The following is a 144,179-nucleotide window of genomic DNA, read 5'->3' on the forward strand; positions in this document are numbered from 1 at the left end:
TTAATCAGCCGCTGGCAGTCTTCGGGGCTCGGACGCCGAAGATACTGATCCCCGAATATCGCTCTAACGCCCGCGGAAAACTCCAACAGACACTCGACGACTGAAGACTCCCCAATGTGGAGGTACTCGTCGAACATGTCGGCCGGGCCTCCGTACGCCAGTTGCCTGATTGTGGCCGTACACTTCTGTATTGGCGTGTGTCCGGGTTTGCCAGCCGCATCCTCCCTGATTCTGAAAAACTCGTACCTTCTCTCTAATGCACCAACGATATGCATAAACAGAGGACGATGCATCCTAAAACGTCGGCGGAATAAGGCATCCCCAAAACGCGGCTCTGGAGCAAAGTAGTCCTCATACAACCGCTGATGTGCAGCAATGTGGTCCCGGGGTACATGCCGTCGGCGATGGATCGGCCGCCGCCGCTTGCTGCCTTTGCCGGATCCGTCGATCAATCGCCGCTTGCACAGCGAGATCCAATTCATCATCGCTAAAGCCATCACTATCACTAGCGCCTCCGCCACTACCACCCGCACGACTACTCGCCATTATAGATAATTGAAAAAAGAGGTTAGAGAGAGAAACTTGTCAACACAAGTGGTGTGAATGAAATGACGTTGAAGGAGCCCTATTTATAGAGTATTTTTTTTAAAAAAAAAAAAAAAAAAAAAAACCTAAAATGTCGGACGTCCGAGTGGGACGGGCGACCTTCGCCACAGTGGCGCCCGTCCCACTCGCTCGTCGACGGGAGGGGCGAGGCCATCGCAGGGGCACTCGGGACGGGCGTGGGCGCCCTTCCCGCCCACTATGGCGCCCGTCAGGTCGCCCGTCCCCAACGGGCGAACGGAAAGGGCGCCGTTGGTGACACCCTAAATTGCGCGTTTATTTAAAGGTTTGTGTACGTAATTATGAGTAAGGTGTTGGTTAGTTTTTGCTTGGTTGTGCCGTAAGTATTTATTTTTAATGTTTGCCTATCGAATAATAGCTCGCCACAAATGCAGACTTATGTTTCTCTAAAAAAGAAAACTAATTATAAATTTTTCCTCCATCCAATATTTCAACACGACGAGCACAAACTGTGCTCACCAGATTCCTCACGAATCCAGCCTCGCTTTCGTGACTGGAAATGCGAGGATTTCTCGAGCACATATGCATGTTCGTCATACAACAATCGCTAGTGCCCACAAAATATAGTGAGCGATGTGTTTACGAGCATCGCGATATACAGTGGTGGATTCATAAATTTCATATTGGGGTGAGATAAATAATTACACTGATCGACTTGGAGATTTAAAATTCAATTTATCATTTTTTTTGGTTATCTATATAAAAAATAGCAACATCAACAACCACTAGGCTACTTGCAGTTTCACTGGTACAATCGTACCCCTTTGTTCTTTACTAGATCCGCCACTGGCAATATATGGTTGCTAGTTAGGATCGTTAATGATATTTAGCAAACATTTTTCAGTGTGTAACGAGCATTTTTGTGCTCGCTAAACCGTGTCTTTTTTAGTAGCGTACGATATTTTTTTTCCCAAGAAAACCTAAATCAGAATAGGCATTTGATTATCTACATTAATTCCGCTGCAATAATTAACGATATATTCTAATTTCGTACTAATTTAAACCACCTGACCTACAATGATCGATGCATTATGCATAAACGAAATGAGAAATGACATAAAAAAACATCAGTTTTTGCTCAATCAAGAAACCTGAATCCATTATTAATTAATAATTACACAATAAGGTAGCTAAAGTGTCGCATCTTAAATCCAAATACTTCACCTTAAAAATGAGAACTAAAAGGTATGGCTAACCGAAAAGGAGTGGCAATCTATCGAAATGATAGATACAAAAATGCCAACTAACTATACTTACATTTATTTCTTATTAATTAACTAAACCTAATAATTCTTTAATCAAAATTAAATGGAGGTTGGTATTAACTGAATTTCAACAAGAAAAGTTTGTCCATCCATTTAAACACATACATTCTATATGGGTTTCTTCTTTGAAAATTTCTTACTTTTTTATTATTTAGTTTATGCGGTGGATGACACGCCATCTTTATGTTCAAGTGATTCATTTGTTTGAAAAAAAAAAGGCTGCTAATTAAGTGTTAATCATCAGCTAATCAATTTTTTAAAAAAATGTTGCTTTGACAAGTGGTAGAACATAGGTCACTAATTTTGCATGTAGTTATCTCTACATAGAGGCGTCCTATTTTGGATATAAATGAACAAATTTATTATCTCAACTTGAAAGAATTTTAGATACAATTTTTTTTTATCTTATACGAAATATACAAATCATATGTACCAATATATTAACTTACCCAAAAAATTGTAGTTGCACTAAATTAAATTAAATTAAATGTATAAGTGAGGTATAATTAAAAGTAGAGATGAATATGGTAGAGGGTTGGGTCAAAGTTTGATTGTTGAGGTTTAAGTTAATAGCGTTCGTTGATGTGTTGCTAAAATGGATTTCTTGGAAAGATGAGATAAATAATTGAGGTAAATTATTGTTTTCATTATAGAGACACTTTGGATCAAATGTTATCAAATTTTACCTTTGCAAGTTAACTGATTTTTGTTTTATCAATTCACTGAAAGCTATTCCAAATCTGTATATTTATTATTCTTCTCTTTTATCATTTTCTCAACCTTACTTGATTAGGTTACGTTTATCGTTTTTCTAATCGTCCAATTTCTAAGAAATTAAACTCTTTTGTTTTTTTACTAACTGAGATCCCATTTTTTCATGCTTGTGGAATATGTTGTAGGGAGGAAATTACAGTCTCGTTAAGTTGCTGTATTAATTTATTATTTTGCCTAACCATTTTCTAGTAGCTATGACAACCGAGGGAATTAAGTATATAACTATTTGGTACCCTAACAAATTTTAGGAACACCCCAAATAAAATAAATATATCAACAAAAAAGTCCAACTTAAAAGAATTTAGGCACCCAAACAAATTTTCAAGTTTACACATCATATATGCACATAGGGGTGCGTTAGGGTGACACCACTCTTAAAGTGACAACGTGACAACAAGTAACATGCATTCTGCAATACATGTGCAAGCAATATGTGATACATAGGCAAGCAATTCAGCATATGGTCTCAAGCAATATGAGATACGAAATCAAAGCACTATGGTGACACCATAGTTAAATTGACAATCTAGGCAAACAATTTGCGATACATATGCAAACAACTTGGTATATGGTTTCAAGCAATCTATGATACGAAATCAAAGATAATCAAGCAACTACGATACATAGGCAAGCAAGTCTGCCATATGGGCAGGCTAAGGTTGAATCTGCTTTTAAATGTAATGGTTGTTATTGGTGCTACAGTGTCATCTTAAATGATGTTGTCATTTTAACACAAACCTATGCACATGTATATTACTCATATATGATAATAACTATTTAATATGATCAAATTAGATACGCACATGTAACAATTTGAAAATAATACTCCTATACGATATAACTATTTAATATGATCAAATTATATACATTCATCTAAAAACTCCTATATACATAAAATAATGCTAACATGAACTAAACGAGAACAATGCACACTACTGGTGTCACATGAGGTATGTAACATACTATTATATTGATATAATTGCATTCTTGAACACTTATCGAACTATCTCCAAGATGATCGAACTAGACATCTTATACTAATGAAAGTGAAAATTGCTTGAAATTTTTTGCCTTACCCACATTCATTAAAAAACATTCCTGCCTAGATTATGAATGTTCTAATCCAATACGACAAAATGGAATAAAGACGAGAGTGGTGATTAATAAATAAGTTGATGACTAGTACACTTGTTCTTGATTAGACAGAGTATATTTACATATATATGATGGGAAATTAAGACATATTACCGCAGTTTGATTAAGGATTAGACACTGATTTTGCACCCACTATTTTTGAGATGGCTTGTGCTCTTTGGTAAACTACGTTTGATGTGAATGGATAAACTATTTTTCAGACTGCCTTTGGAAAACCAAAGTGATAAATTTCGTGGGGTATGGAATAATCAGTCAGTTAAGAAATCAATTTTTTAAGTTTAATTGCTTTGTTTCTTTCTAAGTTTGCTTTTGACTTATCATCTGCATGGAAAGTACATTATATTTCAACTCTCAACCCTCTATTTTCTAATCTTTCTACTTATTTATATACATATACATTTGAATTAATCATTATAAAATTGAAAATAGATAGAATTAAATTCCTTAAAAAACTATGTATATATTTGATTAAACATGTTTTTCTTGGTCTGTTTATAATATATATAGTAACATAAGTAATTGCATGAGAAAGGTCATTGAAATTTGGAAGGCAGCAGAGAGTGCCAATTTCTCCGAATTAATTTTATTTTTTCCCCTAATTTATTAAATTTTTCTGACCTAACTAATATATATGGAAAACGTGGAAATCCTAATTAGTTTGGGAACGAATTTGTCCAACCTTATACCTTTGAACAAGAAAATAAACTTCTGAAACTAATTTATGGTTTGTTACTAAAATAAAATTATTTATTGCTAAATCCAATTAAGTGCATTTTGTGTAAGCATGTACAAAGCCTAAATAATTGTCTTGTTACAGACATATAGTTCAAATTCTATAATATTAAATTGTGAAGTGTATCCATAGATAAAAAAAATAGAGAGGCTACCAACCATTACAATATTTCAGCTACAAGCTTTTCAATCCTGGCCTGTTTGAAACTTTATATAGCCTAAATTTTATTTTTTGATAGTCTTGTTTCTAGAAAAAAATCTTCAGTCTTCCTCGTTGGATGTTCTTTTCTTCTGATCAATCATTCTTTCTATGAGATCTTCATTAACTGTAGTCTGTATCTGATCAGTAATATTTGGACTGCTCTGATCATTTTGGTCTTTTCTTCTTCACCATATAAGGTAATATATCTTCTACTGTATGAATTATGTTTCATGCTTTATTAATTGAAGTTAGTTTATCAGATTGTTTTTGGCTACTGCTGACTCACTCCGTCCCCAAAGAGTATGAACATTTGGTTCGGCATGTGTTTTAATGCATAATTAGAAAAGTAAAAGAGAGGTAGAAAGAATTTTTTTTAAGAGTTTCCAAAATTTGAAAGTTCATACTTTTCAGGGACAGACTAAAAAGTAAATGGTTCATACTTTTCTGGGACGGAGGGAGTATGATTCTTTAAATTCCATGCAATATTCCCTTGCTAATATTTTAAAATGAGTATGACTAATTAATTAGCCATTTGCATTAGAAATTTTTAGTCATTATATCACATTCTAAAAAACATTTAGTCCTAATATTTTGCTATATAATACCCAGTTTTCTCCTTAAATATAATTAATAGCACGATGTAATAGTAGTAGTAGTTACAGTGTAAAACTAATAAAAGTAATAATGATATTATTATTATTATTATTGTATACTTTTATTATCTTACAAAAACACACGCCAAATATATACCATCATGATGATTATATTAGATGCACTAACGAAATAGTATAAAATTCGATTACGAAGCAAGAAAGATATTTCAAGTGATTTGTGTCATGTATGTATATATTTTGATTCTGACAAGTACACCTAAGTAATAACAACAGTTTTAATATTCAAGGGCCATAATTAATCAGAAATAAAAATTGGTGGCTTTCTTTCTTTTCACTTTCCTACATGTTAAAGTCCATTTTGTGGTGCAAAGCCAATTATTTCATCAGTTGATATATATCATCTTCTTTCCTACTTTCTCTAGATTTCCTTTTCTGATATTCTTTTGATAAACTAGATATATAGAGCTGAAATTTCCATGGATGAAACTAGATGTCGTGGCTCAATCGATGATCCAAGAACTTGCCCTCGAGGCCACTGGAGGCCTGCAGAAGACGAAAAACTCCGACAGCTCGTCGAAAAATATGGCCCTCAAAATTGGAATTCCATTGCTGAAAAACTCCAAGGAAGATCAGGTAATTAATTAACCCTATATATATTAGTATATCTTTATATGGAAATAATTTCTTGTAAATTAAAATCAAGTTCATATATGTTTTAAGTGCATATATAGGGAGATAATAATTTCAAGATAAATTCATAATTATTTTATTATAATTTGTTACTTGTTTCTGGTCCAAAACCCTAAAAATAACATTATATAAAATTTCCTTAAAAAAGGAAAATATTTTTTAATCTTTGATAAATATGATATGTAGGGAAGAGTTGCAGATTGAGATGGTTTAACCAACTTGATCCAAGAATAAATCGGCGGCCGTTCTCGGAGGAAGAGGAAGAAAGGCTCCTTGCAGCTCATAGAATACATGGAAACAAATGGGCTTTAATTTCAAGGCTTTTTCCTGGTAGAACTGATAATGCTGTTAAAAACCATTGGCATGTGATTATGGCTAGAAAGCAAAGAGAAAAATCAAAGCTTTCTGGCAAGATTATTAGAGCCCATAATCAAGATCATGATGCTAATCCTCCCACTAATTACATTTTCCGGCAAAGGAATTCAAGGCTTCAAGAGGAGTATGGATCCAAAATCAGCTTTCAAAATGGTGGGATTAATTTCGAAGATTCTCAAAGCCAAAGCAAGGACAAAATCTTCGCTTTGTCTGCCTTCTCTGGCTGGCCTAATAGTTTGCCACCTTATAACTCTTCTGATCCATGTGGAAGAAGGAAAAGAGGTTATAATCATCAAAGCAATTTCTCCATATTTAGCCCCTATCATGACTCGATTGAGGCCAGAATTGGTAAGACCGCGGTTTCAAACATCTTCAATTATTCGTCACGTGGTGGGGAGGGGTCGTACCAATTTGGCAAGACGCGGACGAGTGTAGATGGTTTGCTTGAGGAGAAATCCATCGAGAGGAAAGATGTCCCGTTCATAGATTTTCTTGGTGTGGGAATCTCTTCTTGATCGATATTTATGTTATGAGCTTGATTAGGGTTTGTTGGATCGAGGAATTTTATGGCGGCAAAATCGACATTAATTAGGGTTACAAAAAGTTGTGTGGTTTGCATGGATATGCATTTTGGTGTGGTGTAGATTGGAAGATCTAAGGTATAGGTGATGTATGAGTATAACTGACTATGATGAGTGGGTTAGGGTTGCACACAAAATCTTGTTATGTTTAGCAATGAATTAATTAGTGTAGTGATAATGGTAGGGTTTGAGTTATGTTAGTAGTTACGACATATTTTGGATGATTTTAGATTGTATGATTATATCAAGCCTATGGATCTATGGGGTTTTGTGTATTGTTTTCACTTGGTTTGAGTTTTAATTATATTTTGAAGGACTGAGGAACTTAGTTATACTCTCTATTATTGCTCTTATAATATTTGGTGATCTCTTGTGTTTCTCTCGTTTGAGTTCATCTCTTCGTGGCATCGATCAATATTTATGATGGATATTAAATCAAATTAACTTTCATATGTAATATATATTGTTGAATGTTGAGCCTAGCTAGTATCTAAAAATGTGTAATGATATGGCCTTAAATATAATGTATTGGTGTAACCATAATATTAAAGAATACTAGTAGTAAGTAAATTAATGTAATAACTTGCATTATGGAGTAGACGACAGGGATTAATTAATTATAGATTGTATAAATTCACTAAGTAAAATACGCATAATAATCAATAAATTTAAGATTTATGCTTGAATTTAATAATACACGTGAATCTTTGTGAAGCTTGGAAAAACATGATTTGTATTATCTAAAAGTTCATAGGGCTTGACGATTTAATCTGAACTGTGAATCCAAGTAGCAAAGTTATGAGAATTATATTGAAGCTTAATCGCAAATCATAATAATAAAGCCCATTTTTAAGTGGCGTATTTTAATTAAGTTGGCCCGCCACTGGTAAGGGGCCCAAAAGCTTTACGCCTAATCATAAAACTAATCAAATTAAGGCTTATAATCCAACGTAATTGATTCTACCTATAAAGCCTATTTTATGCAAGTTCAAGGTCTTAGTATAAGTTGCTTTTACGTACAACGATGAACCACAACTTAGATGTTAAAACACCTCTCTTCCAACAACAGATAGACAATACGAATTCGCGCTCCTATAGTAGTAAATGATTTCTAAACATAAGAGATCGTGTCAAACCATAAATGGACAAGACATCAAGGATAGAAATATCAACATTCGATTTCTCCTTTTCCAAAGTTGGGGCTGCTAGCTACAAAGAAAATTAAATTATTGGACTTACTAATCGACATCAGAATTGCCTCATCACTTTTGATTATATTCTAATTAGATGTTAACCATCTTATAAAATTAATTATAAGTAGTGACTCAGGCATAATGGATTAGTTACGCTAAAGTTAATATATTCAATAACTTTCTAGACCAATTAACGGCAAAGGCCATAGTTTATTTTTAGTCGAGGGAGAATGATACACGTCGTTAGCTACCTTGCACGTAAAGGCTAGAGTTTTTAAATTAGCAGTAAAATATATCGCATGAGAGAATTTCATACAATTTATTAAATGACAATCCTAACAATATAAGTGCGAATTAGCAAAATAGATTTGTAGATATATGATTTGCAAAACTATAATCGAACCACAAATCCTACATAATTTACATTTTGTTTGCACATAAATTAATGAGATTTATCGACAAACTTATTACTACAATTGTGTAATAAATAACTCACGAATTGACTTATATATTCTGTCCAATAAAATTAAATGAAAAGTCAGCTTGGAGCAGGTAGGAAACAAGACTATTGAATAGAGATTTCTTGCATAACACTTACTGCGAATTAAAGACTCGCAACCATTTCTCTTCTATAAAAATCTACCACGTTTCTTCACAAGATTAATTATTTGATAAGAGCTAACAACTCTCAAAAATTCATCAAGACATAATCAAGAGAAAATATTCTCATATTCCACGTAAGTATTCAAAAATTAGGCATCATAAATCATGTCTATATCCAAATCTCTCATCACCTTCAGATTTCTCCAACCTCAATATTCTCAGCCCTCTGAAACTCGAAAATCGATATCATTATCTTCTTCCTCTTCTTCATCTTCATGTTTTTGGGAACATAAAATTCGATCGAAACAATATCACGCAAGTCCAAGGTACGTGTTACATTGGTTGATCAATATTTCATATAAGTTTCATCATTATTAATTAATATTGTAGTATAATTCATTAATTAATTCTCCATCTTTAGGAGATTTATCGTACGCAGCGTTGTTCAACCGGGAAGTCCACCGCCCTCCAAGCCTCCTTTCAGTTTCATGTACGTCAAATTAAATTTTTTTAATCATCAAAATATAATTAATATATTATGTTTGTGGTTAAATAATTCTATTATTGAATTAAATCGGTGCAGAAAATGGATTGTGGGAGTAGCTATAACAGTAGTTCTACCCTTCTTCAGTAGTAAATGGACATCGCTTCTCAAAATTAAAAGTAAATCTATTTTTTCAAAATAAATTAATATAGTGAATAATTATAATAATGTGGGGATGAATTTTCAGATGGAGTGGAGACGGCGGTGGAGATAGCCGAGGAAATAGTTGAGGCGGTGGAGAAGGCGTCTGAGGGGGTGGAGAAGGTGGCGGAGAAATTGGCAGAGGATCTTCCCGAGGGCGGAGGGCTAAAAAAAGCAGTGGATTTTGTTGAGCATGTGGCTGAAATAGCTAATAAGGATGCTCATAAACTTGGAGACTTGATAGATAAGGTAAACTAATTAATTAACTACTTTTCGTTAATCAAAATTGGTATAAACTTGGAATAGAACTCAATTGGCGTCACGAAAATGTAAGAATGAATATTGAAAATAGCTATTTTCTTCATTTGGAAATAGTGTGTTTGATAGAAATGGGACACATAGCATATATAGTGTGTTTGAACTTTTGAAGGAGATTGAACACTACATACATAGAGCATTTAAACAAATAACTAGTGTCATTATATTTTAAATTTGCTTACTAGTACCATATCAGTTTACTGATTTATTAATCTCAGTAAACATATCAGTTTGCATCTAAAAATATATCAATTCTCTTTAATATTAATATTAGTTTGTATATTTCAAAATTCATTTTTACCCATGAATCAAATTAAGGCATTCAATATTGAAGTCAGGAAATTCGAAACCATCCATTTTACGATCTAATGGACCATAATAGTTTTTAGTTCTCATATAAATGGTAGTCTTATTGGGCTAGATCCCTACTAACTATATATGTTAATCTATTTTGTTAATTTACTTAATTAATTTTATATGCAGGTTCAAGAAGTAGAGGAAAAAGTAGAGGATTATGTGGAATGTGTCGTTGAGAGTGCCATCAACCATGAGCATCACAAAGAAGATAATAAAGAAAATGGAGCACAAAATGAGGAAGAAAATATAGCCAAAGAAAAAGAAGAAGAAGAAGGAGATGGTAATGACACAGGGAAACATTAATGTGATTATACATTTAATTAGTTAATATTAAAGTGTAGAGTAAAATTTATCTCAAGAAAAAAAGTGTACTAATACAATGACATATTGTACTAGATTTCTTAATTTTTTTTCGATGTATATCAAACTTAAACTTCCTTATTGAATTGATAATTTATTGTAACTCAATAACTTATAAGATCTGTGTGTCTTCTTGCCAGCATAAATAGCACCATATATATTGGTCCGAATATTAATTAGTTAGTTACTTGTAAAATCAGAAAAAACTGGAAAATGTAAATTAATTTCGTATTAAACTTTGAGTTTAAGTTAGTGTTAAATACTTAAATCTGATCCTAATCAGGAAATAAAATTAATAAAATTTTCAACGTAACTAGTCGTGGATGAAATTTCATTTGAACGTTAGCTAGCTTTGACCTAACTACCTCTAAATCGAACCACCACAATTAACACACATATATTATATAGGGAGTATGTAATAAAGTTATAATTTGGGCATAAAAAACACATGGGATTGGGATAAGAGAACTTACTGGTAGATAAATAATTCATTTATTACTTTATATTTGGAGCTTTAGCCAATTACCTTAAAATACGAGGATTGCTTCAGTAGAAAATTAACTTAAAAAATTTAGTTCAATATATGATACATGTCCCTAAAAATGAATTGTATATTTGATATGCAATTCGGTCACGAGTCAGGACAATTGGAAATTTATGAATTTTCACACTTATTGTTCCTTGTAAAAGTCTACAACTAATCTTTACTAAACTGGCTTCAAAACAACCACTACTTTTTACATTTGATTTTATTATTTTAATATGTAACTAATTAAGTCATACATATATCATAATTTTTCTTTTACAAATATTGCATTTGCATCATACCGACCTAGAATCTAGCTAGCTAGCTATGTATCCATAACTATATACGGATTTATCAATTCGTACATGACTTATATAATTATATCTACATATGGAGGATCAATTAAATAGTGGAGTAATTAAATTAATTTTATTCACATCTTATCATCATCCTTATATGATCAATTAAGGTGAAATAAAAATCAATTAGGAATGTAAAAAATGAATTTATCATTAAATTAGTTTATACTTGACGTACAAAACAATTTCAACTTATCCAATCATACAATTATTTTATATCTTGTTGTAATCTTTACTGACCACATTAATTCCTACTTGATAATGACCATACCCAGATATTATACAACCTTACGTAACAAAGTATCCCAGATAGAGTGAGAGAAAGAAGAAAGAAATTTTTTTTGTCATTTAATTTTGTCAACATTTAGTTCTCTATATATGCAAAGTATTAGTATAATTAGAAATTTAAAATTTTAGTTGATGTGTAGCAAGAAAAAAGAAGACAAAAATGAAGTTGAAGCGGCACGATTAGTGGAATAAAAAACATAAATATGAATTTAAGAATCAATAATAATACCTTTTCTTGATGATAACTAATTTTTTACTTCATCAAAAAAACCAAAGAGCGAAATAAGAATTTATAATTTACTTTCAACGTGCATAATAAAAGGTGCCTATAAATTAGTGCGGGGAGTAGTTACTGAGCCTGCCAGTGGATACTCTTGATAATTACCCAAAAAAAAAAAAAGGAATAGTATATTCAAAGTTCAACTTTTTTATCAACAGCAAAAATTATTCACATTGAAAAGTCTTGAGCTCTTATTTTCTTATAGCTTTCTCCCTATAAATCTGAGCCATATAGAAGTAGTACACACACTACACACGTACACATCTTCTTCTTCTTTACAAAATCATATAAATCTTTTTTCCTCTAAAATCGAAAGAACACTTGAATAGATTGCAAAAATCTTGGTCTGATATGTTGATCAAGATCCCACACGTTTGCGATTCTTCTTTGGGTGGTTTCAATCATAAAAAAAATCATCGTCAGGAATCCAAATCTCTACTACAACATATCGATAAGAATAACATGGTTTTGATCTTCAATTCTAAAGATAAACAAGCTTTCCAACCTCTAAGGAGCCATACAAGATTTCTGCAAAGCTATAGCAAAAATACAAGGTATGTAAATTCCGAAATGAATAGTTGTATATATATTACTCCATATTATATCGATTTTGTCACATCGTTTGATACATGCTGGTTTCAGAAATTTTGTCGTGCGTAGTATGGAACCGGGAGCTCCGCCTCCCGGACCTCCTTCGAATATTTTGTAAGTCAAATTAATTTCATTTTGTTGTTTGTTTATGCTTATTTCTATCCTTTTCCAATAGTTATTATGTTTCTTTTTGTATAAAAATTTGGACAGAAGCTGGGCTGCGGGTGTGGCTGTAGCAATAGTGATACCTTTTATCAGCTACAAATGGGGTCCATTGCTTAAGAGTAAGGATTCGTTGCATATTCTTAAAAATATCATAAAATTCTCTTTTTAATATTAAATATTAGCCAAATTACAAGAAAAATCTTGGAAGTTTATTGAATTTTTGGATCTATCCTGCAATTTTAAAAACTATCCAAAAAAAACAAGGAATTTTTTATTTGATCGCAATTATCTTATGGCCAAAAAATCGATATCAGTCGTGTAAGTCTTATGCTAATTTTTAAAGTTGTGGGATGAACAAGAATTTGATATCATGATTTTTCGACAATTTCTTATATATCTAAGTACTTACTCCGTTTCATTGAAAATGACTCACTTTTATTTTTGGTTTGGCCAAACCAAGATGACTCATTACTAAAACTGTAAATACCTTTCTGTCTACTTTATTCTTTCTCTCTTACTTTATTCTCCTCATTCTCCACACAAAATAAAGTTGTATAAAATCTTGTGCCACCTAAAAAAAGGTCATCTTTCTTGGGACGGTGGGAGTACTAGTTACTTTGTTAGTGCATAATTAAGCCATAATGTAATTTTTTTTGTATATAGCCGATTATTGCATAATAAAATAGATAATACATGCCATTTTTTTTATATGTGTATGTAGGCAAGGTTATGGCCGCTTTGCAAAAGGCGGAAGACGTGGCGGAGGCGGTGGAGAAGGTGGCGCATAAGGTGGAGAAGGTGGCTGAGGATATCGCCGACGATATTCCAAAGGATACAAAACTAAGGGAGGTTGTTGATTTTGTTGAAAAAATTGCTGAAAGGGCAGGAAATGATGCTGGAGCGATTGATGACTTCATTGATAAGGTTCTTTATTTTTTTTTAAAATTCACTATATGTTTCGTGTTAATTCTGCACACAATTTAGTCAATGATTAATAAGCCACTAGTTAGTCATTATAGATTAATTAAATTAAATAAAAAAAGTTACAGAATGATAATGACCTAACAGTATAATTTTCAAGGAACTGAAAACGATAGTATCCTAATTATATATTAACCATCCATTTCATTAATATTTCATTTGACCACTTTTTGATTTTAATAATTCGTTTTCCACGAACAATTTTAATGTTATAATTTTTTGATGTGGATGATTAATTAGTAGTTTTATATTTAATACAGTAAACATGGAATGTAAATGGGTGGTGTAAATGCAGGTTCAAGAAGAAGAAGAAAAGGCAGAAACCATTGCTAAATCTCTCAAGGAAGATTTCAAGAAGGATCCAGCTGAGGATTCGAAAGATGAAAAATCAAATGCTGAAAATTAAATTAGAAAAGTTATACAATAGTATTCGTACTTGATAATCACATTAGTTTAATTCCGTTTCCTAAACATCCGAATTAGCTTTTGGTAGGCGAATTTATTTTGTAATTATATGTTTTAGAGTTTTCGTAGTTATTATGTTGATCACAATATCGGACTAAAATAATCTTAATGCTAGAAACTTGACTTAGTTCAAATTTCAAACTGATGGATTGGACAATAATAATAACAATATATTCCCTCCATCTATCATTTAAAGCGTTATTTCGATTCGACACGACTTTTATGAAATTGCTTAACTTTGTGAAGAAAAGTTAAGGAGAAAGTAAGTGGAAATATGAGACCTATTTTTATATTAATTTTAATAAATTATGCGTGTAAAAAGGTCCGTAGAATGTGCGGTCATATACCAAAAGTGGAAATAACCTAAAATAACTTAAATATTTTAAATGGTGAACGGATGGAGTGTAATTAGTAAATTATGCAGTACTATGAATTAGGAGTAGTATTGTTTTTAGATTTATGACTTTGGCACAAGCTAACAACTTTTCAGTCCTTAATTAGGGGGTTGAAGTCAAGGTAAACAAATACTAGTAAACAAAAAATATTGAATACAGCTGTAAGATTTTAATTCACCTAACAACTTTGATAATTAACACAAAAACACTATACGGTGTGACGTGCCTAGACAATACACTAGATCAAACATATAATTAGAAATCTCTTCAAAGTAGTGTGCGTACATGTTTTTTTCTACACAATAAAACCTTTCAACAATCTTTGATTTTCTCAGGATTTCATCATATATTCAGTAGGGGAAATGGCTCTAAAAAAACAATCCTCAATATCGCAGCTTATTGAAGCTGAGTGATTTGAAATAAATTTACACTAAAACTACATAGTTTTGATAGTGGACAACGGATGCTAATTGTGTGATAGAGAACCTTGTTTGAATTTAGTTTTGATCGAGGTTATATATTTTAAATTTTTTAATACAAAATTTTAAGAAAATAATAAATATTTTGTTGTGATAATACGAAATTTTTCCTAACAATTCATACAAAATATAAAAAAAATTGACTATTAGATAAATAAATTTTTATTTAATAGGGCTTTGTAACACCCCGACTTTTTCTAGTACTACCTTTTTATTTGTTCTTAAAAAGACATCATTTGTACACCTAAATATTTTAGCCTTTGTTTCTTTTACGGAGAGAAAGATTTTATAAATTTGGACTTGAACAATTATTATTTTCTTAACCCAATTCTTTTTCTTACTTGAAAGAATAACTTGTTGTAAGCCCAAATCTATCTTTTTATTTTTTCTTCATGAGCACTTTAAATCTACAACAAATGTTGTGTTGCTTTTTCTATTTTTTTTCTAAATGGGGTCAGTTTGATTCTTGTTTAGTCGGGGTTTAAGTTGATTAATGTTGAGCTGATTCCATGGCGATGATTTAAAGCAGAAAAATACGACTTTTTTTTTAATGAAAGAAGGAAGGATAATTTAAGCACACGCGTGGTTTTGCATGCATTGTTTTAAATTAGTTTTATATTGCAAATCTAATTTTTGAATCTCTGGCTTTTAAAAAGGTGGTTTTGCATGCATTGTTTTAAATTAGTTTTATATTGCAAAGTCTAATTTTTGAATCTCTGGCTTTTAAAAAGGATGATCTTTTGCACGTCATTTAAGTTGGAACAGAAAGTTGATTGAGGAGCTAACTTTTAAAAAGGATGATCTTTTGCACGTCATTTAAGTTGGAACAGAAAGTTGATTGAGGAGCTAAGCGTTTGAGGTGGACTTTCTTTTTAAATGAGGACTATGTCCTAAATATATTTTGATGTGAGAAGGTGGTGAAAAAGTTTATCTTGCCATGCTCTTGTGTTTTATTGGAACCTATCTGAAGTGGTTTTGCCATATATGTTTAATCGAATTCGGATCTCAATAGGGCCGCAAACCCTGCTCGGACTAGTGTACACCCTGTAGATCGTGCGCCATCTCTTTCAAGCTGGCCGGTCTAGTGACTTGGTTCGTGGCCACGTTCCTTGTCATGTATGTACAGATATGGTATGATAATGTTGAATGTGGATGGAAAATGGTTATGCAACCGAACTTTACGTGAAATACATTTTTAGTGTACTTGGGTTTTGTTTAAAGTTAAAACCTCCAAGGTCACTCAATTATGACTTGAGAAACTGTATTTTGATATGTGTCCACTAAGTGCATCAAGTACTCAGCCCTGCATATTGTTTTTAAAATGTGCAGGTTGAGCGGCGACGGACGTGGTGGATGTTGAGCAGAGTCATTGAAGATTATGTCTTGTTTAGTATTCGGGATGTGTCTGGTCTTCATACTAGACATTATTCCATGTCTTGAACGCTTCCACTAGAATTCTATATTTTTCTTTGGATTGTTTATCTATGGGTCTTTGTTCCTCGAAGTTAGTATTTGTTGAGACGGTTGTTTGTCGTTTCAAGTTTCGCAGTTATTCAATTGTTTTGGTCGTACATATTTTGTTCTTCCCCTTTCTTTTATCCTCCCCTAATCGCGATCAACCGTGTATTCTATCCTTAGAAAATGCGGACGTGACAAAGTGGTATCAGAGTATCTAGGGATACGAATCTAGATCAAGAAGGAAAGAAGACTCTTGAGTCCAGAGTGGAAGGAACATTGCTCTGATACCACTTTGTCACGCTCGCATTTTCTAAGGATAGAAAACACAATTGATCACGACTAGGAGATGATTAAAGAAGCGGGGAAGAACAAGATAGGTATACCTAAACAAATGAACAACTGCAAAACTTGGAAAATGACAAAAGTATTGTCTCAACAAATACTAACTTCGAAGAATAAAGACCCAAAGATAAACAACCCAAAGAAATTATAGAATTCTAGCGGAAGCATTCAAGACATGAAATAATGCTGAGTATGAAGACACGACATATCCGAATACTAAACGAAACATAATCTTCAATGACTCTGCTCAACATCCACTACGTCTGTCGCCGCTAAACATGCACGTTTTAAAAACAATATACAAGACATAGTACTTGATTCACTCAGTGGACACATGCCAAAATATAGTTTGTCAAACCATAATTGAATGACCTTGGGGCTTTTAACTTTAAAACGAAACCCAAGTACACTAAAAATATATTTCAACTAAAGTTCAGTTGCACAACCATTTTCCATCCACATTCAATATCACCATACTATATCTTAACATATAGTACTTACATGACAAGGAACGTAGCCACGAACCAAGTCACTAGACCGGCCAACTCGAAGGAGATAATGCACGATCTACGGGTTGTACACTAGTCCGAGCAGGGTTTGCGGCCCTACTGGGATCCGAATTCTATTAAATATATAAAGCAAAACCACTTCAAATAGGTTCCAATAAAACACAAAAACATGGCAAGACAAACATTTTAGCCTCCTTTTCAAATCAAAATATATTTAGAACATAATCTTTATTTAAAAAGAAAGACCACCTCTAATCTTAACTCCTCAAACAACTTTCTGTTCCAATCTCAAACGACGTGCAAAAGTTCACCTTTTCTAAAATAACATAATATGCAAATATTAGATTTTGCAAAATAAATTAATTTAAAAACAACGCATGCATCCTAATTGTACGTACGCATGCCTAAAACCTTCCTGCATTATCATCTCGGGAATTAACAAACAGTCTTACAAACAATTAGTCGACAAAACTAAGGAAATTAGTCCTCCACAATTATTAGTAGCAGCCGATCCACTCTCAAAACCCATTAGCCCAAAACAACTCACTACTCCCGGCCCAAATCAAAGTCACAACCATACTTCACTATTTGGACTACTAAGTGAGGCCCAACAACAAAGAAAAAAAATGTTGCTCCATCTAATTCCAACTTTCATCTCTCGTAAATTTCGAAAAGAACAAATTAAATTACTCCAGCTAGGGGTGGGTCGATACGATATATCGTATCGAAAACGTTGTATCGTGTATTGTATCGAAAATATCGATATATGAAAGAATTTCATATCGTTATCGTATTGAAAGTTTCGATATATCAAATTTCGATATATCGAACTTTCGATATAAAAAAATTTCATATCGTTATCGTATCGATATTTCGATATATCGTACCGAAATTCGATATATCGTTAAATATCGATATATATCGAAAATTTCGATACATATCGATATATATCGAAAATAAAATATCGATATATATCGAAAATATCGATATATCGAAAATTTTCGATATATATCGTATTTTCGATATAAAACGAAATATCGCGATATAAGGAAATTCATATCGTTATCATATCGAAAACTTACGATACGATATCGTATCGTATCGAAAATTACGATATGTCGAAAATTCGATAATTTTTCGATATTTTTCAATACGATACGAGTGATATATCATTTTTTCGATATTTTTCCCCAACCCTAACTCCAGCCACCTACACGTCTCTCTCACAATTTTTATCTCATCATTCATTCTCACATGCACTCTTACGCATCTCTCTCTCTGCCATCAACGAAAGGCAACTTCTAAAGCATTAAAGATTGAAACTTTGGGAGGGAGTATCATTCAACAAGTTTCAGCAAATTTCCAAAATAATCACTGAAGTGAATGTATGAAAGTATGTCATTGAATCGAGGAAAAGAAAATACCTTTTGGAAGGAAGAAAATTTGCAATAGCAGAAGGTATTGAAAAATCACAACGCTCTCGGTTCTCCTTCACACTGTGATATCATGAAATTATGCTATAAAAATATGGAGATATTTTTTATACATGAAGTTGAGGAGAAAAATACCTTCTGGTGTAGGGAAGGAACTGATGTGAAGGAATCGGAATTTGTGGGATATTTGTAGGCAAAAACTGATAAATATTGTTGGAGAGATTTTAGGGAGTGGAGATATTGATGAAGAAACATGGAATGGATGGAATTAGGAGAAGGATATGTGTTCCAAGAATTGAATGATAAAATAAGTGGGAAATAGGAATAAATTGTTAGGCCCAAATGTTAAATTTTATTCTTTTGCTTAAAAAAATACATAATAATTTTACTTAACAAGACAAAAATTTAACAATAAGGAAAGAAAGAACAACAGAACCAATTTTTTTTTTAAAAGGTAATAATAAAACTAATTTAAACACAGAAGTCCGTGTAAGTATCCGAATACACAGGAATTTATAGTTAAAAGATGAACTACATGTAAACAGGACGACTATTATGTAGAAGCCTCCTTTCAGTATTTCATTTAATTTACAAGTTAATTTTTTTTTTTGCATATCATATCACTACCTACAAAATTTAATACAGAAATATAGTCTTGATAATGAAAGACACGAATATTAGTGCAATATTAATAAAATAGAGAGACGGAGAGAAATAGTTGTTCAAGAAATTCATTTTATTAAAGAGACCAATTAATTTACCAAAAATAGATTGAAATCAATTTTGATAGACATATCAAAAAGAAAAAAATATGACTATTTTTCGTTGACGAAAAATATTAGTATTAGTTTGAAATTCAGACGTCAACTTATTATCCACAATCCACAAACAATCCTAAGTTGTCAAGACCGATCACAAATTAATCAAAAATTTAATAGCTCATTAAACATGAACTAAGTAAGAAATAACACAAAAATCCGCACGCAGAGATTCATGTTGATTCACATTCTTGCTTATATCTCGATCTTCCATGATTTTGTTTGCTTGGTGTCTTTTAAGGCTCGTAAATATGATCAATGATTGTGGAGAGGATTGAATAATGTAGGGGAATTGATAGGGTGATGATAGATGAAATGCTTGTGTACTAAATTATTATTTTTTATAATTTTGCAATCTAAGCAATTGCGCCTCGATTCTTGTGTTCTTACAAAATTGCTACTACTTACTCAGTTTTTTTAATGATAGAAGTACAAAAAAGTGGTGTCTACTACTTAAATGAAGAGAAAATAAAGTAGAGAAAAATAATAAATAAACAAGTAAAGAGAAAATAAAATAGGAGATTAAAATAAATGATTTTTGCTAAAAAAAATAATAACTTATTTAATGGACGTCCCAAAAAGCTATACAATTAACTTGGGATGAAGGAACTAGATTGTAAGATTTGCCTTTATTGTCCAAAACGAGTAAAGAACATTTAGTAGGATATACGAAAATAAGAAGTAAAGTTTATATTCACCTAATAAGGATATTAACTTTACAATAGTTTGTCACTTTGGAGAGTTCTAAGAATTATACTCAATCATATCCCATTCCCACAAAACACCAAGCTAAAAAGAATTGGACTATAATTTGGCGATAAAAAAGACAATCGTGTGCCTTGACAAAAATAAACTGTATTGTCTTCTATTAGGGATTGATGGCGCGTAGATAGAAATTCTAAAATTTATCTTTATACATTAATAGAGAAAAAAAATTATCAATACAAGAATATAAAGAAAAACTAATCACAAAACCCCAAAGCAATTAACTTTGTTTATATACCTCTATAAAAATAATTTTATTAATAAAATCCTAATATTATGCATTTGCTAGGGAGATTTTCTTAATCTCCTTTACATGAGAAAACAATCTTTGGATTTTGAAATTTTAGTAGTAATTATTTTTTCCCGCGGTTTGATTAATATATCTTATTATTGAACGTATAAATTTACTGTCTTCGCCATTAATTTAATTGCACTTAAATAGTTTGAAAATTCCCTTGTATCCGGGATTCGAACTCTCAACCCACATATGATCTTCGCGATCTAATGGTTAAAAATAATTCTCACATTCTCCCAACAAGATGATTCTTGTAGAATCATAATATTATTAGAAAGACTTGTAGTTGGAAATGACAAGATGAAATTAAACATTGCAGATACACTTATTCTAGGATAGTCAAATTGAAATTCTACTATTTTGGAAGGGGGAATAGAGTCGCATGTATGTCCTGCGATATCTTCTTCGCGTCTTGGGCAACGCCAGCCAGCCCAGCGCTCGCAAATCCAGCACAGTAAAGCCCGTTTTCGCCTTTCCAGTGATTTGGTGGCTTCACCTTTGGCATTCCATTTTCAGCAAAGAGGCTATCACCATCTCCCTACACAGAAATCAATATATCAGATATAATGAGGTTTAAAAATAGGGTTTAATTAAATTTTTATTTATTTTTATTAATATATTTTTTGTACCTTTAGCCATTTCTTGACAGTGCTGTTGTAGCCGGTGGCGAACACGATGGCGTCAAAGCTTTCAACGCGGCCGTTGCTGAACTCAACCTTGTTCCCTTCCACCTTCTTCATAGCTGGGAGCACCTGCAAAAATTGAAGAAAATTTAAATAAATATTTAATTAAACATGACTACTACCAAACCCTAGCTAGAAAGTGGAGATTTTTATGAATAATATGGTTTCAGAAACAAAAACAGTAGTTATTAAATTTAAAGAAAAATATGTAAAAAGAAATACAATAGATGCTTAAAAGAAGCAATTTTTACTTTTTATGCCTAAGAGGGTTGTAACTAATAGATCTCTACATCAAAATAAGACTTATAAGAATCTTAAAGGGAATTGAGTGGATTCTCAATAAAAGCATATGTATAGCACATGCTGCCCTGGATTTAAAACTTTTCCATTGATTAATTATTAACCACCTTAACTTAATGCAACATCTACAAAATAAATAATGAGACAAAATTAATCTTAAATGCACCATGCCTTATTTAGTTTCGGAAAGGTTCTATTTCAATGAAATAAATTATATTTTCAAAAAGCTTTTGAGAGTGAGAGCAAAAATGTATCATTTTATGTGAGTGTGTGAAATATGTATATACTTGGATTTCTCCGGCTTTAATTCTGCCGATGGTCCCGACATCGATGATGGGGGATCTTCCGGTCGAGAGTTTCAGAGAAAACGGGCCCTCTTTGGGCTTTACAATGCCATATTTAGTAAGTCTTCCGAGTCTCAAATCGCCTAGAATCATGACCAGATTATCCACCAGATACAACGGTAGATAGGCTAGTAATGTCATCCCCAATCTCACCAAATTCTCAGTTAACACATGCACCTGCAATTGAAATAATAAATCAAATAATCATCTCCAAATCCAAACCCCTAATTCAAGAAAACAACATTTATTACATGTAATTTGGGGTTAGTGTCATTAATGGATTTTACCATTTGTTTTTGTCTAAATTCCTATCAATTGATTGTTCAATAAGGTTGTCACATTTTGGTACTAAAATTGACATAAAATAAGTCAAATGATGAATTGGATTTGACTCATTATGAATTGAGTGGTTTTTGTGTAATTAAATTCTTATCAATTGGTTGATTTAACGAGTTTTTCAAATTTTGAAAGTGAAAAAGGAAGTAAGAATCTCACCGGGCTCCGGATCACAATCGAGGTCCGGGCGCCCCAATTAGCCAGATCCAACGCGATCTCCATCCCGGAATTCCCGCTTCCCACCACCAACACCTCCTTCCCTTCGAACCGGCCCCCATTCTCGAACTTGCTCGAGTGGAGCACATCCCCCTCGAACGAGCCCAGCCCTTCCACGGGAGGGATGAAACCCTCGCTATTCTCGCCTGTGGCAACAACGAGAAACTCGGCCTCGTACCTCTCCGTGGCCCCCGAGACGAGGTTTTGGGCCACCACGACCCACTTCCCGCTCCCGGGCTCCAGAGAGGCGGACACAGCGCTGCGAGAGAACAGCGGGCTGACATCGAATTTTTCAACGTAGTCATCGAGGTAGTTGATGAAGGCGTTTTTGGGGATGAAGGTGGGGGAGCCGGCGGGGAAGGGCAGGTGGGGGAGCTGGCAGAACTCCTTGGCGAGGTGGAGCTTGAGGCGGTCGTAGGCTCGCTTCCGCCACAGAGAGGCGGCGCAGTCCTCGCGTTCTAGCACAATGTTGGCTATGTTTTTGAGGCTTAAACATGCCGAAGTAGCTAGACCGGCGGGGCCTGCGCCGATGATGAGAACTGTGGTTTTTTGCTCCATCACTCTGATCTCAATCTCTCTAGCTCACACTCACACTCTCACTCTCTTGAACCTCTCACTATCTTGATTCTCTTGGTGGTGGTGGTGTTAGGTTGGGAGAAGGGGGTTGGATTTATAGGTGAGAAATCATGGTATTATGTAGAAGTTGACAAAATTGATGTCGTGAATTGGGATAGAAGGATCGGTGCAAATTTAATTTTTTTTACCTACATTTTCTTGTGAAAAATGTATGTGAGTAAGATTTTAGAATATTAGGGAGATTGTTTGTATTAAAGGAGAATTATCATTGATCCTTTCTTTTTTATATGAGGAAAATTGTTTAGTATGGCGAGAAAATGTAAGGTCGTTTCGAAAAAAAATTACTAGATTCGGAAATCTGGAAAAATTTATTGAGGGTGTCTGAGATTCGGAATAATGTTTGTGCAAAAAATGGATGTCGTTGCGGAGAGCATTGAGATACGGAAATAGATTCGTTTTAATTTTCGCATAGTTAGTTAGGAATTATATGTGTATCGACAAGAAAAAGAGATTTATGTGTTCCTCTTTTTCCGAGCATAATCTGTCTTCCAGACTTTTAGTAATGGCTAACGATTGAGTCGATATATAGAATCGAGCAAAAAAAACTTTGGCGCTTTCGTGTTTGGAAGGTTTAGTAGTTAGTACAGTTAAAGAGATAGAGAAAAAAACATTTGAAAGGATAATGTACGGTCGATTCAAAAAATTTGAAATGCGTAACAAGATTCGGAAATAAATTTACTTTCGCTCCAACAAATTTGAAATGTGGATCGAGATTCGATAATTAATTTATATGTACGGCGGCTAAGAAATTGTGATGCGAAAGAAGATACAATTATGTTTTCACAATAACTGTAGTTCCACACGTACGTCAAATCAAGAAAAAACACGCCGCGTCCTCTGTTTCAGCATAATATGCTTTTAGATTTTTAATCGTGACGTAGATCAACGCAATGATTAAGCCGTTATGTTTCTATCGTGACTTAAATCGAATCGGTTTGATTGGTCGGTATCTTTTATAGATACATAAAGCTTTTTTCGATTAATTTAAATCGAAGCAATTCAATGTCCAACTCGAGCCTATACGACCGATCAATAAAATCCCGCCAATAATAGTTTCATTTTGACTTGGCTCAGGTTTTAAGAAATGTAATTGAAAATGGTTAGTGGAAGGTGAATCTCACTTTTATATCTATTACTCTCTCCGTCCCACTTTAAGAGTCTCAGTTACTTTTCTACACCCGTTTTAAAAAATGATAGTAATAAATAGTTAAAGTGTAGAAATGGTAAAATAAGAGAAAGAATATTATTGAGAAGAGTCTTCTCTACATTATTCTATCTCTTACTTTATCATTTCTCCACTTTAACTATTTATTATCATTTTTATAAAACGAGTGCAAAAAAATGATTGGGACTCCTAAAGTGGGACAGAAGGTAGTATTAGTTCATACTCCCTTCGTCCCACTTTAGGAGTCCCGGTTGAGTTCGGCACGGGTTTTAAGAAATGTAAAGGAAAATTGGTGAAAAAAGATAGTGGAATGTGAGTCCTACTTTTTTATATTAATTTTATAATAAAATGTGAGTGGAAAAACGTTAGGCCTAATACTATTTATGGAATATTCCAACTGGGACTCCTAAGTAGGACACTAAAAAATGATAAATCGGGACTCCTAAAGTGGGACGGATGAAGTAATATGCGATTGAGATGAAGTTAGTAGAATGTGAAGTTCATTATCAAAAGTAATAAAATAAATAAATGAGTATTATTTATGGAAAGACGAGAATAGCAAATTGAGACGATTATTAATAATCATTAATCTGACAAATGATTAAATATACAATCAAATTATAAGAATTATGCTATATTAATTAAAAAATGAGAAATACTAAATCGAATCTTCTTAGGGTGGAGAGCTTCTCAAATCTTCTATGTCAGATGTTCCAAGTTAACTAAGAGATGGATTTAGGTCGCTCTATATACATTCAAAGTTTAAGAGAATTATAAAAAATGGGTTATATTTATCAATATAAAAAATTGTTAATTACGGAGTATTTACTAATTACTAAATTTGCTTTCATCTATTACTAACTAATCATTTTCCCCATTTTCCACAGAAATTAATCTATAATTATTTTTTCTCTTTCTTTTATTACTATCATTTTTTGCGGACAACAAACAGTAGGCAAACAGTCCACCGCCAAATCGGGCAAAAATTTCATCACCTGAAAGCATATTTTGGTCTAAATATAGACATCACAAAATATATACATGCATCAGTTACAAGTATTTAGTTTTTGTTTTTTATTGATTCAAAATGCAGAATCTTACTTTTCTAGGTTTAGGCATGCAGGAGTTAATTCGATAATTCGATTATTGAACTTATCGAAAATCACGAGTTAAAAGAGGAGATATCAAAAAGAAAAGCGATGAGAGAAAAAATTGAAACGATATATGTTGAAAAATAACAAATTATAATAGTATAAGTTTTGTAAATTACTAATTACGGAGTATAAGATAATAAAATAAAATAGAATTGAGGAATTTTCATTAATTTATAAGACTAATTAAACGCTCTTTTATTGGAATTTTCATTATTTTATAAGACTAATTAAACGCTCTTTTATTATTTGAAAGCTTTCACCTATCCACCAAAAAATTAATTAATCCAAACATACACAAAAAGTTCGTAAAAATATATTAACAAACTAAAAACAGTTTATGGTATGTTAAACCAAATTGAGGTATATTTATGTTAATCAACTCATTTGTATCTTAATTGAAATTTTAGAAAATTGTCATGAAGAACTGCAGTTGTCCAAGTTATTGATTTCTAAAATTGGAAAAAGGAAATTAAGAAAATTCACCAACGCAAATTTAGAGTAATAGAAGGACTATATTAAAAACCCAAACTCTTTTCTTTTTCCTTCCCCAGATATCACCTAAATTAATTTGATAAGAATTCATATAAACTTTTTATCTATAAAGTTGAAAAATTAGGAGGAGATTTGAGCAAAGTGTATAAATCCAAAATGAGAAGATGATGAGCACGAGATTAAGATGCAGAAAGTTAGACGTTACATTTTATAAGGCTATATTTCGTCAATAGTATTTATTGGTGTTTTCATTTTTATGGCTCCTTTGCGCTCTTTTATTGCTTTGTTGAACTCTTATATCTCTCTGATAATTTAAGTATACTTTTATAGTTTTATATAAAGGATAATAATAATAATAATAATAACATTTATTATTATTATATTATTATTATTAGTATTATTATTATTGTTATTAATAGTGTCGATTTTTTTTAATCGTAAATCAACACAAATTATTTACCAATGTTATTAAAACTATTATAAAATAGTCATTTTTTTATGGTCTGTTCTCAAATATAACCACTTTCTCTCATAAGATGGACCACATTCGCTACTAACAATACTTCAATGATTTTTTCTTTCTATTTCTATTTTACCAATTTCGTACTCTCTATCCGCAAAGAGTATAAACAATGCACTTAATAAATAACAGGAAAAGTAAAAAAGATTGAAAGAAAAAGTAGTAGAAATAATGTTAGTGAAGAGTGGATTTCGCATTATTTTAATTGTATAAGTTCTTAATGGTGATAGTATAAGTTGTAAATAAAATGTTGTGTAAGTATAATAGATTGTTTGAATTATATAAAATTAGAAAGTTCGTATTTTTCAGTGACATACAAAAAATAAAATAGTTCATACTCTTTGAGTACGCAGGAAATATTAAAACTCGTGACATCACCAAAGTCCATAAGTTTATGCGCTGGGGAGTATTCCATCCGTCCCACATATAAGAAATGAGTCACTCATCCCTTAAAAGACCTCATAAGGGGGATGGTTGTCCACACTTATATAGGTGAGCTAGGATCGTGACCAAGTCGATGTGGGACAAGATATAGAGAGTTTTAACACGCCCCCTCACGTGTGGGCCGGAATGACACATCGGACTTCCATCACGTGGGTAGGCAAGAGAAGAGATAAAGAAATAAATCCATCATCGACTTGGGCCCGCTCTGATACCATATTAGAAATGAGTCACTCACCCCTTGAAAGGCCTCATAAGGGGGAGGGTTATCCACACTTATATAGGTGAGCTAGGATCGTTATCAAGTCGATGTGGGACAATATATAGAGAGTTTTAACATCTCAAGAATATGCACTCTTTCCTTTTAGTCCGTCCCACAAGAATATGCACTTTTTAATTTTGAAAATCTTCTCTCTAATGAGTTGGGACTCATTTCTCACTAATAATACTTTAATTACTGTTTCTCTCTACCTCTCTATTACTTTATCAATTTTGTATTAAAATCTGTGGCGAACTCAAACTCCATACTCTTTGGATAGAGTATTAATTACCAGCACTGGTACAAGTATTATTTAATTGCCGGGGCCCACGTTGGAATGGTGAGGAATTTCATCACCTGAGAGAATCTTTGGTCACGATTCTCACGAAATATAACATCAGCATTAAACATTCATCGGTTACGACTCTAATTAATTCTCTAAATTTAGATTTAGTTACGTCAAAATACACAATGTTGCGTTTTCAGGTTTTAGAGGTGCAGAAGCGGTGAAAGTACTTGGATTATTTAATTTATCAATTATACAGAAAATAATAAGTTAGAGACAGAAAATACTAATTAAAGACACACAACGATGAGAGATAAAACTATAAAAATGTAGATTAAAAAATTAAATACAATTGGGTCATTTATGTAAATAAATCGTTTCTTATAAAACAACAAAATAATAAATTAAGTTTGACTAACTTTTAGCATATTAAAGTATAAGTTAAACTAAATATATTTGTAAAACAAGATATTGATAAACTCGGTGTTTTAAAAACCGGACTGGACCGGCCGGTTCGGCCGCGAACCGGTGAGTGGTCCGGTTCTCTCCATAAAACCGCCAGCATGTTGAGCCGCCGTGAACCACCGAAATCGGCCGGTCAAACCGAGAACTGGAAACCGGTTTTCTTCATTGTTTAAATTTTTTGTAATATAAGTGCTTTTGGTGGGAATCGAACTCATGACCTCTTGGTCAAGAGACCAAGTCCATTACCACTCCACCACAAGCATTTCTTGTTAATAATATGAACATTAGTTATTATTATATTAAAACATTTTTTTTATTTACTCAAACTAATAATTCAAGTTTAAATTTATATTACAGTGAGTAGGTATTAATATGATAATATATTTATCATCTAAAATTCACTCTTTTTTACTAAAATTAACTATTATTTGTATAATATAGATACTTAAGTAAATATAAGTAGTTATACCTAAGGTTTATAATAAATTATTTACTATATAGTATATTTTCATCAAAACTAATTAAACATTCATATTTATTTATATATTTTGTCATATAATTTTTTTGAATTATTATGAATTATCTTTTTTTATATCTAAAATATTAAAAATTTTATCCATACTAACTTGTAATTTGTACATTTAATAATTATGGATAAAAAATTTAATAAATTTTATCATTCATTGAAATTGAATATATTTTATATATTATATATAATTTGTAACAGTAAAACGGTTCGACCAGTGATTGAACCGGTTGGACCGGTTGAACCGTGAACCAGTAGCCTCGCCAGTTCACTGGCCGATCCGATTTTTAAAACATTACTGTATGGAGTAGTTCAATTGTATCGTTGTATGGGTTGAAAAAAGAAATTAAGACTATTCACCAGTGCAAATTTAGAGTAAAACCAAGACTTAAAAATCCAAACTCTTGTCATTTTCCTTCCCCAGATATCACCTAAATAAGTTTGATGAAAAAAATCCATAAATACATTTTACTAAAAAAAGAGCAAAATCATAATAATTCAACTTTATTTGTTCCATAAAAGAAAAATCCTCAAAAATCCATAAATACTTTTTACTAATAAATAACAAGCTTAAATCATAACAATTCATACTTTATTCATTCCATTTTACTGGATCTTGCTATGGCTGTGACTATGGATTCACTTCTTTACCATGTTATTAACTGATCGAAACTTTAATACAACCTTTTTTGATCTTGCTGGAGGGGGAGACCCTATATTATACCAGCATCTCTTTCGGTTCTTCGGTTTTAAATGTCACTTACACTTAAAGGGCGAAGTCGCGGAAGCGAGTCTAAAGGCCAAAGAGTCATCTTTGAAGCCACGAATTAGTCCTTACTCATAGTAGAGTGTAAGGCTAAACCCTTTGCGTGGGCTCGACGCGCCCTTGTATGGTCTGGAGAGGCTTACTTATCTTATAGTAAAGAAAAAAACCTTATCAATTATGGTATGTCCTATAAAAATAGATTATTTTTATTTTTAGTAATTTTATTCTCTTTTATATGGTGGGGCCTCATTTTCTATTAATAATAATTTAATAATTTTTTTTATTTCTCTCTTACTTTATCAATCATGCTTTCGTATATGTTTATAGAATGGATGAAGTACCAAAAACACGGAAAATCATTATTAATCAGTTTTAGGTCATTTTACAAAATCTGAATTTAATGTCATTTTTAGTTTATTTTAGGCCATTCATTATTAAAATGATCTAAAATACACTAACAATAATCTAAACATGTCATCTGCATGATTTTATTCTGCGTTTTGGTATTTGGTATTACGGTCACTGTTTTGTATATATCAAAACCCTTAAGTTTAATATTTGAATTAGTTACCTAATTATAATAGACACGCCATCTTTATTTAAAGAGAATGAACAGTGTTTTTTTAACTGGGCCCAACGGGCCGAGTTTTTTTTAACATGGGCTTTACTTTTTTAAGCTCTCCTCTTCAACTAAACTTTAGAATTGATTGCTTATTGTTATGATTTGTTTTCTAAAACAAATTTTCCGAATGTCTCCTTTGTTTATTCAATTTCCACCTAATTTTAAAATCAAATATCATCATCCGCCCTACTAAAATATAGAGACAATAACAACCAAATACAATCCAAAAATCATCATTTACCATAGACATTTAATCATTCATCATTTCTCACCATCTTTAGCCTTTCTTCATCCATCATCAATCTCAAGTGTAGGACACTCTGACTCTATGCATTCCTCTTCTGAGCAATCTCTCCAATGGCTGCTAATACTAAATAGATAAATAAAAATAAATAAGAATCTAAATAGCAAGTATAACGTCGAAACTAAAGAACGTACGTACCTCGTTGAAATTCAGTTTGTTGTTCTTCTTCCGACATGTCTTCTTTGTCTTTCGATTCCATGTTAGTACTAATCTTCAACCAATCTCCCGCGCAAATCAAAGCCTCAACCATATTGCAAGTCAACGAGCTTCTATATGCAGTGAGAACACGGCCTCCCGTGCTAAATACATACTCAGAAGCAACACTGGAAACGGGAATTGCCAAAATATCCCTTGCCATCTTGCTCAAAACGTGATAGTAAGGGTGCTCCGACCACCACATTAAGATGTCAAAGCTGTCGATCTCATCCATCGACACTATGTGCCTTTTTGCTTTGAGATAAAGAGTGAGCTCATTCACATCGCTAGTTTCTTCTTCGTCACTAGACTGCAAAGCCATAAAGCGAAGAGAGACTCGATGATTAGAGTGCACACGAGGTACTACAGTAGATGTATCAACTACTCGAGGTAGTGTAGGAGTCACACTCTGCGCTCTGTAAAACTCAAACAGCTCATTCATTGAGTCCGTCACCTCTTTCACCATATCAGCCCCTCGTTCATCCCCAAACATTGTTTTAAAGCACGTCTCAACGTGTCTCATCTTTTGTCTTGGATCAAGCACGGCAGCAATGTACACAATTCTATTCAAATTCGGATTTAGTTCAGTTTCCTCGCTCCAATATTTTCCAATCCTCGACCTCATCTTTCTAGCCATGGCACTTACTCCAGAATCATCGCCCATCTCCAACGTAGCGATGAGGTCAAACAAATCACACATCTCTGCAAAGAATAAATGTGATGTCGGATATCTGGTAGCAGAAAAGACGTGAGTCAACGCGTAGAACTTCCTGAGGTATTCCATCACGTTCTTCACATTCGCCCAATCTTCTTTTTCAGGCGCTCCAATAAAAAGACCATTGTGTTTTCTCTGCTTCAAATCTTCCACAAAACACGAATGCTGATTTCCAAAAAGCTTGAATGCTTCTTCATATGGCAGAGCCGACTCTAGCATCAAATAAGTAGAGTCCCAACGAGTCGGAACATCCAAGCACAACGACTTTTTGCAATCAATCGTATCAGTGAACAGATTCAGGATGTTATCCCATTGTGTACCTTTATCTTTATGTGGTGAAGATTTAAGCCACTTTATGGCCTCTCTAACTCGTCTGACAGATATGCCTATTTCCTCCAGACTATCTTGTGCAACCAGTCTGATGATTTGTGTTGCACAACGCATATGGAAGTACTTCCCATCCAAAATATCCTTGTTCAACGTCTCCACGTGATACTTGACATGTCTAATTGCCTCCTCATTTCCGGGTGCATTATCCACAGTGCAAGAAAACAGATTTGTCAATCCCCACTCTTTCAGCGACGTGACTATAGAATCACCAATGGCACTTGCGTTATGACTTTCAACCTTGCAAAAACCGATAACCTTCCTGTGCAGTTTCCAGTCTTTCCCAATGCAATGTGCAGAAACACAAACGAAGTTTGTGTCGTCCAGTGCAGTCCAGCAGTGTGAGGTGATCGACACTCTTCCCATGCCTTCTTCCCGGAAAAACTTGCTCAAGCCTTGTTTGTGCTTATGAAACAACCTCACACAATCATTCCTTACATCAAGCCTTTCCGGAATATGGAATTGCGGACAAGCAAGTTGGACAAATCTGCTAAAACGCTTGCATTCTACAAATGTGAATGGGAGCTCTTGCAGGATGACCATCTCACATAACGCTGGTCTAATCGCCATCTGATCAAACTTCCATTTAGCCAAAGATGTGTTGCCTTTTACCGTCTGGCCTCTACCGGCTTGCAATGCAACTTTCCTCTTCAAACACGAAGCCGTATGCCTTTTTAAACCATTGGCGCCGCATCCACTTGAGTCGACTGAAATGAAGGTACAGCAATGTTTGCACATTCCTTCAAGCTTCATAATTGGAGGATCCCCTTCTTCAACCCACACTTTGGTGTAATCATTCCAATATATAGATCCCGGAGATTCATCGGTCTTTCTTCTCTTTCGAACATGCTCACTTTGGTCTTCTACTTTGATGTCCCTAAATATTCCAAAGACCTCCAAATCATGACTATCTAAAGACATATTCATAGCTTGAGATGACTCCATCCTAATCAACACAGATTCAAATCAAAACAACAAAATGAGAATTGTATCAACTAAACAGCAAATGGGAACAGAGGACCGCAATAAGTTTCAAGAATTAAGTAGATTAAATCACAAAATTGTGTTTACTAACCAACCCAGCATAGTAAACACAACCAGCATTTAGTATTTTCAAGAACAAACCATAAAAATTGAATCTTTTTCCATTCAAGCAACACAACCAAAATCCAAACCATATACCCAATTCATCCCAAAATAATGCATCACCCAAGAAAGAAAACATGAATGAGTTCCAAAAAAAAATCTTATTCAAGAGCCTTGACAAATTCTCCCATCAGTCTCAAAAATTTTATAATTAGCATTTTTCTTCACGAAGGTGTAGTTTCTAATAGTGTGTAAAATATAGTAAAAAAATTGCAGTAAAAGTTGTTCAGTTAGTTTGGTGGGAGAGATAAAATTGAAGAAATGGATTACCTGCTTTAGACGGCGATGGGATGAGAGTGAGGGTGGTGGAGGGGAAAGACTGCGGCGGTGTGGTTTCGGTACTGCTTTATAGAGTGGTTACTAAGTAGGTCAAACTGGGGCCCACGGTCAAAGCCGGAAATCGGTTACCCGAAAACTCCATAGACACCATGGATACCCGAAATCTTCAGCCTGTGTAGCAGCTTCTACTCAATATGTGTGACAGAGTGAGTGTTTTGGCTCTCAAATAGTACCATTGAGAATTTAAATCTTATAGGTTAAAAATTAAATGTGTTTCTAAAAATAAATATTGAGTACAAATTCATCCCACACATGAGAATTTGAGGGAAGTTGGAAGATGTATATAATTTTCTCCATCCCCTAATCAATTCCAAGCCTTTTTTAGAGTGACCTAAAAACAAATTTGACCATTACGAAATAATCTTAGTTATAAAACTCACGAAATTTAGCCATATTTTATACTCCCTTCGTCCATGAAATATTGTCCAAGTTTGACTTGGCACAGAAGATTTTAAGTGAGTTTCTAAAATTAAAAAATTCGTCCATGAAATATTGTCCAAAGTTTGACTCGGCACAGATTTTAACTAGGCTTGGTAATTTTTACTCAATACGAATAAACACAAAATTAAAGGATTGAGATCAAGATGTATGACCTTCTCAACTCAATAAGAACTACTCCCTCCGTCCCGCTTAAGATGACACATTTTCCTTTTTAGTTTGTCCCAACCAAGATGGCACATTTCCTTTTTTGAAAACTTTCTCTCTCCAATTAATACACTTAACCACTTTTTCTCATCCCTATTAAAATATTCACCTTTTTTTCTCTCTCTATTTTAATACTTCCACCCACATTTTCTCTCTCTCTAATTAAACACATTAACCAATTACTTCTAAAACCCCGTGCTGGCTAAAGAATGTGTCATCTTAGCCGGGACGGAGGGAGTAATTAATTTCAGGATAAATTAAATTAGATTTAATTAAATTGATCCAATAATGATCTAACATGCACAAGTTGCTGACCCTAAGGATAAAAAGATTAGTACTACCACCGTCCCACAATAAAAATCGCATTTTGTCATTTCAATTCGTTCCACAACAAAAGTCATATTTTGTCATTTCAGTTCGTCCCACAATAAGAGTCGCATTTCACTTTTACCACAAATAATATTTAGGCTTCATATTCCACTAATTTAATCACATCTCATTATAAATTTAATATATGCAATCTCATTATAAATTTAATATATATGCATAGGACTTACAGTCCACTAACTTATTAACACACTTTCTTTTATATTTCTTAAAACTCATATCCCATCGACTATTATTATCAACAATTATTATTGTAGATTATATACCTTAAACCTCATGTCCAATCGACTATTATTGTCAACAATGGTTATTGCAGAACGGAGGTAATAGTATTTAGTTATTTTATGTCTACTCAGGTAAGATCCAAATTATCAACCTCGAACAAGTTCATTTAAATCCAAATCAAATAGTTCAGACATTCACACTTCTATAGTTATTATTCTCATAGGGCAAATATTCCCCTCGATGGTTTTTGGTGCCCTTAATCAGTTAATTGATGTCGTAGAAATACCACACAAAGCAATACTTCATCCCGTAAAATCACAGTATTTTTAAAACCATAAACCAACATAAAACCAATCCAGCCCTTCAAAAGGATCAACAAATGCATAAAAAGTCCGGTTTCAAGATACACCATTTATTTACATACAACATAATCCGGCCCAACCTCGACTCAGTGTGCGAAATGAGGCATCGCATGTGGTGCCCGGTGGGCATGCATGGAGGCGCAGGCGCAGTGGACGGACGTCAAGTTGAGGCAGCCGCTGATTATGAGGGAATGCCGGCCGGGGCACGTGTGCAAATCAGGGAAAGAATCGCACAGTGCCTGTACCGCAGGGGGTGTGAGGGCCGTGCACTGGCTGATGTTGAGGTTCGTAAGCCCTTCCTCCTCGTACCTGCTCTTCACGGATGCCCAAACGTCGTGCTTGTTCTTCACCCGGCTCTGTGCTAGAGAGTACATTGCCCTGTCTGTAATGTTCTGGCAGAAGTACAGCCCGAGCGACCTCAGGTGGAGGCAGTTGTTCGCCAATGCAACGACGCTCTCGTCTATGCCAATGTAAGCCAGTCAGGCCGAAAGAAAAACGAGAAAATAGCAAATCTAACAGTCAGAGATAAACGAACTCCGAAGACAGCAGCTGAAACTCATCAAGCAATTGATGCAATCTAAACAACGAGTTTAACCTCACAACATCAATTCGTGATCTTAACTAACGAATTTCAAGCGGTCAACCTCCCAAATCAACCGTAGCTCGTTAACTACACTAAACAGAATTCATGCTAGAGATAATATTTGTACCTCCCAACATTCGAAAAACAAGGAAACGAACCAGTACCTGTAATAAGAACGCATCCGCACAAATCAAGAGCTCTAAGATTAGGGCAACCATACGCCAAACTCTTGACACCTTCATCACCAACACGGTCGCACCATCCAAGATTCAACGACTGCATTTGATGGCAGTTGTACCCAATTGCCTGCACAAAGCATATAACAACATTTGATAGACCAACTTGAGCATTAAAAAACAGATTTAAACAAGCCAGCGATTTTCTAGAACCTTCAACGCCCTATCCGTCGCGGTCCTAACACAGCCACAAAGATTCAAGGTCTTCAGTTTCCTGCAACACCCAGTCAGATATCCAAGAGCAGAATCACTGAAGCCTGTACAGCCGCTGATATTCAGCTTCACGAGCTCGGGACAACCATGTGCCAACGCGTACAGCGAGCGATCAGTGAGCCTGAAGCTCTTGCTAAGATCCAACTCTTGAAGCTCATGACAGTGGGCTGCAATCGCCTCAACAGCGTCATCATGGAGCTGTGGCGTGTCCTGCCTCAACCCGAGAGCCTGCAGCTTCGTAAACTTAGGGGCCAGAGACAGCACCAGATCATTCATGCTCCTCTTGCACCTGCCCATATGCAAAATCAATCAGAAACTTCACACCATGATAAATCTCAAATCAAGAACTTAACTTTACCCTTTAAACCACATAGTAAATGGATTAAAACCCACAATTTCCATATGAGACACTGGAATCTATGTGTAGTGTGTGTTTACAACAACAACACATCACAAATTCAAACACATCAATAACAAGAAAATTCAATCAAACAATTAGTCTCTGTAAAACATAGAAACATCCCAAGAAATCAGCAAAACCATCAACTACTAATTCTCTCAAAATTCCCAAATCAATCAAAACTCCCAAAAGAATTAGTCTCTGTAAAACATAGAAATATCCCAAGAATTCATCTCTACATAATCTCACATTAAAGATAGAAAAAATCAGCAAAACCATCAATTACTCATTCTCTGAAAATTGCCCAAAAACAGAACACAAAATTGAGAAAGGGGAGAGAAAATATGCAAATACCAGGAGAGGGAAAGGCGAGTGAGGCCCCAAGAAATAGCATCCCTCCATCCATGGCAAACCCCAGAAGCCACAATCACCGTCTGATCATCCACCAGTGACAAAATCCTGAGCAGCAGCTCCACCGGAACATCCTTCCACTCTGTTATGCTCATGCTCTCAGCAGCGCCGAAAACCATCAATTTCTCAAAGCTCGAATTCAAACCCTCGGTCTCTCTCATCACTCAATCTGCAACCGAGATAGTGAATCGGATAAACTCGAAACTTTTCCTAAATTGAAATGAAAAAATGAAAAAAAGGTGTGATTGATTTCCAATGCCACAAGTCACCAAAAAGTACAACAGGTGTCAACGCAAACAGGTTCTCGATTACAGAGCCAAATTCTAGAAAATTCTCTTTTTTTTAAGTGAAAAATTTGATCTTTCGTTTTCTTTTTTTGTTGTCTCGAGAAATTGTTGAAAGGGTCTTTTTCTCTCTACTTTTTCAAGAAGAAAAAAAGGTTGATCATGATCGTAGAAGGAGCGATCAGAGATTACTATTGGTAGCAGAAATCAAAGGGGAATTGCAGAAGAAGATTAGTTTACCTCGGAAATTTCGATGATGTGAAAAGGAAAACTACTGAATTTGCTTTGTTGAAGCTTTGGTTAAGCTGTGGTGTTTCAGCTTTTAGAGAGATGAATGCATCAACTGGAAGACAAAATAAGTCGATGAGTAATGGCCACGTGTCATACTAGCGGTAAGGCGTGTGATAACATAAATTGGCTATAATTAATCCAATATTTACTACTAGTTCAAATAAAAATGTCATATTTCTTCAGCGGTCTAAGATTTTATGCCATCTTATTTTGTGTGTTAGAGAGAAAAAATTAAATAAAAAAGATAAAGTAAAATAAAAATAAAAATATTTTTATTTTTAGTAATGAATTGTCTTAGATGAAACAAATTAAAAAAAATGAGTCATTTTCGATGAGATCCAAGGAATATTATATTTTTATAAAAATGTAAAATATAGTAAATATATAAATATTTACTATTTTTTTTATGAAAATGGGTCTTTTTGTTGTTAGAATTTTTTATTTATCTTCAAAAATAGTACTCCATTCATTTTAAAAAAGATGATCTTTTTTTCGGTGGCATCAGAATTTATCTAACTATTTTGTTTATTAAGTGGAAAGAGTAAAGTAAAAGAGAAAGAATAAAAAATAGAAATAAAAATATTTTTATTTTTAATAGAGAATTATTTTTTATGGGAAAAAAAAGGGAAAGTAGGTCAATTTTTTTGGCCTGGAGTGAATATTGTGGAGCCCATATTAACATTTATCTTCAAATAAACTCTTGTGGAGTACTACCATCTAATTGGAAAAAAAAAATTGTGGAGTCAAACGGAATACTGTTTTCAATTTCGAAGCCATACATAAGTAGGGTCCATTGATTAATTGAGTCGATTTTTTTTAGAAAATTTTAACATTGGGTAATTTTTATATTTATTAAAAAAAAATTCTCTCTTCATTGTTCTTTTATATTTATTTTTCTTTATTTCTCTTACCTTATTTATTATTTATTTATATTTTTAATTTCTATATAAAAAAGAAGTGCATTGAGGAAATATATCTATAAATTGACGTGACAGCGATTTGAACTGAGACCTAGTCTAGGAATATAGAAATTAATAAAATGAATTCAATAAAGAAATTGAAAAGGCGAATGATTGATGGCATCGTTGAAATCAACAATTGCATCAAAACCAAATTGAGTGGCACAAAATCAAATTCCATCAAGTTCCATCTTTATGTGCAAAAAAGAAGCCGTGTGTGTTTTAAAGAAGTGCAATTTCTCTCTCTAAACCTTTTTGTGATAAAATTATTGCATTCATTATTTTCCGTTCCACTCAGAATTTGTATGGAACCAGATATTAGCGAGAGTAGTTAGTACCAATTAGTCAAATATTATAATAAGAAAAAATGAGAAAGTAGTTTATTATTTTAATAAAAAATAGGAGAAATGAATTTATTTCTAAATATAGAAAAGAAACATTTTAAATAATACAAATAAAAAAGAAAGGTGACTATTTTAAATGTGAGGGGGAAAAGTATAAAATTAGTAAAGTAAGAAAGAGATGTAGAGAAAAAATAATTAAATTATTATTAATAAAAATAAGGTTTAACTAATTAGAGAAAAAAAGATTTACTATAAATAGATAAAGAGAATGCACATTTTATGAATGTCCCACGATAGAAATAAAGACTGGCTTTTCATAGACAAATGTATGAGCATATATTTTCTCTAACAATGACCAATAATTTTAATATTTTCTTAATTTCAGACTAAGTGAGATATTTTTATCGGTGCATGAGTGAAGGAAGCTGTGAGTTGTGAGAATAAAGAAAGCATGAGAGAATAAATTAAATAAATGAAAAAATAAACTAAGAATATAAAATAAAATAATTAAATTTTGCTAAAAAAAAGGACTCATTTGCAATTACATTACCGGTAATATTAATTGGATCTATCGAATTTCAAATCGATATTCCTCTCATATTTTAACTAGAGTTTGTTAATGTTTCATTTCCAACATTTATTTTTTTATTTATTCTCACTTTTATAAAAATCAACGTCTTGTTCTTTAGTTCAATTTTGTGATTATCATTTCGGAGTCACCAATACAATAATACTTTATAACTAACTTTAACATTTACTTTATAATTCATGTCAATGATTGATTATGAGTATTGGTCTCCATATTTAGGGTACTTTTAAAAAATAGTGTTTTTTAATAAATATAAACAATATTGTTGATAAAATTTTGAAAATAAAGTACAAATGAAAATGGAATAATTAAGAATAGTAAAATTAATTAATATAACTAATTATATAATGCACCCATCAACTATAAAAGCGTAAAAAAGTAAGTATATATAAATTCTAATAAGGGTTGCATATTCTTAAAGTAACAAGAGCGACTTTCCACTATCGGTTTATATCCTATAGGATTGAGAATAATTTGGACCATAAAGAATAAAATGAAGTTAAGGTATAATCACAATATTAAAGAGAAAGGAATATGAAGTTAAAGAAAAGACGCAATGAATATTAATTGCTATATATGTGTCGGCCAATTGCTAGACTTTTTTTTTTGTTTATTAGATAGCTTGGAATATGATTAATATCTGGGTTTTTATATATTTATATCATTCTGAACTAATTTTACTTGATCATATTTCATTGGCATGATTAGAGAGTCCTAGTAATGGAGATAAAAAAATATCAAATCTTATTATCGATATGAAAAAAAAATTCTTAAACAAGGTAAAGTATATTTAACGTTTTCAATAAGCTAGAATAATGAAAACATATGGATCAAATTTCATAAACTGAAACGCGATTAGTTGTCAAATTCTTAATTCACCTTAAATTGAACAGCTTAATTAAATTGCAAGACTAACGATGGTCTCAAATTGAAATATGGCATGTTTTATTTAATTTTGTAAAAAAAGTCAAAACAACTTTATGAAGGAACGTGTACTTCGTCGAAGTAATGCGTGCATTTGCAAACTATGTAGAGTTAAACAATTAATAAAGTTGAACTATTAAGTTTCTTCGGATTATTAAGAGTTTCTTCCTCACGACTTCAAGCAACTTACAATTTACATTAGTAAACTCTTATCGATAATATTCTCTTGTATCAAATTAATTTAACTAAAATTTTCAATATTCTAGGATAAACTATAATTTGACATTCATTATGATCTTTTTTTTAAAACATGTCTTTATGATATGCATGATTGATAAAGTATAATATTTGATGTCTAAATTAGAGCTATAAACGAGTCAAATACTAGCCAACTCGAGCTCTTTTTTTGTAATAAGAACTAGATTACATTGCAAAATCATAACAATTAATTAGTGCCCAAATTATTTAAACGAGAAGACTCATGTGCCGCCATTCATACAGGGTATTAAATGCCAAAACTCATGTCAATTATAAATTCATTAGCAATTAAAGGCTAGCTAGGTATAGTTTTGATTGCTATTTTTTACTAGATAGATTTAATTAGTATCATTTATTAGTTCTTAAATGAAATTAAAATCTATTAATCTCAGTTATAATTTAGTTAAAGTTAATACATCGCTGCATTCACATTATGTTTGAAAAATAAATCTATTTTGAAATATTCAACAATCAACTGTTAAATTAATAATCAACACCACATACCACAAAACTTGTTTAACTTGTAAGAACTCTCCAAATTATTTTCGTTCAAGTATTTTATACGAACGGTCAAACCAAACAAAACAACAACAAGAAGTGAAGAAGATATCATTCAAACTTATATAACCATTAATTAATGGAATCCCACATGAAGAAGAATATATATAAACTTGTGCAAATCCATTTTAAGCGTATAGATTTTACTAGACAAATAAAATTATTGAATTCAAACTTACATTTATCACATGATACTATAATTTTCATTTTGATAATATTTGAGCTACATATTTAAGTTTTTAATTAACCAATCAAACGATCCATTTCCCATGATATTTTAGCACACGACATTTCCTTATCAACTTTTCCTTTTCAAAGATAGACATCAACATGTTTTTCCTCTATAGGGATTTTGAATAAAATCTACTCCATATAGGGATTTTGTTATTTTTGTTTTGAACTATATTTGCATAGCTCTATGTATTTATTTCATATAAAAACTAGTCACCTAGCATTATATTGCTAGGCCTTTTTTCAATCATAAAATTCAAGTACTTGTCTTGTTCATTCCACTACATATTAGAAAGAGGAACATAGAACATCTGAATGTAGGTGTGCAAACGTCCAGGTGCATTTTTCATCCCAAACAAATGAACAATATTAATTGACTCATTTAGTCCTACAGCTAATCATCGTCTTAATTACATATCCATCAATCAAGATTTGAGGACTAGATTGGTTTCTAGTTAACAAAATAGGGTTGTATAACTAGAAATCAAATCTTAATCATTATGTCAAATTAAAATGGAAAGATGAGATTAATAATACATTGATCATTTTCACTATGAACTAAAATTATCTAAAAACGACATTTCGTATTATGAACTAAATCGATATAAGAAGGACTTGATTGGCATCTAAAAAAAATCCCCGTGTTCGATTATTTGGTTATAAATTAGGATTTGGTTAATTTTTTAACACCACTAAATTTGTGATCCATTCCACAATTTATATCAACAGATGATTTTTATCGAATTTAAGGTTTAAAGCACCAAAAATTCTTGATGGGCCGGAAAATCGGGCAAAGCCCAGATCAACACTCAAAACATATATTTAGGGAAATATTTCGTTTTATTGCAAATTTGCAAGATTGGAAAATAAATATTGACTTGTCCAGAGCCTTTGTCCCAGCGGCAATGAGCTTAGACATCAATGTATGGGGTGCTGAGTTCGAACCCTCTTGATATTAGTTATAATTTTCTCATTTCTTAGGAGTTTATTTGTAATTTCCTGCTTAATATAGGAGTTAATTTAGAAAAATGAAAAGAAATTAAATATTGACTTATAAACAAGGCCCTGAATTGAATTAAAAAATATTAAAAGAAGAAGAAAACTTTGTAATGTCGAAGTGCATATTGATTGGGTTGGTCCATAGATTTAAAGCACTGGGCCATTCTTTATAGAGTTTGTGGTCCATAGATTTAAAGCACTGGCCATTCTTTATATATAGAGTTCGACATATCGTAGCAGTACTACTTATTGTTGTCAATTTACTCTCCTCGTCCCTACTTAATGCGACAAATTTAAAAATGTGACACATCGGCAGTAATAAAATGCAAATACTCCCTCTAAATTTTGACACAATTTACTATTTCGGTCCGTCCCTTAAATTTTGATACACTACTGTTTACAATTTTTGGTAGTGGACCCTATATTCCACTAACTCATCCATACTCACATTTTATTATAAAACTAATACTTTAAAAGTAGGACCCACATGCCACCAACTTTTTCAACTTACTTTCCATTACATTTCTTAAAATTCGTACCGGGTCAAACCGTGTCAAAATTTGGGGGATGGAGGGAGTATAAACTTCCAACTATGATCTCGATAGTTAGAAAATGTCAACAATTGGCAAAATAATAGCAATAAAAAATGTCAACACAATTTCAACACATCATCAACTGTTGACACTGTGTTAACATTTTTTATTGCTGTCATTTTGTCATTTTCTAACGGTTCAAATCATAAGTTGGTGTTTGTACAATATTTAGAATTTGCATTTGATCATCCCTGTAACATATACCCTATCTCATATTGTAAAATTTATTTATTTTATCATTATTTTTTTAATTATTATATCTTTCCTCTTTTAGTTTATCAATTCTATCTCATTCTTTATATTGGAATAAAACAAAAAAAATCATATATGTATGATTTATTCATGAAAAAAAATCAGTTCATCTTTAGATAATAAAGTTGATACTCCTATAAATTAAAAAGATTAGGATAAAACTGATAAGATTTGTAGAGTAGATCAGAATAAATTCTGAATTATTCATAACCATCGTACCTTTTGTGGTAAAGTGAATTACTCAATTACACCTTATTTTTGAATTTCAAGTTTAGTATTTTCTTATTCAAGTTATTCGAATAATTTGTAAAAACATGTCTTTGACTTGTTCTTTCCAGTATCTTGCTAGAGTCAAGTCAGTTGTTATTTTTAAGATTGTTATTAGTGGCTTAGTTAGTGTGTTAATGGGCTGATGAAGAAGTGTTTAGTGGATAGCTAGTATCTTTTTGGTCTATTTAAAATGGAGAGTGATTATCAAAAATCATATATCCAAGTTGTACATTCAATCGTCTCTATGTCTTCATTTTTTCTCATTTTATTTTCCATTATTAAAAGCAAATTAGAGCTATAATCTCTGCTTGGTCAAGTAGATATACTAGAGAAGAGAGTGAAAAATTTGTGAGTTTGAAACAACTATCTTTTTTCAAAGTACTCCGTTTACTTTATAACCTTGTTACATCTCTAATTATCTCTCTGTTTAATTATAAAAATATAATTTTTTTAAATCTTGTGCTCAAAATGACCATTTCACTTAGAGCTGAACGAATGGAGCAGTAACTAACAAGAGTATTTATCAGCTACTATAATTAAGTATATCAATAGCATTTTATTCATGACATGCTACATATGAACTAGCAAGTGCTTAGTTGTGAGTCTCTTCCCTCAGCACCCGCTCCTGGGGCAGTGCTTCCCACCTCTGTGTCCTCCTCCCGTTCTTCCGCGGCCTCCTGCACTGCGTTTGCGTCCGTCGCCATGGCCTCCGTATCCGCCGCGTCCATCGGTTTCCTCCGCTGTTTTAGATTAACAATCAAATTACTACAAAACATAATAAAATAACATTACATTATAGTACTTGATTTTGTTCTTTTTTAATATTATTAATAACACAAATGCATCTATTTTTTAAAAATAATTATGGAAATTTGTTCTCTCTATTTAATTAGGAAAAATATTGAAGAAACGGCTTACATGGATGAACGGAAGCAAGCTCTCTAGCTGAAGCTACTTGTGAAGACATCAGAAGAGCTAAGACAAGGCCGAGAAGAAGAAGAAGCAATTTGGATCTCATTTTTTTTCTAATGAAAATAGGATAAGATTTTTATTTTTGATGAGAATGATGCTTTCACTTATTCCGTATTTATAGACAAATTATGATTCATGAGCATGTGTTTATGTCACATAATGGGGTAAGTTTATTATGAATAGGCCCTTTCTTAGTTAGCTATTCAATCTACACTTTAATGAATCAAAAATATCTACTATAATCTTTTATAAAGTATTCCCTGCCACAAAATTAGTTCCCCACAAAAATTGGATTATTTCTGGGTAGTGGGTTCAAGTGAGCACGTTATGTGGAGTACTACTATATTGGATGTTGGCAAATTTGGAAGAAGAGTTGGATTTACTTTTACATGGACATGCTGTGACCCTGCACAACTTATAGAGCGAACTCAGAAATTTTACACTATATGAGATCCAAATCATGTAACACAAGAATAATGAAAAAAAAGGGCAAGAAAATGTATATTGCAACATCAGGATTCGAACACGGACTTAGTGCAGGTTGTGCATTGTAGAGGTTCTAGTACTGGCCCCCCGTCAAGTGGCGTATCCAAGATTTTTTATCTGGGGGTAAAAAAAAAGTTTTATCAAAAAATTTCATTTTAATTATTATTATATAGTAGTATCACTTAAATTATAAGTATCCATGTATTATTGCTTAGAAATAGGGTCATATTCAAATGCTTATAGCACCTTAATCCAAAAGCAAGACCAAATCTCCACCCTTAGATTTTAAAATGAGGGGATGAGATTAAATCTTACGAATCTCAATAAATAGTAGACAAAATATCAACAAAAGGGTAATATCGTCATTATGTTATCATATGATAATTTTCGTGAATGTTTTTTTTATATCCACATAGTGTATTGCAAATATCAACAATATGACATAAGAATATAAACACTAGTACAAGAAAATATCAACACATATTTATTGAGATTTTTACATGGTTTTATTGAGATTTTTTGATGTATTTGTTGATAAAAATCTGGTTATCAACATTTACGAAAACTAAAATAAAAAATATCACATTTCATCATCCGAACATCGTCGGAACATATGCAATTGAGATCTTGATGGAATCCTTATAAAATTATCTTTAATTTGATATATTTTTTGCGAAAAAACAATTTAAATCGAGAGAGCTACGCAAATTTAAAGTTTTAAGATGATTTTAATAAGAGAGAATTGACATTAATACCCTCTAATTTTATTTATTAATTTTCTTAATTAAAAATATAATTCATGTGATATTATTTCAACCACTAGATCTTCTAATCTAATGGCTAAGATTTAGTCTTAGTTTGGGATTGCTAATTAGTTAGCAATTGATCACTATCCCTTAGAAATATACTTATATAGATATAAATATAATGAGGAGGTTAGTTTTATGAATATTATTTTATGATACTTATTTTAATTTAGTAATTTATATTGAGGTTTTTTTACACTATTACAAAAATACTTTATACTAGTCATATAAATATCAATTAAAAAAATTAATGAAAATAAATATGAAAGACTACACACTTAAATTAAAAAGGGCAAGTTAGTGGTTAAACTGATAAATACATTTGTTAAAAATAAAATAATAAGTGAAACTTAAATATGAATCGTAAACAAAATTACTTTGAATTAGAGATGATATAGATTAATAGATACCATTAGTTAATTTTGAGAAAAGAATGTTAAATTTAACAAAAATAATCAATGAAACTTAAATATGAATTGTAAACAAAATTATTTTGATGAGAGGTGATATAGATTAAAAGATAACATTAGTTAATTTAGAGATAAGAATGTTAAAAAATGGAAATGTGCTCAAGAGATGTCTTCATTCCTTTTCTATTTTTTGCTTTTTTTTTCCAACTTGCTTTGACTCTTGGCAATGTTTTAAAAACCGGACCGGCGAGCGAACCGGCGAGGCTACTGGTTCACGGTTCAACTGGTCCAATCGATCGAACCATCGGTCGAACCGTTTTAATGTAACATATATATATATATATATATATATATATAGGTTTGTGTTAAAATGACAACGTGACAACGCTTATACAGCAATATTATAAACGCTACACAGCAATATCCAACACGTTAGACAGCAATCTATAGATTGCTGTCTAACGTGTTGGATATTGCTGTTCAAGAAAAATTGCTGTTTAAAGGCTACAAAATTGCTGCCCGTCTTTTTTGTTTTATTTTTTTTTTGCCACGTGGCAGCTTATGATTCGTCTACGTGTACAAATGATTGACTAGAAATGGTGGTATGGTGTTATTTTAAGGGGTGGTGGCACCCTAACATACCACCAATATAGTCCGTTAGATCTCGTTTATGGACGCCTAGGATTAAGTTTCGTGAAAAAACACGGGTTTGCAGTGTACTGTATCAGATATTGCAGTCTACTGTATTAGATATTGCAGTCGTGGTAAACTGCAATATTGTTGTGGTAAGACTGCAATATTCAATGAACAATACTGCAATCTGGTAACGTAAAATTAGAAATTTTCTATTTTACCCCTCCGTGTTTTTACACGTGGCAGCATGACAAGCACACGATTTTCAGATCCAATGGCCTAAAATGGTGGTATGGTGTTACAATAAAGAGGGTTGTCATCTTAATACATCCCTATGAGTATATATTTAAATACATATTTATTATAAAACATTTGGTTTCAAAACATGTAAATAAACAAGCATTAATGCAATATATAATTTAATTTTAAATAATATAGAGATATATAAGTATAGATAAAGCATATATATACCAATTCTTAACGAGTAATACTAGTAATGTAAAAATACATATTCATATGTTTATTATACTATGTATTAATTTTCATGTTATGAACACTTCTCCCATTATATATTCTTGTTATTTTATTTTCAATCTAAGCATTAGTAATTAAAACTTTATTTGAAAGTTAATTAAGATTTATTAATTTTAGTTATGATATAAAATATGTATATAGCTTTTAATTATTAATATACAATTAGTATATAGTTGATAGTTGATATAATATGAAGTAATACATATTAACAAAACAAACTATATCCCACATTGAAAAAGTAAAGGCAAAAGATTGTAAAAGATGACTATAAAATAAGCTTTTCATCCCACATTGAAAAATGAAAGAACAATCTTGTGGAATACTTCTATAAAAGAAAGACACAAATGATTTTTTAAGCTAGTTTTTATAAATTCATAGGCCCAATACAAGTATGGGTTAATATGAAATGAAAGTTTAGTGTAAATTTTTTTTAAATTGATTTTTAATTCATTTTTAAAAATAAAAAAATTTAGTAACCGGTTCGACCGGTTCCCGGTTTCCGGTCCAACCGGCCGGATCACCCGGTCCAAAACGGTTCAATGCTCCACTGATTTTATATGGTGAATCGGACCGGAGAGGTCACCGGTTCGCGGCAAAACCGGTCCGACCGGCCGGTCAAAACCGGTTTTTAAAACACTGACTCTTGGATTGCTGTGAATTAATTGCGTTGTGGAGCCATTTTTTTTCCTGCTTTTCGTGTTTTTAGAGCATCTCCAATAGCGGCTAGCTCATCGACTAGCCGATTCGCGTCGCTAGCCGGTCGGCTAGCCGAACCATTGGAATCGGCCAGCGCGTTTTCGGTGAGAGAATAGGCGAGCGCACGCCGATTTGTGAACGCTGGCCGATGCGCTGGCCGCCATTGTAGCGTGCCGATCGGCGAGCTATCGGCCAACGCTATTTTTTATTTTTTGAAATTTTTTGAAAAACTATATATACACGATTTTAGTTTCATTTTCATTTGCACCCCTTATTTTAACGAGTTTTCTCTCTCTCTAATTTTCTGTACAAGAGCAACATCGAGCGATGAGTAACGCGGGTGGTAGCAGTGGTGGTAGTGGTGGGGATATTGAGGAGTACGAACGGCGGATGAACGAGGCTATGCAGGCCTACATGTACCGGAAGATAGAGCGGTACATGCGAAAGGTCGAACAGCAGGCGGTACCTCGCCCTCTTCCCATTGTCCACCGTCGAGCAGTGATTGATCGGGATCACATAGCTGCACATCAGCGGCTATATGACGACTACTTCTCAGAGAACCCGCGGTTTCCCGCAAACATGTCCAGGCGGCGTTTTAGAATGCACAGAGAATTGTTTATGCGTATCGTTGACGCTTTGGAGCGTCGATATCTGTATTTCCGCTTCAGGCACGATGCGGCTGGCAGACTCGGCCACACCCCTATTCAAAAGTGCACGGCGGCAATCAGGCAGTTGGCCTACGGAGGTGCGACAGACATGTGGGATGAGTACCTCCACATCGGTGAGTCGACAGCCCTGGAATGTCTGATGTATTTCTGTCAGGGCGTGATTGAAATATTCCGTGATCAGTACCTTCGAAGCCCTACCCCCCAAGATTGTCAAGATCTGATGCAGATGCACGGGGAGCAGCATGGATTCTCCGGGATGTTAGGCAGCATAGATTGTATGCATTGGGAGTGGAAGAACTGTCCGATTGCCTGGAAGGGGGCCCACACGACCGGCTACAAGGGAATGAATCCCACGATAATCCTCGAGGCCGTAGCTGATTACCGGCTATGGATCTGGCATGCGTATTTTGGGGTAGCCGGTTTGAATAACGACCTCAACGTCCTCAACTCGTCGCCCCTCTTCAACGAGCAGTGTCAGGGCATCGGTCCGCCCGTCTCATTTGTGGCCAACGGCAACCGGCATGATATGGGCTACTACTTGGCGGATGGGATATACCCTAGGTGGCCCGTCTTTGTGAAGACGATCAGGCACGCAAATGATGACATGAAGGTCTACTTTGTGGAACGGCAGGAGTCGGCGCGCAAGGACGTGGAGCGCGCATTTGGTGTGCTCTAGTCTCGATGGGCAGCAATCAAGGGTCCAATCCGTTTGTGGGATGTCGGCTGCATTGCTGATATAATGTACGCCTGCATTATCTTTCACAACATGATCGTCGAAGACGAAGGCGTACAACTGACTAATTGGGCTAATGACGATGAAGCCGGTCCAAGCCACGGAATGGCCACCCTAACGTACAACGTGGGGTACCTCACGATGAAGCCGGCCGCCTCCAGGCACATGCAGACATGCGCCAAGTGAATGCTCATATTCAACTCCAAAATGATATAATTGAAGAGTTGTGGGCACGGAAGATTGCACGGCGATAGTTTTTTTCTTTATTATGTAATTTTTTTTAAATGAATGTACTTTTTTTTAAATGAAATGAATGAATTTTCCCGTATATGTCTCGTAAATTTAATTCCGTAATTTATGTAAATTTAATTTCCATAAATGTAGTTGTTTTTGAATTATTTTTATTGCGGCTAGCCTGTGGCTGGCCTTAGGCTAGCCTATTTGATTAAAATGATGATGTGGCAGGTGAATTTTTAGTGCTGATGACGTGTCAGGGAGAGAGAGTGGCTGACCTATGGCTGGCCTAAAGCCATTGGAGATGCTCTTGATTTACTGCAAGATAAGTTGGAGTATGGTGTGTTTTTGCGTTTCTTAATCTTGTACTCATAGCGTTCAAGTTTTCGACTAAACTTAAATATATTTTGTGATGTGATTGTGAGTTTAATCTCCAATTTTGGGGGAGTTGAGTTCTGAGTCTCGCGGGGAAGACATCTTTTTTTTTTTAGGCTGGACTTGTAGTAACTAGTAAGTACTACTAGTTTCATATTAAGATGAATGAATCTAATTTTTTGGCGTGTTTGTGTGGAATTTGTAGCAACTCTATGTCTTAATTATCTTCTATGACTATAAGCCAGTTGTGATAGCACCTCTTATCGCACGAGAGTCATTTTTAAGACATTCAATCAACACTAGTTTACCTTGCAACTCTCGATGCTGTAGCAAGAGAGTTGTTCAAAAGCTAGCAACTTTAGACTGATGCCTTTGAATATATCCATGTCATCAACTCCAAGAATCACTTTCTTGCTATTGAACTGTTCTTGTAATTCTTTGACTTTATTGTGATTACCCACTGGGAGGATTTTAATGTAGACTGTTCGACCAAAGTAATCCAGACCAATGTGCCCCTCTTGGATTCATAGTCGAGGCCTAGCATTCTGCCACAGCAAGATAGGAAATGACAAGAATAGTCAAATGTGTGGAAACCTATTTCCTTTCAGAATTTCATCTCTAACAGTCACTTCTGTAAATCTCTGATGCATGAAGGAAATGGGTCGCGAAGAAAAAAGCCTAGCTTGACACGGTTATAGCGCTTCCTTAAAAATGTAGGCAGCACCATGAGATGGTAATCATGAATCTGGATTGGCTATTTCCATGACCGTCAAAAATCTTATTTGCAGACACAGTTGTCTGTCAAATCGATCTCCGTGGTCCGGGCACATAGGCAGCATGTAATGGAAAAGAGGCCAGAGCTGTTGCTTACAAAAACCGAAATAGAATTTTTTCTGGACATCAGGAGGAAGAAAAGTGGGTACACAATTGAATTCATCTAGAAGTCTCTGTGCAATTTCTTCCTGATCATTGGCTTCTATTTCAATCTTTAGAGATCACTACAGATCATACTTATTTTTCCTTGGCACATGCTCTTTATTTTGCCTTTGGATATACAGATCTAAATCATACTGTAGAGCAGTAAAATATAGATAACAGTACAGTGAAGTATATAGACATAGTAGAGAAGAATAGTAGGCGTATTTCATTACTCAACATAGGCCACGTATATATAGTACAAGAGACTGAGTTAGACTATGTCAAACGACCGATGTGGAATGCTAATATTCTTAACACATTATACAAACCAATATATTGTTGGACTTGATCTTTGTGCCTTATTTGGGTAATATCTGCTCTGCAGAAATGGCTTGTGATCTTGCACAAGAAGTCGAAAGATTGCTTCAATTCAGGGATCCTAACATCAGGAAGAAAGTAAGCATTCTGATTTCTCTTGAATGCTTATTAAGATATTTTTGTTTTTTTGGTTTTTTTAAAGAAGAAATGAGTCCAGAATTATCACATTTTACTTGCGACAACATGGTTATGAAATGGTGGTAAAATTTCGAAAAAGGACTATTTATCTTATCGGGCTATTTGATTATTCCTTGTCTTGCTCCATGCACCACAATTCACCACAAAGAAACAAATGTGAACTGCATATACGAAAATTGAAATCTCATTTGCTTTTTGTGTTGATTACTTGATTGTCTAGAATGGTTTAATTTCTTTTAGCTTGACAAAACATGATAGAGTAAAGGCATGAGAGAGCAAGAAAGTAACTTAATATACGAAACAAAAAATGAGTGCATAAATAAACTGGTATAAAAATTTCTCACTGAGGCTGACAGCTACTGCCATTCACAACTCTATGACCAAAGCTCAAGGGGCCATTTATAAGAACTACATAAAGACTCCTACTCCTAAAAGAACTCAGAAACAAATCTATTCCACACAATATTCCTTACGCAAAAGAACAACTTAACAAAGACAGATAAACTAAAGATAAATACTAATGACAAATTGACAACTAATAGTCTATCTCCAAGCTAAGATAACCCGCAACGCCCCTTCACTATGTTTTTGGATGCCAAGGCTGTTGATCTGTACCAATTGTGCCTCCAGCGGAAACAACCTTGTCCTCAAGGCAGAAGTAAGGAAAGTCCTCAAGGTCAAGGCAGTAGAAACGTAACTGACACCAAACATCCTGAATCTCCATCCATTTCAGGTGGTTGATGCGTTTAGCCATCTGGAAGACTGCAAAATAATTCGTGATAGTTTTAAAGGCCATTTGGAATAGGTGTCAGAGACCATTGTAAATTTGTTATGCAAAATTGTTAAGAAAAACGTCTATATATTGCTATTGTATGAGAAAAGAGTCATAATTGTTGCTAGTGGTGCTATGAATGATGTCCTTGCTCAGGCAAGTTAGTTGTGTTTCTCTAAGATACAAGGGCAAATATTTGATCATTGTTAAAAATTTAAGCTAATTTCCTCTTTAAAAGCCTTAATTTTGATGTTTGATGCTTGACTTATAATATTCAGTACTTTCAAAGGAAAATCTTGTAGCTTCCCTTATGTTTTAGGTGGCTAGCAAGACTTGAGACAAATAAAAATGCAGGCAATGCCATCCTCCATGAATGTGTGCGGGAACAGGAGCATGTTCGTGGAGCTTGATGATCAGTAAGTGGTAACGTCTTCTTTGGCGATGAATCTAAAATTCCAGTTAAAGGAAAATGCAAGATTCTAATTCGTCTAAAGAATGGAGATCATGATTTCATTTCTAACGTATATTACGTGCCCAATATGAGAAATAATATACTGAGTCCTGGACAACTCTTAGAGAAAGGTTATAACATTCATATGAAAGATTATAGCCTTTCAATAAGAGATGGCAAAAACGATTTAATTTCCAAAGTGCCAATGTCCAAGAATAGGATGTTTTTATTAAATGTTCAAAACGATGTGGTGATGTGCCTTCAAGCATGTTATAAAGATAAGTCTTGGCTATGGCATCTTCGATTTGGGCACCTGAATTTTGGTAGCTTGAAATTTCTATCAAATAAAGAAATGGTACGAGGATTACCGCCCATTGAGTACCCTGATCAACTATGTGAAAGATGCTTAGTTGGGAAGCACTTCAGAAAGCCGTTCCCAAAGGAGTCAAGTTCGAGAGCTCAGAAGCCATTGGAGTTAATCCATGCAGACGTGTGTGGACCAATCAAGCCAACCTCCCTCGGTAAAAATAATTATTTCCTACTTTTCATTGATGATTTTTCAAGAAAAACGTGGATATACTTTTTGAAGCAGAAATCAGAAGCATTTGACGCCTTCAAGAAGTTCAAGGCTGCCGTCGAGAAAGAAAGCGGTCTACAAATCAAAGCAATGAGGACCGACCGAGGTGGAGAATTCACATCCAGGGAGTTTCTGGAATTTTGCAAAGAAAGTGGAATTCGGCGGCTACTAACGGTTCCGAGATCCCCCCAGCAGAATGGAGTGGCTGAACGAAAGAACAGGACCATCGTTGAGATGACTCGGAGTATGCTAAAGACGAAGAATTCACCCAAAGAGCTTTGGACAGAAGCAGTAGCGCACGCCGTGTACCTGTCTAACAGGTCCCCAACAAAAAGTTTGTGGGGAATGACTCCTCAAGAAGCTTGGAGTGGAAGAAAGCCAGAGATTTCCCACTTAAGAGTGTTCGGGAGCAAAGCCTATGCACATGTACCAGATCAGACGAGGAATAAACTTGATGACAAAAATAAGCCATTCATCTTCATCGGGTACAACTCTAACACTAAAGACTATAAGTTATATGATCCAACTTCACAGAAAACCATGATTAGCCAAGATGTGGAGTTCGATGAAGAAGGAGTATGGGATTTCGGCTCAGACAATGACTTCACCTTCATACCTCCGTTTGGAGATCAAAGAACAGGCGAGCAACGAGAGAGGAGCAACAAGAACAAACAACTCCACCTGCATCTCCTATATCAGCTGTTAGAAGCTCACCACCATCTTTCTTGAATGAAAGAGCCACAGAACGCACACGAAGTTTAGGAAGAGTGTATGAAGACACTGAAAGGTTAGAGGATCTCACCTTATTTTGCTTATCTACTGATTGTGAACCAGTTAGCTTTGAAGAAGCTAAACAAGTGAAAATTGGCGAGTCGCGATGGATGAAGAGATCAAAGCCATATAGAAGAATGACACGTAGGAGCTCGGGTGGCCACAAAAGGAGGGAACAACTATTTGTGTTGATAACAATTCCGCAATTGCACTATCCAAGCCGAAGCAAACACATCGACACCCACTCCCACTAAATCAGAGAATGCATTGCAAACAGGAGATTCAAGTCGAGTATGCCAAATCGCACGATCAAGTTGCCGATATTTTCACAAAGCCCCTCAAGTACGGCGACTTTATCAAGTTCAGCACGTTGCTCGGGATGACAAATCAAGTTTAGGGGGGGGGGGTGTTGGAATATTAAAATATAAACTTGATTTTGTAATGGAAAAATCTAGATATTAGGTAGAATTATCTAGAAATAGGCTTGAGAAAATATCTAGATATTTTAGTAGAAATATCTAGATATTGGAGGAAACTATCTAGATTTTTATGGAGAAAAAATCTAGATATAAAATATAAAATATCTAGCAGAGAATTCTAGAATAGGGGATGAATGCCTATAAATGTGGCATAGTTGTATCATTGCCCATAACTTGAGAAGTTGAATAAGTTGAGAACTTGAGAAGTTTGAGAAATAAAAGTGTCTTCCTTTGCCCATATCACCAACATCTCCTAAATCATTTCCGACATATTCCACCCATTCTCCTCTCAAATATTTCCTTCAAACTAAATTACTCCTCCAACATATATCTTATATATTTCCAACAGTATAAGTACTGGATTGATAGTTATTAAAATATATTGCCTATGACCTATTGGGTCTGTGACAGTTATTTCTGTATCAGGCTTAATCTCTGCAACCAATTGCCCGTCGTTGTTCTGAATTCGGCGCCTTACATTGGCATTGGCAATATCAAGATTCTGAATTCGGCCGTTTGTGGCGTCGAGGTCCGTAATCACCTGGGCGAGGCGTTTGAAAGAGATCCGATTTTTCAAATGGATTATCAGTGGAAGAGAATGCCGAAGAGAATTTTGAATATTACATTTACCATTTTATATATATACCGGAATTAAGTAACCGCTGCAATTCTATTCTTGATTTTCATAACTATTTCGCATTTTTTCAGTTTTTTTTATGTTTATAATGTTGATTTATTTTATTGTTACACTGAAAAAAGCAGTATGACATGAATTATATAAATAGGCGGAGATTCAATTAATATCTATTAATGTCTCATTTTGCCATTTCGAATTGTTAGTGATTCAAATAATCGGTTGCTAGGCTGTCGCCTTCCAACATTCTCGAAACCTCCGACATTTTAGGGCGATGCAACGGATTGAACTGAGTGCCACTTGAACCATTTCCTTGAGCTCTGTTTCGTCATAGTCACTCTTTAAGTCTTTGTATGCCATAAGCCTCAGCTTCCCTTTTGGTGGAGCTTCTTTTACCTAAATCACCAATTTAGCAACATCATCAACATTATGTGTGTAAAGAGTTAGAAGGCTGAGAGCGTGGTGGTGGTCGTACCCTGTCTAGTATAACCCCTTTCTGGTTGTTTCCCCTACCAAAATTCTACGAAATTTGGGGTGGGAGAGGTACTACGGCGGTGACCCCAAACACTCCTCCATCGACCTCATCTCTCTCCCCAAAGACTTCAACAAGTTCAGCTCCGTTTACATGTACGACATCGTTGTCAAGAACCCTGATTTCTTTCATGTAGCTTCCATTCTTCCTAGGTTTTCAGATTCTTTAAGAAAAATGTGTTTTTTTTCCTTGGTTTGGGGTGTGATGGGTAGATTTATGTATCTTTGTAAAGAACAATTATTTGATTTTGAAGTGTGCTTTCTAGGATTGATACAAGTTTGTGATGATCATATATAAATTGTATCTTTGTTTCATCAAATCGACACCACTTGTTGGATAGAACGTGCAATGTAGTCCTCGTATAAATTTATTATTATGCGATTCAAATCTAATCGATCACCGACTCTTGATTTGTAAAAAAGTAGTACTTGATTGAATATACTTCTTCACAAAAATATCATGTCCAAATTCATATTTTTGAAGTTGGAGATTAGTTTTTCTTACAATATATAAATAAACAAATAACATCCGTCATTTTATTCACTTGATATAACATAATGAAGGACTATCCCCTCTAAATCCATTATACGAAAATAGTTGAGCAACGAATTTTCTTGTCGACCACACCAATACATGCAATAGCAAATTTTCTAATGAATATAATTGATGTTGTGTATCAGTTCTTAATAAAACAAAATCATCATTATGTTTTATGACATCACAAATGTCTTCCTAATGTCAATTTAATTTTATACTCCCTCCGTCCCGCTTTAGGAGTCCCGGTTGATCAATTTTGGGCGTCCCGCATTAGGAGTCCCGGTTGAGATAAATTCATAAAAAATGCCTACAAAGTGTTAAAAGTGGATCCCAACATCCACTACAACTAATAAAAAAGTGTTAAAAGTGGGTCCTAACATCCACTATAACATTTACTCCCTCCGTCCACGAAAATTTGTCTCATTTTTCCATTTCCGTCCGTCCCCCAAAATTTGTCCCATTTCACTTTTACCATTTTTGGTAGTGGACCCCATATTCCAATATTCCACTAACTCATTCCTACTCACATTTTATTATAAAACTAATATATAAAAGTAGGACCTACAATCCACTAACTTTTTCAACTCACTTTGCATTACATTTCTTAAAACTCGTGCCCGGTCAAACCGAGACGAATTTTCGTGGAGGGAGGGAGTATTTATTGGACACTCAATTAAAAGTGGGTCCCAACATCCACTACAATAATTATTTACTCCCTCCGTCCCAAGATAAGTGACTTGTATTCCTTTTTGGGGTGTCCCACTATAAGTAACCTATTTCCATTTTTAGCAAAAAGTCATCTCTCTTACTTTATTCTCTCTTCTCTCCTCTACTTTTCCCTCTCTCATACTTTACTCTCTCCACTTTAACTTATTTAAATACCATTCCTTAAATCCCGTGCCCAAAAGAAGTAGGTCACTTATCTTGGGACGGAGGGAATATTACACACTTAAACACTTGTTCACTCTTTTCGAGTGAACTGCCTAATTAGGCCCTAAACTTGTAGTGTCTCACCTTTGCGGTATCTAAAAAAAAAAATATCACCAGCGGTACTCAGACTTATAGGTATGCACGTTTGAAGGGTTTTTACACTTTTTAGCATGTTTTTGGACTTTTAAACCCCCAAAGAGGTAAAGGGCAAATTTGTCCATACATTCTCCATTTTGCTGACATCAATCTCTCTCTCACACAATTCTCATTTAATTTTGTATTTTTGCACTCATTCACTCTCTCTGTTAATAAGTCAGTGATTTGGAGCCCCTTTCGGTGTATTTTTTTTTAGTCATCTTGACGGAGCTTGATTGGGAGACAAGCAACGGCTAGAATTCTTGGGAGGGAGAGAGAGGGACTTGGTGGAAGGCGAGCATGAGGAGTTTGAAGGTTGCAAGCCAGACGAGGAAGAAGCCGGTGGTAAATAGGCATACCACTGGAAGGAACGAGGCAAGCCCGGCGCCGGAGCTCCGCAACATCGTGGCGGTGATGTAACAATAGGTTAGAGATAGATAAGTGGAGAGCCATACCTAGATGAAACTTGTGATTTCTCCTTCCATACAATATTTTAGCACCTTCTTCAGCTCTCCTCCAATACCAAGAATGAGCTCGCCAACCAAGAATGAGCTCAATGTATCTCTTCTCTCCTTATTCCTTTCTCTCCATATATTGATACAGCTTTCAACCCAATTTTTATTGTTATGGCTCTGGACAGGAGGAGATCCGTCCCAGGAGAGAGAGTGAATGCAAAATTACAAAATTAAAATGGAAATGTGAAAGAGAGTGTGATGTCAGCAAAATGAAGAATGAATTAACAAATTTGCCCTTCACCCTTTTGGGGGTTTAAAGGTCCAAAAACTGTATCAAAAAATGCAAAAAACCTTCAAACGTGCATAACTACAAGTTTGGGTACCGCTGATGATATTTTTTTTTGTTTAGGTACCGCAAAGGTGAGACGCTACAAGTCTAGGGCCTAATTAGGCAGTTCACTCTTTTCTTAAAACATGTGCCGGACTCAACCGAGACTCCTAAAGCGGGACGGAGGGAGTATTTTATTGAATGACAAATTAAAGTGTCATAAATAATTAATGTTTCCACGTACAATAAATGTCAGTACGTCCTAGTATATGTTACAAGCTACAGACTGGGAAACAACCTTTAACATACATTAAGATACGAAACATAACCCTTTATACGATGCATAAAATATACTCCCTCCGTCCCGGCTAAGATGACATATTTCTTAGCCGGCACAGGGTTTTAGGAGTTACTCCCTCCGTCTCACTTTAGGAGTCCCGGTTGAGTTCGGCACGGGTTTTAAGAAATACAAAGGAATGTAGGTGAAAAAAGATAATGGAATGTGGGTCCTACTTTTTTATATTAGTTTTATAATAAAATGTGAGTGGGAAAAGGTTAGTGGAATGTGGGGCCTAATACCATTTATGGAATATTTCAACCGGGACTCCTAAAGTGGGACATCCAAAAATGGTAAACCGGGACTCCTAAAATGGGACGGAGGGAGTATTAGTTAAAGTGTTTAATTAGAGAGAGAGAAGGTGAGTGTAAGTATAAAGGTAGAGAGATAAAGAAAGATGAATATTTTAATAGGAGTGAGAAAAAGTGGTTGAGTGTATTAATTGGAGAGAGAAAGTTACCAAAAAAGGAAATGTGTCATCTTAGTTGGGACAAACTAAAAAGGAAAACGTGTCATCTTAAGCGGGACGGAGGGAGTAATAGAATACTCCATATTAGAGCTCGACTTAGCTCACTTCAACACATGCATGCGAGCTACTTATGTTCAAGTGAAGTCTTGAATATAACAGCTGTCAATAGTTAGTTCGAGTTAAGTTACTTCCCGTTGCAGCAAGTAGTTAGACGTAGAGCTTTTATATCCTACACCACCAACTTCATAGTAGTATATAAGGTGGTGCTCATGTTTGTACTTATTAAGTTTATTAGAATCTCATCAGAACTTATCGTTTACATCATACTCTCGTGCATACCCGGAGAAAAACATCAACAACTAGCCAATAAGGAGAGTAAGCATACCAAAATAACATGGGCAAGCCCATGGAAGATACATATGATCAACAAAATCGATGCATCCAAAGAGAACACCGTCCTGAGAACCCACCGTAACCCTGTGTGGGCGGCCTCATTAAAACCCCTTGGGAATAAAACCCCATGGGAAAAACTTCCCAAGGAAAAAAAGAGTACCCTGATGAGTGACTCAAGACGTGCCAAAATTCCACTACCACCTGAAAAACAATCACCTGATCCCTTCATCTGGGAGTATGGATGTCAATCGGGTCGGCCTGTCGAGTTTCGGGCCAACCCTAGTCGGGTTGCGGGCTAATCGGGTTGTGATTTCTTTCGGGTTATGAAATTTCAACCCTAACCCTAAAAGCTCGGGTTTCGGGCTAGCCCGACGGGTTAATCGGGTTGCTAGCGATAAAATTAACATGCGATCAATCCAATAAATAATGATGAAATTAGTTATATTCATAAAATGTAAAATATTTAATTATGATAAATTTGAGATATATGCTTAAACTCAATCATAAATATGACCAAATACTAATATTTAAGACATTTCATGAAATTTTAATGCATGTTTTAGAAATCTAAACATTTTTTTTATTGAATTGGGAGTTTTTAATTTATTTATTAATTATTATATTAATAAAAATTCCATATATAATTTGTACATTTAATATAAATTTGAAAGTTACTCACTCCGTCCCAATTTAGGAGTCCCGGTTGGAATATTCGATAAATGGTATTAGGCTCCACATTCACTAACCTTATTCCACTCTCATTTTATTATAAAATTAATACTCCCTCCGTCCCACTTTAGGAGTCCCGGTTGAGTCCGGCACATGTTTTAAGAAAAAAGTGTTTGAGTGTGTAATAAATAATTATTGTAGTGGATGTTGGGACCCACTTTTAATTGAGTGTCCAATAAATAAATGTTATAGTGGATGTTAGGACCCACTTTTAACACTTTTTTATTAGTTGTAGTGGATGTTGGGACCCACTTTTAACACTTTGTAGGCATTTTTATGAATTTATCTCAACCGGGACTCCTAAAGCGGGACGCCCAAAATTGATCAACCGGGACTCCTAAAGCGGGACGGAGGGAGTATAAAAAAGTAGGACCTACATTCCACTATCTTTTATCACCAACTTTCCTTTAAATTTCTTAAAACTCGCGCCTAAAGCGGGACGGAGGGAGTATTATATTAGTTATCTATATTATAAAATTAATCAATGAAGTGTCGAATTAGGAGTAAAAAAATAGAATAAAATAAATTTTATCGGGTTTTCGGGTGCAGGCTAATCCGGTTTTAATTTTATCGGGCTAGAAATTTCCAGCCGTAACCTTATAAATTTGGCGGGCTATTCGGGCCAGCCCACGGATCTCCGTCAAGAAGGGAAGATAGCAGAGAATTATCTGAACCAAGAAAGTATCACAATTAGCATATAATTGATATGTAATTGATTCAATTAGGGATAGATTTATACTTTGCCTTATTTACATATATTCCTCTCTATAAGAGGAGGTAAAGTCTATAAAAAATATACACTAAAATCAAAAAGATGATCTCTTCTTCTCCAAATCCTTCCTCTCGGTAGAAAACCCCTTTTGAAATGGTAACAGAGCAGGCTAAAATCCTTCACGAGGGCTCAGAAACAGAGTCATCATTGCCCTTAACCCTTCTCCGCCTTTAGCCATACCTTTCCCAACCAAGAACCTGCAAATCAATCAACCAAAACCATGTCAGATTCTAAACCAGAAACTCCCAAAAAGACCTCTACCGGGGATATCCAATCGGCTTCCCACCCGAATTCGTTGCACAACTTGCGGAATTCATGAAACAGAACTTCAATATGCCACTAGAAATAAAGCCGGTAACACCACCGATAACAACCCAACCTATTCAACCCGATCACCCTGAGAATTTCTGGGAAATCTCCGTGAAAGCCAAACTGGATGGAGACAACTATCCTCTGTGGATAACACTCATGAAACGAGCAATCGGGGGAAAAGGTTTGGCCTCTCACATAGTTTGAGTTTCAAAACCCCCTGATAAGTCGGGACTGGAAGCACAATACATATCAATTGATTCATAATCCTCATGTCAAGGAAATTTACTAGACTGCAAGATCTAGGAACTCAATAACCAGAAGATCACGGTCGTTGGACCCACCTTCAGCCCGCTGGCAAAGAAAATAATATCTCAACCCACTACACTGTAACTAGCATAGAGAAGTAAGGGTCGAACCCACAGAGACAAATATGACGCAATTGAGAGTTAAGAGGACTTTGGACTGGTTTGGCTGCTGCCACGCAAACTTGGGTTGAGAACTCTACTAGACTCGGGAAATGCAAATGATCTATTCTAACAGCTAGACCTAGAAAAAGGAAAACATAACGAAAACAGGCATGATGAAAACAGATATTTAAACAGAGTAACACTTCAGCGACGAAACTTACTAGATCTAGTGAATAACTTTCCTAAAATGACTAGACAGACGAAGAACAGACTGTGGGGACCATTTCCAAAAACAGCAAAGGTACGAATGAAAAGCTGCAAATAACTAACTATGAATTTAACTAACATCCATCTTCATATCTTCAACCGATTCAAGCATAAACACGAATAGAACAGAGCAACAACCCAGATTGAAACAGAACATGACGATTCAAACGTCGGAAAAACACAGATCATCGGAAAATGCTCAGATCTACAATAGCTAGACGAAGTAAACTAGAAGCAATAACTAAAAACCCATAACCATGCAGAATTCAACGGATCTAACACCGGATGCTTCATCCGCTCCGGATCCAAGCCATCCACAACAAACCATAACAAATTTCATCTCCGATCACTCCGATCTAACCAAATCCAACCGATCAACTACAATTCCAACACAATCCAACTTCAACAAAACAAAAATCAAGTGCGAAAAGCATCCAAAGCAAGACAACAATCAACGCAAATATAAAACGAAAAAGAACATAAATTTCCGATATCCCCCAAGTGTGTGTAGAAGTGTGTGAAAATGAGCTAAGAGCAAAATGTGAGTGAGATCATCCATGTGTGTTGCGTGCTCTTTATTTATAGACGTGGAGGTGATCTTCTAGAATCTTCTTGAATTCCCTTCTTTTCCCTCCATCTAGCAATCTCCTCCGTCTGGCAATTTTTTTCTTTTCTGCTCACTCTCTCCAAACTCTTTCGCTAGGTGATTTTCTTCCTTCTTTCCTGGATCTGGCGATTCTTTCTACACACCTAACTTAAAAGTTGTGTTAGACCCGGAAATTTGTTGAATTTAACCCCATAACCAATGCATGATATTAGCCTTATCACCCCCCCGATCGAAGATCCCGGTTACGCAAAATGGCAACAACGGGATGATACGGTGTTCAATTGGATCATCAGCAACCTCGAAACAAGCCTGGTAAACGAGGTATCCCGGTATGAGACGGCAAGAGACCTATGGGATGGACTTGCCGTCACATACGGGAGCGGTTATGATCCTGTCCAAATATGGGATCTGCATCAACAAGCATACGACATGAGACAAGGAACAATGACATTGGAGGAATTATGGAACAAGTTTCAGGACTTATGGATCATGATTGACACCCGAGACCCAAACCTGATGAGTTACCCATCGGAGATTGAGAAATACAACCAGAGAGAACAAAGGTTTCGAGTATACTAGTTCCTGCTAGTCCTAGATCACAAGTATAATGCAGTCAACAAGAAGATCATCAACAAAGATCCCCTTCCAATAGTGAAGCAAGCATATGGGATTATTTGAAGAGAAGGCATTCCTCAAACCTGAATCGAAGGAGCCGCCACCGACGGGAGGCATCAGCGCTGGATTAGCCGCCATAAATCGGCCACCACCACTCGGCTACTCCTCAAAAGCCACGAATCGCAGCCGAAAAGGGGAAGAAGACAAGAGTAGGATCACTTGCACTCAATGTGGAGGAAAGAAGCACACCAAAGAGGGATGCTTTCTCCTAATCGGATATCCCGAATGGTGGGATGAAATGAAGAAAACAATGGCAGCAAGGGCAACCAACCAGAACCAAAATCGAGGCAGTGGCAGAAGAGTGGCGGTGGCAGTGGCAGGAGGAGGCTGGGCTGCCGATGCTACCATCACCGGACTACCTCCAAACGGTGGTGGAGTCCCAGCGCGCAGCACCACATCGTCGGTCTCGGCCCCATCGGAGATAATGATCGGAAACCACAGAGGGGACGGAGCGCAACAGGCGGAGATCAGAAAAGGATTGACAGTGGCGGCTAGGGCTCCAGGAGGTAAAGAGGGGTTTTATTCTTTAAACCCCTCAAATTTCCTAATCTCTCAAAATATACCCCATACATTCCCTTTATGCGAAAAAGAACCCCAATTTTCTGCCAAATATGATTTTTGACCCCCTATGTCCTTTATGCGTCAATCTGTACCCCAAAAGTCTGTGAATTTGAAAATAAGCCATGGACAAATAAAATCATGTTTAGAGACCCCAAGTGTTGAAAATTTTGATACCGAGCCCAATATCGAGTGTAAAATGCCTTCCAAGCGTTAGCTGACTGGATAATTGATTATGGAGCCACCGATACCATATCTTATGATGCCTCTGATTTTGCCAATATCTCCACCACACAAAAAACTTATATACAGACTGCTAGTGGAGATTTGGCACATGTCCAAGGAGCTGGCCCAATTACTATTTTACCAGAATTGAAGCTGTATAATTGTCTATATGTTCCTTCGTTGTCTCACAAACTGATATCTGTTAGTCAAGTGACGAGAGAACTTAACTGCAACTTACTAATGCAGCCTCAATTCTGCATTTTACAGGATACGAAGACGGGGAGGATAATTGGGCGTGGCACTGAGCACAGAGGACTATACTATGTAGACATGATGGCTCAACCCGGGGCTGTGATGCTGACTCATGGACTGGCTGACAGGCAAACCTGGCTCTGGCATCGTCGGTTAGGGCACCCATCTCTAGGATATTTACGCCTACTTTTTCCAAAAATTTCTGCTTCAGATAGTTTAAATTGTGAAACTTGTTTTTTGGCCAAGAGCCATCGACACTCTTTTAAGTTGAATAATACTCATGTGGGTAATCCCTTTACTTTGATACACTCTGATATTTGGGGCCCAACACCCGTTACTGGTGGGAATGGATTTAGATAATTCTTATTATTTGTGGATGATTGCACTAGAATGTCTGGTGTTTATTTCTTGAAATCCAAGTCTGATGTCTTTGAGAAATTTGTGATTTTTTACAACCTTGTCCAAACACAATATAAGCAACGTATCCAAATTCTTAGATCCGACAATGGGGGCGAGTACATTAACACAAAAATGCAAACCTTTTTCTCTGATAATGTTCATCAAACCACCTGTGCATATACACGCGAACAAAATGAGGTAGCAGAACGAAAAAATAGGACCCTCCTCGAAATGACTATGGCCCTTCTCATTGAATCCCATACACCAAAATCTTTCTGGCCCGAAGCAATAGCCACCTCACTCTACCTACAAAATCGGCTCCCTACATACATCCTAAATTTCAAAACTCCTCTCGATATCTTATCCACCTTCACAGAAATACCATCCTCCTTGTGCCTCGAACCCAAAATCTTTGGATGTACAGTCTTTGTCCACATTCCAAAACACGACCGATCAAAATTCTCACCATGTGCGGTCAAATGCGCATTTGTCGGATATGGCATCAATCAAAAGGGCTACAGGTGCTATGATCCAAAAACTCGCCAGCTCTATACTACCATGAACTGTGACTTTGTTGAAACAGAATACTTTTACCACCAACTTGGGAGTCGGGGGGAGACAGAAACTAGAGACTCTCCAAGTTGCCCTTATCCCACTAATTCTCCACAGCCACATTCACCCTTCCCTGTTCCTCTAACCGATCCAGTGTCAAGTCAGGAGCCCGTTGTCGGTCCCACAGAGGAGGTTAGCGGCACCACCGAGCCATCCACAATGTCTCATAATCAACACTCCAATCTATCTTCACCGTCTTCTGCTCCTGAGGTAAGTCCCAGTAATATTTCTCAAGTTAATGAGACTAACAATGTGAGACAAGAGGATAGTGGAACCAGAAGTGAGGGGGAGACCAGTGGAAGGGATGCTGATGAGGATCAAGGGGTGGATCCAGACACAGGTTTATACAAGTTGCCCTACAGATGTACTAGGGGAGTCCCACCCAAACGGTACTCTCCAGATTGGACAGATGACTGAGATGGCCAGAGCTTTTGAAGTAGCTCTATATGAAGATGAGGAGATACCACGCTCTGTCGAAGAAGCCATGAGACACAAGCACTGGAGAGCAGCAATGGAGAAGGAGATGGAAGCCTTGATCAAAAATAAAACATGGGAGAAATGTATTCTCCCTAAAGGGAAAAAGCCAGTAGGATACCGGTGGGTGTTTACAATCAAGCGCAGAGTAGATGGATCAATAGAGAGATACAAAGCCAGATTGGTAGCGAAGGGATACACTCAGACCTATGGGATAGACTATGATGAGACCTTCTCCCCGGTCGCCAAGATGAGCACTGTGAGGGTGCTGCTTTCCGTAGCTATGTGCAAGGACTGGCAATTATACCAATTTGATGTGACCAATGCTTTCCTACATAGAGAACTGAAAGAAAATGAGGAAGTATACATGGAAGCTCCTCCTGGCTACTCCGGAGATTTTAGAAATGGAGAAGTTTGCAAATTGAAGAAGACTCTTTACGGACTCAAGCAATCCCCTAGAGTATGGTTTGGAAGATTCTGTCAGGTTATGAATTCCGCTGGATTCAAACAAAGCAACTCTGACCACACATTGTTCTTAAAGAAAAGGGGCGAGAAGATCACCTACTTAATCATCTATGTTGATGGTATGATCATTACTGGAGACGATGAGGAAGAAATCGAGAACTTGAAGACACGATTGTTTCAAAAATTTGAGATGAAAGATCTAGGAGCAATGAAATACTTCCTGGGAATCGAGATTCTGAGATCAAAATATGGCATATTTCTTGGATAGAGAAAATACGTCCTAGACCTATTGGCAGAGACTGGTCTACTCGAGTGTAAACCGACAGAAACTCCAATAATACTGAACCATGGATTGGAGATTGAAGAGGAAGGCAAGTTGATTGATCGGGTGAAGTACCAGCGCTTGGTCGGGAAATTGATCTACCTTGCACATACTAGGCCAGACATGGCCTATGCTGTTGGGGTGGTAAGCCAGTTCATGCACCAACCTCAAGAGAGTCACATAGAGACAGCATTGAGGATTGTGCGCTATTTGAAGGGCACAACTGGACATGGGATATTCCTTGAGAAAAAGGAACATTTAGAAGTTGATGGATATACAGATGTTGATTGGGCAAGCAATCCAAATGATAGAAGATCTACAGCAGGGTACTTTACTTTTCTTGGAGGAAACTTAGTGACATGGAGAAGTAAAAAACAGAAGGTGGTAGCTTTATCAAGTGCCGAGGCCGAATTTCGTAGAATAAAAAGTGGCATAACGAAAATCTTATGGCTACGAAGGTTACTGTCAGAAACGAGTTTTCCACGTACACAGAGCAGTCGACTGTACTGCGACAAGAAGACATCGATCAGTATCTCCGGAAATCCAGTTCAACATGATCGAACCAAACATGTAGAAGTCGATCGTCACTTCATCAAGGAGAAACTAGATAAGGGAGTTATTGAGCTTCCGTTCGTCAAGTCCGAACAACAGTTGACATACATCTTGACCAAGGCAGTCAACACCAAACTCTTCAAGGAAGTTCTGGACAAGTTGAACATCGGAGATGCCGTTGCTCAACTTGAGGGGGTGTGTCAAGAAGTGAAGATAGCAAAGAATAATTTAAACCGAAAAAGTATCACAATTAGCATATAATTGATATGTAATTGATTCAATTATGGATAGATTTATACTCTGCCTTATTTACATATATTCCTCTCTATAAGAGGATGTAAAGTCTGTAAAGAATATACACTAAAATAAAAAAGATGATCTCTTCTTCTCCAAATCCTTTCCTCTCGGTAGAAAACCCCTTTTAAGAATTTCGGGCTACACCGACATCCCTATTTGGGAGGTGAAGAACAACCTTATCGTGAAAGAAACATGAGTTCAAAGTACTGTAGGCGGCTTCCTTCGCCTGGAAGGTCCGCCTGCATATATTGTCATTTTGTACCCTAAAATATTCAAAAATACCATAATGTAATGCTTCGGTAAATTTATTTCGATCTCTGGAAGATGAACTACTTTGTCAAAAATACATTTTTTAAAAATCTACAGAGATGACACATGATAGAATTCCAACGGTCCAACTCATCATTTCGGGTGCCATAAACTTTAAAATCAAATCCTTCTAAATATTAGGTGCAAAACCTTTTGCTTACATCAATTATTCCAATTTTTCCTTTGTTGGAATGAGGGAGCCCATCATATGCCTTTTTGATGCCAATACACCCTCACAACATGTGTATGGATTTCCTCTTCTGTTTTTTTCTTCACTTTGGTCTCATTTTTTTGTTTGTTCAATTTGCTCTCTTTCTTATCTTTGTAAAATCACCTGATTTTCAATTGTGATTTACCTTATCGATGATTGCAACCAACTCTCATTTTAAATTCAAATTATGTTAGTATAATTTATTTTTTCAGATATTATTTTAATTATTCTTCAATTTCATATTTTTTTTTTCATATATTGTAAAATGAAATAAAAAATTAAATTTTACATAATTTAAATTTATAAAATAACTTAGATAAATTGAACTTCATTGCTAAAATACATTTGTGTTGTTGTGCAGCCAAATTTATTAGAAGAATTATAGTACTCCAATTGTTTGATTGTTGTATTTATTGAAGAAGAAATAAATATATAAATAAAAGCAACAATTTTTTAAATAAAAAGGAGGAAAAGTTTGCAGTGCGCGCCCTACACAACACAATCGCTATCGGGGCCAGGCAATATCCTACGCCCCGGTCTCGCACCACCATGCCCCCTTCTTCCTCTCCACCAATGTGCTTGGATCGGCCTGCACCGCCAATTCTCATGGTCCGGTCCCATTTTTGAATGTGCTAACAAATGGCCTTGTACTATTTGATTAGCATTTAGATGCTACTGCGTGTGGCGAAAATTAAACCAATACGCACCTTATGTAACGGCTATGAATTATCCATGCCATAAAGTATGAGTAGTTCGAGTATGAATAAAACCTCAAATCTGCGAAAATCTCATGAAACGGTGAAAGGCCATTGTAACTGATCATGCACAAGAATCAAGGAATTTCAAAAGGAGAACTTCGGTGAATCTACAACAAATGTCAACATTCTGTAGTCACTCCAAGACCAACTTAAACAGTTGTGTGTCACTCCAAGAATAAATGTCAACATTCTGTAGTCTAGACTAGGGTTTGTGAATTTCATATCTCAAAATATCAAATTTTTATCCAGATTTTGGCCCTTGATTATTACTCCATTAAATTGCAAGACTGTTGTTATGAACAACAGGGGTATTCCAAGAATGGATCGAGTCATCATCCCAAACACAAGACCACTATGAACTACAGGTTTTCGAGTGTATCAAGTGTTCTTATGTTCATTATGGTTTGCTAATTCTCTCGTTGCTGCTCCAAACATGTAAGACTAATGATTGGATGAATTACCTCGAATTATTATTTTTCATTTATTTTCTTTGTCGTCATGTGCGCCTTTGTAGTTGATGGTTTTAGCCATTCCTATTTGTCTTTTAACTCAGGATTAGACAGATAACGTAGACGACAAATTATTGAACTTGACTTGTTTCTACAATAGTTTGAAAATGGAGTTGTTGGAATTGAATTATTGAATGCATAGTAATTGGTTTTAGTTTCTTGCACATCCATAGGATCTTGAATCAATAAAAAATTTGCTTTAAGATAAGTGTTAATTAGCTACCAAAGAGTCAGTATTTGCTTAACATCGGGCAGAGTTAGGATTTTATTTGAGAAGGGGCATTTAGTGTGGTGGAAGTATATGATCAAAAATTTATATACTCCTATAAATATATTAAGAAATGAGTGGATGAGGAGGGGCAAATGCCCCATATCCCCCTAAGGTGGCTACTGGCTATGGCCCTGCTTAACATGTACCTACTATAGATGTTTCAAGTTGATGTGTTCTCCATGTCCTATTGTACATTAAATCGAACAATAATTTGAAGTTTTCATCCAGTTTATTTAAGGATTGTTAGAATCAACAATCACATATCTCTCATTTAAGAAATCATTCCAATGAAGAGAACTTCTTGAGAAAAAAGAAAGAAAAATAGATGTTTTGGAAATACAATAGAGAAGAGAACACGACGGCGCTGCACTGTTTTGATTTAGTAAACCTAGCGGTTTGGTTTAGTTGTGTTTTATTATTAGCATGACTAATTAATTTATTTAAGATATTTAACATGTGCTTGTTTAGTTTAGTTGTGTTTTATTATTAGTACGATATGACTCAATAATTTTAACTTAATTTTGAGTTTTATTTTATTTGTAGATTAAAAATAGTAATAATATTTTTAAAAGTACAAATAAATTAAATGGTATTCTTAAAAGTTAACAAAAGCATACTTAAAATAATAAAAATGATAAAAAAAAATTGCATAACATATCACTAATTTAAGTTAAAATATTTTAAAATATTAAAATTGTAGTATATAAATCTAAACAATATATTGTGTGACGTGTATTTTTTATTTTCAAAATATGGATAATCACATTAATTAATTACCAAGCCTAAAAAAAGAATATTTATATTTTACGTATTAATTATTTTCGACCCTACGAGTTCAGATTTCTGGGTCCGTCATTGAATCGAACAATAATTTGAAGTTTTCATCCTGGTTATTTCAGGATTGTTAGAATCAACAATCACATATAGGAATGTGATCAAATGAAAACTCTAAATATTGTACAAACTCAAAACTATAATCTGTACTATTGAAAAATGTCAACAGATAAAAAAAAACATCTACAGAAAAATGTTAACAGAATTCCAACGGCAGTCAATGATTGATGTTGTGTTGTGTTGATATTGTGTTGATACTGTGTTGACATTAAAATCTTAAAATTTTACATTGTTGATATTGTATTGAAATTGTGTTAAAACTGTGTTTAGGAGTTTTGAGTTTGTACAATATATAAGTTTGCATTTTATCACTACCCATCACACATATATCTCATTTAGTGTCTAAACTAAACAAATTTTCATCAAACAAAAATCACCTGTCTATGTCAAGTTTGTCGTATGCAAAAGGCAACACTCTCTATGATACACTGAAAATATTTTTGAAAGTTTAATTTATGAATTATGTAGACTTATTTACAGATTGCGGTAATTCCCAAGGTAGACGTTTCATCGAGATTAAAATAAATACTTGCAATAAATTTATGCATACAAATGCCGATAATATAGATATAGATATACATGTAGTAGATAACAGATATCTCTTTAGAAAAATAAAGATTTATTTGTAACCGATAGTTAATAAAAAAAGATTTGGTAATTGGTATTGATCCTTTTTTTAAGGAGTATAACATATGCACAACACAAATAAATTAAAGGTAGAATTAGGAGTAAACTAACAATGGTGAAAAGGCTACGGAGGCGACTAGTTGAAGATGACTACACGGTAAAAGTCTCCCTAATTATCATTATTGATTGTTGTTTATGTAAGTAATATTTAATACATAGTTCAATTGTTACGAACTTCACTATTGTAATTAATTAAATCAATGGAACATAGGTGACATAGTTGAGTTTTCACTTTCAGGGTGATTCAATTAGCATGCTTCCTGATGATTTATTAGTGTTAATATTATCTTTGTTGAGCTTGAAAGAAGCTATAAGGAGTAGCTTACTTTCCTCTCGATGGAGGAACTTGTGGATCCTCTTACCCAAACTAGATCTTGATCTCGATTCGACAACAATACTACTACAACACCACCGGAGACCTTATAACCTCGACAAGTTAAACAAGTTAAGATGCGATTATGTTAGATGGGTTGATCACATATTCACCATACTCCCCAAATCCTCCACTAACCTTGTCAGATTCAGAGTGGCGTTCGATTTACCTATATCTTTTAGTGGATGTATCGATAACTGGGTTAACTCCGCTGTGAGTAGAAAGGTTGAGAGTCTTGATTTGATCTTGTATGCCTACTCCTACCCACTGGAAGAGTTTTACTATTTCCCATACTATGAAGGGAATTTCCCCGACAATCTGAAGCTGCTGAAGAAACTTAGTTTGCATTGTGTGAATGTGAGTAATGAGGCTGTGGCGTTTTTGTTGGGGAACTGTAGTCTCCTCTAGCAATTGTCTTTGTCCCGGTGTGGAAATATGCTTTCGTCTCTCAAGGTTGTTGTTGGGACGTTGCCGGTGTTCAAATGCCTAGAAATCAGCCAGTGCCCTAGCCTCTCTTCAGTTGTTGTTCGTGATTCGAACATTGTATGCATCAAGTACGCCGGTCTAGGTAGACCACATTGTCTTTTCGAGCTAGTCGGCGTTCCTCGTCTTACTCAGCTTTGGATTAAGGCCGCGCACGGGCAGGAGATGCTGTATTATATGATGAACATCAGAGGCATTATAGACATGTTTGATTCTGTGCTTCCACAACTACACACGCTCAAGATATACTCCAGCTACAGAATTAACCACGATGTAATGTACACTTGTGATTGATTTGATTTTCAATAAATTAGCTATAACATGTTAATTAAGATGATATACATATTGTATAAAGGACACTTTGGAGAAGATGATGCCTAAACTCAAGGAATTGGTGGTGGTGGTTGGGAGTGGTTATAATGACAATTGTTCTCTCATGCCAATAATAAGGTGGTTTAAGGTGGCACCTTGCTTGCAAAGATTTGTTCTAGAGGTAACTACCTATTCATTTTCTTTCTTAAGTTAAAATTGCCAAATTAAAATTTAGTTAAATTCTGATCAATTTCATAACTTATACAAATATATATCATAATTTTGACAATTTCATTAATTGTGAAAATTTGGTGGTCGAAATTATGTATGATGTGGCTGGTCTTTTATTTATTTATTTATTTATTTTTATCTCAAACTAATGATGGGAATTGAAAGAATGGAAAAGTTATGATATCACGACATCTACGTCATACTAAATTTCGTCTCAATTCCTGTTGTAAGTAATTAAGAAAAATATCAAAATATATGATATAATTAATCATTTTTTTAAAAGTTAAAGGATTGGCTTTTTTTTTTGTAAAAAACTTTCCCTTTCCAATATCTTTTGTGGTTATATAATACTCCCTCCGTCCCGCTTTAGCAGTCCCATTGACTTTTCTGCCCTCTTTTTGTAAAAATGATAAAAAGTAGTTAAAGTGGAGAAATGGTAAAGTAAGAGAGACAATAATGTAGATAAAACTCTTCTCTATATTATTCTCTCTCTTAATTTACCATTTCTCTTTTTTAACTATTTTTTATCATTTTTACAAAAAGATGGCAGAAAAGTCAATGAGACTGCTAAAGCGGGACGGAGGGAGTAATAGATAAGATGAATTACTTTGTTGATTAATTAATGATTTTGTAGGCGTCGCACCAAGATGAGACCAATGCAAAAAATTATGTGCCGTGGGTTTCAGAAACGGATTACTTGATTAATGGTAGTGATTATGAAGTTTCGGAGATTAACAACAGTGAGAATGTTCAACGGGCTTATTCTCACATCAAGGAAGTAGAGTTTTTTGGCTATCGTGGAGTGCGTAATCATCTTCAAATGATTAGGCGGTTGGTGCGACATGGTGTTGCGCTAGAGAAGATAGTCGTGGATCCACGATCTTTCGAGCTTCGCACGAATATGCCGTGGGATCGCATTTCTCGAACCCAAATGGAGGATGAAATAATTGCAAGAAAGCTTGCAATGAAGCATCTTTGATATGCTACTTCAAGAATAAATGTCAACATTCTTTAGACTAGGATTTGTGAATTTATCTCTCAAAATATCAAATTTTTGTCCAGATTTTGGCACTTGATTATTATGAAATTATAAACGTTGATGATTATCATTTCTCTGTTCCTATGTGCTTATGAATGAACGAAAGAATGAGGAGAGGAAAAGGGTGGTTTTTCTTTCCTTTGTTTGTTAGGTTACAAACCTATCCCACATCGGATGAGAGAGGAAAGTTGAAAGATGTATATAATTCATGTCCAACCCCAATTAGTTTGAGGCCTTTTGGGAGTGACCCAAAAACAGATCCGTGCGGGCTTGACCCAAAGCGGACAATATCAAACTAATGTTGCAGTCGACGATCTTAACAAGTGGTATCAGAGCCCAGGTGGGCTTGGGTCGTGCTTGGATGAGCCTCGGTAAGGGTCGGGTCCTAAAGGACTCGGGTTAGAGTCGGGCCCTAGATGACCTAGGGGCCAGGGCTGGAACGACACATGTTCGTGTCGACTGCGTTCTCGATGTGGTCTCGGTTTGAGGGGAGGTTTGTTAGGTTACAAACCCATCCCACATCGGATGAGAGAGGGAAGTTGGAAGGTGTATATAATTCCTGTCCAACCCCAATTAGTTTGAGGCCTTTTTTGAGTGACCCAAAAACAAATTCGTGCGGGCTTGACCCAAAGCGGACAATATCAAACTAATGTTGCAGTCGACAATCCTAACATTGTTCAGTCACATAATTCTTGATGAAGACAATCTTGGCAATCACGAATCAACTATCTTTGGCATTGCAAAGGAAAGATCAAGATATTGTGAATGCGATGACCTTAGTTGACGTGGCAAAACAACATCTACAAGATATGCGGGGTGAAGGATGAGAGTCTCTGATCAGGGATATTTTCTGAGAAAAATGATATTGAAATCTTGGATACGAAGGATGAAGGAGCTGGCAGCGGAAGCGTGCTTCGAATTTCATAATTTAATAATTAGTAATCGAACAAATAAATCACATAATAATTAGATCTATTTAGCAGATTATTTAGACAAAATCTATTCGCGTAATTCTCACATGTATCATGCTCATAACTTGAATTAATCATGCTTTAAGTATATTAAAAACCTAAAACATGCTTTTCAACGGAGCAGAAATAATACCTTATTAATTCTCCAAAGAATTGATGATGGCAAACTACTTCTCCACGTGACGCTTTGAATACTAGACCACGCATCTTCTCTCTGGTTCCCGAACTGTACTCCAAAGTGTGGGCTGATCTCACCGTAATACTAGGACTTAAATAAAGAAGGCAGAAGAAATCCTTTTCCAATTAGAGGAAAATTTCGAACTCCTCAAGGTAGAGGGGAACGAAAATTTGAGCTTGAATAATTATTTCTGTCTCCTTTATTCTCCTATTTATATTAAGTTCCTTTTGGGCCCAGACAGGGATCTATAGAAGGTTTTGGATATGGGCTCATCCAATTTACTTTTTACTAATTAAATTGAACCCACAATTTAATATAAGCTTTAATTGGAATATTACGAGCAGCCACTACAGAAGTAATATTGAACTCTCTCCATCAAAATCCGAAATTATAAGTAATCCGGGTTTCAGTTTTAACTTTCATTTCCCGCGCTTAAGGTAAAAATGTCCATTAATTAATTAATGTCTGCTATGTACTTAATTAATTAATTTCTTATTAATTCCAAGAGTGGACTTATCATGAAACGCTTATTTATTATTCATAGAGTGATCAAACTCCAACTAGCTAGGTTCCGAATAATAAAACCTTGTTTCGCGCTCCTCTTGAGGACGTTATCAAATGAGACTCACCTCGCGCACGATTCAATATAATAGTAATCCTATCACCGCTAGATATTAATCACCACTACCCAATATATCAAGATTATTAGGTTACGAAAAACCCGCACCATTTGATAAGTCAAAGTAATGCGTAATCAATACCGTATGCTCAATGCTAACCTACATTAATTAAGAAACAAATATTTATCAATACCTCGCCTTTCAGTAGATAGCATAAGGGCAAGTCTTGCTGTTAGATCCGTTCAGTGCTATACCACACCAATGTCATCTTATTTCAGTAAGGCTTATAAATATGCGGACTGACATTGCAACCTTTCACTATGGATAGTCTAATTCCATCTAGGTCGTGAAATTCTTCTTTTTCTTTGTTTAGGACTGACCGTGTTACCTTAAAGTGGACGCCGCTCACAACCGGTCTATTAAAACAAAGACTTAGACTTTGTTAAGTTAACTTATACATTTAAACATGCAATTAACATCCATTAAATGTAAAACATAACAACATTATGACAAAAAATAATCTGTTTTATTCCTTGGAAAATAAAATAAGAGTTTTACAGTATTCAATCACTCGAAACGTGATTTCTAGTATACAAACTCTAACAAAGGATTTGTATAAGACTCCAGGTCGACCTTTAAGGAAAGGTGAAGTTTTGACTTACTTGAATTATTTCAAGTTTGAGCTTTTTAATGGAGTGATCGATTGGCAACTACAAGAACTCAACAATCGCTTCAATCAGGCTAACACAAATTTGCTTCTTTGTGTGTCTTGCTTAAGCCCAAAGAGTTCCTTTGCTGCTTTTAACAAATCCAAATTGATTGAACTTGCTCATTGTTATCATTTGGAGCTCTCTGAAGTTAGTTTTCGGTTGCTTGACAAACAACTCAAGACTTACATCTGCGACATGAGATCAAATGAGGAGTTCTCAAATCTTGAAAGTATGGGTGATCTTTCTCAGAGGTTAGTTGCTACAGGAAAACATATTGTCTCAAATCTTGAAAGTATGGTTTATTTGCTTGTGAAGTTGGCTTTGGTCCTACCAGTTTGCGACTGCATCAGTTGAGAGTAGGGGTGTGTCGATAAGATATATCGTATCGAAAACGTTGTATCGTGTATTGTATCGAAAATATCGATATGAAAGAATTTCATATCGTTATCGTATCGAAAGTTTCGATATGGATAATATCAATATCGTATATGAAAGAACTTTCGATATGGATAATATCAATATCATTATCGTATCGATATTTCGATATATCGTACCGAAATTCGATATATCGTTAAGAACGATATATCAAAGATCGATACTATATATCAAAGATCGATACGATATATCGAAATATCGTTATCGTATCGAACACCTGTATATCGAAATTATATCGAAAAATATAATTTCAAAACTGAAAATAACACAAAAAACTAATAAAACTTCAATACAATAAAATAAATAGTGTTCTTATTAGGGTTTCATATATATATTTTCTAAATATATTAATGAATTAAATGGATTTATATATATTTATAATATTAAACTTCAATATGTATTGAATTTCAATATGTTTCGATATATACGATATATCGTATATTCGACACAAAATGATATATCGAAAATATCGATATATATCGTATATTCGATATAAAACGATATATCGCGATATAAGGAAATCCGTATCGTTATCGTATCGAAAACTTACGATACGATATCGTATCGTATCGAAAATTACGATATACCGAAAATTCGATAATTTTTTGATATTTTTCAATACGATACGAGCGATATATCATTTTTTCATTATTTTTCCCCAGCCCTAGTTGAGAGATATTTTTCGGCTATGAAAATTGTGAAAAGCCGTTTTCGTAATAAGATAGGAGACTCTTGGATGAATGATTGTATGCTGCAAGAATTTTGAATAGTTTTCAAGTTATGAGACCTCGTCGGGAACATTGTAATTGTTTGGTTCATACTTAATACTATTATCTTTATCGTTTTATGTTTATTCATTTATTTGTATATATATCTATATTTTTGCCCTTTCTTATATAATTTTCTTGCTTCGCCCCTATTTAAGTGTTGAGAAAATAGAAGAAATTTAATATTTTTCAAATACTTACCCAATATTTATAAAAATGTATGGTGAAGAACTTTTAATCTAGCTATAATTATGTAGCTTTATTATAGAATGAATTATCTTTTCTAAATGTGCAGTTATTAAACTTAGAAACTTAATCTTTTCTAAATAGTAATAAAGGGGTAAATATATAATGTATAAGGGTAGTGATAAAATACAAACTCAAATATTGTACAAACTACAAATTATGATCTGGACCGTTAGAAAATGTCAACAGATGACAAAATAATAGCAACAAAAAATGTCAACACAGTGTCAACACAATTTCAACACAACATCAACCGTTGACATTGTGTTGAAATTTTTGTTGCTATTATTTTATCATCTGTTGACATTTTCTAACGGTCCAGATTAAAGTTTTGAGTTTGTACAATATTTAGAGTTTGCATTTAATCACATTCCTAATGTATAAACTATTACGAATGTAAAATATCAAAAATGCCCAATTTTATTATATAGTTTTTGTTAATTTATCACTGCCCTATTTTAAGCACTCTGTTTTCTTTTAATCGCCACTTGAGCCACTTTTAACATTTGAAAGTTATACTACATTTTCTCCATCTTGATGCATTTATTATCTTTAGGGCCCGTTTGTAGGCTGGACAGGGATGGAAAAGCACATTTATCCATCCAAAATCCAACGTTTTGTAGAATGGGCACTTTTTCCGCATGACCTGGGATTAACCTCTTTGACCCGTACTTTTTCACTGGTTAGGGTTGAATGTTGTTGATAATTAATCCTGAAAATGTGTGGGTTTGTTTTCCACATTGGGGCGACGCGAGTGGATAAAAATTCATCTCCCCCTTCTACCCTCATTCAGCATCTTATCGAAGTGCCCAGGTGGGAATTTTTTTTTTTAATTTTCGCGATCGTGGTGTATATTATGTATGCTTTTGCGATGCTTGCTTTGTGGGTGTTTTTCATCTATGGTGATTTTGTCGATTCCAAATCTGGCGGTTTTCAACTTTTTCAATAACGATATTTTTAAATTCATAGCATCAATTCAGCATCGTTTGAATCTTAGATTCAGAATATGTTGGCTAATGGATGGGCTGTTTGCGTTTTTCATTAATTTAATTTCGTGTAATTTTTAGCAATTTGTGTTGTTCCAGCATCCAATTTTCTGAAACAAAATATCGTCAGTTATAGGGTTCGTTATATTGGTGGTAAATTGTGACCTAAACAAGATTTATGTATGCAGAGGTGCGGTTTTTTTCCTTGCGTATGGTGAATGGCTCCTCCGATTTCAACCACGGCACTTGTAATTCAATTGACGGAGGAGATTATGCATAACCATCAACTTGATGTTCTTGCCATTGTTCTCCTATATTTTCAACGGAATGTGCGGGGTCAACGGAGCCACCACAGACATATAAGAGCTGTTTATGAACGTCTTTCTAGGATACCAGACCAAGTTAGGCATATCAATCGATTGGTCAACGTGTCCGACGTGGCATGTTTGGATAACTTGCGTATGGATCAGAATGCTTTCGGAAGGCTATGTCTCATATTGAGGTAGATTGGTGATCTAAGTTGAGGAGAAAATTGCATTGTTTCTCTCTATCTTGGCACACCACAAGAAAAATCATACTGTGAAATTTGATTTCATGCGATCTGGGTACACGATGTCTCGCTACGTTCATTGTGTCCTACGAGCTGTGATTAAGTTGCATGCTTCTCTATTAGTTACACTGAAACCAGTGACCGACGAATGCACCGAAAACAGATGGAAGTGGTTCAAGGTACGTGGCTATTTCAGTGTACTCTTACCAATAATTATATTTACTTCATCTGAACTTAGTAATTTCAACTTATGCTTCCGATATAGGGATGCCTTGGGGCTTTAGATGGAACTTATATAAATATTCAAGTGCCTGCGGCAGATAAGCCTCGGTATCGTTCGCGGAAAGGTCAAATCTGCACGAACACATTAGCCGTGTGTGATAGAAATATGAACTTTGTGTATGTGTTGCCGGAGTGGGAGGGCTCTGCAGGTGATGCTCTAGTCCTCCGAGATGCTTGAATCGAACCAACGGACTGAAGGTTCCTCGAGGTATGGTTTAAATGTGTGAATAATGTTATTTGTAAGCACGCACTTACCAAGCACAGGTCGATGAATATTTTTGTATCAATGAGCGTTGTGGTTAATTGAATGACAGATAATTACTATCTATGCGACAACGGTTATGCAAATAGCGATGGTTTCCTAACTCCTTTTAAGGGTGTCCGCTATCACCTCAAAGAATGGGGCTACGGAAATGAGGCTCCTCAATCTACACGCGAAATCTTCAACATGAGACACACACGTGCGTGAAATGTGATCAAACGTGCTTTCGCTGTACTCAAAATGCGCTGGGGAATACTAAGGAGTTCAGCATTTTACCCACTGAAAGTGCAAATCAGACTGATTATGGCCTGCTTTTTACTTCACAACTACGTACGAAGTGCGATGGAGGTCGACCCAATCGAGCTGGCGATGGATGCAGGAGAACTTGAAGATGATATGGATGTTGCGGCTGCTGCTAATGACAATGCTCCCCCTGAGTTTGTGGACACCGTCGAACCTACAACAGAATGGAATAATCATCGAGATGCCTTAGCAGAATCCATGTGGAATGTGGTATGTTTCCGCAGCTATTATTTTACATTTGAATTTGTTTTAACCGATTATAATTTTTTGTTACATTTTGACTTGCGGGGGACCTAATACAAAATCTGATATTGGACAGCATGTTGGCGGCCTCGCGTGATGCATATCATGAAGTGCAAGCATCTCCCTTTTAGTTGTTTTAGCATTGGGACTGTATGGATGAATGTTATTACTATGTATTTTATTAGACGTTGGTTTGGAGAATTTACTCTATGTTTGTTGAATCTAAGTTGATGGAGACATGAATTTTATTGGCTGCATAATTATTTTTGTGTGAAACACAACACAAATTTGTAGCAAAAAAATAGTTGAAGCCACAAATGTCTAAACCACCATGGGTGCACATATAATACATGCATATCTTCAGAAAATTACAACCCACAATGATTTAAGTGGATGTCCTAGAGCATCAACCTACTTAAAATCACATTACATAAAGGGAGACGCTTGATTCCATTCATAATATTGCCTATATGATCTAGAATTAAAGCTTATAGGCCTACTAAGCATAGTATTTCTACATATATTATGCATCTCATAAGCAGTAGTAATCGCAAGCAGACTCCACTCATCTCCCTAAGGAGCAGTACGTCGGCTGTTAGGGGTGGGGCTACACAAGGCACATGAACTCGCGTACGGTGACACATTGAGTCCATGTGGTAGTATTTGTTGTGCGCGACGTGGGGCGAGGGAATTTTTCATTTTCTAATCATGTATGCCACCTGTGCACCGACCGAGGTGACACAAGGCATTCGCATTTGAAGATTCACAGTCGTTGGAACTTTCATCTTTGATAAATAGCTTCTGTCGGACCTTTGAGGCGTCTGCAAACACAGGTGAGTTTACCTCGTCGGGATCTACTGATGGAGTCGCGCAATGCACTGGAATGGGGTTTCCACCTGCACTGGAGTAAGATATAACAATCACCGTCTGCACTTCTTCTTCTTTCACGTCTTCTAGGCCAAATACGTGATACGCTCGGATTTTGCACTGTTTTAAGGCCATTATTTGCATATTTGGTCTATTTTGGTATTTTGACGTGTTTTGTGAGAATTGTGCATAATTGAGCCGAAAAAGGGAGCCAAAACGCCAAGTTTGGAAATCTGGAGTCTGACGGCGCCCGCCGCCGAGGGAATAGACTCTCTGGACTCCAACGCGGCGACCGCCGGCCAAGGTGCGGCGCCCCACCGGAGAAAGGTTGCGAATTCGAGAAGCCCTAGATTTGCGCCCAAATTTACCATATTTTGGAGATCTTTTCCTTTTTCAACAAGGAGTGGCTTTCCCCTAAAAATAAGACCTTAAGCTTCATTAAAAAAGAGGAGAGAACTTCTACTTGCAAAATACTTCATAGAGATCAAGACCTAGAGTACTTCATTGGTGCAAGGAGTTGGAGAAGGATTTCAAGAACATCAAGAACGACAAGTATTCAACCCACGGGTTTTATTTGCTTTAGTTTTATGTTCAAATTGTCTTCCCTTCAATCTATGTTTTTAGCTTATTCAATTATGTGTAACTAAACTCATAGGATTCTAGGGATGTGTTAGTAACGACTTTGGTTATACAAATTCCTTTTTCTATTTAATATTCGTTTTATTTTTACTTTGTTTCTTCCCTAAGTAGTTTTGATGTTGCATGATTGAGTGACACAATCGTGTATGATTTAATATAACTTGCTTCATAACTGTGACAGAGTTCTAGCGAGTTAGATTCACTTAGTATACACTACAATTAGCTTCCCTTAAAACGACACTTTAAATTGAGAGTGAGGACTTTTCAAGGGTCTTAGGAGCTTTTTGGAGTTACGTGTTAGGATTGACAACCCTAATCTTGTAATCAACATTTGTATCGCATGAGCATAAGCTAGGTGACTCGTCCTTTCAAAGTATAAACTGTGCTAGGGTATGGTAGTTGGAATTTTGTATAACCATAACTGTGAACACACATCTCTGGGATTCCCTTATCTCTATCGTCTTTCTCCGTGTTTTATTCGCTTTTAGTTGATCTATGCTTTCTATTGTTTTTAGTTTTTCAAAAGTTTTCAAAACCCAATTGTTTTTCCAGATAGTATTTGAGTCTTAGTAGAGGATAGACACTTTGTGTTCGTCTTCCCCGTGTTCGATATCCGGTACTAACCTTTAGCTATACTATATATACTCTGTATACTTGCAGGTTTATTTAGTGCTAATAAAAAGTGCATCATGTTTTTGGCGCTGTTGCCGGGGAAGACAATTCACTTTGGAGTGATATCTTCAAACGGATAATTTTGCTACTTTGGATTTTAATTTCCATCAGTTTTCAATTTTAGTTTTCAATTCATTTTTGTTTTAGGTTCTTGCAGGTTTTGTATGCGAACGCGCTCTGGAAAGGACAGCCTAGAACCGCTAGATTTGGAACTTGAAAGAACTCGTAGGAAAATAAGAAGTGAAAAAGGATCAGGAACAATGGGTGACCGAACAGACATCGAGAAATTGCAGGAAATGGTGAAGCTACTGATGGATGAGAGAGATGCGGAAAGGGCAGCCTGAGAGGCTTTGGAGAAGAAGAATCGGGAAATACAACCCGTGATGAACATGTTCAATCATGGGAATATGATTACCTTTCCCGAAGGACCTCGTATTGACGCTAACAATTTCGAGTTACGCATGCCCCTTATTCAAAGGGTCGAGCAAACTCCTTTTGCAGGAAGGGCCACGGAGGATGCCAATCGCCATCTCTCCAAATTTGTGAAGATCTCAAATACTCTCAAATTGAACGGTGTCGATGACGATGCCATAAGGGTAAGACTCTTTCCATTTTCATTAACTGATTCTGCTAAAGAGTGGTTTGAATGTATGCCCAGAGAAAAGGTCTCCACATGGAAGGACATTGTAGCTGCCTTCCTCGACAAGTACTATCCGCCGGGCACAATTTTGAAGCTCAAAAGCGAGATCTTCCAATTCATACAATGCCATGACGAACCCCTCTATGAGGCATTTGCTCGTTTCAAAGCCCTTCTCCGAAAGTGCCCTAACCATGGTTTTACCGTGGACCATCAGGTAGGAATTCTCTACAATGGGTTTAACGAGAAAATTTGTGCTATGCTTGATTCAGGTGCAAATGGAGGGTTCTTAAGGAAGTCAGGTGAGGAAGCCATGGCGGTGATAGAGGAATTCGCCACCAACAGCAGGGGGTGGTCGAAAGAAAGGTATAACCTAAAAAGGATAGCTGCAGTTGAAGAAGCCGAGGAAAGCTCTTTTGCAAAGGAATTGGCCAAGCTTCGAGTTAGGGTGGACCAAATGGATTCATCACGGAAGGAGGACCCGATTCCACCAACCTCTATTATAGTAGTCTCTAAACCCGAAACTCCTACCCCGACAGTGGAGGAAATCAACTACATGCAAGGAGGCGGTCCCAATAGAAATTACAACAATAATTATCGCCCTAACTAGGGGGGGCGGTAATTTCAATAATTATAATGGAAACCGACCTCATCCTAATCTCTCTTATTCTAACAATAATTACTTGCAACCCCCCGCAGGATTTAATGTTAGCAAGGGAGGAGTAGTTGAGACACTCAAGAAGGAGGAATAGTATGAACAAGGGATCACAAGGATCTTGGAGGTAATCGCGCAAGACAGGAAGGTTAATGCCACCAATATCGGAGTGGTTGAAGCCAGAATAAACAACCTCGAGCAGGGAATGAACACGATCTCAACTGCCATAACCAACATCAACACGCAAATGGAGCAAATCCAAAAGAAGTTAGATAAGGACAGGGCAAAGGCAGCTGCACTAGTGGACAACGTCAACAAAAAGTGGGTGGCAAAGCAGAAAACTGGGGACTGCCCAGTCGTCAGCGGACCGCCAGACACCACGCGGCGGACCGCCACTAAAGCACAGAATGGAGTCTGCCCAGCCGCCGGCGGACCGCCGCACACTACGCGGCGGGCCGCCACAGAGAAGACAGAAGCACCCGCTCAGCAGGGACTCGTGCGGCATAATGGGATTGTGCTACCTTTCCAGCCAAAGAGGAAGTTTAAGCTCGAAGAACAGTTCAAACATTTTTTGAACATGTTTTGTAAAGTTCATACTAACAGTCCTCTAGTTGAATCGTTGCAGGAAATACCTAAATATGTGAAGCTACTAAGGGAGACAGTGATGAGAAAGAGAAAGCCGACAAAAGCCGTCCTTAAGCTACCACATCATTGCAGTGAGATCATCCAAAAGGAGAAGGCAGTGAAGCAGAGAGATTCGGGCCAATTCATTATCCGATGCCGGATTGGAGAGGGAAAGGTTGACAAGGCCCTATGCGATCTAGGATCTTCCATCAATCTCATGCCGCTGAAGTACTACGAAAAGCTCAACATTGGGCCACTCAAAACTTCAGACGTAACACTCAGGTTGGCCGACCATAAAAACTTTTGGTATGATTGAGGATGTCTTAGTGAAAATAGATGATTTCGTTTTTCCCGCCGATTTTATTGTGCTTGACATGAAAGTAGACAAGAATGTCCCTCTAATCTTAGGGAGAGATTTTCTCGCTACTTGCAAAGCTTTGATTGATGTAGGTCGTGGCGAGATCACAATTAGCGATAACTATAGCCAATCCACCTATAAGATCGAAATCGAGATGCTCAAGTCTGAGGAAGCAAAGCAGGTAAAGATGGAACGGCAGTGTAGGGCATTCATGGTCACGGATTTGACCAAACCTCAAGACCCCTTTGAAGTGGAGGATCCTACTACCTCCACTATCTACATTGTCAACGAGGTAAGACGTTCTCCCAAAAAGGACGATACTAACCCCTCCACCTCTATCCCGCAGAAAAAGAAGCAAAAGAGGAAGAAGGCAACCAAGGAGGACCCCGAGATTTATGTTATCAAAACAAATAAGGGGAAATACAAGTGGTGGAAGAAGCTAGGGACCAAGTTGCTCCCTATGGCCATTTTCAACAATAGGGTCGCTGATCCGCCCAATTAGTGGGCCACTTCAAGTCGAGCTAACGATTAAAAACAAAAGCGCTTGTTGGGAGGCAACCCAATTTTTTTCGTTGATTTAGCCTATTTTCTTTTATTTTTCGTTTTCATTTTTGTTTTAAAAAAAAATAAAAAAAAATTCAACGCGTGGCGGTCGCCACACGTATTTTCACATGTGCAGGATAGGTCGGGCTTAGGGCAGGCTTAGGGCGGGCTGGATGAACCGCTGAATGGGCCGCGGCAGCTCGCCAGAAATCGCTGTTTTAGAATGCCCGTGTGGCTGCCCGCCGCGCGCAGTCCAGAAGACGGGAATGCAGTTTAAAAGGTAAGTTTTCCATTCTTTTTCTCATTCCTTCTCAAATCCCTTCCTTGCACACAACCCCCACCTTTATAAATCATCAATTTCACACACCCACAGCATAATTCTCTCAATTCTCTTCAAGTTTAGAGTTCTTCATCTCCAATTCTCAATCACCACAAGGTATGCATCCTAACTAAATTTCTGAGTTTTGTTCTACTTCTTCCATGGATTTAAGCATGTTTTGGATAAATTGCTCGGTGAAAACTCTTATTTTATGATGGGGGATGATTGTGTATGCTTATTTATGGATTTCCATGGTGATATTGTGTTTTGGTGATAAGTTTTGAAGCTTTGTGAATAGTGATTCCTTCTTGTTTCTACTTGTTTTTATGTTGCAATCATGTTCATAGCATTGTGAGGCTATTATTACTTCCATGAATTGCAATACTTTAGTATCCAATAGAGATTGTTGATATGTATTGTTCTATTGTTGATACGTCTCTGCATGGGGGATGAATTTATGTTGGGGGATGGATGTGTGTTTCCTAGTTTGGATGATCATGTGCTATATGTTTCCACGCTACCATCTAGGAAGTTTTTTTTTTACACCTAAGCTTGCACTTACATGTCTTATATGTTGATCCATTGATATTGATTAAAAGGGTGCAAGTATGGGGGAACCTTTGATTTTCCCATTATTGGTATATATTCTAATTGTTGTACTTCTCGTTTGTAGAAATATGGGATCAAAGGGAAAACCCGAGAACGCGAAGAACTACAGTGTAAGCCTTGCCTCGGACGAGCAAAAGGCTATGTGGAAAAAGTTGTCGGCGCGAGAGACGGCGCCTTCGCGGTACCCCCACGATTTCCCTCTTCAAACTTTGGGGATCACGGAGGATTTTTGGGCATTATGTGATATAGGTGACGGGAACGGCCTCCGGTACATGTTTGAGAGGAAGTGGTCGTCGTTTAGGAAGTATACTCTCGATTTCTTAAGCTCGTTTAAGGTCACGAAGGATCGCCGGCAAAACATCCCGCTGAGCATTGATTTCCGCCTAGGCAACCGATGGCACTCGCTCACCATGGAGGATCTTTGCGGAATCTTCCATTGCTTCGACCCCTACCCCGAGACCGATAATGAGTATGACTTTGATGAGGTTTGGGGTGCGATGACGAATGAGCACGAGCATGTCGCGGGTTACGCCAAGTCTTCCTCAATCCGCAACCCAGTTTTGCGGTACCTCCACCGAGCCATGACCCAACTTATGTTTGCTAGGGTCGACGGGGGAAGTGTCTCCCAAATGGAGTTAAATGTGATTTGGTGCCTCCTCAACAAGAAGGGATTCGACTATGGAACCCTTTTTACTATCTATGTGGATCGGATCACGAAGAAGGATGGCGGTGTCATATGTTGTGGTGGTTTGATCACGACAATCTCCGAGCATTTGGAGGTGTCTTTCACGGGTTTGACGGAAGATGGCGGGGATCGCTTCATCACTTATGAGGTGCTATTTTCAGTGGGGCTCTTAAAGACCGATTATTGGGGGCAAGGATTTTTTCTACAAGTGGCGGGGGATCACTTCCCCGTTCCCATCCCGCAGTTGACTAAGGTCGACGTTTGGGCAAACCAAGTTAATTGGAAGCTCGACACCCCGGCGCACCGAAGGGCCATTGAGGCTAACCCCGTCAATGGGGAATTTAGGAAGAGGAACATCCCGGCTCGCATCCCCATCTTTGAGGCTGATGAGGACTCCGCCTTCGATGCTATCGATCATTACACCGAAGAAGGGGAGCACTCGCACGCCCAAGAGAATCAAGTGTCGCCACCACCGCCGCCCCAACGCCGCCAAGAAGAAGAACAAGAAGAGGAAGTCGAGGGACATTGCCGCCGGACTAGAGCAAACCGCCGCCGTGGAAGGCCGAAGCCCGATGAGGAGTTTCAAGCAAACACCACCACCCAACTAGGAAATATCTACTCCTACATGCAAAACGTGTCCCAACACTTGGGACACCCGATGGGCGGAGCAACAACGGGAGAACGCCCACAACCGCCAAGGATGGACGGCTCAAGACGATTGGCGCACGGCGGAGCAACAATTTTGGGAGCAACAAAGGCTTGAAGACGTGCATCGCCGTCGTGAGATTGAAGAGCTCCACCGGATGGCCACCGAGGCTCGACAAAAGCGCCAAACAATGAGTGGCGACATCGCCTATCTTATTGGTGCATTCGACGACATCAACGCCCGTTTCCCTCCTCCTTCTCATGATTGAAGAAGTCAAGCTCAATGAATTTAAATGAGCATTTGTTTCATGTTTTTAAGACAATTTGTTTTCTTGTTTTTGACAATTTTTGCTTTAAGTTAAGTATTTTTGGTTTTAGTTTAATTTTGTGCATTGAAATTTTTTTTCGCAGGCTCTGACCTCTCCGTGGCGACCGCCGCATGAGCTGCGGCGGTCCGGATCCTGCTCGCTGGAACGATCTGTTATCGCGCGGCGACCGTCGGACATGCTGCGGTGGGCCGCCGCCTGGGCGTATTTTTCCAGCGCGATTTTTCCAAAGTTTCTCAACTTTCACCCGGTCAAGCCTCGACGCAAGAATTTTCAAGGTATGTTTTTTTCAGTAGTTCACTCACGTCCCTACCGACTCTGCAAACTTATTTTACACTTTGTTGTAAATAAGTTTGGGGGGATGAAGTGGTGGACCGTGAGTTTAGGATTTTTTCCTTTTTGTTTTAAGTTTTTATTTTTGTTTTTTAAAAACCCGTAGGTGAATTTTGTGTTCTAAAAATGTTTTTTTTTGAATCCATGTCGTGAACTTAACATGAAGAACTTAGAAACACGCATGCTTAGGGACACACTTTAGATCGAGTTTCCAATGATATTACATTCCATCTATGTTTAAGTGTGGCTTAACGTTTTGATTTGATATTTTGGTGAAGAGGTGCATAATTAGTGAATTGCTTGTTCGCCTTGAATCATGCTTATACCTTGTGAGGATTTGAGCCTAAATTTCATTCTTGTGCGATTTATCTGCATTCATGTATTTGTTTCTAAGTTTACATAGTGTTTAAGTTGATTTAGGAGGATGATTGGCCATCTTTTCTTAGCCTACTTTTATCCAAAAGTTATGACCCTCTCAAAAATTTCAAATAATTTTTCCATTTGGAGCCAATTTTGAGCCTTTAAGCCTTTTCTTTGGAAGCCAACATAATGGGGACAATTCCTTGGGTTAGTTAGTTTGTGCTATCTTATTTTGTAAAGGAATTGGAGAGATAAGGAAAAAAGTATAAAAAGTAGTGTGCTTAATATAAAGAAAGTACAAGTTGTGAAATTGAGAAAAATTCCAAATATGTGCTTGATCTTAAAAAAAAAAGAAAAAAAAAATGTGTGAAAGATTGTGAAACGAAAAGAAAATCAAAGGATTGGAAAGTGAGTTGAAGGAGAAATAAATAAAGTGTTAAAAGTGTCTTGGGTTTAGAAAAGTGGAGTTATCTTTACTCTACTTGGGATATTTTTAGTTTTAAGTCACTTTTTAGCCAAATATTCCTCACCTACCAAAGAGCCTACATTACAACCTAAGATAAAGACCTTTCGGACTTTTAAAGCTTAATCACATTTTGTAGATGAGGGAGTTGACTTTGAGCAAGCCTATGATAAACTTTGCATGATGCATGATTTGAGTGCTTATTTACACATTATCCGTATACACTTTGAGAGTGAGAGAACACTTCCCATCTTTGGAAGTTTGTCACGTGCGAGGGCTTGAATTCAAGGTGTTCCACGAGTTAGTAATGAAAGTGCACTAATAAGCCTTGCTTGATTTGATTGCGTTAATACATGTTTAAACTGTTCTTCCATCTTTTGAGGCAATTATGACATCTAGTCCTTGTGCATTCCGTGCGTCTATTCTTGTGTCTTTATTGTTTTGTTCGAGGACAAACAAAAATGTAAGTTTGGGGGAGTTGATACGCTCGGATTTTTCGCTGTTTTAAGGCCATTATTTGGTCCGTTTTTAATGTCAAAGTCACTCTACACGTCCATTATTTGCATATTTTGTCTATTTTGGTATTTTGACGTGTTTTGTGAGAAATGTGCATAATTGAGCCGAAAAAGGGAGCCAAAACGCCAAGTTTGGAAATCTGGAGTCAGACGGCGACCGGCGACCGCCGCGTATGTGTGCGGCGACCGCCGGCGCCCGGCGGGCAGATCAATGCAGCGGTCCGCCTCGGAAAAATATGCTTGGAAGAGAAGTCTCTTACGGTGACCGCCGAAAGACGTGCGGCGGTCCGCCGCCGAGGGAACAGACTCTCTGGACTCCAACGCGGCGACCGTCGGAGAAAGGTTGCGAATTCGAGAAGCCCTAGATTTGCGCCCAGATTTACCATATTTTGGAGATCTTTTCCTTTTTCAACAAGGAGTGGCTTTCCCCTAAAAATAAGACCTTAAGATTCATTAAAAAAGATGAGAGAACTTCTACTTGCAAAATACTTCATAGAGATCAAGACCTAGAGTACTTCATTGGTGCAAGGAGTTAGAGAAGGATTTCAAGAACATCAAGAACGACAAGTATTCAACCCACGGGTTTTATTTGCTTTAGTTTTATGTTCAAATTGTCTTCCCTTCAATCTATGTTTTTAGCTTATTCAATTATGTGTAACTAAACTCATAGGATTCTAGGGATGTGTTAGTAACGACTTTGGTTATACAAATTCCTTTTTCTATTTAATATTCGTTTTATTTTTACTTTGTTTCTTCCCTAAGTAGTTTTGATGCTGCATGATTGAGTGACACAATCGTGTATGATTTAATATAACTTGCTTCATAACTGTGACAGAGTTCTAGCGAGTTAGATTCACTTAGTAGACACTACAATTAGCTTCCCTTAAAACGGCACTTTAAATTGAGAGTGAGGACTTTTCAAGGGTCTTAGGAGCTTTTTGGAGTTACGTGTTAGGATTGACAACCCTAATCTTGTAATCAACATTTGTATCGCATGAGCATAAGCTAGGTGACTCGTCCTTTCAAAGTATAAACTGTGCTAGGGTATGGTAGTTGGAATTTTGTATAACCATAACTGTGAACACACATCTCTGGGATTCCCTTATCTCTATCGTCTTTCTCCGTGTTTTATTCGCTTTTAGTTGATCTATGCTTTCTATTGTTTTTAGTTTTTCAAAAGTTTTCAAAACCCAATTGTTTTTCCAGATAGTATTTGAGTCTTAGTAGAGGATAGACACTTTGTGTTCGTTTTCCCCGTGTTCGATATCCGGTACTAACCTTTAGCTATACTATATATACTCTGTATACTTGCAGGTTTATTTAGTGCTAATAAAAAGTTCATCAATACGATGCATAGTCGACGATATTCCGGCTCGTCTCTGTGATAGTATGCACCAGCTAATGGGTTTTTCTACGAATAAGATAAATATGCTATGTTATACTGCACACAATAGGTGATATATGCATAACAATGTACGTATGAGACATTACCTTGATGATTTCAGACCACACACTATCATCAGCTGATACAAAGTTATATTCTCCTGCCCAATACACACCTGAAGTGCGCGTCACCTCTTTAAACGTGTAGTATCGGCTATGGAGCACCTGTGGTCGGTTGGACAATTCAGTTGAAGAGAAATCGATCCCGAACTCGTGCTTAAGAGCCCGTCCATAAGCATCGACAACCGACGGGGGTATATCATTTCCTTGCCAACGTGCATCATCGCGAGAACTTATGATAGTGGACAACATCAGTGTGTCGAGAGGTGGCGTCCACTTCCCTTTGTAGAGAAATACATATTGCGGTGGTATGTTCATAATCAAACGAGAGTTAGAGATATTTTTAGAAAGGAAATCTTTATGGAAAGGTTCAAGCACATTGCCTTTTTTTATAATAGACGATGTTCAATTGTGGTGTTAGGTGGTCATATATTATCTTCAACTACCATACTGGCTAAGAAATAAATGTTTTGCTTTAAGTGAAGTTCAATCAAATTTATTAGGAAATGAGGGAAATCTGCATTGCGTCTACATCTTCATAGAGTACATACCGAGTCGATTGACATCCATCCGCCCCACCTGCCCTCACTCATTCATATTCATTACAATTCGTTTAATGCGCACCATTCTCGGAGTCAATATCCAATTTGCCGCCACTATTTTGGGCGGTGAGTTATCATTTATTGCAAAAGTGGTTGGTGCTACCTCTGTTTCCCACTTTCCATCTCCATATACATAGCTTCAGTCGTAGTAGAGGCCAGCACACAATGGTGGCACGCCCACTAAATGACGGAGACTATGCTAGGTTACCAGGGTTCTTCAAGCGATACTCTCAGAGTCTGCACCACAAAGGAATTGTAATAGCCATAGCCATTTCATTTTTTCGTTAACTTTTGAACATTTTACAATGAATATATGCTAGTTTTTTGTACTTGGTCGTCGATGAACACAATTGATATAATTTCAAACTGTGCAGCGTTTGCCTCCTGAATTTGTTGGCCGCCACGGGGGTGGCCTCCCCCATCAATGTATTCTTGTAATGCCCCGCAGAAGGATCTGGGGTGTAACTCTATTGAAAATTGCAAATGGTTACTTCTTCAGGAATGGGTGGCGTCAGTTTGTTGAAGACAATAATATCACTCACCTGGACTTTTTGACCTTCACATGGCTTGGTGGAGGTACCTTCCATGTGAAACGGTATGATTTCGGCAGTGGCTGCCCGCCTAAAATTGACTTCAATGGTAATTTTGTGTTTTACAAATTAATTAACCTCATGATCTCTTGTATACAAGCAGTAAAGAAAAATTTGATTTTTCTTATTTCTTTGTCGAAGTTCATGGAGTGTGCTCACCGGAAGAAGACTACTACTCTCCAGACATAGAGTCATCTGACGACAACTATCCACCTGGAAGTGAGGGTGACACAGATTCGGATGAAGTCGATGCAGAAGATATGGTGGTTCCAGGCGAAGGCGAATACCCTTCATTCAAAGTGACCTTGACAAAAAAAAAGCATTGCTGGTGCCTTCGTTAGTATTGTAGTTTCATACTGTGTTACTTTCTCTAAATGGCTCATCCAAAATTTCATTGTAAAATATTGTTTTTATGATGCAGGAACTGCCTCTTCGATTCTTGAATGTATTCGTCCCCGAGCCGTCGTTGCAGAACGAACTTGCCTATTTCACACTCGATAAAAATACTTGGGAGATGCATACACGTTCCAGCAATGGCAAGCTTTGGGTTCGACATGGGTGGAAGTGTTTCGTGCGGGATAATACCTTAATGGTAGGAGATCGACTATGCTTCCAGTTGGTGGAGAAGGATGAAGTGCAGTTTTATGTGACCATTCACCGTTGAGTGTTCCTATGTAATAGATGCATGTGTAGCTATTGTCTCACTATTTTTGGTTTTTGGGGGTATCAAGCACTAGTATGTAGTCGGTTATATGGCACTTTTGGTATGGCCTAAGACAACTATATGATCGTTTAGTGCTACTATGTTTCGGTATGTATGAAATGGAGACAATATATTGCATTGTGAAGATGAAGCATTATGTTTCTCCTGGCAGTTCTATATCTTAAAACCTTTTAAAACCTCTGTAATGACCAAAATAAGAACCTAACATATGGTGAAACATTGCATACACAAATGGCTATCTTTGATAATATAATATGCTTCATTACTAATATAGACATTACAAAAGGGTTGAGGAGTTCATACATACATCCCCTGCAGATTCATAAACTTGCATATAGTTACTTCTGAGATAGCAAACCATACGAACCACAGAGATACTTCACTTCCCATATTTACATTACAAAAACATAAGTGGTTCAAATAAGCCAAAACAACAGCAAGTTCACATTCTTCCACACCCACACATTATCCCCTTCACTGACCGGAGTACTTCTCCAAGGCACGGTAGACATAAGCATGTTTTGCAGCATGAGGTAAGCTCATGAAGAAGTCCATGCGCTCAACCTTGGCCAGAATGAACTCCGAAGCGTCAAAGACTTGGGCAAGGTTCAGTCCGTTAATGGATCCAACAAGCTCGAAAACATCCTTACGTGCTTTCGCGAGGTCGAATTCATATCCAATCCTAGTCGCCAGATATTCGAGTCGAGTGTTAGTGGCCTCATGCATCTTCCCAATCACCTCCACAAGGCCCTCCAAAGCGTCACGCTGTTTGCGCTTCTTGCTCGTGTTTGTAGTCGGAGTGGAATCTGGTGCAGCAGAGAATCCACTATCAGTCAGCGTAGTTGGAGAGACCCCATCTAGACTTGCATCAGTACCAACAACGTCATCCAGACCAAAGTCGTATTCACCCCCAGCTCTATTGGATGCCATTTTCTCAATCAGATCCAAGTCATCATGGGCATCGACAATGTCTTCAGCCTTCATCCTAGTAGACCTATCTTTACCAAAGATAATCTTCCAGTCCTCGTAGTATGGCCATGACTTTGTGCGCAGTGGACGAGCACTCTCGTCGGCCTGCAATACTGACCTTATTACAAACCCAAACAAGTGACAATACATGACCGAATTAGTATTGAAATAAACCAATTACCTTCACAATTTGTCTCCATTGTTAGTCGTCAACGTCGATCTTGTAGTCATTGTGAACATTAAAGCCAACACCACTCCGGTCTAAAACACGGGACAAAGCATAGAAATGCTTCTTCCATGTGTGAATCCTCGACTGGATATGAGGATTCGTCTTCAAATCATTCCTCGGGAACTCTTGCCGCATTGACTCTTCCGCTTTCATCAGACAGCCCACTTTGAAGCCGTTGTCGGTCTTCCAGCCAGTAGCGACCAACTCCTTCGTTATGTCAAGTAAGAACTTTTATTCCTTTTCGCTCCAGGCGCGACGGCTTCTGTCAGCCTTGGCTTGCCTCCGACCCCGGCGTGCACGAATTTGTTCCGACATCTGGACAAAATAAGTCACACGATTTTAAAAATGTATCTTCACTGGCGATGGGTAACACAAAATGAATTTACATTGAAATGAGACTCCTACATCAATGATGAATTCAGAAAAGATATACCTCTTTGTGAATGCAACTCGATGAAGGGTTCTGCTTTTCGCGGGAGATCTGAAGCTTATGGCGGGAGGAGGTGCGCCTCTGCAATTTTAGAGAGGGAAATTTAGGCGGGAGTTGGAAAGACGTCTTAGGGTTCTATGGGTATCTATGGTATTTTGGTTAAAATAGGGGGACATTTTGGTCAGATCAATGCCAGTAGGCAAAATAAAATCCTTACAAAACATGGGATGGGAAAAAGGCCCACTTTACTTTAGTCCAATTTACAAAACACTGGATACATAAGTTCACAAACTAACACAATCCATGTAAATAATCAAGGCCCAAGTCCACACCACCGTAATCCTGTCCAGCCTACAAAACGGGCCCTTAGAGTGTCCACAATAATGTGGACACTTCGGTGGACAAACCACTTTTTTTTGTCCATAGCAAATTTTTTTTATGTCCACAACAATAGTGGACACGCCCTAGCCACAAATCACATTATTTTATTAATTTTTTTTATATTTTAATTCAATTAAAATTAAAATTATCAGATAAAAAATAATTAAAAAAATATTTAATTTAATTAAAAAAATTAAAACTAATGACAAAACTTGCTTATTAGCTTTTTAAATAGTACTCCCTCCGTCCCACAAAAGATGTCACACTTTCCTTTTTAGTTTGTTCCACAAAAGATGTCACATTTCCCTTTTTGGAAAAAGTTTTCTCTCACATAAGTATATAAATTATATTTTCTCTCCATTTAACACACAAAACAAAACCTCCTAAATCTCATGCCGTCCCACAAGTGTGACATCTTTTGTGGGACGGAGGGAGTAGTACTTAATGGGTTATAAACCAAATCATTTTAATTGAAGTCGTTTGACCAAATTAATCAAAACTCATTTTAAAAAGCCCAAAATTGATCTAAACCTACATATCATCTTCTTCTTCGTTCTTCTTATCTCTTCTCAAAACACCACAAAAATTACTTAAATCTTTCAAATCCGAAAATGCAAAAAGAAAAAGAAAGAAAAAAACTTATGGCCGCCACGGTCAGCGCCGCGGCTCGCTGCTCCCCGCCTCGTCCACGCCGACTACTCGGCTGTGGGCTGTCCGCCCCTCCCCGCCCCGGCACATCCGTCCAGCGCAATAGGGAGCCGTCGTGGAGGCTTCCTTATTGTGGACACTCTTACTAGATACTACTCCCTCCGTCCGCGAATAGGAGTCTCGTTTTTTCATTTTAGTCCGTCCGTGAATAGGAGTCCCGGCTCACTTTTACCATAAATGGTAATAGGGTCCCACCTTCCACTAACTCATTCCACTCACATTTCATTTAAAAATAATTTATACAAGTGGGACCCCATTCCACTAACTTTTTTCCACCCACTTTTCTTAACACTTCTTAAAACCCATGTCGCCATGCAATGGGACTCCTAATGGCGGACGGAGGGAGTATCAAATTATGACCATGGTCTAAACCCTATACTAGATACTATCAAATTAAATGTGGATGCTTCTTTGGGAAGAGGTTAGAGAGGGTTGTTCCATGACACTATAGGAGATTGGAGATGTGAGTTTGCTATCAATATTGGAGTTTATTCCATTCTGACGCCAGAGATTTAGTGTTTGTTTTATGGTTTTGATTAGGTAAGATTTTGGGATTTAGAAATTTGGAGGTGAAGTGTGATAGTTTTGTTGAAATATTTATGTGTAACATCTCGATTTCCCGAACCCTAATTTTAGAGCCCTAAAATTTATTATTGATGACGTGGAGACGTGAATTAATTTATGAATGCATTTATTGCATGAGATGTTATGGCCGAGTCGAGTCTAGGGTTTGCATTGGAAGTTTGAAAAGTCAAACTTGTTGATTATATGATGTGGCATGTGATTTATTAATTTATGAGATGAATTATTTGTTTAAGGGTGAGTGAGGATATTAGAGAAAATTTCCATAAATACTTGTCACCCAATTCTTGTGATTTTCGACCCCCTTGGCCTTTTGTAGGAGGAATTATAATTTTTCCGGATTTAATTTAATTCTTGGGATATTTATCCAAATTAAATCCAAAACCCAATTATTCCTTTTTTTTTTTATGGGGAAAAATCTAGCCCCCTTGTGTCTTGGTGATTTTCAAAAATCACCTATTGTGGGAAGGAAAGAATTATTTTATTTTAGTTAATCCCTTATTTGATTTCCTTCCATACCTAGAATTTAAATATTCTACCAAATCTTTCCATACCTCAAGAGATTTTGCCTTATCTTATTTTAGTTAATATTCAAAATATATTCCTTATGGGAGAAACCCCAAAATACACGCCTACTACCCTATATACTTGGAGGATTTTATTTTATTTTGCTCCGTGATATTTTATTCTACTCCGTAAAATATTCAAAACGAAATCTTGGCTAATTAAGAGCCTAATTTTCGAAAATCATGAGATTTTGCCCTAGAGTCTATTTTTGTTAATTCTTCTTCCCTACTTCACAATATTTATTTATTTAATTGTGGAGAATAAGATCTTACCAAATATTCTATTTTATTTACCTAAAGATCTTATTAAACTCTATAAATAAGAAGCCAAAAACCTAACCCTAACCATCACAAATTTTCGCCCCCTACCCATAATTTTTGCCCCCTCCCTTCTCTCACTCTCTCCAATTTTTCTTCCATACTTTGTCATCTTTTGTGAAGAATTGAAGTTTGATCCAAGAATCTTGAAGAACCGAGTCTAATACTTAATTTCTACCGTTCGTTTTCCTTAAAAAGGTATTCTTATGTTAATCTTCTTCTTTCTACACGATTCATCTTCTTTCTAACCGATTAATCGGTATTCTTGAACCCTCATGCATCTTGTTTGAGTGAAAGTGGGATAAAAGGGATATGTAAATATGTATGCATGTGGTGTGTGTGCGCGCGTGCGTGCGTGCGTGCGTGCGTGTTGTGAGTGTGTGTGTGTTGTGTGTATGTTGGCAAAATACTCTTGTGTGGCATATGTTGGTGTTAGATCTAGAGTTGAGATGCGAATGGAATTTATATGATGATCATGACTTAAGTTTGATTAGTGATAATAAGATGAATCGATGGGAAAAGGGAAAAAAAGGCGTTGGGACATGCATGAATTAGGAGTTGTATTAAATCTGATTTGTGATATGTGCCTATGTGATTAAAAAGGTGAAACCTCAGTTGCGAAACCGGATAACAAAAGAAAGAACATACTTGAAACCTAAGCAGTCGAGGTGGGCTTTACTCTTAAACTCTTTTATGTGCAAATATATGAATGTGGAGAAATAAGGGTGGTTTAACTGTTATGCCATGCCTATGTCTGTTTTGTCGTGATATTGTGCGCCTGATGCCCAGTTTGAGAGTTCGCTCCATTGGGCTATAGGGCTATGGATATGTTTAACGAATTCGGGTCTGAGTATGGGCCGCAAACCCTACCAGGCTGTGTACACGAGGGGATCGGGAGCCGTCCTTGCTAGTCGGCCTGTCTCGTGGGCGAAAAGTGTGGCCACACTTTCGTCGCACCATGGAAGGATTGTGATTGTGGAATTTGATGAGAAAAGTGGGGAGTTATTTTGACTGGCCAATCTATGGAAAATATATTTTGTGATACTCGTGATATTCTCTTATAACTACTTAAAACTCGAGTTCACTTGGTAAGGGTGGCATAACTTATACAATGTTTTGGCAATGAGCTCACTGAGTATTTCAAAATACTCAGCCCTGCATGTGTTTTCCTTATGTGCAGGTTGAACGATGACGAGCGGTGACGGGTGTTGAGCATGATAATTAATTAAGATGGTTATTTTGAACTTCAAGCGTAGTTGTGTCTTCATACATAGCTATTCTTTCTCTTGGTCGCTTTCCGCTGAGTTTTGATACACTTATGTTTATTTTGAATATTTTGCACTCTCTTTTCGGTTTAGAGGCCTTAGACTAACTTGTGGTTTTTATCTTGGAAACTATGTCATACTCTTGAGATTTTTGAACGTCATTTATTATACCTTCCTTTTTCTTATTCAAGTTTCTAGGTGAAATTGTTGTTTTAAATACTCTGATACTTCTGTCTAATCTTTTGATCAACACTCTTTAAATGAAACCCTAGCCTTTGTTCATTTCTTCGAGTCCGTTTGGTAGCAGTTGCTGCATTTATTGTACCCTAAGAGGGCGGGCTGTTACATTATGCTTTTAGGTTTGTGATTTATTGAATGATATTGATTCAAAGTTGATCCAACATGTGCATAGAAAAGAGAATATTGTTACAAATTTCATGTAATATTTAGTTCCATAGGGGGTGCATGTGTTAGAGACGATACCTAACTATAGGGGTTTTTCTATATGAGGTTACTCGTATTAGGTGATCGACAATGAGATATCAACGATAGGGGCAGTTTGTTTGCAGGAGAGATTCCCGTTCGAGCAACCTGTTCCTCGCCAAACTTGGATTTTTTTTTTGTTGAGGTGGGGGGAGGGATTATTTCTTGGGTTTAGGGTTCAGGGTAAAAGAAAATCATAAAGGAAATTTTGATTCTAATTATTTGATTTCAAACTTTTAAAAAATCCCTATTTTTATTTATAAGGTCTCAAGGATTAGTTCAAACTCTAGGAAATAACCAACAAAGAATCTATAATGGAGCTTGTAATTACGCACGCGCCTCAAATTACATTAGATATATATTACTCAAAAAGAATTAAGCTATGATATAAGCGTAATCTGTTGTGGGCTTGACATTTTCTTAATCAACTTGTATAAAAATAAATTGTTGAACAAAATCACGAAATTTGATTGTGGTCCATTCCACAATTTTAAAAGTAATCAATTAAACTAAAAATGTATGTGGAAATAAAACTAATATTGATATCAGTAGATAAAATTCACTAATTTAAGGTTCAAAACCCCCAGTGTCTAAAACCCACAAAAAAAATCTTAATGGGCCGGAAAATGGGGTAAAGTGCATAACAACATTCAAACATAATATTAGAGAAATATAGTTCTTGGGTTCGAGCCCACTGTAACACTAACCTTTAAATTTAGGTTAAAAAATATATTCAGAAAATATTTCTCTTTATTGTATACCTTAAAGATTTGCAGAGTGGAAAACTAAGATTTACTTATAAACAAGGCCATAAACTGATGAATTGAAAACTTTGTTAAGTCAATTTAAAGCTCTGGTCCATGAATTTAAAGTTCTGGGCCATTCTTTCTAGAGTCGACAAATTGTTCTACTCCACTAGTTATATTGCTGCAATTTCCTATCCTATCTTTAGTAGTACAATACAAAATGTGACATATCCGATCTCAATAACATATCAATTCAATTATATTTTTGGTAATGGACCGCACATTCCACGAACTTTGTCACACTCACATTTCATTATAAAACTAATACTCCCTTCGTCTCAAATTAGTTGTTGAGTCGTATTCCTTTTAAGGTTCTTTCAAGATAGTTGAGTCAGTTCCATTTTCAGCAAAAAACGTTATCTTATATCATACTTTAATCTCTCTTCCTTTCTCTCACTTTATTCCCTCTGTTACTTTAGTCTCTCAACTCTTACCTTTAACACCAATCTCTTAAGTGTGTGCCCAAAAGAAATGTCTCGTCTACTTTGAGACGGATGGGGTATATTAAAGTAAGACTCACCTTCCATTACCTTTAACACATCAATTTCTTAAGTCTCGTGCCCAAAAGAAATGTCTCAACTACCTTGGGATGAAGGGAGTATATAAAAGTAGGACCCACCGACCCACCTTCCATTAACCGTTTTCTACACACTTTCTATTATAGTATTTCTTAAAACTCGTCTCATTTCATAAACATGTAATCTGGACAAAGGGAGTATTAAATTTCATATATATGATTTATTCTTGAAAAAAATACTACTAATAGTTCAATCCTTAGATAATAAAAATTGACATACACTATCAAAAACTTGTACTTATTTTTAAGGATGCAAAAATCGAAACACAATTACGTGCGTTGAAATTTTAAAAAAGACAACAATGATTTATGACGCAAAAGAAAACAATCCTAAATTAAAGACATTTAACTTAATCTTTTGCTTTTTTAGATTGAATCCATTTGCGTCCTCTAATTTTAATTGGGATACCAACAGTAAACATATTTTTTTAAGCGTCATTTGTATATTTAGAAACACAAACTAACCTCCTTAATTGCATTAAAAAATGTTTTTAACTGTTTATATTAAAAGATTAGGATAAAATTGATAAAATTATAGTATGTAGGTCGGAATAAATTCCGATTTATTCAAACCATTCATTTTTATGAAAAGTAATTAAGAAAGAGTATGGTAATAGAGGTAGACATGAGATACAAATATACCAATGCATTTTATTGATGGCGTTTTTTAGATACAAAGTAGTACAAGTGCTTAGTTGTGAGGCTCGGCGCCATAGCTGCAGCATCGGTAACCGATCTTCCCTCAGCACCCGTGTGGATTGGGGCACTTCCCTCCTCTGTCTCCACGTCCGCCTCCGTATCCGCCTCCACGGCCTCCGTGACCTCCTCCACCTCTGTATCCGCCTCCACGGCCACCGTATCCTCCTCCGACATGTCCGCCCCGATCGTATCCGCTGCGCCCATCGGTTTCCTCCGCTGTTTTAAAACAACACTCAAATTACTATACAATATACACTACAAAAACTTCCTGTATCTTTTAAGGACACAAAAATTGAGACCCAATTATTTGCGCTTGAAATTAAAAAAAATAGGGCGCAAAAGAAAGCATTCCTAAATTAAGGACAAATTAGCTTAATATTTACTTTTTTATTACAATGCTTCTATCTACGTCCTTTAATTTTAGTTAGGACACCAATAATAAAGACGTTTTTTGAAATGCTAGTGACATATTTAGAAACATAAAATAACATCCATAATTACATTAAAAATGTCCTTAATAATTTTTTTGTTGCATAACATTATAATACATGATTCTTTTTCATAAATTTTATTAATAATACCCATGCATCTAATTTTTGTAAAATAAATGAGTAATATTGGAAAATATTGAAGAAATGGCTTACAAGGATTAACGGAAGCAAGCTCTCTAGCTGAAGCTACATCTGAAGAGATGAGAAGAGCCACAGCCAAGACAAGGCCGAGGAGAAGAAGCACTTTGGAACTCATATTTGCTACTCAAAATTATAGGATATGATTTTGGTTTTTGATGAGAATGAAGGTGCTACTTACTCTGTATTTATAGACAAGTCAAGGGCATGTGTTGTTGTCATATAATTATGAGTAGGCCCTTTGGTAGTTAGCAATTCAATCTACATTTTGAATGAATCCATAAGTCTATAATTATCTTTTATAAAGCATTCCCTGCCACAAAATTAGTTCCTATTTAATTGAATTTTTATGTAGCTTTAAAATATACATTTAATATCCTACAAAAACATAATTCATCACCTGTAAATGTTCTACTTTTTCACTAACTAGTGGTGCTATACATGGAACATAAAATTTTTAAATTATGTGTAAATAAAAATAAAAGAGTATGAGTTAGTTAAAATAAAAAATTAGTAGTAAAAATAACTACAGAATAGAAAAAGAAAAGGTAATAAAATAAAGAATATAGAGTATATAAGTATAAAAATATAATTAGAGATAAGAACTAATTAAAATAAGTATTTGTACTATTATAAATAATTAAAATATTAAAAACAACAACATAAAGATATTTGTACTTCTCTTAACTCACTATCAATGAAACATTTCATATTTTAGCAGATGATTGTATACTCCCTCCGTTCCATAGTAATGGAGGCGTTACTTTTTGGCACGCAATCTAAGAAAAATTGTGTCAAGTGGGTTAAGTAAGTGAAGAATAAAGTAAGAGATGAAAAAGGTAGAAAGATGAAAGGAGAATAAAGTAATAGAGAATACAATGAGTGAGAAGAATATGTTGACTTTACTAAAAAAAAGGAAATGATTCTATTATTATGGAACGAATCAAAATGATAAAATGACTCCACTACTATGAAACGGAGAGAGTACTATTTTAATAATTGATATGAGTGCAGTAGTATAAAATAAAAGAAATAACAAAGGAGAAGATGTGTGGATGAAATAGAATAAGAAATACAAATAAAGAAAAATGTAATACTACTATTTACAAAAGAAAATAAAACAAACTATTTGAATGTATAAATAGTTCACCAGTTTCGATTAACAAAACATAAGTATTCATAAATGCAAACAAAAAATAAGAAAACCAATAACAAACCAGTAGTTCATAAGTTTTGAAATTGCAACATAATTGTTTATAACTAAAAATATATTTTTTTAGAATTAAGTAGACATGATAAAACGAATAAAATAAAATCACAATTAAAATCCATTTCATCAAAATTAAATTCAATAGTACATGAAAATATTTTGAAAATTATAAAAAAAAATAGAACTCAAAGTTATAAATAAAATTATCTTATCTAGTAGTAGAATAAATCAAATTGAAGACAAATTAATTAATATATAAATTTAATTACTTAATTGATGACCCTCATCATCGAACACCGTGGCATGAACAAATTTTTTTGGAAAGTATTTTGAACATCTTCCATTATGCATGCAAGAAGAAGATTTTCGAACAACACCACATGGTCCATGCACCATGTACTCCTTAAATTCTCATAATAGCCAAGATCATTTACTGGATCAGGAATCTCAGCAGAAATAATCTCTCAATATGTTGGAGCCGAGGTTGTTTATCCTCATTGCTTAAGAAAAGCAAAATATGGGAATGAGGCAATCCACGCTTCTTAAACACAGCAGTATACACCACTGCAAAAAGTTTAAACAAAACATTTATCAATTTTTTAAATAAACTTAAAAATCATAAAAAAAATTATCAATGAATGTTATCAAACCTACTTTCACAACTCAAAGATTTTTTTGGTTTTAATATCTCTTATAAAACCATACAACTTAACTTTAAAAATCCTACATACAATATCAGGACGATGATCTGATTTTAAATCCTAAATAAAAACATTCCACGCAAAAAATAAGGCAACTAATATATACTCCCTTTGTCCACAAAAAATAGAGCAATTGGTGTAGAGCACGGATTTTAATGTAGAATTGGTAAGTAAGAGAAAAGGGAAAAAAGTAAGAGAGAAGGAGAAAAGTAAGTTAGAAGTAGTGTTAGTGGAATGATGTGTAGGGTTATTATTTGTTGAAAACTTTCCATAAATGATTGTGCTCTATTTTTGTGGACGACAAAAAATGGTAAATATATTCTATTTTTTTTGGACGGAGGGAGTATAAGACTACAGCCCAAACAATGTGTTCCAAACAGCCCAAATAAGAATATATTAAAATGTCAAATAAAATAGCCCAAATAGATTAAAAGATGGCCCAATTGTTAAATTCAAAAGAGCCCAAAAACAACAAAAAAATGGCCCAAACCGTTTTTGCTACAATTAATACCACTACATTAGGATTTTAAAATTATAAAAGATTAAATCAACTTACTAATGAGTCTGACCCTAATCGTATTCTGATTATAGATACAATGCAATACGAGGAGTGTTATATTTAGGGATGTCAATCTAGCTCGAAATCCGCGGGTCGACTTAAATAATCTGGTAAAATCACAGGGTTAGGGCCGGAAAATTGCAACCCAGGTATAGAATAGGGCTGCACGGGCTGACCCGTTCGGGTCAGCGGGTTATGCGGGCTGTCCCGAGTGGGTTGCGGGTTAGCCCATGGGTTGAGCATTTAAAATAAAAATATAATTAAAATTTTTGGTTATATATTTATATGAAGTATATATGGTAATTACAATATTAAAAACAACGTTGATATGAAGTATATATGGTAATTACAATATTAAAAGCAACATTGATATGAACTATATATGTTAATTATGTATTCTCTCTCAAATTGAAAGTTAGGGTCATATGGAATATAGATGTTTGTAATATTTACTCATATTAAATGTCGCATTACGTCTTTCCTCTCGAAGAGAATGATCCGGTCGAAGCTTCAAAAGTTATTGATGTAGAAGAATGTCATTCAACTCCTTTTAAATGCATGATTTCCATTTAATTATAGTCAGACTCACGTGTTCTACTAATTAACGATATGTTTATGTATTTTGTTTCAATTTTCAATTGTTATTATTTTATTTCTCTTGATCACTTTGATAATACTTTACTATTTGTGATAATCTGTAATTTTTTTTATAAGTTAGAATATTGGATTGTATAGAAAGTAACATATAAGATCACTTTTGGCCCGAATAGCCCGTGGGTTAGCTCGAAACCCGAAGATTAAGGGTTAGGACCGAAAATTTATAGCCCGAAAAATTCACAACTCGAATAACCCGCACCCAAATAGCCCGACAACCCGAGCGGGTTGGCCCGAACCCGAGCGGGTTAGCCCAATTGACATCCCTAGTTATATTGATAACTTATAACTTAATTGCTAACTACAACTAAATAATAGCCGTTGGATATTCAAATTAAAGGCTTAGATCATTAATCCCTAAATGTCAATACGATCAACGAAAAACGTCAATAAGACCATAGGATTAATTCCAAAAAATATCAATAGGGATATTAATGTCAATTAACTACATGTTTAGTTATAACTAACTTTTAAAAGAAATCCCAAAACTTTAAATTCATATAACATATATCAAATTAAAGATAATTTCATAAGGATTCCAACGATATCCTACATGCATATGTTCCAACGTCAAAATTTGAAATTTCTTTCGAAAATGTTTAATTTTTTCGTACAAGCAGAAATGTCAACATACTATACAAAATATGTCAATATAATACATGTAGAATGTCAATATAAGCAATGGGTTAACATTCTTAAGGCATTGCGTTCACATTCTTAAAGCATTGTGTTGATATTTTCGAAACACTATATTGACATTTTCATCCAAAACCCTAATTTGGAGTTTTTTTTATCTTTTTTAATTTTATTAATAAAAATGAAAATTACAAGTGACAAATTGTAGATCACACGTTTTCTAAAATCCTTTGGCCTTAAATTAGTTGTAGTTAACATCATTCCCCATGCACATATACAAACATATTGAAAATTAGAGTAAAAGTCAAAATTGGTTCTGAACATATGACAATTTTACGTTTTTGGTCATAAACATTATCTTTTGGATTTTTTTGGTCCTACACATATGAAAATTTGGTCATTTTGGTCCTCCTTCAACATTTCCGTTAAAAACTAACGGTCAACAGGTTTAATCCTATTTTGACCAAATGAAACTTTAATTTCTGATTTTTTACTCCCTAATTAATTCCTTAATTGTTTTTGTAAATATTCTAAACCCATCATCACCACCCCAGATCTACTCCAGCTTCTTCGACGCCTCTGGCCGTGACTCCGGCGACGCCAGGTCGATCACCGCCAGGTCGAACAACCACCGCCGCCGAGAACTACCTCTCAGAAGCTCCGCCACCACCTCTCCGAGATATCCTTCCCCGACGACCCGCTCCACAAGTTCAAGGATCAGTCGTGGTTTCAGAAACTGATTTTGGCGCTGGAATTCTTCTTCCCAATTTTCTATTGGGCCCCCAATTACACCTTCCAGCTCTTCAAATCCGACGTCGTTTCCGGCGTCACCACTGCCAGCTCGCCATTTCCCAGGTGCCCTAATTTTAAGAATTCAATTTCTTCACAAAAATTGAATATTCTCGTCAAAGATCGATTTTTTTTTTTCATGCAAATTTGAGTTTTCTTGATTTCAATTTATAGAATTTTGATTAGGGATTTGTTCTTGGGAAATACAGGGGATAAGTTATGCAAAGCTAGCAAATCTGCCACTGGTTATTGGTTTATGTAAGTGGGAAATTCATCAAGAATCCCTTTATCTTGCTCTGTTTTGTTTTGAACTAAATGCTATGGAGAATATTTATAAAAATAATTAAAGAATTAATTAGGGAGTAAAAAATCAGAATTAAAAGTTTAATTTGGTCAAAATAGGGATTAAACATGTTGACCGTTAGTTTTTAACGTAAATATTAGCGGAGGACCAAAATGATCAAATTTTCATATGTGCATGACCAAAAAATCCAAAAGATAATGTTTAGGTCCAAAAATGTAAAATGGTCATATGTTCAGGACCAATTTTGGCCTTTACTCTAAAAATTAAAGTATGAAATAAAAAAAATACCCTATCTCCATTCGGAACCCTAAGAGCATCCCCATCCGTGCTCTTAAATAAGAGCATGGAGGTGAGTCCGGATCCACTTTTACTCCTTATCCTTAGGCAAGAGCACAACACCCACATCCGTGCTCTTCCGCAAGGACAAGCTCAAGGGTCCCACTATTCTATTATTTAATTTAAATACTTCAATTACTAAAAATATTTCTACAATATAAAAATATATTAAAATATAAAAATTACATAATTAAATCCTAAAAAATAAAAAATACATAATTAAAATTCTAAAAAATAAAAATACATAATTAAAAAGTGAATTTTGGGAGAAAAATTGAAAAATAAATTAAAAGTGTGTAGAAAATGGATATAATTTATTGAGAAGTGGGAAAATATTTTTTTTATAATTAAAAAATAATTTTTAAAATTAAATTCGAATTTTTTAAAAAAATTACAAAAAGAAACGAAATTGTCGTTGGCCAATCATGTGCCGCCACGTAAGGCTGCTCAGCAGCACGGACGTGCTCTTAGCTAAGAGCAGCGCCGTGCCGCTGGCACGGACGGACAGCTCGCAGCGGCAGACGGACGAGCTCGTGCTCAGCGGCACGGACGGACGGACAGACGGACGCCACCGCTGCGGATGCTCTAAAAGGCTACCCAAACCCGTCGCCGCCGTCCCTCGACCACCACAACGCCGCCTCCTGCCAATCTAAAACGCTGCAACACACATATTCACAAAGATCGCCTAAAGCACTATTAGATTTGCACTATTCTGCTATTCGAAGAGACTTCGAAAACTCAAAAATCGAGATAAGATAAGAGAGGAGCGCGACGGAATCGATGGAGCTTCCGGTGAAATCACGAAACAATCGACGACAATCAAGGCGAAAAGGTAATCCAAAACTCTATCCCAGCCCTAGAAAATTTGTTTGTCTAAACGATTCTCACAAATTGGTAAAACTGCTAGCAGGAATGAGGCAACAAAACTAAGCGACCAGACACCGCTTGAAGGCGGTGGAACAACTACGGTTGAAAATCAAAAACAGCGTAAACAGCAGAAGGTATTTAAAGTCCTTTCACAGACAAATCATCTGCCAAATATTGCTGAAAATAGAATAAATCTAAGCATAAAATCGAAAGGATTTCTGGGAAATTAAGTTCAAACACCTATTAGAAAAATGTATGTCAGATTCAAAAAACACATAACTGAATTGATTTTTGAGTGCATGTTAAAAATTTAGACATAACAGCTTCAAAAATGGAAATAAATCATATTTGTGTCAAACATAAAGCTGGCATTTTAAAGGTTTAACTACACATAAACCAATATGACCTTTCATTAGTTCAAAATGGGGATAATAATGAGATTTAGAACTAAATCAAATGCCAGTCAAATTTCTTGAAAAATTGGACCACCTGAACAATATCTATTTTATTCTTCCAAATATGACTTCAAACTTTTTTTTCAATAGGAAATGCTATGGTTAACAGCAGGAACTCAAAATCAATCTTTAAATGGTTGAGATTTGTGAAGAGTCCTTAAACTTCTGATGATAAGAAAATAAGTACATAACCTGTACTGAAACAAATGCTCCTATGTTAAACACATGGTTTATATTAATGCAGTATGTATGTTGATGGCATATGTTAAAAACGGGATTATATTGAGAAAAGGCAAAAAATATGCTTATAAATATCTGAAAATATGTTAGACCAAGGAAGAACAATACTGATGAGCACTCCAACATTATCACTTAGATTTTCATGAAATACAGTGGATCAGATATCTAAAACCATGACTTGACTCTACATGTACTATTATGTAATTTTATGCATAAACTATATCTATGGTATTGTTGAAAATACTGAATTTTAAACTTTTTTGAACAAGACGATCAAGGTTTAAAAGCTCAACATAAAGGAAATTTCTGATTCAACTATGCAAGAAAATCCAGAAATAAGATGAGTACCTGAACTATGTGTTAAGTCCTTAGATGGCAAACTCTTGAGTATTGCAGATTTTCTCAATTTCTTCATTATATATTCCTTTGATATTGGTATACAGAGAGCGATTATAGAGTAATATGACAAATAAGCTCAATGGAAAATCTAAGATTTAGAAGGTATAGAAATACTTCTAAACCATGATGACCTCTAACTCTGTAAACAAATTATGTATATAGGATAAAAAAGAAGGTTAAGAGAAAGGGTAAGTCTACGTGGTCATAATGTGGCTGGCCATAAATGACATTTTAGTAAATAGTGGTGTTTTTAGATATTAATAAAATAATTGTTTCATTTAATGCTTAATTCAGTTGACAATATTACCCTTTCTTTATAACTCACTTGTTCCATTCTTTTTTTTGACGTATTTCGCCACTCAACTTTTTACTACTGCTACTTTATTTCTATTTATATTATACTTTAGTATATAATCTTAATAATAGTGTTTTTTATTTAATTTTTTAAATTTTGTATTTTTTCAAACAAATTTAAGGTTAATTGAAATTACCAATTCAATATAAAATCAATAAAACATCCAATTATTTCAACTATGTATGGATCTTCCATTTGAATATCAAATTATTCAATTAAATATAAAATTTATTTAAATTTCATGAAACTAATTATAAATTGAATTGAAAATCGATTGACTTAATAAGATAGGAGTAATAATAAAAAAATAATTGAGTGAAAGAAGGATATAATTGGTAAAAATTAAGGACTCGTTAATTTACACTCCAATAATTTGCTTAAAAATCAAAATTCATCTTGTCCCTATTATATATTTTTTTCTATAACTTAATAAATGAATATAACACAAAACAACATTTGAATGTATATTACTTAGAATATATATCTAGTAAGTATATTGTGACATAATACTACAATGTTTACACTAATCAATATATATATAATAATTATATTTATTTATGAAATAATATTATAATAATATGTATATATAATTAATTAATTGATAATATCAAAATATGATATTATAATTTTAATATAAAAAAAGCTTCATGTTTTTATCTTCTTGCAATAATAAACAGTATATATATGCCATGATCTTTCCTTGAATAGTAGACTAATCTACAATCTTCTGATTTCAGTAGGCCAAGTGGTAGACAACAATAAAGACATCATGAGCTTTTGAATGAAGAGAGATGCAACCAAGGAAAGAAGTTAGAGGAGCTTAAAAGGTAAGTTAAAAATTTCTAAAGTAATATAGGCTATAGGAATAGAAATCTTCTATTCAAAATTCTGAGTGCTTTTCATTAAGTTTGCATGATATACTTGCTTAAATCATGGTTTTTGGTAAATATGAATGCATAAAAAACTTTCAACATCATGTTATGGTAATAATTCTAAGTCTAGGACTTAATAATTGAAACTCCTCTACTGACATGCATCATATTTTTCAACTGAAATAACTGAGTCAAACAACAAAGGATGTAATAAGAGGGAAATAACTGAAAAATATCAAAAAACCTTTAGAATAATCGAAAATGATAGCTTAACATAAAAAATTGTTCAGATTCTTCCCAAAAACATAAAATAAGTAAGCAAAGCACAAAAACTCCACTACTGACTTCCCTCAAAAGCCATTAATTAACACCACCAACTTTCTCTTTCTTTTTTAGTTGAACACCATTAACATCATCACCGGCATCACAGTGTCCAAATTCCAAGTTCAGACATCTTTTCGGCAGAACCTTCAGCAACTCATTCCTACCCTTTCCCTTTAGTAGCAGTTGAGAGATCAGGGGTAAGAAAAGCAATTCTGAGAAACCTATAAATGTTTGAAAATTAAGTTAGTAAACAGTTCAAACATCAGGAAAATAAGAAAAGAAAAATCCCAAAAACTAAATTAAAATACCTCATCAACATCAGCTCCAAAAGGAAATTCAGGTCCTTCAACAGACCAACCATTCATATTCTCATTCAGAAGAATAGACAAATCAGGTGATTTCTGATAAACCTAAAACAAAAATGAAATATCATTTTTTGCACTAAGAAATATAAAGATAAAATCTAAAATAAATAATATATATACCTCAGCAACATCATTTCTAAAAAGAAAATCAGATAACTTCACATTAGGTTCAAATATCTGTTCATCCAACTCCTTAGGAATATACTGTCTAACTACTTCAGGTATAGTGCACACTTTGTTGACAGTGTATGGATAGCTCCTATAATACTCAATATGAATTTTCAACAAAGCTTGAACAAAACATGCTGACCAACAACAGTTTCTCCAATCTGACGTGGAATGGAATTAATAGGAAAAGCCTGCAAAAACAGAATCCACATTAGTACTATTAAATTTGCATGACTATGAATCTAGAGAATTTAAAAAGACAAACCTGACCACCATCTCCAACTAAGTCAGCCACATATCTTCCTAATAATTGGATACCCTTCCCTATCCCACAACAACAAAGAAGCATTGTTGGTGTGATCAACAACATTCACAATAAATCTGAACCTACAAAAGATAACAGATTTGATATTACTTGTTTAAGCAAACTGCTGAAAATAATACATTTATATGTATTACAATAAATTCAAATATGAGTGTCAAACCTTTTAACTGCATAAGAATGGGTCTTGTGACATCCAGTATAGTTATACTTATTGTCCACTTGTCTAACCTTCTTCATGCATGTCTTGCAAGCCAAATAAAACCATTCATTATAGTGGCACTCAATTGACTCAATCTTGCCAAAATCCCAACATGACCCCTCCTGAAAATCACATCCAGAAAGAAACTATTGAAATTTTACAATTAAACTTCAAAAAGAGAAACAATATTGATATTAAAAGTCTAAAAATTATGCTATACCTCTAAGCAAGACAAATCCTCAAGGGATTTCAACTGGAGATCATCATATTCCCCTCTAATCATCTGTCCGACTAACAGGAACAAGGTTAAGAAATCTGACATCATCTTTTATCCTGAACCAAGAAAAATCAGATTTCATAAGTAATAAATCAATTTAAATATGAAGAATATCAAAACAGTATTATTCTAAAAATCCATTTCTTAAAAATAATACTTATTTCTAAACTGTTTAACTTCTTCAACATCAACATCTATAACAACTTTAGAGGCTTGTAAATGAGTTGAATTCGTTATTGCCTTGCTTAGATTATTAAAACATTAAAACATGTAATAAAGGGAGCCATTGCTTGGGTAACAGACCTATAAAATGGAATAAAACAATAGTCTGTTTAGAAGGATTTTCTATTAAACAATAAATCTGAACATAATTTGTCAAAAAATTAAAATACAATACAAAGAGGTACAGACAAAAAGAAGTAACAAAGGGTATAGAATTTAAGAAAGTGTGAGCCAAGAAGATCTTCAACAAAACTGGTAAAAAATAATATCACACCATTTTGACAACTGAAAATGAAACACTTAGTCTACTGAAAAATTTGAACATCTTTCTCCATGACTTAACCTTTACACAAATGCAGAAACCACCCAACTACAGGCAAGACATCAGAGAAGGAAATAGGAGGCCAAAATGAGATTTCAGCAGCACGGTAAGACATAGAGAGATTAAACATCCAGGTATCAACTGGTCTTGACAGCAAGCAATTACAATACATTGTTTACATGTACATAAATAATGCAACAAAATAAGAGATTTCAGTGAAAGGTTCAAGAAGGCCAAGAATATATTTGACCAAAATGGTAATAAACTCAGAGATTAAACACTTAGTCCACCTATTATTAACATCAACCAATAACGATATAAATCTTCATTTTTGCAGCAATAGTGGAACAAAAGGAGAGAAAGCTGTGAAAGCAAGAAGATGCCAAGATCTATCAGCAAAATGGTAAAACATTAAGACCATAAACACTTATTCCACTTATCGTTCACAGCAACTTATAACAACGAATCCATTTACTTGTGCAGAAAAAATGATACAAAAGGAGAGAGATCAGGGAGAAGCAAAGGGATGCCATGTGGATCTTTCAGAAAATGGTAAGACACTAAGATATCTAACATACTTCCTACTGATTTTAAAAGAATGAGAGAAAGAAAGAACAACCAAAATGGAGCGTATCACTGTGAGTGGAAGTTGATGTAAGTTTTTAAGAGAGATTAGCAAACTGATTTGTAAACTGAGTAAGTAACCATATTTATAGAAGAAGGAGACCAACATGCACTGCACACATGGACACCATACCAGATTCCCAAAAAAACCGAATGATTAGGGGAACCTTTCATATATATCATTTAAAATATATACCAAATAATATATTAGAATATATTAAATCAGTATAAAAACAATAAAACAATGTTAAAAATGCATTAGCAATATTAGTTAATGCATTACCCGAATTAATGATAAGTAATAATATAAATGAGTGGGAGTTCTGCCTTGGAAAACGAATGAATCAATAAAAGAAATCATTTGCATTGCCCAATAAATGACCTTGATGATTGGTATTTTGTTAAGAACACAACAGAATTGAGGAGAAAACAAATGTAGAATTTCTTTTATTCAATCGGCAGTGCCGCCCAAGCCCCCAGGCTTCCCTTTGATACAATCTGTGTTCCCCTTCAATAATTATCTCCTAAACTATTAATAGGGAAATAATAATAATAATAATAATAATAATAATAATAACAATAATAATAACCGACCTCCCCCCCCCCCCAACAGGCGCATCATAACCGCCCTTTATTCTATTTACAAGATACACACTTCTATTTACAAGATACACACTATTTACAATATTTACACTAATTACACAGCCCACGAATGTAGACTCAATCCCGATCCTCACGCTTCTTCCTCCTTTGATACACGATCAAGGGCTTTCCCTGGTTGTCACCCTTTCGCTTCATATCAATTCCATCCCCCTTAGAATCGACCTTGTCCTCAAGGTCAAAATCTGGAAATTGCCCCATAAAATGTTGCAAGTCGATCCAAGTAGCACCATCTTCACCCTCGCCTTTCTATTTCACCAATAGTTGCTCAACTTCACGTTCCCCCATTGGAATCACCCGCAATGCCAAGATTTGTTCGGGCTCGAGCATTGGCAAGACCGGCAATTCTATAGATTCCGGAAATTCAGTTGTAACTTCATGATTCCCCACCACCTTCTTTAGTTGAGAGATATGAAACACCGGATGTACCTTGCTGCCTTCCGGAAGATGCAGCTTGTATGCTCTTTTCCCCACCCGAGCAAGAACTTCGAAAGGCCCATAAAACTTAGCCGACAGCTTATGATCCTTACCATCCTGCAACGAGGTGCGCCGAAACGGCCGGACCTTCAGAAACACCTTATCACCAACCATAAACTCTACGTCTCGACGGTGCTTGTTGGCCTGAATGCTCATCTCCTGCTGCGCCTGCATTAGATTTCCCCGAAGCCGTTGCAAAACTTCATCTCGGCTGGCCAAGGTTTCGACCACTGGCGGTATATTACACTCCCCGGGCAGAAAACGGCGAAGAGTTGGAGCCGGGCGACCGTATACCACCTCGAAGGGAGTCATTCGCGCCGCGGTTTGGTATGAAGTATTGTACCAAAATTCTGCCCATGCCAACCATCTCACCCATTGCTTGGGCTGCTCGCTAGTGAAACAACGGAGGTACGTCTCCAACACCCGATTCGTCACCTCCGTTTGACCATCCGTTTCAGGATGGTAGGCTGTAGAGAACTTGAGGCGAGTACCGGACTGCTCGAATAATTCACTCCAAAAAGCACTTACGAACATGGAATCACGATCGCTAACAATGGAGTTGGGAATTCCATGCAAGCGGACCACTTCTTTCATGAAGATTTCCGGCACCGAGCGAGCAGTGATCGGAGGCTTTAATGGTAAGAAATGAGCATACTTAGATAGCCTATCAACCACCACCAATATCATAGAAAATCCCTTCGACTTAGGCAAGCATGTGATGAAATCCATAGAAATATCTTCCCAAACTTGTTGCGGAATAGGCAACGGCTGTAGTAGCCCGGCCGACGACATTGCCTCGTATTTCATCTTTTGAAAAATCAAACATTTAGCAACATATTCTTTAACAGTACGGAACATACCTTTCCAATAAACGTTGGCTGCGATCTGTCGATATGTTCGCAATACCCCTACGTGTCCCCCAGATGGGGTATCATGGAACTCATGAAGAAGTTCGGGAATCCATCGCGATGCTGCCGGTAGCGTGATGCGATCGTGAAAGAATAATTTCGTTCCCACAAGCCGAAAACCCGTCCTACTGTCCGGCTGCCGCTGAATTGATTCGATGATGGCTTTGAGATACTCGTCACTTCGTTGCTCGCTCTCGATCCCCTCGAAGCCCAGCCACTCCGCCTTACTTAACGCTGACAACTCGGCATCACCGTCCTGTCGTGAGAGAGCGTCTGCCGCAGCATTAGAAATTCCGGTTTTATACTCAATATCAAAGTCATAACCCATCAACTTAGCAATCCAAACTTGCTGCGCGGGAGTAACAATCTTTTGATATAGCAAATGCTTCAAGCTCCGGTGATCGGTTCGCACCACAAACTTCCTTCCCAGTAGATAAGGTCGCCAATGTTGAACGGCTAAAGCGAGGCCCATCATTTCCCGTTCATACGCTGATTTTGTCAAGGTACGATCAGCCAAAGATTTGCTGAAATAGGCAATCGGTCGACGCTCCTGCATTAGTACTGCCCTTATGCCCGTTCCGGAAGCATCGCATTCGATAACAAAGGGTCGATCAAATTGGGGCAATGCCAGCACCGGTGCCTCCGTAAGAGCCCTCTTCAAGTGACAGAAGGCCTCTTCCGCTTTAGCAATCCACTCAAAGCCTTTGGGAGCGTCTTTCTTTAATAACATCGTTAATGGCCTCGCAATCAAGCCATACTCCCGGACAAAACGGCGGTAGTACCCAGTCAAACCCAAGAATCCACGTACCTCGCGTATACTCGAAGGTCTCGGCCACTCTAGCACAGCCTTAATTTTATCCGGATCCATTGCTACTCCATCCTTCGAAATTATGTGACCCAAGTATTCAACTTGCCGACAACCAAATGTACACTTCTTGTGATTTGCCAAAAATTGATTTTCTTGTAAAATCCGAAGCACTGTTTCCAAGTGCACTCGATGCTGCTCCCACGAACGGCTGTAGACGAGTATGTCGTCGAAGAATACTAACACAAACTTCCACAAATAGGGCCTGAACATGTCATTCATAGTGGATTGGAAAGTCGCCGGTGCATTCGTGAGGCCGAAAGGCATGACCAAGAATTCATAGTGACCACTGTGAGTTCGGAATGCAGTTTTGGGTACGTCCGCGGCTGCCACTCGGATTTGGTGATATCCGGATCGAAGGTCAATTTTGGAGAAAACGACCGCCCCAGCCAGCTCATCGAGCATCTCTTGAATCACCGGAATGGGGTATTTATCCGGTACCGTCACCTTATTTAATTCTCGATAATCGACACAGAATCGCCAACTCCCATCTTTCTTTTTAACCAACAATTCTGGGCTTGAGAAGGCGCTAGAACTCGGTCTTATAATCCCTGCCAATAACATGTCCTTCACCAATCGTTCAATCTCGTCCTTCTGGTGATGCCCATAACGATATGGTCGCACAGAAACTGGTCGAGTACCATCTTCCAAGGTAATGCGATGGTCTGTCACTCGCTCAGGTGGTAAGGATTTCGGGTCCCCAAATACTTCGTGAAATTGTTGCAGCACTTCTTGTACCCCTTCTTGCTCGTGTATCTCAGCGGCGCCCTTTTCTTCTAGTACTATTGCCCACACTTGTGCATCGCGAGAGTTGATTAATGATTTCAACCCGATAGGTCCCCGGCACAATTGAGGATCGCCCCGCAGCTCGATGCAACGACCGCCCTTTTCGAACTTCATTAACATTTTGTCGTAGTAGTGCTTCACTTCTCCCAAGGTCGAAAGCCATGTCATACCCAAGATCATATCTACACCACCCAGCGGAAACACAAAAAAATCTAATAGGAACTGACATCCTGCCAATGTTATCTCAATTTTCCGGCATGCACCCTCCGCTTCTTGGCGTAAACCGTTTCCCAAGAGAACGCCGAATCGCTCCTCTCGATCGGGCTGTAGTTGCAGCCGGTCCACGAGCGCCCTCGATATAAAATTGTGGCTTGCTCCGCTATCTATAAGAACTATGATAGTGTGTTCTCCCAACCTTGCATGCAGGCGCATAGTCCGAGCGGTATCAATGCCCGCCATTGAATATAATGGCAATTCAACGTCTCATTCGCCAGACTCTTCATGCTCCTCGTTCATCTCCTCGAGTCCCGTTGGCTGATAAAATTCATACTGCTGCAGGTCCACCTTCTCTCCTTCGGCGATCATAACTCGCAACTGTTTGAGGCGACACTCATGCCCCGGAGAATAAGGCTTTCGACACCGGAAGCACAATCCTTTAGCCTTTAATTCCGCCAATTCTTGCGAAGAGATCCTCGTAAAACGAGGCCGTTGTGGAGGCTGCATCGCTTCACTGGCCCTTGACATAAAAGATTTCTCACCCGGACGTGAGTTACTACTAGTGAAATTCTGACTTGGCCCCCCTACCGAGCCAGTCCAAGCCATTGTTCCGCTTCGACTCCAGCCGCTTCCCCTTGGCGTTGAATTATTCCAATTCATATTTGTACGTCCTCCTCCCTGGATAGCCAAATTATCTTCTACATCACGTGCTAATTCCATCGCCGATTCCAGTTCAGTCGGCCTGAATAGGTGTAGAAATCCTCGTATTGGATCCTTAAGACCCTTCATGAAGTAGCCGAGATAATGAGCATCGGTTAAGCCCGGTACTTGACTTGAGAGTTGAAAAAATAAATTGACGTAATCCTCGACTCCCTTAGTTTGTTTAATATCAGCCAATCTCTCAAATGCGTCCCCTTGGAAACGAGTATCGAACCGAGATACCAATGCTTCCGAAAATCCCTTCCATGTGAGGGAGGGCTTACGAGAATGCAGCCAAGTCATCCAATACAAAGCCGGTCCCTCCATTGCCACCACCGTCGCTGCCACTCGGGATTCCGTCGCAGTTCCGGCTATCTCGAACTGTTGGTTGGCACGGGCTAGCCAACCAATGGGGCCCGTTCCGTCGAACGACGGCAGTTGCAGAGCCCCTTTGTTCTTTCCCTGGTTGGGGTTCTCGCCCGTGTCGCTACCTTCCTCTGATTTATTACCGTCGTCGTTGTTGGACCCTCCTCCGTCGGAGTGAGATTCCGACTTAGTTTTGATGGCGACCGATAATTCGGTGAGGGTAGCAGTAATTATCTCCAAACTTTCTTTCATCGCTCTCTGATCCTCTCGAATCTCTTGCTGCTCTTTTTCCAGCGCTTCCATCCTTTCCGTTTGCGATCTCGTCATCTTCACGTGAGGACGGGATCCGGCAGGTCGGACCAATTGTTAAGAACACAACAGAATTGAAGAGAAAACAAATGTAGAATTTCTTTTATTCAATCGGCAGTGCCGCCCAAGCCCCCAGGCTTCCCTTTGATACAATCTGTGTTCCCTTCAATAATTATCTCCTAAACTATTAATAGGGAAATAATAATAATAATAACTGACCTCCCCCCCCAACAGGCGCATCATAACCGCCCTTTATTCTATTTACAAGATACACACTTCTATTTACAAGATACACACTATTTACAATATTTACACTAATTACACAGCCCACGAATGTAGACTCAATCCCGATCCTCACGCTTCTTCGTCCTTTGATACACGATCAAGGGCTTTCCCTGGTTGTCACCCTTTCGCTTCATATCATATTTCCTCCATTTAAACTAATCAATTTTTACAGGAATGCAACCCTAGAAAGCAGCCGCCAGCCACATTCTCCAAAGGAAAAGGAAAGAGACAAAAAGCTTGATAGAGCCTGCTACCTACAAAGAGGCTGCAAAAGTTCTGAAAATAGATCCTTCCATAACAACCTCTTCAAGTCTATATACAGAAGAAGAAGGCCAAAAATATGCATATCAAAAGGTATCAAATTTCCTAAACAATATTAGTTTAGATACATTCCAATAAGTATCTTAGTACCCTTTCTATTACAGATTACCAATCATTAACTCCACTTCTGATATCACTACAATACACCTAACTATCTCCATTTTTATGAACAGGTTATGAATTCATTAAGGAAGAAAACGAATCCATACATAAAGCAAAAACCAGCAACTGTTATAAGTACATTCAAGAAAAACTTACTTCTAAGGTAAAAAATAAATTTCCAGGATTTTATGTCATGCCCTTCTAAACTTCAGTTTAGTTCTAATATCATTTTCGAATTCCAACTCTCTCTCTGATTAATATGTTTTCCCATCAAAGTTTACACCACAATATATCTAACTATGTCCATACACTTTTTGTATATGATTATAAGATAAATAGGTCAGTATACTGATTGCACTTATCACCATTAGAGATATACAACATCAATAACAGGACAAGATACATATCATTTATCCCAATTGCTTTAAAACCATAAATCAAGCAAACTTCTTTTATTTAGTTATTCAAAACTTGTGTATGTATATATCTCAGAAATACAATCAAATCTTATTTGCAGATATGGTATGTTACAGCTTTAATTAGTAATTTCCATTATTTATTGAACTGATTCTGCATATATTTACAGATGCGAATTTCTTAAAAATATATATACATGAATACTAACAGATTATTTACCTTTTTCAGGGATAAATTGCATTGGAAACAGATTTATGACTTCGGAAAATTGCTTAGCAAGAAAGATTGGTGTATTTATTAGGTTGTCTCCACACTCTCTCTCTCTCTCTCTCACCCCATGAATGTGTCTATCGATTTCTCTCTCTCTGTCCTATTTTTCATTTTATAATTTGTGATCTAATTCTCTTCCCTTTAACTTTGCATTTTAATTTACAGAAAATGGTGATATTAGTTCAATAAGGATTTCAATTGCATGAGATATGATCTTTGAAATAAAGATACCTATCAAAATAATGAAATAGATTCAAAATCATTATTTCTTAGTTGCAGAATAATAATACTAAAAATGTGATTATATTTCCTTGCTCACCTGGGAAATAGATTGTAGAAATTTCACTCCAATCGAGCATTGGGAAAATAGATTTTTCTTGATATCATTTTCACAGTTTCACATGGAGATAAAACTTGTTGTCTAAACAACTTTAATATACTAGTGACAAAGATATAGCAAGAATACTAAAATAAAATAAAAATACACACAAGGTGCTTGTTTTCCCGCCTAAAAGGGTAGCATAGTAATTTCAACAAACTGCCACTTTTAAGTGGTATAGATTTATTGCTCCAATAAAAATTCTACTTCCCGAACCCCAATAAGATTATTTTGATAGAAGATTGATTTCAATTTTAAAACTAGACTAAAATTTTATGACCTAATTAAAAAAAAGATATTGGTCCCTGATATCATGAAACTCTAAAATAGTTGAGATTTTCCTATTAATGCTAAAATTGACATATAATATCACGAACTTTACACAAGTTTGTTACTTCTCATTGACGAAAAATTGCAGCATATAATATCAGGATACATAATATTTTTCGTAATTTTTCTATAACAACTTTGAGTGCTTTAAGTTCTTCAATCTTCAAGTTCATCCTAGTTCATAGTGGGCTGTTTATTTCTTACTACTAGAATAATAAGTCAGTGTATTTTTTATATTGAAGACTCAATTTGAAATCTGTCTAAAGTCCAAAATTTAGTCCCTCATCTCATAACTGCTATTATTCCACTGGGGTGAAGATGTCGTCTTTTGGGGTCCATTGTTGTTTGTGGTCCTCAACAAATTAAAATATTTTTTTATATAAAAGAAAACGCATAAACTATTGAGGACAGTGTACAAAGGTTCAATAGAGCAACCAATGGCTCTATTACAAACACAAAACACACAAAAGAGCTAAAGCAAAACAACACATTGGCATTGGCATCTTGTAGTATGTCTGGTCATGAGTACGAGAGTGGACTGAATATGCTACGTGATTAAGGGTGCGCGATTTACTCAAGGAATTTGATTCAAATCATTCGATGGTGATCCAACTGTGTATAAGGAAGAGAATCGTGTGTGGATTTCATGTCACATTATACTTATATAGTTTCTATAGGGGGTGCATGTGCAAGATCGTATCTCTACTGCAGGAGTATATATTATGCGTTTCTTTATATTTTGTTTGTCCCTTAAAATTAGAAATTCTTTTCTTTTTGGTCCATCCTCTTTGCAAATTGCAACAAAGTATATTAATGCCTTCATAGAAGTGGGACGCCAAATTTAATTGCCAATTGGAGGTCGAACAATGTTCTAGAAGGCATGCATCCTAAGATACTCTATATTTTGTGAGAAACGTCTAAGTTCTCTACTCTACAGGTCTCGCAGTTTGAAACCTCGACTTATAAGAGATATCCTGTTCCTTTTTTAACTTTCTGACCGAAAGTAAACATCACTGTAGAATTTTTTTTTTCTAACTTTCACTTTGAAAATCAAACTATTTTCTCACATCGAAACTCACTCTTTTTGCAAAACGCAACAACATACTTTCCTTCTTTTAAACTGAAAATTGTCCCTCAAAAGGAATACACAACACCTTTCCTTTAAAACTGAAAACTGTACAATTGTTCCACAAAGGGAATATAATTCATTTACAGCATAAAACTTTTTTTTTTTTTCAATTTCCTCTCTTTTTGAAAATAAAAAGTTACCTCCATTTCTAGTGAGCGTGACGAGTCGGGATGTTGAGCCTTCGACGTTTAACCTGTTAGTCTAGAGGTGTCATTCTAGACTAAGACTGAAAGAAGACTTTTGGGTCCAGGGCGGAAAGAAAAATTGATCCGATACCACTCTATCATGACTGCACTTTCTAAGGATTAAAAGCCCGGTTGATCGCAACTAGGGGAGGATGGAAGAAGCGGGGAAGAAAGGGGAAAACTGTGGCACAACTGAACTTGACTTGTATAAATCAGAGTGCATGATACAAGAGAAAAAAATCTCGAGGTTTACATTGTAGCGGAAGAGTCAAGAGTAGATGACTTTGTGTATGGAGACACGACGCATCCAAGTACTATTCTATAGAAGAATCTTCATCGTCTATGCTCAACACCGCCCGCTGCCATCACTGCTCAACCAGCACATTTTTAAAACATATGCAGGGCTAGAGGTGCCCACGGTTCAGGAACCGGCGGTTACGGTTCGGAACCGCCGGTTCCGGTTTTGGAAATTGTTGAACCGGAACCGAACCACGCGGGTGTTTTGCGGTTACGGTTCCGGTTCCGGTTCCGGTTCCAAAACTGCCGGTTTCGGTTTCGGTTTCAGTTCCGAACCGACGGTTTTCCAACGGTTTTTTACGATTTTTCACGGTTTCGAACCGCCAGTTTTGTTGTGATTTTTTGCGGTTCCGGCTTGATTTCACGGTTTTCCGACGGTTTTTTGCTGTTCCGATTCGGAACCGGCTGTTCCGGCACGGTTTCGGTTCAAAAAATTTTGAACCTGAACCGAACCACGGTTCAAAAAATCGACGGTTTCAGTTCGGATAAATTATCACGATTTCGGTTCAGAACCGTAACCGACGGTTACGGTTTCGGTTTTAACCGCCGGTTCGGTAAACCTTGGGCAGGTCTATGCAGGGCTGAGTACTTGGTGTATTCAGTGGACATGTGCCGAAATTTATTTTACTGAAACTGGTTTTGTCAAGCCCACTACTAAGTGAATTCGAGATTTTACTTAAAAGATCCGAGAGCACTAAAACATTTTTCTTTTCCTTTATTAAAAGCTATCTATCAATCTATTTTCCTGGACCGTATGGCGTATCTGAAAGTAACTCCTGGTGATCCGCGAATTCAATAACTCCTGGTGAACTGGAATGTATGGGCGCATCCCACTTACAAACCCGCATTCACTAACTCCTGCTGAACCGCGCATTCACTAACTCCTAGTCTAGTAGGGACATCGCCCTTGCTAGACAAACAGATATACAAAGTTCAAAACAGAACCTGGCTTGACATAACCTTTGCAACTTTAGTTTTCTCATAAAACATTCTTGAAACATAAACTTATTTTTCTATCGGTCAAAGTCGAACACAATATCAACAAAGGCTGACTGTTCACAAGCACTCGTAAAGCAACACATAACATTATATAAATCACATTACTTTCACTTTATGAAAATAATTGTAAGCATACTTGCAAGATATTTTCACACACTAGGAACATAAATAACTGAAATCATACTTCAAAGCAATTTTCTGAATTCTAAAAGAAAGCTCATGTAGCATCAATTTTCTGAATTCTAAAAGAAAGCTCATGTAGCATCGTATCATAAGTAGAAAGCTCACTAAAATAATTTCGAAAGCCCACATATACTTTTTGTAAAACCTGTATAGTAACTAGAAAGCCCTGACAAACACGGATTTTGCATGTTTTTAAAGGCTAGATTTTACTCGTTTTAAATATCAATCATGCAAATTATGTTCTTAAATTGCGTATTCTATACATTTGGTGTTTTTGATGTGTTTGTTGATAAATGATAGAAAAAGATAGAAAAAGGTGAAAAAAAAGGCCAAAGTGCAGCAGCCTCTGTTCGAGCCCATTCTGCCAGCGATTTTGAAGTCCAATCTGTGCTTACTACATGCTATTCTCTTTATCATCGAAAGAGCTTCGCGTGGATATCTTGCACGTCTCAATCGGAGTTCTGTGGAGAAAGTTATGTCTATTTTACGAACATTGCGCAGTGCAGTCAAAGCTGGCGGAAATTAGGCGGAAATTCAAGAAAGGAATATATTATTGCCCAAATCTCTCCTTTTAACTGAAGGATTCGAAAATATCATATTTCAATTAATTGAAGGATATTATTTAGCATTCTAAACCTTTTTACAACCTATAAATACCTCCTTAACCTAATTCATACGTCATCTCAGAGCCTCCAATTTCTTCACCCTCTACACAATATTCTTCAATTCCATCTTCCACATTTAATTCATCCATCTTACATTGGAGTGGAGCTCTGCAGATCCATTCAAGAGAAGACTAAAGATTGAAGATTCAACCTTGAGTTTTATCAATTTCTTCCATGTCTCGTACTTTATTTGTAGTTTTTACTTGTCTATGAGTGGAACATCTTTTGTGGATTTTTTGGTGAAGATATTCAATTGATTTCCCTAGTTAGCTCTTGCAGTTATTTGATTTGTCCTTGTACCTTTTATATTCAATTGATTATCTACCTCTTGAATACATGTTAGAGTTAATTAGAGTACTCGGGAGACGAAATAGTTGACTTGGAAAAGGGATAACTCACACTTTAATTCAATAGAACTCGGGAGTTGAGGTTTCACATAAGGTCATTGGTCTAAACGATCTTTTAGGAGTTATGTCTAAGAATTAGAAGGGGACTTCAATTATTACACCTAATCTACGGATTTCTCACCTCGGGAGGGGGTTTAATCTAGTTAAGTGACCGACTTAATAACTCTAGAGACCGTAATTCAAGGAGGTGGATTGTGTTTTGGATCCTAAAATTCTACACCATTAGCCTGCTTTGTATCATATGTTTTTATGCTTCTTGTTATTTGTTTATTTATTTTATGTCTAGTTTATAAAATCAAACCAAAAACTCTGTGTCTCTAGATAGTATGTGATGCTTAGTATATGGTAGTCAGTTGCAATCTTATTCCATGTGTTCGATATCCCGGTATTGATCTTTAGTTATACTAGATCTACCATGTATGCTTGCAGGTATTTTTAGTGCTAATAAATATCAAGTCCACAATCATATCTTAAATAGAAAGCTTGCACGTCATACTTTGGATAAGAAAGCCTACAAATTATACTTCTCATAAAAACTGTAACTTTAACAGAAAGCCCACCTCGTTTGCTTAAAACTCCTTAACTTGGTTTTTTTCCTCAATCCGCCTTTACTCGCAGAGATAGCCTTTTGAAAGCAAACAACATACTAATAAGACTCAAGAAGTTCTTATACTTTAATTAGAATGCATGCCCCTAAGAAATCTTGGCCCAAGAACTTAATTAGAATTTCAACACTAAGCCAAATTAATGTGCAGCCCAAACACCCTTATAAAGTAATTCCATCCGGCCCAACTGCTCTTCTGCTTTTCTAAGAACTCAGCTCAAACATTGTAATTATATGTGGGAATTCTAGTATTGGTCCCTATAAAACCATGTAGATCCGCCACTGGTTATAATGACTGAATAAACCCTTTACTCAATAGTACTATCAAATCATGACCATGGCTACCCTTACTAGATACTACTACCTCAGTACCAAGGAAGATGACCCATTCCTTAGACGGTACGAGAATTTATGTAACTTTATTTTGTGTGTGATGTGGAGAGAGTAAAGTAAGAGATAGAGAATAAAGTAGAGATAAATGTGTTTCCATTTTTAATAATGAGTTATCTTGATTGGGACAAACCAAAAGAAAAAATGGATCAATGGGACGGAGGGAGTATCAAATTAAATATGGATGCTTCTTTGGGAGGGGGTTCGAGTTATGCTTTTAGAGATGGTTGTTCCATGACACCATGGGAGATTGGAGATATGAGGTTGCTATCAATATTGGAGTTTGCTCCTTTCTAACGCCAAAGATTTAGTGCTTGTTTTGTAAGATTTTGGTATTTAGAAACTTGAAGATGGAGTATGATAGTTTTATTGGAATATACTCCCTCCGTCCCGTTTAAGATGACACGTTTTCCTTTTTAGTTTGTCCCAACTAAGATGACACATTTCCTTTTTTGGTAACTTTCTCTCTCCAATTAATACACTCAACCACTTTTTCTCACTCCTATTAAAATATCCATCTTTCTTTATCTCTCTACTTTAATACTTACATCCATCTTCTCTCTCTCCAATTAAACACTTTAACCAATAACTCCTAAAATCCCGTGCCGGCTAAGCAATGTGTCATCTTAGCCGGGACGGAAGGAGTATATGTGATGCGAATCAAATTGTACATTTTTATTCCCATAACTCTACATGATTTATATAGTTTGATGCTTGCAAAAGTATATTTTATGGTGTAGGAAGAGGAATTAATGGTGAAACGAAACGTGGAATGAAGCTTGGATGTCATTGAAAAAGTCGTGCAAAATGCCCAATTTGACAGACTGGCCAAGTTGACAGATTGCCCAAGTTGACAGACAGCCCAGTCTGCGTCTGATAAGGCTAATTTCATGCATTGGTTATGTAGTGAAAAACATCACATTTCTGCTGGATCTAACAAGTTTTGTTAAGCCAGGTGTGTGTGTAGCGCTAGATCCAGGAGATGCTGGAGGAGGATATCTAGCGAGGAGCAGGAACGGAATCACGAGGAAAAGCTAGAGGAAGGAAGCCAAAAGCTGAGGGCAATCAAGTCAATCAATACCTCGCTGGGCCCCACCTCGAAGCTTATAAATAAAGGAGTGCGCAACAAGAATGGCAGATCCGTCACACTCCACACACAGTCACGCTCTTAGCTCACACACACTAGGGAAATGGGGAATTGGGGGAGGTTTTCGTTTTCGTGAATTACGTATCAGTGCACCACCGTCCCTTGAGGGCGAAGAAACAATTGTTCTCTTAATTTCTGTTTACTACTCTGTTCCGTCTCGAACTTCACGTTTGGAAGTCGAGCTTGTTGTTTTGTTGCTGAATCAGTTTATCCGTTCTATTTACATTTGATTTGCTTTGATGAAGTTAGATTTCGTGTTGATTATTATGATGCTTGCTATTTTGGTTTGTTTATTTGAGATGTTCTCTTGAATTTGTTGCTGAATATTTTAGGAGATTCGAGAATCGTGGTATTGAAGTTGTGTTCGGTTGGATTTTTGTTCTGATGCTTGGATCCGGAGTGGATTTAGCATCCGAAGTGTGGATCTGAACAGGGGAGGTGAAATTTGTGCATGAGATTATGGGGATTTTGTTCTGCTTGGTTTGCTTCGTCTAGTAGTGTGATTTCCGTCGTTGTTTCGTTTACCGTTAAAATTATGTTTCCAATCTACATCTGAGTTTGTTTTTCTCGATCTCTGCATTTATTTGTGTTCGTTGAAGAAGATGAAGTCATTTTCAGTTGATGCTTTAGTTAGTTAGGCTGCAGATTCGATTCTGTCCGTACTTACCTTTTTCAGAGTTTGGTCCCCACTTGTTTTAATCTCCTTGGTCTAGAGATGTTCGTAGAAGTCCCAGATCTAGTAGTTGATTTGATTTAGTTCTTATACATAATTCATTTTTTGCCTAGATCTAGCAGTTAGCATAGCATACTTTATTTCCAAATTCACTTAGTTAAATTCCTCAACCCAAAATATGCGTGGCAGCAGCCAACCCAAAAATAGTTTCCAATTCTCTACGCATGTATTTTACGAGTCCATCTCTGTGGGATCGATCCCTACTTCCCTGTGCTAGTTTAGTATCTGTGGTTGAGGGTTTTGAAGGTTTGCTTGCGTACCAACGACCAGACTTCCAGTCTTGTGAGTCTCTAGACCTTGTGATCTAGTTGATTTACTGGATCTAGGAAGTGTGTAATTAGAAATTGATAGGATACAGCAAGCAAGAAAATCAACTCTTCAAATGGCGCCGTTGCCGGGGATGGATGGCGTAGTTTGTTTATGTGTTTAGAGATTTGGTGTAAATAGTTTTAATCTTTTGAATTTCGCTTTTGGCAGTTTATGAGCAAGGGCTCAAGGTCAGGAATCTGGAGCAACCCATCTTGGTCAAGGAACGTGCAGTTGAAGTGGCAAGTTAAGGAATCAACATCCGCCATAACTACCAGATCGGGGTTGTCAACTGTAGATCCATTTCCGTTTGAATCAGGGAGTGAAGAAGAGTGGAATTCATCGGGGAAAGAGGATTCACGGTCGTCGTCAGAAACTGAGCATTCGGAAAGGGAGGAAGAGGAGTCTGTAATGGCAAACTTAGTGGACCTAGACCCAGAGATTGGTTCGCTAACTGCACATCTCGACGGAGAGCCAGCTCATGCCATAGTGTCAAATCAACGTCAGCGGTCTATTGAGATCAAGACGAATGTGCTGGGCGTTTTACCTACATTCTCTGGACGGAGGAATGAGTGTCCTTATGAGTTTTTGAACGAGTTTAGTAAGCTATGTAGCATCCAGAAAAGGCCTAACGAAACTACCGAGGAGGACTATCGCCTGCGAGCGATTCCATTTGCATTGAAAGGAGAGGCAAACACTTGGTTGCTGAGGCTTCCACCTGACTCGATCACCACATGGAGGGATTTCAAATTGGAGTTCCTGGACTATTTCTTTCCGTCCAATAAGACAAACGCTTTGAAAAAAGAAATTCAAGAGTGTAAGCAGGACTACGATGAATCTTTAAGCCAATATTGGTCTCGGTTTAAAGGCCTGCTTGACGCTTGCCCAAATCACAGGATGACGGAGGCTGAAACATTTTATCTATTCTACGAAGGGGCAAATCCTGAGTCCAAGGACTTAATGAATTCCTCGAGCGGGGGGAATTTCACCAAGAATAAGGCAAGCGAGGCACGCGAGATTCTGGGAAGATTAATCGACGCGAAGAAGGCGTATGACTGCCCGCGTGCTATCATGAGGAGAAGCTCCGCGAACACAGTTAAGGAACGAGAAGGAGAAGAGGTTAGAGACAGAATAGATCGACTGGAGAAGGCACTGCTAAATGCCATTGAAAAGAAAAATACCCCTGGGTCGACTGATAAGGAAAAAAACCCAGGTCAAGAGGAACATCAGCTTCAATTTTACAATAATCCCTCACTCGATGGAGATTTCCAAGCTCAAGTGAATGCAATGGGGAATTGGAATCAAAGTAATCAAAATACCAACTGGAACCAGTGGAAGATTAAGGAGGCACCATGGAGGGACAATCCTTGTTTCAGATGGGCTGAAGGGAACCAACAACCACAGTCACAACACCCAGGTCCAGCGGAGAACCAGCAGACATGGCCCAGCCGGAATCAGGAAGGACCACAGCATAATTCTAACTGGGCAGGGAAGCAGCAAGAGGGGCTGAACAACTGGAATTTCCGTAACCAAGGGGATCAGCATAACTGGAACAACAGGAACCAGAGCAACCAAGGGAATTCTTATGTGCCACCGCATCAGAGGAACAATTCAGGAAACAATCAAAATTTCCAACAGAGTCACCCAGGTCCAGCAACCCAGTACAACAATAATCAAGGAGGTCAGGGAAATTTTCGCCAGAACCAGGTGGTTGGAACCAATCAAAATCAAGGATTTAATCCCAGTTCAATTCAAGGTTTCCGACCACAGCGGAATCTTGATGACATGGTGCATGACCTAGTAAATTTCCAACAACACATGCAGAATAACATGCAGGCTAACAATGACGTGGTGCACAAAATTCAAGATGCCCAGCAGGAGCAGAAGTCTGCCATGGACATGTTGGCAAAGCAGATGTCCCAGTTGGCCACGTCGCTGAACGAAATGCGGGGAAATGAAGGGAAATTGCCTGCCACTGTCAAACCACCAGACCGAGCAAATATTAGTCAAATTACCTTGAGATCGGGGAAAGGCTATGAAGGACCGAAGCAAGTGATAAACGAGGAGACACCCTCACAGATGAACGGAGAAAAGGGGAATCAGAAGTCTCGAGGAGATGATCCTGGACTCAGAGAAATTCCTATACAGGATGACCTCCAGGAGGGAGATTTAAGGGGATCTATGCCTCGACTAAGTGACCCATTTTTCCTTGATCCAGAACCTGAGTTGGAACTTAAAGAGGGAAGCAGGGAGACAGGTGCAGCCCCAGCAGGGAGTTCCACGAATGCAGTAAAGCGACCCAAACCATTCCCATATCGAGGAGAAGCCAAGAAAAAGAAAGATGATACTGAGGACCTTGTGGAAATATTTAGTAAGCTGGAGATTAACCTACCCTTTTTGCAGGCTCTGAAAATACCCACCTTCAGCAAGTTCATCAAGGAATTCATAGCAGGAAAAACCAAACCTGATGGGAAGATTGTTATAGGAGAAAATGTATCCGCCGTGATACAAAAGAGGAGGATGCCGTCAAAGTGTACAGATCCAGGTATGTTCACTCTTCCTATTTCTATAGGTGATATTAAAATTGAGCATGCCATGTGTGATCTAGGTGCTTCGATAAATGTCCTACCGCTGTCAATATATAAAAAATTGGTGGGAGTCAGTTTGGTCGATACTAAAGTAGTGATTCAGTTGGCCGATAGAACATGCATATCGCCTGAGGGAGTATTGGAAAATGTCATAGTCAGAGTGCATGATTTCCTATACCCAGCTGATTTTCATGTGATAAAAATGAGGGGTAATGAATCTGCTGAGTCTAGTGGGGTGTTACTGGGGAGACCTTTCCTTCGCACCGCGAAGACTGTTATTGATGTGTTTGATGGAACCATATGCCTGGACTATCATGGGGAGAAATACACCTTCAACATTGAAGAAGCTATGAAAAAACCGCTTGATGTTGAAAACTTGCATGTTGTAGATGTAATTAACCCCCTAGTCCAAGAATGTCTTGAGACTGAACTAATGCAGGAACAGTTTGACAATTCGGAGCTGAGCCAGACTGTAGAAAAGGAGGTGACAGGATGGTGTGAAACTTTTTTCACACAGGACTTGACAGATGATCAGATCAATGAAGCGATCATGGCATTCTGCCACCAGCCACTATCATTCCAATCAGCCAGATCTGTTCAGGAGAAGAGCCCAGACGAGGGAGCGAATCTAGAGGAAATGGCGCCAAGAAGTAAGGCGGAGAACCCTTTACCTCAGGAAGCCATCACACCGAAGAAGGAGTTGAAAACTTTGCCTGAAAATTTAAAGTATGCATACCTGGAGGAAGGAGAAACTTGTCCAGTGATAATTAACAGCCGCTTGACTGAAGACCAAGAGAGTGCGCTGCTGGAAGTAATAAGGAGGAACAAGAAGGCCATAGGGTGGACACTTTCTGACCTAGTTGGAATTAGCCCTGATCTTTGCATGCACCACATCAGACTAGAGGAAGGGGCAAAGGCTCGGCGTGATCCACAAAGGAAACTGAATCCAAACATGAGGGAGGAAGTGCTCAAGGAAGTTCTGAAACTACTGTCCCTTGGAATCATATACTCTATTCCAGATAGCGAGTGGGTCAGTCCGGTTCACATGGTACCGAAGAAATCTGGAATACAAGTGGTGAAGAATGACAAGAATGAGTTGGTGCCTACTCGACTGGTCACTGGATGGAGGATGTGCATCGACTATAGGAAACTAAATGAAGCCACCAAAAAGGATCATTTTCCTTTACCATTCATTGACCAGATGCTAGAGAGGCTGGCTGGCAAACAGTATTTCTGTTTCCTCGACGGATATAGCGGTTATTTCCAGATTTTCGTGAACCCAGAGGACCAGGAAAAGACCACATTTACATGCCCTTTTGGAACTTATGCCTACCGAAGGATGCCATTTGGTCTATGTAATGCACCAGGTACATTCCAACGTTGTATGATGAGTATTTTTTCGGATCTACTAGAGGTATGCATCGAGATATTCATGGATGATTTCACTGTATATGGAGGCTCATTTGATACTTGTTTAGCCAGCCTTGACCTAGTGCTGCAAAGATGTCAAGAGAAACATCTAGTCCTGAATTTTGAAAAATGTCACTTCAGGGTAACTGAGGGGATTGTTTTAGGTCATGTGGTCTCTGAAAGAGGAATACAAGTGGACAAGGCAAAGGTGGAAGTGATTGCAAAGCTACCTTACCCTACAAATCAAAAGGAAGTTAGAGGATTCCTCGGTCACGCAGGGTTTTATCGAAGGTTTATCAAGGACTTTGCAAAAATTGCGCAACCACTCACTCATTTGCTGCACAACGATGTGGAGTTCGAGTTTGATGAGGGATGCAAGAGGGCATTTCAATTGCTCAAGGAGAGACTAGTGTCCGCACCAATTATCAGGGCACCGGACTGGAATCACCCTTTTGAGATGATGTGCGACCGCCCAGAGGTTTTCAGCGTAGACTACTTCTTCAACAAGGGCTTGTTGCAAACTCAAGGCAACAAGACTTACTTCTATTCGCTGGGAGATAAAGCGAAGGCGGAGCCGGAGGAAGCTGAGGAGGCCATGCCAAGTGAAGAGGTGCAGGAGCTTAGGAAGGAGGTGCAGGACATGAAAAAGGAAATGCAACTGATGAAAAAGGAGATGATGAAGGAACTCGGGGGAATACGGAAGGAACTCAATGGGAGTCGGGAAGAAGTAAAAGTTCTGAGCAGCAACGTAGCAGATTTGGCCACGAAATGTGCCAAACAAAGTGAAAGAGTGGCGGAAGCTGTGGAGATATCTACGCGGATGTTGAAATGGCTGCATCAGACGCTTCCCTTGACCCAGTCGAAGTCGACTCCTGGGTCAAGTGGCGAGGCACAGAAGATCATCCACAGCAGTCCCTCGATCAAGCCATTCCAGCAGTTGACCACCCCGACTATTCCCGAGAAAGTTCCAAATCCACCGAGGACGAAAATGCTAATGAGGAAACCAGGACTCGATCAAGCTGCAGAAGGAAAGGAAGAGCTGGAGCAACCAGCGAAGAAGAAAGTGAAAACAAACCGCCCCAGTGTTCCACCACCGTCTGGCTCTCGCGGGAGCCAGCCCCAGAAATGAGCAATTTCCCCAGACCAAGTAAATTTTAGTTTTTGTGTTTCTTTTTCTGTGTTTTATTTCCATGCGTTGCTGTGTTTTATGCTATCTTCTCCCACTTAGCCCAATGCTTGGTCTAAGTGTGAGAAGTTCTATGTTTTCTGTTGGTTTATTCTTCTCCCACTTAGCCCGTTGCTCGGTCTAAGTGTGAGAAGTGAAATTGTTGTTTAATTCTGCATTGAATTCTCTGTTTTCCCCCCTTCACGACGATGGCTTGAGGACAAGCTTGAGTGAAGTGGGAGGGGGAGAGGAATCAATGCAGTGTTATTATGCTTTGAGGAGTTGTAGGTCTAGGATTGTATCGCATGAACTAGTGGATATAATACGGCAGATTCCCTTAGGGAGAGTAATTGAAAATAGGAGGTATTCCAACTTAGAAGCCTGATTCTTTAGTAAGCCGAACCAATCTGAATGAAGCAAGAACGATAGTAAATGCCTTTACTTGCCTAGTTGTGAAGCCCTACTCTAGAGGTGAGTTATAAGCCTGTGATAACACTTAGAGCTAACACATGTCAAAAGTCTGCCACTGAATGCTGAAGGAAAAGAGAAAAGAAAAAAATAATAAAAAAAAGGGAAAGGAGAAAATATATAATCGCAAAAATTTGGAGGTATAAGCTGGACGAAGTCCAGAGGAGGAAATAAAAAGAGAGAAAAAAATCAAGGAGGTATAAGCTGGACGAAGTCCAGGAAATCAAGGAGGTATAAGCTGGACGAAGTCCAGGAAATCAAGGAGGTATAAGCTGGACGAAGTCCAGAAAGAAAAAAAAAAAAAAAAAAAAAAAAAAGAAAAAAAGGGGGATAGTGACGGAGGATAGAAGGAGGAATTCTCATAACCCGAGGTTTCAGTGGTTTGGCAATAACTTAAGAGAGAATCGGTCCTAACATCCCTGGTAAGGAATGAGCGATCGAGTGAATCTAACAATTGGGGAAGTAAAAGGCTATCTTGACGAGCTGACAGATTGGCTAGGTAGAGGGGAGAAAAGGGCCTATTTGGAGGAGTGCAGCCTGTTGGATTGATCTTAATCTTGTGGGGACGGTTGCCTAAAAGTTGAAACCAGTTCATGCATATGTGTTTATATGTTTTCATCCTATGTGATTATGTACTCTTTGTTTTAGTGTCTAGCTTTGCCTCAGTTGTGTCTAGGTGTAGGAGTTTTGTCTAGAGTCTGTAGAGTCGGTCAAGGGGATAACCATGCTTGAAATTCGCCTTATTCTTCTTTTCTTCTTGTCTTTATACTTGAGGACAAGTATGGTTTAAGTGTGAGCAGTTTGATAAGGCTAATTTCATGCATTGGTTATGTAGTGAAAAACATCACATTTCTGCTGGATCTAACAAGTTTTGTTAAGCCAGGTGTGTGTGTAGCGCTAGATCCAGGAGATGCTGGAGGAGGATATCTAGCGAGGAGCAGGAACGGAATCACGAGGAAAAGCTAGAGGAAGGAAGCCAAAAGCTGAGGGCAATCAAGTCAATCAATACCTCGCTGGGCCCCACCTCGAAGCTTATAAATAAAGGAGTGCGCAACAAGAATGGCAGATCCGTCACACTCCACACACAGTCACGCTCTTAGCTCACACACACTAGGGAAATGGGGAATTGGGGGAGGTTTTCGTTTTCGTGAATTACGTATCAGTGCACCACCGTCCCTTGAGGGCGAAGAAACAATTGTTCTCTTAATTTCTGTTTACTACTCTGTTCCGTCTCGAACTTCACGTTTGGAAGTCGAGCTTGTTGTTTTGTTGCTGAATCAGTTTATCCGTTCTATTTACATTTGATTTGCTTTGATGAAGTTAGATTTCGTGTTGATTATTATGATGCTTGCTATTTTGGTTTGTTTATTTGAGATGTTCTCTTGAATTTGTTGCTGAATATTTTAGGAGATTCGAGAATCGTGGTATTGAAGTTGTGTTCGGTTGGATTTTTGTTCTGATGCTTGGATCCGGAGTGGATTTAGCATCCGAAGTGTGGATCTGAACAGGGGAGGTGAAATTTGTGCATGAGATTATGGGGATTTTGTTCTGCTTGGTTTGCTTCGTCTAGTAGTGTGATTTCCGTCGTTGTTTCGTTTACCGTTAAAATTATGTTTCCAATCTACATCTGAGTTTGTTTTTCTCGATCTCTGCATTTATTTGTGTTCGTTGAAGAAGATGAAGTCATTTTCAGTTGATGCTTTAGTTAGTTAGGCTGCAGATTCGATTCTGTCCGTACTTACCTTTTTCAGAGTTTGGTCCCCACTTGTTTTAATCTCCTTGGTCTAGAGATGTTCGTAGAAGTCCCAGATCTAGTAGTTGATTTGATTTAGTTCTTATACATAATTCATTTTTTGCCTAGATCTAGCAGTTAGCATAGCATACTTTATTTCCAAATTCACTTAGTTAAATTCCTCAACCCAAAATATGCGTGGCAGCAGCCAACCCAAAAATAGTTTCCAATTCTCTACGCATGTATTTTACGAGTCCATCTCTGTGGGATCGATCCCTACTTCCCTGTGCTAGTTTAGTATCTGTGGTTGAGGGTTTTGAAGGTTTGCTTGCGTACCAACGACCAGACTTCCAGTCTTGTGAGTCTCTAGACCTTGTGATCTAGTTGATTTACTGGATCTAGGAAGTGTGTAATTAGAAATTGATAGGATACAGCAAGCAAGAAAATCAACTCTTCAGCGTCGTAAGTCCAGAAAGCTCTCAAAATGAGGCACCCGGCCGGGTGAATTTTATGCCCAATAATTACACCCGGCCGAGTACGATGTTCAGAACACGAAAATCCCAGAAAGCCCTCAAAATTGGCCACCCGGCCGGGTGAATTTAATGCCCAATAATGCACCCGGCCGGGTACGAAGACGAATTAACCTCCAAATTCAGTTTTCATATAGTTTGGAGGCGGTTTTGAGAGGGGGATTCAGACATTCTTGGACGAAAAAAGGGAGAGGAAAAGAGAGAAAGAGAGGAGGAAGAAGAGAAGGAAGAAATTCCGGCCAACATTCCGACGATCCGTCTCCACATCCCAATTCCACTCATCGAGAGCATGATTCCTATGGTTTTTATTGCAAATTCCACCATGTGTTTAGGCTAAACTCTCTATGTTGCTCCAAGTTGTAATCTAGGCTTTGTATGGATGTTTCTACACTTTTGAACTCATGTGTTTGTTACCAACAATGTGCTCAATGTTTATACACTATGTTTTTGGCTAATAATGTAGTGTTGTTCTTTCTTTTGCTATTGTCTCTTTAACATAGTTTAGGAATGTTTATTTGTTGGCATGCTATTGAATTAGAATTTTTCAGAGGATAATTTGATAGTGGATTAAGTAGGTGATTATAGTAGATGTTTATTTCTCCAGCGCTTCCGCAGGAGTTTATAAACATTGAAAATTGGTTCATAGGTTATGTGTTCAGCTAATTATGAACTACTCATCGTGTACGTACATGTTCAGTGTATGTGATTAGGTTGATGTTTTAATCCCTTCATATGTTTCGTTGTATAGGTGTAGAACAATACAAGCTTAGTAAGCGATTTGGAGTGGCGTATTTTCTCATTTGAATAGTCTTTCTTTAGTTAACCTGTAGCTTTATTTTGTCAACATCTTTTAAAACCAAAAAAATTAAATCTTTATGATACATCTTTTTAAGTTTTTAAGTTTTAAACAATCTTCTACCTCCCTGTGGATCGACACTTGAAATACTTCTAACGACGCTGTAATCTTGTAGTATCGTAGTATTATTAGAGTTAATTAATTAAACTTGATATCTTGTGTGAACTGAATCAGATACTCTAAAATACGCATCAATATACTTTTAGGTTTGTGATTTATTGAACGATATTGATTCAACTCCGATTCAATATGTGCATATAAAAGAGAATATTGTTACAAATTTTATCTTATATTCAGTTCAATAGGGGTTGCATGTGTCAGAGATGATACCTAGCTATATAGCATTTCTGATAGGTGGTTAATTACTGGTTAATTACTCGTATCAGGTGATTGACGATGAGAGATCGACGAGCAGGACGGTCCGTCCGCAAGAGAGATTCCCGTTGAGCAACCTGTTCCTCGCCAAAATAGGGTTTGGGGAAGGGAATTGTTTTTTGGGGTTTATGATTCAGGGTTTAGTACAGGAAAATAATAAGGAAATTCTGATTCTAATTATTTGATTTCAACTTACGAAATCCCTATTTTTATTTCTAAGGATCCTAGGGTTGGTTCAATTACTCTCTTATGTATTATGAGAACGAACCAACAAAAAAACTGAAATGGAATTTATAATTACGCTCGACTCAAATTACATTAGATATAAATTACTCAAAATGAATTAAAATAGAATTAACTTAAATAAAACTATCCATTTGTTATGATATAAGCGTAACCTGTTGTGGGCTTGACATTTTCTTAATCAAATTATATAATAATAAATTGTTGAACAAAATCACCAAATTTGATCAATTTATGATCCATTCCATAATTTTAAAAATAATCAATTAAACTAAAATATGTATGTGGAAATAAAAACTAATGTTGATATCAATAAATGAAATTCATGACGAATTTAAGGTTTAAAGCCCACAACGTCTAAAACCCACTAAAAATTCTCAATGGGCCGTAAAATGGGGCAAAGTGCAGAACAGCATTCAAACATAATATATTAGAGAAATATAGGTCTTGGGTAAAAAAATATATATTTAGGAAATATTTCTTTTTATTGTAAACCTTAAGGATTTGCAGAGTGGAAAAATAAGATTTACTTATAAACAAGGCCATAAATTGATGAATTGAAAACTTTATTAAGTCAAAGTGCATATCAACTGGGTTGGTCCATGAATTTAATGCTCTGGGCCATTCTTTCAAGAGTCGAGTTATATTGCTTTCAATTTCCTCTCCTCGTCTATAGTTAAAATATTGACTTCTATAAATGTGACATTCCTATCTCAAATGGTTATACTATCAATTTGCTCTTCATCACTCACAATTTGCTCTTAGTTCACTATAAATAGAGAAGATTACTAGATAGAGGGCAAAAAAAAAGGAAATTAAATGAAGATTCTAGAAGATTTCCTCCTCAGCTATAAATAGAAGAGCACGCAACACACCTGATCATCACTACTCACAATTTGCTCTTAGCTCACTGTTTCACAGTTCTACATATTTGGGGGTTATCGGAATTCATGGGGTTAGGGTTCATCTTTTCAGTTGCTGTTGTGTACCACCGTCTCTACGTAATACGAAGAAACAATTGCTTTTAATTTCTGTTTTTGCTACTCTTGAGCCGAGTCTTCGCTGTTCGAGGCTCGGTGACTATTTTTGTTGTTGAATCATCGTTGAATTCTAGTCTATTTTGCTATGGAAGTTTATATTCTGTTCTCGATTCACGTTGATCTCTATTTTATGTCTACTTTGGATGCTTTTCGCACTTGATCTATTTTGTTTGAGTTGAATTGTGCTGGAATTGTAGTTGATCGGAGGAATTTGGTTAGATCGGAGTGATCGGAGATGGAATTTGCTGTCGATTTTTGTGGATGGCTTGGATCCGGAGCGGATGAAGCATCCAATGTTTAGATCTGTTGAATTCTGCATGGTTATTTGTTTTTGTTTACTGTTTTTAGTTTACCTCGTCTAGTGACAGTAGATCTGTTCTAATTTTCAGTTTAATCATAATTTCATCGTTTAATTCGACATGCTCTGTTTCGACTTGATGTTTTACTCTGTTTTCTGCATATGTGATCATGGATCGTTGGAGAGGATGAAGTTAGTTGTTAGTTAGAACCTGATTTGCAGCTTTATTCCGTACTTTTTCTGTTTTAGGATAATGGTCCCCACAAGCTGTTCTTCGTCGGTCTAGTCATTTTAGGAAAGTTGTTCACTAGGTCTGGTCATTTGCATCGTTGAAGTGTTACTCTATTTAGATCTCTGTTTTCATCATGCATGTTTTCATTATGTTTTCCTTTTCCTAAGTCTAGCTGTTAGAGTAGATCATTTGCATTTCCCGAGTCTAGTAGTTAAGTTCCCAACCCAAGTTTGCGTGGCAGCATCCAAACCAGTCCAATGTCCTCTTAACTCTTACTCGCGTCCCATCTGTCTCTGTGGGTTCGACCCTTGCTTCTCTATGCTAGTTACAGTGTAGTGGGTTGAAGTATTATTTTCTTTTACAGTAGGCTGAAGGTGAGTCCAACGACCGTAATCTTCCTTGTTATCGAATTCCTAGACTTTGCAGTTTAGCGGATTTCCTTGACCTGAGGATTATGAATTAATTGATATGTATTGTCCTCTCAGCCCGACCTCTCAATATCCTACAAAAACGTAATTAATCACCTGTAAATGTTCTATTTTTTCATTAATTTATTGCTCCAACACAAAATCCTATTCCCAAACATTATTAAGATTATTTTGATAAAAGATTGTTTTCAATTTTAAAACTAGACTAAAATATTAGGACACAATTCCAAAAAAAAGATATTGACCCTAATATCATGGAACTTTCAGATAGTTGGGATTTTACCATGAACTTTAAATTTGACAAATGATATCACGAACTATACCTAAGTTTGTTATTTCCCATCGACGAACAAATTACGGCATATAATATCATGATACATAATTTTTTTTTCGTAATTTCTCTATAACAACTTTGAGAGCTTCAAGTTCTTCAATCTTTGAGGATAGTTTTTCTTGAAGTACACCATCTAAAATTGTTCTTTATCCATTAAAATATCCAAAAAATTTCATTGGTCGGGAATAACAAACTCAGGTAATGTTCATGATATTATTTGTCAAATTAAAAGTTCGTGGGAAAAATTCAACTTTTTAAAAGTTCCATGATATTAGGAGTCAATATCCCAAAAAAAAAAAACGAATCTCATGTGTTTATATCCATTTTGGGATATTGCATGTAGTCTTGACTCTTGACCTCTATATCTTCAACCTAGTTCACAGTGAGGTGTTTTTTTTTCTTTACCACTAGAATAATAATTCAGTGTATATTTATATGAAGAATCAATTTGAAATTGGTCTAAAGTTCAACATTTAGTCCCTCGCCTCATAGCTGCCATTGGGGTGAATGATGTCGTGTTTTGGGGTCCATTGTTGCCTGTGGTCCTCAGTGAATTTTGTGACATCCGTAACCCAAATCATACGTCACATTGCATAATTACATATTTTATTACTACATGATATATTACTATTAGAATTATAGAGATATAAGTGAGTTGCTATATATGGTATTTAGTAAATTATGAGACGTTAAGTTAATTATATAAGTGTATCTAGAAATATACCTTCATTATGAACAATTGTATATCACAGAATTATATGTAATTGAGTTATTAAAGTAATTGAATTATATGTTAGGTGTTTACGTATATGTACGAGTACTTTTCCAATTAGTAAGCCATACACATAATATTTATTTAAACCACATACATATGTCTAATTGTGTAATAACGTGTGCATCTATTTATATATATGTGTGTACGTACTATTTGTCTAACTAAATTTCTTTATATACTTGCTCTAGTAATATCTATTTACTATGACATTGTTTACACACATATTTGTAATATTCCATTTTACCTTCAACTTGAAAAGTATGAATCTAATTAATGAAAGGTGAGTGTATGGCGTGTACAATTTTATCAAACCACACGCATATGATATTGTTTAGAAAGTTGATAAGTGTGACTTTTTAAATTAGCTTTATTTATAATTTGTTTATGTATTCTAAAGTCCAATTTTTGAGGGCACGTGTAGTCCCAAGAATAAATGCATGCCTTGCATCCTGATGGAGTTCTTGAACTACATACAAATGGATTAATTAGCCGACGTTAGTATGCTCAAATATACATACACATATAAGAGTGCAGTGAGAGAGAAAAGCTTGGAAATTAGAGAGAGAGAAAAAAGAGACGAACGTGAGAGCAGAAAACAAATGGTTAGAGAAGAGTAGATTGATGAGATAAACAATCGTGGGTGGTAAATCAGGAGATGGAATCCGGAGTTTGACTTGATTATCTATCTTATTTAGGTGTGTATAAATCACACTTTTAATTTTATATGTGATATTTGAGTGATTGCTAATTGTTGAATTTGAATGAGTAATTGAATTATATGGTGTGAAATTAGTATGGATATATTTTATATATTATGTTGGAATTATTTAGTGGAATATGATATGGATATCTGATGGGTGCAATGGATATGTGAGTGGTGCAATTGATATATTTTTATCTGTCATTAAAATTATTTGCATCATTGGATTAAAGAGAATATGTGACAATCTTGCCCTAGGTCTGATATCAATGGAAATGAAAATAGACCTACGGGTCATATACAATGATAATAGACACACGGGTCACTACAAAGAGCAAAGAGGAACCTACGTGGAAAGGTCAAATCAAAGAGGGGCCTTCGTGGAAAGGTCAAATATTTGTATGTGGAATTAAAGGTAAGGTTTATATACACTGAGTTGTGGCTCATATAAACCACTAATATTTTTCAGGAATAAGATATCAGTGAAGTTTTTGATTGACATGGGTCGTACAAACCCCACGTGTTATAAGGGTCGGCGGCTGACGCGTTTTTGGCAACCTTCTCCTCCTCATCATTTTTGCATGTAGATAAATGTATAATATATAGAGTGGTGAGAGGGTCCCACTACGATTTAGAATATTTTGAAATATGTACTTGATAAATGTTGGTTTTTTAAATTATATAATATGTGTGTTTATTTATTTTGACGTGTGGATTATTTGTTTTAAAATTTGAATTTATTTATAGTAACTGCATACCTCGTAAGGATTGAGGTGTGACAGAATTAAAATATTTTTTTATATGAAAGAAAAACCCTTAAACTATTAAGGACAGTGAACAAAGATTCACTAGAGCAACCAAAGGCTCTATAACAAACACAAAACACACAAAAGAGCTAAAGCAAAACAATGCATTGACATTGGCATCTTATAGTATGTCTGGTCATGAGTATGAGAGTGGACTAAATATGATACGTGATTAAGGGTGCGCAATTTACTCAAGGAAATTGATTCAATGGTGATCCAACTGTGTATAAGGAAGAGAAACGTTTGTGGATTTCATGTCGCATTATACTTATAGTTTCTATAGGGTGTGGATGTGCTAGACACTATCTCTACTGCCAGTGACGGATCTAATTAAACACAAGGGGGGACGATAGTATCTCCAAAAATGTGAGTGGCCTAGTGGTAATGCACTCAGGTATCAACACATAAGACCCAGGTTCGAGTCTCTCTAGCTGCATTTCTATTGTTCCATTTTCAATTTTGCTATTTCATTTTTAATGTTGTTTTAATTTGGGCTCTTCTATTCTGTTTACATTTCCATATTTATTATTCATACTCGCATTTATATGCTACACAATAAATAAAAACGTGTACATTATAAACATTAGTTATGGTTTGTAATTATGCATAAATTTGAAACTATATGCATTTTATTTTATTTAAATATATTAAAAACTCTGTTTAAATTAAAATAAATTCCCTATTATTATTATTATTATTATTATATAAGAATCTTTAAAATGAAAAGTTTTAAAGTGATTTTTTATCGTACCCCCAATATAAATTTTCTGAATCCGCCACTGTCTACTGCAGGGTTGCATGATATATAGTATGGGTTTTTTTATACTTTGTTTGTTTCTTAAAATAAAAACTTTTTCCTTTTTGGTTCGTCCTCTAAAAATAGAAACTTTCTATTTTAGGAAATTTCGTTCACTATAATGAGGTGAGACCCAATTTCATTAACAAATTTATCTTTCTCTCTCTTATTTTCCTAATTTTGCATTAAAATCCGTGTTATTTCAAAAGTTTTTATTTTTGAGAGACGGAGGGAGAATTGTTTGATTTTTTTTTTTGTCTTTATCACATTTATTTTAAAAGATATTTTTATTTAAATCCATTGTTTAATTGGTTGTTTCATAGCACATGTGGCCTGTGTATGAAATGTGGACTTTTGCAAATTGCAACAAAGTATATTAATGCCTTAAGAGAAGTGAGACGTCAATTTAATTGCCAATTCGATTCAATGTATCCACGTACCGAATTGTTTTCTGAGATATTTTTCTAGGGCCCCAAAATTTGAGGAACCCCAAAATTTAAAATACGTGTACAGGCTACTAATATTAACTCTATAAGCTATTACTAATATTAAATCGATCTCGAAAAACAAAGGAATTATTACTCTTTAGAGCATCCACATGATCGAACAAGTGTCCGTCCTAGTGGGCGTACTAGTGATTGCTATATCAGCATTTCTTAGTCCGGCTCTTCCTTCTGCAGTGGTTTCGGATTATTGTCTGTCCTGCCAATTAAAACCCATTTTTCATTTAATTTGTAATGTTATTGTTTTTTATTTTTATTTTCAATTATTAAAATACCAAAATAGATAATATTAAACACAACGAATTTAAACAAACATCTACATTACTTAATTAAAAAAAAACTACATTACTTAATTAAAAAAATGGATTGAAGGAGTATATATAAAGTGTGAAAAAAATGAGAAAATGGGTGCATCGTCCTCGGCTGACCCCGTCCGTCGGTCTGCAATGGGCGGACAAGGGCTCATCTTCGACATCGTCCACGACCGAAATGTCGGTCGTCTTGCTCATTCGAAGGATCGTCTGTCCGCCTACAATGATTGGACGATCGCAAACGAGGATGAGTGAGAGGCCTCGTCCGGACTATCTTCACACCATTGTGGATACTCTTACAATTGTAAAGAGTAATATTGACTTTTGAAGTTATTGAGTTAATTAAAACTTCATACTGCACTAGTAATATATCTATTCCATGTAGATATATTACTATTATACTACTGGTTATCGTAGATTTAGCACAAAATAGTTTGTCAAAGTAAAGATTGATAAAATCATATTTACAAGAAAATTATTTGTGGTTTATTATGTATTCATTCGGTAACAAAATTTATTATGTTGATCTTCATAATGGAGAATTCTCCTTTTTCATGAGCTTCTCATTTGAATCTTTCTCTACATATATGGTTTCACTAAGGTAACACTGGTCGCCTAATGCAAAACTAAAACTTATTAGGAAATTATCATTTCATATCAGTTACCACTCAAAATCAAAATGTCATTTTTGATATTATAAAAAAATATGTGAACATATGTAAATAAGATTTTATAAGAATTCTAGTAAAATTATCTATATTTTAATATATTTTTTATAGGAAATAATTGTAATTGAGAGAATTATGTGAAATATAAAAGAAAATTTTTAGGAGAAATAAAGTGATTAGGTAGAACTAATGAGGCTTGAATATGTTATTGTTTAATTACAAATCTTTATCGAAATCAATAAGGAAAGTAATATATACATTTAATCTATGAATAAGAGATAAATATTTAAATACTAAGTTTTAGTTTTAATCTGATGAGATTTAAATAAAAGTGTTGCAATGCGCCAATATCCAGTCATGAGATAAATTTAGAAGACTTTTCAACATAAGTGTTATCTAATTAAATCTATATTGTCTATTATTAAATTTGTTTAATACTACTCTCTTTATCTTCACATATGTTTTTCGGTATGAAATTTTGTATAATGTGGTTTTGTAACTTAAGTGAAGAGAAATAAAGTAAAAGATAGAAAAGAAGAGATAATATTCCCTCTGTTCTATTAGAAATAAAGCGTTTTTCTTTTTAATTTATTCAATAAAAATGAAACGTTTCCTAAAATGGAAACATCTCTATCTCTATTTTTTTATATCTCTTACTTTACCCTCTCTTCATTAACTCACAAAACAACACTAGATAAAAATCAGTGCCGATATCCAAATGTTGCATATTTAATGGGACGGAGGGAGTATTATTTTTGTTTTAAAAATATTAGTAGGACAATTAAAAAAACATTTTCTGTTTTAATATAGAGCGAGTATATAAGTCTAGTCGGCACAAAAAGAAACTAAATACTATACAAAAGTCGACTAATTGCTTATACTGTCCTTGTCGATGAATTTAATAGACTCGGGCCATTCTATGAAGGCCCATAGAAATCCGACAAAGGCATTCAAATACTGTTGCCACTTTCCTATCCCTGTCTTGCGTACAATATTGACTTTCATTTATGATACTTATGCATTTTTCATTTTCGTTTAGTTTATAAAATAAGGGAATTTCTATTAACATGGAAGGAAAGAAGAAGTAACAATTTATTGCCTATATATTATAAATTATTTACAATTTATACCACTATCAAAACATTGTAATAATTTGAGTCTCACTATCCACTAACACTACTTTAGGTACAATTACTTTACCAATTTTATCTTAATTCTCATGCCATATTATATGCCTATATTTTTTATGGGGCGGACGAAATACTACTATTATCTGTCTATAAAAATATTTTAAAGTGTCATTTTAATTCAATATGAATGTTAAAAAATAGTAGTGTAAAGAAAAGTGGATGAAAAAATTACTAAAATATGAATTCCACTTTTATTATTATTTTATAATAAAATGTGAGTATAATGAGTTAGTGGAAAGTGAGGTCCACTTATCAAAAATAAAAAAATGGAAAAAGTGAATATTATTTCATGGATGGACAAAAATGACAAATGTTTACATTATTTTATGAAGGGGGAGTAAAATGATAAATAACATACTCCCCCATCTGCCATTAATTGTCATAAGTTGACCCAGCTCGGATTTTAACAAATGAAATGAGAATGAGTTGAAAAGGTTTGTGAAATTTATGTTCTACTT

The 144,179-nt window shown here is 36.1% G+C and overlaps 7 protein-coding genes, 3 long non-coding RNA genes, 1 other non-coding gene and 1 pseudogene across 14 annotated transcripts; 7 read left to right on the top strand and 5 right to left on the bottom strand.

Annotated features, from left to right (window-relative positions):
- The first annotated feature begins 4,804 nt into the window (after nucleotides 1-4,804).
- LOC125208281 (transcription factor MYB117-like) lies at nucleotides 4,805-7,346 on the top strand. Its single transcript, XM_048107862.2, has 3 exons — nucleotides 4,805-4,949; nucleotides 5,822-5,999; nucleotides 6,243-7,346. Exons 2-3 carry the CDS (start codon nucleotides 5,843-5,845, stop codon nucleotides 6,944-6,946), a joined length of 861 nt encoding a protein of 286 aa, XP_047963819.1. The 5' UTR covers nucleotides 4,805-4,949; nucleotides 5,822-5,842; the 3' UTR covers nucleotides 6,947-7,346.
- Nucleotides 7,347-8,865: 1,519 nt separating this feature from the next.
- Nucleotides 8,866-10,646, top strand: LOC125203235 (uncharacterized). Its single transcript, XM_048101547.2, has 5 exons — nucleotides 8,866-9,134; nucleotides 9,230-9,298; nucleotides 9,392-9,471; nucleotides 9,540-9,742; nucleotides 10,295-10,646. Exons 1-5 carry the CDS (start codon nucleotides 8,974-8,976, stop codon nucleotides 10,469-10,471), a joined length of 690 nt encoding a protein of 229 aa, XP_047957504.1. The 5' UTR covers nucleotides 8,866-8,973; the 3' UTR covers nucleotides 10,472-10,646.
- Nucleotides 10,647-12,207: 1,561 nt separating this feature from the next.
- On the top strand, nucleotides 12,208-14,317 carry LOC125207742 (uncharacterized). Of its 2 annotated transcripts, none has more exons than XM_048107217.2 (5): nucleotides 12,208-12,535; nucleotides 12,624-12,686; nucleotides 12,786-12,856; nucleotides 13,459-13,661; nucleotides 14,014-14,317. In XM_048107217.2, the coding sequence occupies exons 1-5, from the start codon at nucleotides 12,333-12,335 to the stop codon at nucleotides 14,122-14,124; spliced, it is 651 nt and encodes a 216-aa protein (XP_047963174.1). In that variant the 5' UTR covers nucleotides 12,208-12,332; the 3' UTR covers nucleotides 14,125-14,317. The 2 variants fall into 2 exon arrangements, with proteins under 2 accessions (XP_047963174.1, XP_047963173.1); XM_048107216.2 differs by having other exon boundaries at nucleotides 12,211-12,535; nucleotides 12,783-12,856.
- A 6,599-nt stretch (nucleotides 14,318-20,916) lies between these two features.
- LOC125208414 (putative indole-3-pyruvate monooxygenase YUCCA11) lies at nucleotides 20,917-23,181 on the bottom strand. Its single transcript, XM_048108020.2, has 4 exons — nucleotides 22,500-23,181; nucleotides 21,948-22,181; nucleotides 21,307-21,429; nucleotides 20,917-21,215 (listed from the first exon to the last, which is right to left on the bottom strand). Exons 1-4 carry the CDS (start codon nucleotides 23,112-23,114, stop codon nucleotides 21,033-21,035), a joined length of 1,155 nt encoding a protein of 384 aa, XP_047963977.1. The 5' UTR covers nucleotides 23,115-23,181; the 3' UTR covers nucleotides 20,917-21,032.
- Nucleotides 23,182-34,532: 11,351 nt separating this feature from the next.
- Nucleotides 34,533-37,116, bottom strand: LOC125207486 (F-box protein SKP2A-like). 2 transcript variants are annotated; one of them, XM_048106856.2, is made up of 5 exons: nucleotides 36,961-37,116; nucleotides 36,380-36,605; nucleotides 35,566-35,914; nucleotides 35,341-35,482; nucleotides 34,533-35,053 (listed from the first exon to the last, which is right to left on the bottom strand). In XM_048106856.2, exons 2-5 carry the CDS (start codon nucleotides 36,595-36,597, stop codon nucleotides 34,680-34,682), a joined length of 1,083 nt encoding a protein of 360 aa, XP_047962813.1. In that variant the 5' UTR covers nucleotides 36,598-36,605; nucleotides 36,961-37,116; the 3' UTR covers nucleotides 34,533-34,679. The 2 variants fall into 2 exon arrangements, with proteins under 2 accessions (XP_047962813.1, XP_047962814.1); XM_048106857.2 differs by having other exon boundaries at nucleotides 36,380-36,646; nucleotides 36,961-37,099.
- A 6,368-nt stretch (nucleotides 37,117-43,484) lies between these two features.
- LOC125208197 (uncharacterized) lies at nucleotides 43,485-44,166 on the bottom strand. The gene is made up of 2 exons (XR_007174067.2): nucleotides 43,907-44,166; nucleotides 43,485-43,728 (listed from the first exon to the last, which is right to left on the bottom strand). It is a non-coding gene; the product is annotated as an uncharacterized LOC125208197 (long non-coding RNA).
- A 16,419-nt stretch (nucleotides 44,167-60,585) lies between these two features.
- Nucleotides 60,586-65,001, top strand: LOC148923567 (uncharacterized; annotated as a pseudogene).
- A 13,513-nt stretch (nucleotides 65,002-78,514) lies between these two features.
- Nucleotides 78,515-79,584, top strand: LOC125204085 (uncharacterized). Its single transcript, XR_007173487.2, has 3 exons — nucleotides 78,515-78,724; nucleotides 78,831-79,291; nucleotides 79,401-79,584. It is a non-coding gene; the product is annotated as an uncharacterized LOC125204085 (long non-coding RNA).
- Nucleotides 79,585-82,233: 2,649 nt separating this feature from the next.
- Nucleotides 82,234-82,340, bottom strand: LOC148923568 (small nucleolar RNA R71). The gene has a single exon (XR_016133090.1). It is a non-coding gene; the product is annotated as a small nucleolar RNA R71 (small nucleolar RNA).
- Nucleotides 82,341-90,694: 8,354 nt separating this feature from the next.
- Nucleotides 90,695-92,143, top strand: LOC125208221 (B3 domain-containing protein At4g01580-like). Of its 2 annotated transcripts, none has more exons than XM_089060386.1 (4): nucleotides 90,695-90,934; nucleotides 91,179-91,318; nucleotides 91,411-91,605; nucleotides 91,691-92,143. In XM_089060386.1, the coding sequence occupies exons 1-4, from the start codon at nucleotides 90,864-90,866 to the stop codon at nucleotides 91,768-91,770; spliced, it is 486 nt and encodes a 161-aa protein (XP_088916512.1). In that variant the 5' UTR covers nucleotides 90,695-90,863; the 3' UTR covers nucleotides 91,771-92,143. The 2 variants fall into 2 exon arrangements, with proteins under 2 accessions (XP_088916512.1, XP_047963757.1); XM_048107800.2 differs by having other exon boundaries at nucleotides 90,700-90,934; nucleotides 91,054-91,318.
- LOC125207963 (uncharacterized) lies at nucleotides 92,120-93,752 on the bottom strand. The gene is made up of 3 exons (XM_048107487.2): nucleotides 93,625-93,752; nucleotides 93,144-93,506; nucleotides 92,120-93,067 (listed from the first exon to the last, which is right to left on the bottom strand). The coding sequence occupies exon 3, from the start codon at nucleotides 92,975-92,977 to the stop codon at nucleotides 92,468-92,470; it is 510 nt and encodes a 169-aa protein (XP_047963444.1). The 5' UTR covers nucleotides 92,978-93,067; nucleotides 93,144-93,506; nucleotides 93,625-93,752; the 3' UTR covers nucleotides 92,120-92,467.
- Nucleotides 93,753-117,641: 23,889 nt separating this feature from the next.
- LOC125204442 (uncharacterized) lies at nucleotides 117,642-118,675 on the top strand. The gene is made up of 3 exons (XR_016132456.1): nucleotides 117,642-117,763; nucleotides 117,904-117,995; nucleotides 118,478-118,675. It is a non-coding gene; the product is annotated as an uncharacterized LOC125204442 (long non-coding RNA).
- The last annotated feature ends 25,504 nt before the right edge of the window (nucleotides 118,676-144,179 follow it).

The sequence above is a fragment of the Salvia hispanica genome, chromosome 6 (genome assembly GCF_029641045.1).
Source record: "Salvia hispanica isolate PSC_SH4W2 chromosome 6, Shi_PSC_v1, whole genome shotgun sequence".
NCBI classification, from domain to species: domain Eukaryota; kingdom Viridiplantae; phylum Streptophyta; class Magnoliopsida; order Lamiales; family Lamiaceae; genus Salvia; species Salvia hispanica.

Coding starts and splice junctions, on each gene's coding strand:
- LOC125208414 (XM_048108020.2), bottom strand. CDS start 23,114: ATGGAGCAAAAAACCACAGTTCTCATCATCGGCGCAGGCCCCGCCGGT. Junction 21,430..21,947: donor TTAAAGCCGGAGAAATCCAA/GTATATACATAT, acceptor CAATTTTTGCAG/GTGCTCCCAGCTATGAAGAA. Junction 21,216..21,306: donor CTGTCAAGAAATGGCTAAAG/GTACAAAAAATA, acceptor ATTTCTGTGTAG/GGAGATGGTGATAGCCTCTT.
- LOC125207963 (XM_048107487.2), bottom strand. CDS start 92,977: ATGAAGGCTGAAGACATTGTCGATGCCCATGATGACTTGGATCTGATT.
- LOC125207486 (XM_048106856.2), bottom strand. CDS start 36,597: ATGAGAGAGACCGAGGGTTTGAATTCGAGCTTTGAGAAATTGATGGTT. Junction 35,915..36,379: donor ACTCGCCTTTCCCTCTCCTG/GTATTTGCATAT, acceptor GCATATGGGCAG/GTGCAAGAGGAGCATGAATG. Junction 35,054..35,340: donor CGGATGCGTTCTTATTACAG/GTACTGGTTCGT, acceptor ACATTGGCATAG/ACGAGAGCGTCGTTGCATTG.
- LOC125203235 (XM_048101547.2), top strand. CDS start 8,974: ATGTCTATATCCAAATCTCTCATCACCTTCAGATTTCTCCAACCTCAA. Junction 9,299..9,391: donor AAGCCTCCTTTCAGTTTCAT/GTACGTCAAATT, acceptor AAATCGGTGCAG/AAAATGGATTGTGGGAGTAG. Junction 9,472..9,539: donor ATCGCTTCTCAAAATTAAAA/GTAAATCTATTT, acceptor ATGAATTTTCAG/ATGGAGTGGAGACGGCGGTG.
- LOC125207742 (XM_048107216.2), top strand. CDS start 12,333: ATGTTGATCAAGATCCCACACGTTTGCGATTCTTCTTTGGGTGGTTTC. Junction 12,536..12,623: donor AGCTATAGCAAAAATACAAG/GTATGTAAATTC, acceptor TGCTGGTTTCAG/AAATTTTGTCGTGCGTAGTA. Junction 12,857..13,458: donor ATGGGGTCCATTGCTTAAGA/GTAAGGATTCGT, acceptor ATGTGTATGTAG/GCAAGGTTATGGCCGCTTTG.
- LOC125208221 (XM_048107800.2), top strand. CDS start 90,845: ATGGTGGCACGCCCACTAAATGACGGAGACTATGCTAGGTTACCAGGG. Junction 91,319..91,410: donor GCCTAAAATTGACTTCAATG/GTAATTTTGTGT, acceptor TCTTTGTCGAAG/TTCATGGAGTGTGCTCACCG. Junction 91,606..91,690: donor AAAGCATTGCTGGTGCCTTC/GTTAGTATTGTA, acceptor TTTATGATGCAG/GAACTGCCTCTTCGATTCTT.
- LOC125208281 (XM_048107862.2), top strand. CDS start 5,843: ATGGATGAAACTAGATGTCGTGGCTCAATCGATGATCCAAGAACTTGC. Junction 6,000..6,242: donor AAAACTCCAAGGAAGATCAG/GTAATTAATTAA, acceptor TATGATATGTAG/GGAAGAGTTGCAGATTGAGA.